The sequence below is a fragment of the Mytilus californianus genome, unplaced genomic scaffold (genome assembly GCF_021869535.1).
Source record: "Mytilus californianus isolate M0D057914Y unplaced genomic scaffold, xbMytCali1.0.p SCAF_9, whole genome shotgun sequence".
Lineage (NCBI taxonomy): Eukaryota > Metazoa > Mollusca > Bivalvia > Mytilida > Mytilidae > Mytilus > Mytilus californianus.
The window spans coordinates 6942278-7086456 of NW_026262745.1; the positions used below are offsets into that span (position 1 = coordinate 6942278).

The window sequence follows — 144179 nt, forward strand, 5'->3', positions numbered from 1 at the left end:
CAATAGTGACTGTACGCACTGACATGTCGCGACTACTGGAATGATCGTTATTGAATTTATTTTGAAGGTCTGTAAGATAAATAATTTAATAAAAGTATCACATAAAATTAACATGGTTCATGGAACCATAAAAAAAAGTCAAGGTCTGATGAAACCTGCCAGACGGACATGAACACATTACAATCATTAAAACAAACCAAAAAATAAAACTTAACATTTACCAATAAATCAAGAAAATAAGTTCAAGTTCACATAAATAGTCATTTGCGCCATACGAGCAAATAAAGTTGACCTATTAAATGTTAAACTTGATCATAGATATCAGCCATTATCAGCTATTCATTTTGTTAGGAAATTGCTGAACCATGAAAATGAGGTCAAGGGCAATGGACATATGGCAGATTAAAACATCGTTACATAAAAGATCTGTGTGCGAGGTATGTTGCAGTCAGGCCTTCTAGTTCTGACATATAAAGCTTCATACAAATAGTCCAAGCCGCCACGAGTTTGCATCCCTTGGTCTCGCATCCCGACAATTCCAAAATATCAAATGAATGTGAACTTTTAGAATAAACATAATAATCCTACTCACATACATCCAATTTCGCGGGTGTCCCTGCTTTCTTATTTCTTATAAAATTTTAAGTTGGTTTACGATTTAGTTATATAAAATCAGTGGCGAATCCAGGCGGCGTATAGGACGCGATTCTGCATGCATATATTATTCATTTGTCTGATTATCATGCCTTATAATGAACATTTAGCCTTAAGAAGATTTATTTTAAACGATCATAGGAAAGATTACACCCCTAGATTACTTATAAAGATAACGATCCTGTTGTGCAAGAAAATCACATATCAAATGTGCGTCCTTCAATTTTTAAGACCATAAACTCTAATTTTAAGTTTAAACACTCAAATTTACACAATTCATATAAAAAAACGTATAGAGAGCTTAAACCTCAATTTGTGGTTTAACCTTCATTTCTATCTATTTCGCAGTAAGAGTATTTCTCTTAAATGCAAAGCAAAATTCTAATTATTTTTGTTTCAATAAAGTAGGAATTCAAATGTTTACAGATTCAAATAAATAATAAGTTGTTCTCTGTAAGAAATCGTTTTCCAACCAGCCACCGGCCAAACTCCTTTTAAACGATGAAGTTCAATTGTGTTATGCGATTATGTTTTATTTTCTTTGACAAAACCAGGTTATGCCTTGTGAAATCTAGGACAAAACCGGGTTGTACACATTGACAAAACCGGGTGCATCCATTTTGACATGGCCCATTTCTTTCGTTTCATACGCAGAAATACAAATGATTGAGGTGCCCAAAGTGACTAGTTTTGCAATCTCCATGTCAATATCTTTCTTTCCGTACCTTTCTTTCCGTACCATGTGAACAATTTAACGAGAAATTAAACAAATTCGAGGCAAGGTTCACTCAATTCGTCATTTTGACGTGCATTTTTACTTATTTCTCCGTTAATCTAGAACGGTTGTAGAAATTATTACATCTCACAATAGAAAATAGTTATATATGTATATATATTCTTCGATAAAAATAACAAATAAATGAACAGAAAACTACCTTTTCCCTGTCTATTGATGTTCCGTCACCGTGCCGGATATTAGATACCATCGAGTCCAAACATTTATTGCCGGGGTAGTTTGGACACAGTGTTGTTTTCCATCGGCTATCGATAACAATGATTTTATGCTCATCCAGTCTATTAGCAGAGGCCTTCCACTTGTTAAACATTTCGATACATAAAATGATACTTTCTTTTCACAAAACTTTAAAAGATTTGTTTTAAATATTTTTATACCATCGCATACAACAGTTTCATTTTAAAGAATAATAATGTTCAGAGCTGATATCATTAAATAATCCAAAAATACGTTTATTCATTGTAAAAAAAACTAAGTTGATGGGGTTAATTCACAAAGTATCTTATTGATTACGAAAATAAGTACTTCTACGTTGTAGTCATTTTGTAAGAGAGGCCTACTATTTATTCAATGCATACATGTAGGTTTTGTTTGTGAAGATTTCCGGATAATTAAAAAATCATTTTATTTTATTGTTTAATACCTTGATTTTTTTTTACATAAATCGATTCATTCATTCAGATATTTATCAGTTTGCCTTGGCTATTCAAGTCCTACACAACGTCTCACGAATTTGGTATTTTTCTTACAAAACTTATATTCTTGTGATGTATTCTTTTGTTGAAGAATGAATGTTGCCCCTTTTTTTATTTTTTGTCGTTTTTTGTGTCTCATTGACGTATAAGACAACCGGACTACCCATTTCTTCATATTTAAAAACATACGAGATGACATCAATACCAATTCATGACACAAAATAACATCGCTTTTATGGTCTACTTAATATCTAAGTTAGAATGTGGTCTTTTTAAAGATGTTGTAAATTAATCAAAAACAACAAAAAACAAAATAATTTGAATGTTTATATCGGAAAAAGTAACGTTGTGTAAATCATTACAATTATTTTATTTCAAATGAATATCAAGCTGTTGCATTTTTCCGCTGCGAGCAAATTTTGACTTTTGACCGCATTTTTAAAATTAATTTTCTTGTTGTAATCCTGTTGGTAGCTGCGCTGTGTAATTTATTTTTCTTGTATTGTTTAATGCCAAATATAGTCAAGACAAACAAAAAAGTAAAGAACGTTTAAGTATTCAATATAAATCAAAACACAAAGGTTATTCCTGATTAGTTTTCGAATTATTTTATTTAGGCGTTGAGACCCTTTGGTGACCCCACAGTTTAAATGTCTATAATAAGTACGTCGTGAGCAGTGGGCGTTATAGACGAACGTTCACCTAATCTGACCCAGTCAATGAGATATTTTAGCGCGCCAATCAATGGTCTCGTCTACAATGTTATGCACATGATTCTATTTCTATAAACCACTATGATCCATAGGATTTAAATGATTGAAGATATTGCACATAAGTCAATAGGACAGCAGCCGAACGATAAAAATAACTCTGAGCTATATTTTGGGATTAAAATAGCAACAGCAAACCTATACAAAATATGTTGAGCTATTTACGTCCCCGCTTTTATAGCACTTTCTTTTAGCATACTGAATTTTATGATGTACTTAATTCTAGTTCTTTTCCTGATAAAAAGTTTACACATCTAGTACAAAATTGTAGTGTTTCTGTGCCAGTTCTTCGTATTTTTCGAAGCAAAAATGTTTTTGAAATGGCATTATACAGGTTTAAAAGAGCTCAACAAATTTTCCTACTGGACAGTGGTCACTTCATTGGAAATTTCACTATTTCACGCCGTGAAATTAATGCACAAATACAATGCATAACAATGGAAAAAACCTGTTCAACTACTTTTACAAGGCGAAAAAGAAAGTCGTATCGTGAAGCCAGTAAACACTACTTTTTTAATCTGAGCATGCAAATGGAAGATTATGTTATATATTTGACATTAAACATATTCGCAGAACACAAAACATTTATTATGAGAGTTCCAGACACTTTATTTTTCCCACTAATTCCACGTGTTTTCTAGTGGTAGTAAACCCGTAATAGCCCACAATGCATTGTAGTTCATTGCAATTGAGTTGATTGGTAAGTTTTTTCAGGGCCACATTTGCCTTGTGTTTAGGAAATTACTATGCAAATATATTCTGATGTCAGGAAATCTAGAGTTTCCGACCTGTTACAATATTAATAAGATAACCTTTACTAATAAGTTTGGGTAAAGGTTTGATGAGTTTACATGGATCACATAGTGATATTCAGTATAATTTTACCGTAAAATTTAGAATGTGAAATATCGCTTTTTTTAGGTGTTTTACAGTTACAGCCAAATTTACTAATGAAATCTGTGTATCTATGAAAAAAAAAGAGGCGACAGATCCCAGAGGGACATTCAAACTCATGAGTCGAAAATAAAAGGACAACGCCATGGCTGAAAAAGAAAAAGACAAACAGATAATCCAAAACGGTCAACCAACTCGTGACGACGTCCGTATACGAAGGGATGATTTCAACTTCTCCACCAAGAACTCTTGGTTTAATAGCTTCATTGTGAGCAGCAACCCTCTTTCATGGATATCATGATAGGAAATACAAGGCCTGGAATATCGCATCAATTAGGACATATGTACTCCGTATGTAGGCGCTGCTGAAATGTTGCAACATAGAAATGAAAATGTCACCATTGGATAGCTGAAATCATCTCTTTTGTCGTAAAGTTTGTTTTCAACCGACCCTCATTGATAACTTCTAGATGTTAGTCAAGATATGAGGCATATTTAACTGTATCGGTTGTATCCCATATCTCAAGTTCGATATGATAGATACATTCAACATAGTCACCACGTTTAAATTATTTTATGAAAGAACATCATCTATATAGCGGAAACTTAAGTAAAAGGATACTGCTAACTTCTTTTCTTTCTTACTAAGAAGTGCATGTATAAAATAAGCATAAGTATGGAATGGTTATCAGAATTCCGTATGTATTTAAGACAAGATGAAATTAAATATTAAGAATGAAGATGGGTTATAATACCGTTTTTTGCTATATATCCGTTTTTATCGTTACTCATTTGCTTTTATAGCTTATAGTATGCGGAGCAAATGGGCTTGTCTCTCGCTTATCCCAGACATATATTACACTTGGCGTATTCGGCACAATGTTTTTAACTTTGGTTCCTCAATGCTCTTCAACTTTATACTTGTTTGGCTTTCTAACTATTTTGATCTGAGCGTCACTGATGAGTTTTGTGTAGACGAAACGCGCGTCTGGCGTATCAAATTATAAGCCTGATACCTTTGATAACTATTTACACCACTTGGTCGATGCCAATGGTGGTGTACGTTTCGTACCCGAGGGTATCACCAGCCCAGTAGTTTATACTTCGGTGTTGACATGAAATATCAATTATATGGTCATTTTTATAAATTAACTGTTTGCACAAGTATGAATTATTCGAAATACTAACGATTTTTTTTTATTCCAGGCATATATTACCTTAGCCGTATTTGGCACAATGTTTTGGAATTTTGGGTCCTCAATGCTCTTCAAGCTCTTTTTGGAAATATTTATGACATAGCATTTTTCAGGATTAAATTTCATTTGCAATTCAGATTCCCAATTTTCAAGGCTTGATAGATTTTTTTGGAGTGCTTGAGACTCATTTATATTATTTGATGTTTCATAAAGTAAACAGTCGTCAGCAAAAAGTCGAACCTTACAAGAGACATGCTCAGGTAGGTCGTTTATGAATAACAAAAATAAAGTTGGGCCTAATACTGTGCCCTGAGGAACACCAGCGTCAACAGCTAATTTGGAAGATTGAACACCGTTAAGCAGGACTTGCTGTTGCCTGTTTGACAAAAAATCTTTTATCCAAAGTAAGTTATTTTCACGTATACCATAATAATTAAGCTTTGCTATTAACCTTTCATGGGGGACCTTATCAAAAGCTTTGGAAAAATCTAAAAGTATTGCATCAACTTGATTACCTTCTGCTAAGTATTTGGCTATGTCCTGGATGCTGATAACAAGTTGTGCTTCACAGGAACGTTTACTCCTAAAGCCATGTTGGCAATCATTTAAAATATTATTTAAATCTAAATGTTTTCTTATGTTACTTGTTAAGACGTGTTCTAAAACCTTACAACATATAGCCGTTAAAGAAACCGGTCTATAGTTAATTGCATTATGCTTATCTCCCTTTTTAAAAATTGGCACAACATTTGCCTGTTTCCACTCTTCTGGGATTTTTCCATCATTTATGGATTTTTGAAAAAAGAATACAAGGAAGGGGGATATCTCTTCTGAGAGTTTATTAAGGAAAATAGTAGGGATATTATCAGGCCCACTAGCTTTATGGGGGTTTATATTTTTAAGGAGTTTAATTATGCCATTGATATTAATGGTTATATCTGGCATGGTGGGTAGGGACTTTTAGGTTTATGTGGCATTGAAGTTTTGTCTTCTTTATTAAATGCACCTTTAAATTGTTCATTTAAAATATTTGATTGTGTTTGTGGATCACTATAAAGTAATCCATCTTTACCTCTCAAAGGTGAGACTCCTGATGTTTCAGTCTTTTTTCCTTTTATGTATTGCCAAAATGATTTTGGTTTTTTCCTGCAGTTGTGGACTTATGATTTCTTCCATATATTTACTTTGGGCTTTCCTAATTTCTCTTTGAGCTGTTGCTTTAAGCTTTTTGTATTTATCTTTGTGAATTTGTTTCCCAGTTTGTTTAGCTTTATTAAATGCTCGTCTTTGTTTTTTACATAAACTATCAATTTCTTTATTTGCCCAGGGATTTGTATATTTAGATTTTGTCATTTTACTTGGTATATTATCATTGATGATTTTTATTATTCCATCTCTAAACTTAATCCACCACTGATCTATAGTAAGTTCTAATGTGGTCTGGCTTAGCAGATCATATATAAATGATAAGGTAATATTTTTAATTTTTTCTAAATCTACCTTCTTCCATAAGAAAATTTTATGGGGTCATTGCGTAGCTCTTTTATGCTTACAAATGGCATCAACCAAAACTATGTTGTGATCCGATATACCGGGTATTGATTTAATTTTGGTTATAAGATTTGGTTGGTTGGTACAAAAGATGTCTAAAATATTATCTTTCCTGGTAGGAAAATTTACTAACTGATCCACACCTAGATTGTTTAATAAATCTAAAAAGATTTCATTCATTTCCTTCGGGTACATTTTGCCCTCTATTGTCATTGATGGCCAATCTATATCAGGAAGATTAAGGTCTCCACTTATCCAGAAGGTTGAATTTTTAAACTTTAATTTTAAATCATTTAATTCTAATAACACTTGTTTAAAATAGTTTATATCAGATTTACTTGGTGGTCTATAAACTGAAACAATTATCAAGGACTTTGAATCTGTTATATCTATTTGTGCTGCAATCAGCTCTACATGTTTACTACAATAAATTTGTTGGCATATAATACCCTTTTTAATAGCTATTAAAACGCCTCCGCCTTCTTTACGTTCTCGGTCTCTCCGGAATACAACCTCAAATAGTGAAGAAGGAAATATCTCAGAGGACTTGACATCCTTATTTAGCCAAGTCTCATTCCCAATTATAATATCAGGTTTAGATGATGTTATTAAGTTTTCTATTTGGGCCACTTTGTTTTTGCAGCTTCTAAAAATTATATTTAACACTCTTAGCGAGGTTTGCCTATTTATCTTTTTATTTATTTTTGTCGCTACTGGTTTTGGAGAAGACGTAGCTACTGGATTTCCAATATTATCTGTATTATCATTAAGACTGACTGAAAAGGCTGAACTGTCAGTTTGGGATAAACATGAAAATGAGTTTGTTGTTAACACTGAATTTCCTGTTGATAAAAAGGACTGAAAAATTGTTCTGGAATGGTTTGGGGTATCACAATTTGGACATACCAAGAGGGCTGAAGTATTTTCCATACTTTTCATACATGGATGAGCTGATATTTACACACCCTGCATGACACCATTTATCACAGTTATCACAGACTATAGCGTCTTGGTTCCAAGTACACTCCCGTGAGCAGATTGAACATGGGTAGCTAGGCTCGTTTAAGTTGTTTGGTCCTGGATTGGTTTCGACCTGATTACTGAGCAATAATTTTAATAGTAAATGCACGTGTCGGGATCTATCAGAGCTTTTAAATATTGGTCTTTTAAAGCTAGACACATGTAACTGCCAGTAGTATAATTGAGATGACACACTTATAGACAATTCATTCTGTAAACAGAGATCAATGCCCACATTTTCATACACATGTGGTTTTGAAAAATTTCCACAGTTCAGCAATAAGGTAAATACTGAAAAAATTGATAACAAGACATTATGTAACATTTTGACAAAGTCTCTCTTTCAACATGGATTTCATTTTATGTGAAGAGTTGGTAAGTGACACTCATATACTTGTTTAACAATTTATAAGAGGGTGGTTAGTATCTCCAACAAGTTAAGTCTTCGTTCCTTGGGCGACTCAAGGACACAGGTTATTCTCACTAGGTAGCCATGTTAATTTGGAATGTTATAAGGGAGAATAAAGATAGGAATTAATAACATTTTAGAAAACCTTAATAGGCAATATGGCAACCACTATGATCCATAGGATTTAAATGATTGAAGATATTGCACATAAGTCAATAGGACAGCAGCCGAACGATAAAAATACCTCTGAGCTATATTTTGGGATAAAAATAGCAACAGCAAACCTATACAAAATATGTTAAGCTATTTACGTCCCCGCTTTTATAGCACTTTCTTTTAGCATACTGAATTTTATGATGTCCTTAATTCTAGTTCTATTCCTGATAAAAAGTTTACACATCTAGCACAAATAATAGTGTTTCTGTGCCAGTTCTTCGTATTTTTCAACCTGGGTTGTATCCCATATCTCAAGTTCGATATGATAGATACATTCAACATAGTCACCACGTTTAAATTATTTTATGAAAGAACATCATCTATATAGCGGAAACTTAAGTAAAAGGATACTGCTAACTTCTTTTCTTTCTTACTAAGAAGTTCATGTATAAAATAAGCATAAGTATGGAATGGTTATCAGCATTCCGTATGTATTTAAGACAAGATGAAATTAAATATTAAGAATGAAGATGGGTTATAATACCGTTTTTTGCTATATATCCGTTTTTATCGTTACTCATTTGCTTTTATAGCTTATAGTATGCGGAGCAAATGGGTTTGTCTCTCGCTTATCCCAGACATATATTACACTTGGCGTATTCGGCACAATGTTTTTAACTTTGGTTCCTCAATGCTCTTCAACTTTATACTTGTTTGGCTTTCTAAATTTTTTGATCTGAGCGTCACTGATGAGTTTTGTGTAGACGAAACGCGCGTCTGGCGTATCAAATTATAAGCCTGATACCTTTGATAACTATTTACACCACTGGGTCGATGCCAATGGTGGTGTACGTTTCGTACCCGAGGGTATCACCAGCCCAGTAGTTTATACTTCGGTGTTGACATGAAATATCAATTATATGGTCATTTTTATAAATTAACTGTTTGCACAAGTATGAATTATTCGAAATACTAACGATTTTTTTTTATTCCAGGCATATATTACCTTAGCCGTATTTGGCACAATGTTTTGGAATTTTGGGTCCTCAATGCTCTTCAACTTTATATTTGTTAGACTTTTGTACTATTTTGATCTGAGCGTCACTGATGAGTCTTGTGTAGACGAAATGCGCGTCTGGCGTATCAAATTATAAGCCTGATATCTTTAAATACTATTCGATATAATCGAAACATAGAAAATAGGGCATGTCATTTGCGGCTGCAGCGGCGTCAACAATGTATTAGTTTGTGATAAGGTAATTTTATTGGAAGCCACTAGTGGTAGATCAATGATATTTGGTATGCAGTTGTATTGGCATTGGTACATTTCATAAATATGGTGATTATCTGGTCATGTTCCATTGAATTTGAAACTTTTGCAAAACTGATATGAATTACTTTGTGAATATGTCAGTTGAAGGGAACCATTAGTTGTAGGTCAATGATATTTAGTATGCATATAATGCACTTGTATAAGCATTGGCTGGCACATATCTTTTTTACATGGAGATTATTTGTCTTCTCCTCTCAGTCATAATCTTTAGCTATTGACCTAAACTATTTTGCATACTTTACATAAGGTTTATGATTAGATCAATTTAAGATAAACCAATGATAGTTGGTATGCAGTTGAATAAGCAAGTCTCATTCCCATGAAGATTATGTGGTTCTACCCTTTCATCATAGTTCTTGACCTTTAAAAGTTTTCCACATTTAAAAGTTAAGTTTTTGTTTAGGTTAGTTGAAAGGAAAAAAACTTATGATAAGTCAATGGTATAAGTTATGCAGTTTTAAAATAATTGGATTTTTTGAATATTATTTGCAAAATATTTGTGAATTGAATGTTGTTTTGGACATTGTAACTGATGAATTCAAAAATGAGTTGAAAATATAGAGGAAAGGGAGAATTTAAAATAAGAACCCAAGTGGTGAGAAACCTATTAAAATAAAAAAAGATTACTACTCACACGTTTATATGCCCCGAACTTCTAAGAGTTTAAACTTACGCTAAAATTCTTTACTATCCCCACCTTGACTGCAGGGTTCCCACAGATTTCAATTTGACCAAAATTCATATGTATATTTACTGGTAACGTTCCCAAGTGATATCTCTACCAGATAAAACATAAAGATCACGTCTGGGAACCAGTACGTAAACAGAATTAATTATCTATGAATATTTTATATCTCCCCAAAAGAGGCGTGGTTTGAGAAACAGCTGTATTTACAAAGTGCAACATTCAGGCCAAGGACACTAGAGTGTTTGTATACAAAAAATGTTTGCCTAAGTAGACTGTTGTATTATGGATGGTTTGAAGGTGGCTTGATGCAAGCCAGCTCAATGCAGCAACTCCTAGATGTATCAAATACTCCAGTATTTATACTTATTGAAACAATGGAAGCAAACACCGTGAAAAAAAACACCTTTATTGCATAAGTTAGGAGATAAATGCCAAGTTCTTCGATTTAACTTTGAACCTAAGGACAACATTGGCTTAACTTTACCAGTAAATTTAATTAATATACAATGTCGCATGTCCATCTACTTCCGGTCAACATGCTTCCGAAGTATGGAAGAAATTTCATAAAATACACTTGAAGGAAAGAAGCAATGGTCCAAAAGGTTATATAATTAGTATCTTAAAAATGTTAAATAAAAAAAAAACTCCTTTATACACATACATAAAGGAGAAAGTTCACGAAGGCTTACAATTGGCCCTATAAAGATTTTGATGTTTTTTTTTCTATAATTAGGCCATAATACTACAAATTTCACTTGGAAATAGTGATGACATTATATTTATACAAAATAACTTAGTTATGGCACATCACATTAAATAGTATAGACTCCTCAAGTGTGCACGATTTGTGTTGTGATGTCAGTTTTGGTAAATTTTCAATTTTAACAGATTTTAGCATAATTTTCTTCGTCCGCCACCCAAGATCTAGAATGTTTTGTATCTAGGGATGCAATATGATCATTGGCAGATCATAGTTACAGAACATTTAGATCCTAGGTTGCGGCCAACGGTTTCTACAAACTTTTAAGGTCCAAAATATGTACAAAAGCATCGTATTTTGACAAAATATTCAAAATGTGCTAATTTTGAAGCTACAAATGAACTCTTAAGAGATTTATTTTAACAAATAAAATAGGCTTTTGAAATAGACCCATTTCAGAACCAAAATATGGTCACTTTGAAATTTTATTTTAAAGTAGAAATTCAAGACTATTTGGCCTAGAGTGAACCTTGTCCTTTGCAACAAATTCCTAGCTAGGGAAATACTAGTTTTACTCTTTAAAAATGCATGGTTGCTACAAAGGTAACAAAAGTGTAAACAATAAGTCCTGTGATTATGGAGGTTTTTTTCACCAATGTTGTAATTAGATCTTTGAATATAGTTAACATTGACACAAATATCGATTGTGTCATCAACAAATTAAAACATTACTAAATCTGTATTCTTTTCAAACGTGTTTTTTGGGATGTATAAATAAACATCCATAATTCATTTTTTTATAAATAGATTACTCTATCTATATGCAACATTATACATATTCATAAAAAAAGTTACCTCCTGACTATGCTACTGCCTGTCGATACTTTTATTTTGACATTGCACAAGTCATGTCTGTTTTGACTGTCCATGACGTTAACACACTAAATCCCTGAGATGTGTTTTAGATGATTTTAGTCTCTGATGCATGATTTTTGTTTCTAGCTTTCAGTAACTGCGAGTACTCTCAAATCGTACTTCCGTGTAATTTTTACCTGCTGATACAATTTTTAATGCATTTTTTGTTATTTAATGTTTACTTATTTAGTGTTATATAACTGGTTAATTTATACCGCCTTTGATAAGTGTTTGGTATGACGAAACATTTTCACTTCTGTTCTCGTCATATGAATAACAAAATTATCACTTTAGTGAAAAATAATTCCGTTCTCCATGTATACCTACAAAACATTATTTTTATTTTCCGGTGTACGTTATTTTATTTAGCGGCGTTTTGTTCGAGGTTATTGTTGTCATTCTTAATTTGTTTTACATCTTACTTTTTAATTAATTTTGTATTTTACATTGTGTCATAGATCATATTTATTCATTCTATGTATGTTCACTTGTTTTTGTTTATATGTATTTTGATCGAGTTCAGTCATTCAATTGATATTCTATAGTGTGTCTTCCTATGTTGTGATGTTACCCTATTGTTTCAAGTTATTGTGAAGGTTTGAGCCAATTAAAACGTTTAAACCCGCTGCATATGTTTGCACCTGTCCTGAGTCGGAAACCTGATGTTCAAAGGTTGTCGTTTGATGATGTGATTCATAAGTGTTTCTCGCTTCTCGTTTTTTCTATAGATTAGACCTTTGGTTTTCCTGTTTGAATGGTTTTACATTAGTAATAGTTGGGCCCTTTATAACTTGGGGTTCGGTTCGAGCCAAAGCTCCGTGTTGAAGGCCGTACTTTGACCTTTAATAGTTTACTTTTACAAATTGTGACTTGGATGTAGAGTTGTCTCATTGGCACTCATACCACATCTTCTTATATATTCTGTCTAATAATGACAAATGCTGTAAAATAAAGCCTTATATTCCATATTGTCTCTCTCCTGTTTTACAGGTACCCAATATCTAACATTTCAAAAATAAGTAAAATATGCAAAATCCGAAATCCATCCAAACATCTCTAATGTCAGGTCTCTATTCGTGTACCCGACAAGGATTAACACATCTATCAATACAATGCGCATCCAAAAATACAGTCTACACTGAATATACTGATGTCAAACGTTAAATGTTACAAACAGAGTTTAGAAATTACCAATACAATAAAATAGCAGTAAACAAGAACAAGTTACAGTTAAGAGTGATATCAAAAATATCAAACAATGATACACAGTTCTAATATAACAAATTGTGCACGTATCTAGATCTTAAAGAACATCACATTGATTAACAAACCCGATTAATGCGGGAAAATCTTGTATTTTCTGGAATACCAAAAACAATCCCTGAAAAATGAAACAAATAATCTTAAATTTTATGAAAACCATCTAAAGAATGGAAAACTCAAATGAATTTAAACGTGCTCGCCGCTTCGGTAAATCCGACAACGATATGAAAAAGATTATCTGTAGATTTAAAATCTTTAAGGATTGCACAATAGTTAGAAAAGCAGCCAAAGAGTTAAAAGGAACAAGGCACAGAATAAGAGAACAATATCCGATAGGAATAAATGACAGGCACGAGGAATAAGTATAATGGCCATTGCACAAAGAAGCAAAACAACAAATGAAAAGGCGTTCCATAAGTGAGACAAAGTTCATAAATAGTACCGTTTTCATAATCCTAGATGATGAAGACGAGCACGCGACAAATATAAAACACGATAGACGTATGAACAGTAAGGGTCTGACCTAAATATATATACACCCAAACGAAAGACCACAGGAATGACAATTAGGCATTTTTGACAGGTCTTGAATCGGTGAACAATGCATCAATAACTGGTCGTAGTAAAAGTGACTACACTAGCAAAAATAAGAGGCGGCTTAAGGGGGACCAGTGAACCCCCCCACCCCCCCCAACCCCCACCCCCTTTTTTCGTGGGAAAAATTTGGTTGATTATATAGGAAATCACTAAATCATGACTGTAGCAGGCCCCCTCATAGGCAGTCAGTGGACCCCCCTTATGAAAATTTCTGGATCCGTCACTGGTAAAATGACGACCTCTTGTACAACGCAAAAGCACATAATTTATACAATAACATTTGTCTTTTTATCTTTAAATGTATGTGATATTATTATATAAAATGGTATTAGCTACGAGATATAAAAAAAAATAAGATATGATTGTATTTGTTTAATCATAAATAAATGTTAAATAGTTAAATAATTATTTGCTTTTAGCAGCTAGTTTGGTTCAATTTGAAATGAAACATCACTGATGAATTGTTGACTTGCAAAATGCTCGAACGGTAATTTAGAGATTATCTAGAAATCACAATAAAGAAGAATTTTTTTTCAATAATTTTGTAGAGTCACTGATATTGAAATTTTAAATGAATTGTATACTGTTAATTCAGATATTATTGCGTGCATTTATTATTGCGATTTTGTAATTTTGGACTTAATTGCGATTTTAATTTTTGAGATATTGAGAAAAGATTTGTTCAATTTATATAAAAAAAATTCAAAATGCGAGATTAAATTATTGCGATTTTAACCCTGTAAATAAAGGCAGTAGTATACCGCTGTTTGACAGTCATAAATCGATAGAGAGAAAACAAATCCGGGTTACAAACTAAAACTGAGGGAAACACATCAAATATAAAAGGAAAACAACGAAACAACAGAAACACTACAGAACAACAAAAAAAACAACGACAATGCAACACACACAGAAACGAATTATAAGATAACAATTGCCATTTTCCTGACTTTGTACAGGACATTTAAAAAAAAAATGGCGGGTTGAACCTGATTTTGTGGCTAGCCAAACCTCCCGCTTATATGGTAATGTTAAATATAACACTAAAATGACAACATTACATGACAGGACTACAATACAAATGAATGGAAGAACATTCAGGACAGAGAAATAAACAAATTAACAATACAATAGAACATTACGACATGCTAATGGTTATAAAAGGTACCAGGCTTATAATTTGATACGCCAGACGCGTGTTTCGTCTACATAAGACTCATGAGTGAAGCTCAGGTCAAAATAGCAAAGAAAGCCAAACAAAAATGAAGAGCATTGATCACCAAAAATTCCAAAAAGTTGTGCCAAATACGGCTAAGGTTATCTGCCTGGGATAAGAAAATCCTTAGTATTTAGAATAATTCATACTTTTGCAAACAGTAAATTTATAAAAATGACCATATAATTGAAGTGGTGACTAACCACAGAATAAACACGAACACGTAAAACAACCTAGGTCAGCACATAAAAACAGCACATTCGAACCACGCATTGTATGTCACCCGACTAGATCGACGCACAAAAGTGACGTCACCAAATACATCGTGTAAGTTTAGTTGCCCCAAACTAAAATCTTATAAATGAACTGGGTGATTAATTATCTTTACCCTCACACACGAATACAACATAAAAAAGTTAGAATTACAACTACAAACGATAAGACATTTAACAATATCCGATAAGTATAACAAATACAACATCAAAACTAAATACATGAATGTTGGATAACAAATACCGTGACACGTCTTATAGCAATGCGAATTCACACTCGGCAAAACAGTCACAATCGGGAATAGGTCACGTTTGGTACTTAAAAGACCAGACGACGTAATGGCAAACCACAATCTAAGACGTGGTAAAAATGTCCTTAGTTAGTTTAGACAATACACATCATATGGATCAACCAATTCGTGATGGTGTCCATACAATTTACGGAGTGTCCTTTATAATCTTTCCTCCTCATAACTTTGTTAGAGCAGTTTCTGCGTAAGAAGCACACTCCTGTATATGAAGTCCTATAGTGTGAACATCCACGAGCATAACGTATCAACTGAGATATGTAAACACCATACGAAGGGGCAGAGGGTATGTTACTGCTGAGAAATGGGAAATTCATAATTGGGAAGTTGAAATCGTACCGTTTGTCATAGATTTTACTGTGAAGTCGTCCATCTGTGTCAATATTGAGGAAAATATCAAGGTATGAAGCAGTCCTATCCTTAATTTCAAGGGTTGTTCAGTGATAGGACATTATAAATATATATGAAAGTAAAATTAAAGAATTTTGCATGGTGCTTTTTCTTTTTGTCTTTTAGAAGGTTATGAATGAATTCTGCTTCATACGAGTACAAAAACAAATCGGCCAGTAAGGGTGCACAATTAGTACCCATTGAAATACCGACTGTCTGTTGACATATCAATCCTCCAAACTCATTAAATATATTGTCGATCAAAGTCCAGCATTTTGATAATATCATCTTCTGTATATGTTCTGGTAGTTTCAGTGTGGTTCTTCACAAAATTAGAATTATTATAACCCAAAACAAGAAATTTGTATCTACGATTCCCATTTTTATAGAAAAAGCTCTGTTTAATGAGATGGTGAAATCGATCTTTCAACTGAGCATGGGGAATAGTAGTGTAAAGCTTAAAAAAATCAAAAGTCTTTATGTTGATGCAAAATTGCAGAGATTGTGATCTAAGATTAAAGGGGCACTAGCTGTCAAATTCATGTTCACCGATTTGACTCAAATTCTCATATTTGATTTATAACAATGTAAAACATTTATCCAAACTATTAAAAGTCTAAAATAAACAGTTAACAGGACATGGGCATGATAACAAGTAGCTTCGTTTTGTGTGTATTTTAGTCTAGACGCCATCTAATTAACTATCGAGTTGACCTCCAAAGTCATCCGTTGACCATATAAGCGATGTAAACATAAATAAAGATATAAAAAGATTAAGCGAACTCGTGCTATTGGATTTTTTCTAGGTCTGTTTAATTTCATATTATAGATTAAAAATATATGTTTATCATCGTTTTTACCTGTATAAGAATGATATTCTGTGGATCGGATCAGTCAATCAAATGATTTAACTTTGTTTCACTTTCAATGTTGACATTCTTTTCCTTTAGATAACTTTACACATACAATTCACGTGTTATCCATCTGTAGCTAAGCGGTTAAATTGAAGTTCACATGAATACGGATTCAATGAGGTCGAATTATTCACTTGCAAGTGAATAATTCATCATCAATGTTTCTTAGCTTTTTTTGACAAAATTGAACCATACTGGCGGCTAAAAGCGAATAATTATTTCACTATTTCACTTTCATTAATGATTGAACAAAAAAAATCATATATTAGATATTTATATATCTCGTAGCTAGTGCAACTTTAAGCAGTAGATCTTTCGAATTTTTGAGAATATACATCTGGTTAACACCACTGGTAGAATATATCTCATCACAATACTTTTGAAGGCCAACTTTTACTGTAGAAAGAATAGTAGTCAGTACTTTAGAAAGATTTTTAGTCGAACATTTTGATGATCCAGCTATGTATTGTTCTTTATATGGAGATTTGTGAAGTTTTGGTATCCAGTATAATGACGGTAAATTTTCTTCGTTTTCTTTGATGTTGATACAAATAGAAAGAAGGACAGATTTGTGATTTTGTAAAACTTCATCCTTGGTTAATGACGTTAAAGAATATGTAGGATTACCAGTTGTTCTGTTTATTCCAAGCTCTGTTGTGAGACATTGTAAATAATGGCTTTTACAAAACTTTGTTTTAGTAAATAACATGAATCAATAAAATTAAAATGAAATTTAGAATAGAAAAATTACGAAAGATAAAGTAAAAAAAGATGTACAAAGTACCAAAAATAATAAGGCACCAGGAGAAGATGAAATAAATAATAAATACTTTTGATCAATTTCCTTACGTATCAGTAAGTCTATCATTATAAAATATATGATTTCAAGCGGACCTTGACTCCAGAATGAAAAGATGGTAGCTGCTGGTGTAGTTATCTATATTGATATAAAGATAATATAACATCTTTACACATGTCTTATGTCTATCTCTAGATTCACCTTACATAACAATGTAACACTACGACTATTGAAGACATATTTTTATATGGCGGATGTGGTCGAGTGGTCTTAAACGCTGGACACGAGGCTAAGTGATTGATGCTGTAGAGTATCAAAAGTGTGAGTTCAAATCCCGTGGAGGGACAAAAAATTTGTCAACATAAAAATCTTATTCTAACAATGTTAGGTTTAATTTTCAGACTGATTTTCAGAATGATATCATCTAGAGTTATATATATATATAAACAAGTCTAAATTGAAAACAACGTTCAAACCTATGATTGCGTTGGATAAAAACCGCAATTTTTATACGTGTGCATGCAAAACAAATGTCTTGTTAGAGGGGTCTAAATACAGCACAAACAACATTTTCCAAAAGACCAAAAAAGTGAAAAAGTATATTTTAACAAAACGCATTTGACTAACAGGTCGAACAACAAATGTTCTTAAACCCTGCCGACTGCCATTGGCGATTGCCAAATAAACGGATCACCAGGTGTAATAAATGGATCTTATTTATAAATTAATACCAAACAGAAAACAATAAACTTGCGGCAAAGATGGTATACCGCAAACAAAAGGTGCAAAGATTTTTGTACACCATATCCGGATTTCGACAATTAATGTCTCTTCAGTGATGTTAGGAATCGAAACGGTATTTGGAAGGCCATATAATTTACCTCAATTTAGGATAGACTCTTCAATTTTGAGGAGTCAAAATAGGATGAACGGATCATATAAACCCGAAGGCAAATATAATACAAGCCCAAACGAAAAAATATAAACAAGTCTAAATTGAAAACAACGTTCAAACCTATGATTGCGTTGGATAAAAACCGCAATTTTTATACGTGTGCATATATATATATATATATAAGTACTCTAAACAAGTGACAACTCTACGCAAAATCCATCCATTGGGTAAATATAGATATATGCAAAACAATGTTCAATCTGCTGATTTTTAACGCTTTGTGCTGATATTTAGTGTAATTATGAATATTATATGTGTTTTCAGCCATGTATCACCTTCACTCGTGATCCAAAGGTTGGATCTGTCATAGAGTTGTCACTTGTTTAGACGTACTTATATATATAACTCTAGATTCTAATGACGAGGAAAGGTAACAGTAGGCCACCGAATGCTACATTTAGTTCAGTCCAGGAGGGCCGAGTAGTCTAGAGCGCTAGAAACAGTGTAGGCGGTGTTGTCACGATATCCCACTAGCATGAGTTCTAATCGGGGCGAGAAAAGAACAAAAGTTCGCTTCCGCAAATTTGAAGTTGCAGATTTAACATTGCTGTGCTGTTATTCATAGTGATTATATATATAATATGTGTTTTCAGCCGTGTATCACCTTCAATGGTGATCCAATTGATGGATCTGTCGTAGAGTTATTACTTTTTTAGACGTATACGTACAAAATAATTATTTCTGTGAATGCATCTTATGATCCTTTACAATAGCTAATATGCAATCAATTCAATCTTCGTGCATAATATATCATGTACTGTGTTACAACTCTTGATTCTACAAAACAAATGACAACTCTAGGACAGATCCATCCATTAGATCACCAGTTAGGTGATACACGACAAAAACACATCAAATATTCATAACTTCTATAAATACCAGCACAACAATCATATGACCTGCAGCACACGATTGGCATGGCCCTCGGAGGTCGTCTACAGTAATAACTAGCCTTTCGATACAGAGGTTGTGAACTTGAACCCCACTCGTTGCAAATGCGTTCGACTCCAATCTTAATTGACGCGGATTTTAAGTTATCCTGGCGAAGATCTGTAGTTCTCTCCGGATATTCTTGTTTCCACCACTACAAAATCCTGATGTGTTAGTTAGAAATAGTTACCTTATTTGACTACTTTTTTATTTGAAAAAAATCATGCGATTCAATGCAATTTAAATCATGTTGAGGGTGGTGTTCGCTGAATGAAATGTTTTATTATTGCTGAGACGTTAAATTCAAAAGGCCCTTTAGTTAGACACTGCTCACGTCGTTCCTGTTAAACAGGAACTAACATTTTGTGTTTCATTTCAATAAAATACACGGTAAAATAATCAATATATGCATTTTCAACACTTATTGTTCGTCTATAAATAGAATGACATTTCAAAATATATCAGAGAGAATGTAATCGAATGGCAAAATTTAACACCAGTACGGCTTTCATAAAAGAAAAGGGCACAAGAAATTATCATTAAAATATTTTATGTTTCTTTAAGTAGCTTATGCGATTAACCATCCGGAAAATGTCCATCTTGCACGACCATTACCACTCATTATATGTCCCTCTGGTCTGAATACATTCGAGGAGCGCATTAAAACACTATCTCCAGCACTCAAACTCTTAATAACAAACCCTGTTGCAGAGTCATCGTCATTAACAGATTCGGTGTCAGCATGAGTTAATCCTACAACTTTTGCGTTAACTACAAGTTCGATGGCTATTTCACCTTGGTTTCCACTGCCATCTGGTTTACCTGCTACATATATTGACCATGTAAATGCATACACACCTGAAATTGGTGCCACAAATGTACCGGTGTAGTTGTTGTACGCATGTCCTATATTAGACTCTAGCTTATCATAAACAATTTCGCGTAATGTTCCAAACGTAGACCCGTCAAAAGATTTTGACAAATAAGCTGAAAATGCTACTGTTTGAGTGGTGTCGCTATTTGGCAATAGCAATCGCCTTGAGTTGACGCTCTCTATAAGAAAAACAAGATTATTATTAATACTTATGACCATTATCAAATAGTGTCAATTTGGAAAAAAAACACCCATATTTTGATAAGACAATGTAAGATTAATGTACAACTGTAAAAAAATAACACACATATAAATCAAACATTCCGTTGTTCACTGGTGTTAAACTGATCATCGTAATCGCAGTTACGACGATCCCAACATGGCGGAGCCAAAAACAAGTAAAATCGTCTTCATTTAATTTCTCTGTGTACGCCCGTTGTTTTTAAGAATTACTCAGCCGCTAGGTTGATATTTACAGTATTGTTGTGTGTGTGTGTGTTCTTAGTATCATATGTGGCCTTGTTACCGAATTAATAGCCATAGAAAATTTACGGAAGATCATCGTAACTCCAAAAGAAGATAATCGTAACTTGTGGACAAATAACTTGAAAGATAACTGTATAAAATATGTCTTTGATCATAGTAACTGATTTTATCAGTACCCTCTGCTAACGGAATATTAAATAATAAATGGGGAATGTATCCATGGGACAAAGATCGAGGATGCCTCTGCTTGCATAAAACGTTATAAAGGAACATAAATTGAGAACAGTAAAAGTGATACTGCCCAAATTTGTTCCTGATTTCAGTTTTGTGGTGATAAGCATTTTGTTTCACAACATTTGATTGAGGCAAACTTGAGTAAGAGAACGGAAACAAACAATTCAGATTTTTTTCCAGTTGTAAAGGGGCATAACTCTAGAACGGTATAAGTGAAAATTCAAAACTAGATATGTGTTATGTAGTAATAAGCATTGTATTTAAGTTTCATTGTGTTTGGTCACAGCAAACTAAAGTTAAAAAAATTGAAACGAAAAATTCAGCATTTTTTTCATTTGTTAAAGGACATTACTCTAGAACAGTAAAAATTACCCTACCAAAATTCCAAATTGATTTGTGTTATGTGGTAATAAGCATTGTGTATAAGTTTCATAACATTTGGTTAAGGCAAACTAAAGTTAGAGAATGGAAACGAACAATTCAGCATTTTTTTCATTTGTAAAGGGCATAACTCTAGAACGGTATAAGTGATGCCTCCAAAAAATTAACTTGATCTGTGTTATATGGCAACAAGCATTGTGTATAAGTTTCATAACATTTGGTTAAGGCAGACTAAAGTTAGAGAACAGAAACAAAAAAGCAGCAATTTATCCATAAGGGCATAACTCTAGAACGGTAAAAGTGACACCACCAAAATTCAAACTTGATCTGTATTTTGTAGAAATAAGCATTGTGTGTAAGTTTCATAACATTTAGTTGAGGCAAACTAAAGTTAGATAACTGAAACGAAAATTCAGCAATTTTCATGTTACTGAAGGGCCACAACTAAAGAACGGTAAAAGTGATGCCATTAGTTGTTTGTGGCTTTGAACTAGCTGTCACTAATTGCGAGTACTCTCTGATCTGTACTTAGTGTCTTTTTGTTATTGGGATATACAAGAACCCGGCCACCCGGCCACGTCCATTCTGTGTTTTTGTTACATGTATTTCTATTTGTATCCATCTGATCAGTTAAACCTTTTTCAACTGATTTTTATAGTTGGTTCTTATGTGGTACTGTTACACCACTGTCCCAGGTTAGTGTGAGGGTTGTGATGCCGTTAACATGTTTAACCCCGCCACATTCTGTATGTCTGTGTCTGTCCCAAGTCAGGAGCCTGTAATTCAGTGGTTGTCGTTTGTTGATGTGTTACATTTTTGTTTTTCGTTCATGTTTTTGTATATAAATTAGGCCGTAAGTTTTCTCGTTTGAATTGTTTTACATTTGTCATTTTGGAGCCTTTTATAGCTGACTATGCGGTATGGGCTTTGCTCATTGTTGATGGCCGTACGGTGACATATAGTTGTTATTTTCTGTGTCATTTGGTTTCTTGTGGACAGTTGTCTCATTGGCAATCATACCACATCTTCTTTTATATATATATAAGCTTGCAATTTTCATTTAAGTGAACCTTGTATACATAAGGGAACGAGATTAATAGTTTAAAGGAGATTAAGATACCGTGACTTAAATCATATCTTTACTTGAAAACGAATGTAATTTAAACATTATAACTTCCATTAACAATATGTGAACATGAAAAGCCTCTCATGATGAACATTTACCGTAAATTATAACTTGTAAAATATAAAGAATATATCTACAAAGCAACGCGTAAATTAGTAAATTATTCACTTATTCTAGTCACACTATCAAACATTCAAACACGATTTATATATAGTCGCCATCCCCATCATCATATAAAGAAAGTTACGATTATCACTGATAAGTTACTATTATCATGTCCAAGTTACGACTACCTAATAATCAAGTTACGATTATCAAATCAAATAAAATTCTGGGAGTTACGATGATCTTCCGTAAAATTTCGATGGATATTATTTCGGTGACAAGGCCACATATGATACTAAGAACACACACACACACACACAACAATACCATAAATATCGACATAGCGGCTGCGTAATTGTTGAAAACAACGCGTGTACACAGAGAAATTAGAAGAAGACGATTTCACTTGTTTTTTGCTCCGCCATGTTGGGATCGTCGTAACTGCAATTACGATGATCAGTTTAACACCAGTGGTTGTTTCCTTATCAATGATTTCTTTCAGTACAAGAGTGGTGAAAAATATCAAAGGGACATTCACACTTATAAGTCGAAATCAAACTGACAGGCCATGGCATAAAACGAATAACGACGAAAAGACAAACAACAGTACGCAGAAAAATAAAGACCGAAAAACACGAACCCCACCAATAACCGAGGTGATCATATGTGCTCCGGAAGGTAGTCGGATCCCTCCATATGCTGCACACGTCACAAAAATGTTCCTTCAGTAAAATATAGGACATGGACATTTAGCCAAGGAATATTAAAAGGACATTGGCATGAATACCTAGGAACTTTATCTGTGGAAATTAACTACTGACATCGAAAAAATTACTAGAACATTTTTGTACCATAGACTTTATTTACTAGCTATTTGTGTCCGCCGGGACAGATTTTACCAGGACTAATTTATCTCTTACACATGTATTTCACACCCATGGCAATGATTCAAATTCGTTAATCTCATGTATATACTACTTCGAAATGAGTTGTTATACGTTGAGAATAATTTTGTTAGGACTATTTTAGAGGGAATACCTCTTTTGACATTCTTATTACGCCTATATTGTTGTTTTTTGTTGCCACCAAAGCACACACAGTTGATGCATTTTGATTATAAGTTACATTTTTAAAGTATCAAAGAAATTATAATATTAAATTATTTAAAAATAACATACTGCTCATTTCTTCTATTCTCAGCGTACTTTGTTTGCAGTCATTCTCAAGCTTTGCGAATTTTTCTTCTAAAACTCTCAACTTTTCCATTAAGGCTTGGTTTATGTCAGCGTCAGCTTTAGTCGAAGAGGATAACTGTATCCCAGTAGTCATGATAAACACATATACATAAAAGGTTCTTATAAACACCATCTTTGTTTTGAGGAACATTGTAGTAAGTACAAAGATAGTTTATCAACAATTCGTACACATTTCATTTGATCTTATCGCATAGTTCTTCATACACAGTTAAAATTACCTAATAGTACTATGTCAGCACATAAACATTGTCGAAAATTTGACTTTGTGAACCTGTAAAATGTAAAAATCTGATAAGCAATAACAAATTTAAATTCAAAATTTTGCCTCTTCAGTGGTTGGTTTAGGTAATTCCTTGATGTTTTTGCTGTTTTGCTGAAGATAAGTTGTTCCTGGCAGATCTCAGCTATTTTTGTTCAATTTGTGACCAGTGTATAAAGACTCCGCGTTATTTAGAGTTTTACATGCCAATGAAAAAGAAGTATTTTAAAAACTCTTGAAATTTCTTACATCTTTTAGCATCATGGACTACAGGCGTGTATACCTCACCAACGTATGTTCGCATATTCTATCAATAAGATTAATTTATAACTAACAAGAAATATAACGTTTTCAAGATATTTTAAAATATTTGTGGTCATACATCCTGTCCATATTTATATTCTAGCATTACAAAAGGCTGTGTTTGTGACGTCTTTACACTAAATCCGTTGGAGGTGTACTGATAGACATTTAAGTCTTTGGGAACATGGTTAATTCATAACTGGTGTTACAATTGGGCATTGCACTATCTTGCACAAACTGAAAATGCTCTTAGATCATTACTGTGTGTCTTTTGTCTTTTTGTTTTTATGCTCGGTACCGATTTGAAGAGTCAAACCCTTTCAAACTATTGTTTTACAGTTTGTCAGTATGTTGTGTTGTTACACCCCTGTCGTAGGTTGGAGGAGGGTTTGAGTGATCACCAACTTGTTGAATGCCACCCCAAAAATTCATTCTTTGTGTGTCTTCCCAAATTATGAGATCTGGTATCTAGGTTCAAGTGATTGTCACTGGTTGATGTATGTCATATTTGTTTTTCGCATTGATTTTTAGCATAAAACGTTGTAGTGGTAGGTTTGTGCGCAGTTAAAACTGAATTAACCCCACTACAATTTGTCGCTGTACAAAGTCAAGCTTTCTCAACCATGTTTTCTCGTTTGAATTGTTTTATATTTTGCCATGAAGGGCTTTTTCAAGCTTACTATATATACGGTATGGGCAATGGTCATTATTAAAGGCCGTACATTATTTTTATGTCACTATTCAGCTTAATTTTTTTCCCGGGTGATATCATGATTTTCGATTCTTACAGGTCTTTCACAAATACTGCCGATTTTAAATAAATAATATAATTAGACTTTATGTAGCTTGGTATGAGTTTTGTTTCTTGTTTTTCTTGAGCGAAAAATAACCAACCAGCAGGTGAGGCTACCTAAACTAGCCTCCTATAATATCAATATCGTCCGTGCTTTCCAAATTACTAGCCTTTTTAGCTCACCGTTCCTTCGTGAGCTTTAGCCATCACTTGGCGTCCGTCGTCGTCCGTCTGGTGTAAACTATTTCAAACATCTTCTCCTCTGAAACCACTAAAACAATTCCAACCAAACTTAAGCTGAATGATCCTTAGGGTATCTAAAATAAAGATTGTGTTTTATTTTCTGTTTCGTAAAAAAACATGGCCACCATGGCTAAAAATAGAACATAGGGGTAAAATGCAGGTTTTTGGCTTATATCTAAAAAACCAAAGGAGTTTGAACAAATCTGACGGGATAAAAGTGTTTATTAGGTGAAGTTCTATCAGCCCTGAAATTTTCAGATGAATCTGATAACCCATTGTTGGGTTGCTGCCACTAAATTGGTAATTTTAAGGACATTTTGCAGTTTTTTGGTTATTATCTTGAATAGTATTAATGATAAAGATAAACTGTAAACAGTAAATATGTTCAGCAAAGTAAGATCTACAAATAAGTTTATATGACCAAAATTGTCAATTGACCCCTTAAGGAGTATTGCCCTTTGAGGATAATTTTACACAATTTGTTTATCATGTTTTCTAACTTTAAAAATCTTCTCCTCTGAAACTACTGAACCAATTCCAACCAAACTTAAGCTGAATGATCCTTAGGGTATCTAGAATAAAGTTCTGTTTCGTCAAAAAACATGGCCGCCATGGCTAAAATTAGAATACTAGGGGGTAAAATGCAGTTTTTGGCTAATATATCTCAAACATTTAAGCAATTAGAGCAAATCTGATGAGAGGTTAAAATGTTCATTTGGCCAAGTTCTATCAGCCATGAAATTTTCAGACGAACCTTACAGTCCATTGTTGGGTTGCTGCCACTAAATTGGTAATTTTAAGGAATTTTGCAGTTTTTGGTTATTATCTTGAATATTATTAATGATAAAGATAAACTGTGAACAGCAAAAATGTTCAGCAAAGTTAGATCTACAAATAAGTTAATATGACCGAAATTGTCAAATGTGTCCTTTAAAAGGAGTTATTGCCCTTTAAAGACATTTTTTCACAATTTCTTCATCTAGTTTGCTTACTTTAAAAAATCTTCTCCTTTGAAACTGCTGAATTAATTTCAGCCAAACTTGGGCTGAATGAGTTTCAGAGTATCTAGAATAAATTTTGTATTTTATTTTCTTGTACGTCAAGATACATAGCCACTATGGCTAAAATGGAACATAGGGGTAAAATGTATTTTTTTGCTTTTGAAGAAAATATGACAGATACAAAGAACATCTCAATGGAATTTTTGAGCCACTCATTAATATATATTAAAAAGCAAAAATAATCATTGATGAAAGACATCTCCACATTTTATAACTTTAAGATCGTTTGAAACCAAAATTGTCTATTTGAAACCATAAAGGTTGTTGTTTATGAAAACTCCTTGTGGTGAAAGTTTCTAATTTGTACGGATAAATATCTCCAAAATTGTCATCCAAAAAAGTAAATAATGATGTGGCACTACGTCGCATGTAATAACTTCGATATGTAAATAGTTATATGTTTTATGATTGCCAATGAGCCAACAATCCACTAAAGACCAAAGGAAAATGACTTTAAAAACTAAAAGTAAAGTCACCTTGCGTCCTTCAAAAATACAGCCTGTGTAGTACGCTACGAAAGGCCCCGGTTTGACAAAATGTGAAACTAGAATATATTTCTAATGCGCAAAAATAGACTAGATAATACACACATATTTAGACACTAGCATGAAATGCCCGAAATGAAACTTTATAATTAGTCAGTCAGTTGTTTGTTCCTACGGCATTAGAAAACATTTTGAAGCAGGGAGCCTATAACCAAGCTGTTGTCTTTGGTTGCTGTCTGTCGTAATTGAGTTTCGCTAAATGTTTAAGCTTAAATCAGACTGTACGTTTTCCTTGTTGGATTGCTTCACATTGTGTTATCCCGAGGTTTGTATACCTTACTATTAAGTATGAGTTTTGCTCATTGTTGAAGGGTATACGATGACCTGTAGATTTTATCATCCTAGTTCGTTGATATTTTCTACGTTCAAGACTGCCAATACCGTCTTTTATTATTCACTTTACCCTAGTTTTTCCCCATTTGTAAGATAATGTTGATAGTTCAGGTTTTCGAAGGTGTGTTCAATAAATGCCAGCTAAAATTACTTAACCTACTGAAATCTTGTCATCCTGGAATCAGAAATCGGAGGCTGTATTTCCGAGTAGATTTCATGCAACATTGAAGAATAAGCTATCATGTTAGTCCTAGCTCAAACAATAAAAAGAGTAAAATGATATATATCCACAAAATACCTGACAAACTTTACACAACGTCTTTTTGATTATTACTTTGATCAATAAACAAAAGAGCATTTGGAGGCCTCGGACAACATCAATGATTTTATGAAAGTGTTTCTGCTTCATAATTAAGATAAATAATCGTCATGATATTACGCTGTGTGCACCTGATATTTATTTCTACATATCGGAGACAGTCATGGTGGACTCTTTCATAGACAATGGGACCCTGAAATATGTCGGCCATATTACATTTCTTCATTTCTACAAGGTTTATTTCAGAAAATCCACTTTAAGAAGTAAGTATCTAGAAAAGCAATACGTATGTCGTCTATTGGAGAGACCATTGTATTTTGCATTGTAATGGCTACAACATGCAGAGTAGTTGTTAATGATTATTTCAGGACTAATTGGTTCCGTTTAGAGACTTTCACATACAACAACAAAAAGTTTGATGATTCATTTATTCAATAATGTACGCTATCAGTTTCATGTGTATGAATAAGGACGTTAAAAGTGAAGGAATTATGTGTAGAGTCTATTCCAAGACACCTGAGTGATACTCAAGGCATTTCATTGACAAGAAAATTAAGGCAAAGACAATTCTTTTCAGTCACAAGACTATAATATTAATTTTGTTTAGAAATAATCCAAAATGTCGTACCCAGATATATATATATAGCTTAGCCATTATGTCGACCTAAGTATTCCATAGGAAGCCTGAACATCCATCGTACTCAAACGGAAACCCCTCTTACACCAACCAGATTTTAACGACCTTCACTCCTCATCGTCATTCCATACTCAATTATTATAATACTTCTCTTACACAAGTACTTTCAAAATGGTAAAATACAAAATTCTAGCAAATCAAGTTTCAGTCATGCATACAATACAATTTTTTGATAAATGATGAATAGAAGACTTCAAATGTAGATGAAATATTGTCAAGCAAATAAAGTAAAAGCCTAAAACAAATAACAAACGAAGAGGGAAATAATCTAGATATACAAAACATTTGCATATTAAAAAACGTTAGCTCTTTGGTAAACACAAATGCATGGATTTGACATTATTTAATGTGCATCTCAATCAATGAGTATTTCGCTGCCGGGCATCGTACGATTTTTGTAGTCATACTGGTTTCGTCTTATTCTCTCCGCTTTTTGATTAATTTATTATTCTCCATTCTTGTTTTGGTTAATCCTTAATTTTGTGTGATTGTATATGTTCACTTATTTGTTTCAAGTGTTTTGTTCCCTTTAGTTTCAAATAGGCACCACTCTTCAAATGAATCCACTTATGTATGTATGTGTCTCGATTCAAACGATAAAAGTCACATTTTAAAATAATGTCAAATGCGGTAATGATTCATGTCGTGTGAAAGTGTTTTTCTTCATAGAAAGTCTCCAGTACGTTAGTAACACAGAAGCCACGTCTTGTCAGCCATACCATTAAGACTGTTACCAGTAATATAAATGACACAGCGCCTACAATCCCACCTATAAGCTTGGCATTAGATGATTGTTCAGAAGTAGCAGCTTTATTGTCAAAGCGAGTCGGGGCTCTTTCAGTCAATGGTGTTTCACTGTCATCTGGGTTGGAAGTAGTTGTAATTATTGGCGTTCCTGACTTATCACAGTGGTACAAACATGGATTGCACCCAGCAGGGGGTTCAGTCTCATTGTTAGAATTACTGTCGACTAAAATAAAATAACATAACAATGATTGATCCAATATTTCATCGAAATCATAACTTGATATTGTAATGTAAGGAAATATATTTCATGATTTGAGTAATTTATCAAAACATATCTTTTTAAGTCGGTTATATGAATGGACCTATACATATAAAAATTATATGCCAACAAAGAGTCTTCCTAAAAAGTACGCAAACTGAAGGATAGACACGTAGCGACAAATGACTACGAGAGGGATAAAATGTTCACTCCAAATTAAGCATCCTTATTTAGCATGTCATTGTCCAATGTCATCACAAGGAACTACTTTTAATGTATGTTTCATAATGTATGCCAGACAAATTGTAGTGACAAAAATGTTTCTTCTTCAAAAAGCTCGTTTGTTATTGACATTCCAATTTATGTAGCTCTTCTTCTTTTCTTCTTTTATGATAAAATAATTCATCGTACAAAGTATGAATGAAGTTGCAAAACTGTCTTTTCAGATATCATTAATATAAAATTGATCTTAATAAAAATTAATAATAAGCATGAATTAACTTTTTAGAAATTGCCACGGTAAGATGGTAAACTTATAAAACAAAGTATAAAAGGTCACAAAAGGTATGCCAGCATGCCAAGAAACTTTCACAACTATAAATCATTATTGTTGATTAGAGATTTACTATAATTATATGTATGTTACTGTGTCCCAGAGCTTAAATATACATGAAGGTAGGATGCAAATTTCAGTTAATAAGAGTCCAGGAATAAACAGAAAATCTACAAATAAGCAATCCATGATCATCTATTTGTGCTATTCAGTCGGATTTAATTTATCAATTCATGCCAATAAATTAGTATCTATTTTACATTATTGTACTCGCTGTAGCCTTTTTTTTATTCTGCACATGGGACGTTTTATTTGCTTTGAGGTAACTTTCAAGCATTTAGTTTGGAATAATTTTGAAATTACCTGATATGATATAAGACCCTTCGTTACCTGGGCCTGAACAGACGTCACATATATCAACTGGAACTTCATTTGTAATATGGACTATTTTTCCGCTCTCTGATATATCTGAAATATTGCTTATTTTGTTATTACATGTTTTATAGATGACACTTCCAAATTACAGAATACTAACTGGTCAAATGCTAAGGAATTACACATGTAGATAAATATATAGTCTGCTTTACTGTCCGATATTTTTGGGGATTCCGGTTATCCCTTTTAATAAGTGTATTATGTGAAAAACGTTAAGAGCTATTGTAATATTCCATGTTGATCAATAGTTTAAACGCCTTGCTTGCAAACTTCGTTTGCTTGTTTGCTCAAACACTGTTATTGTACCGGAAGTCAACCAACCGATATCGTCAAATACTGATGCTTTTATATTTTAGCAAACTGGACTCATTGGGGCCAGAATAATGAAATTTTGAACTAGACACACACGAGAAAAAAGAATGACACACACAATAAAATTGAGAATGGAAATGGGGAATGTGTCAAAGAGACAACAACCCGACCAAAGAGCAGAAAACAGCCGAAGGCCACCAATGGGTCTTCAATACAGCGAGAAAATCCCGCACCCGGAGGCGTGCTTCAGCATAAGCATGATGTATAATGAGTATAAAGAATGCATAAACTGTATACATATTATCATATGAAAACATTCTAACCAGCCATCAGATTGTAGTATGTGACATTTTCCTCTATCTTCTCAAATTTGTGACAAAGATATGCCCTGTAATGTGCTCCAAAAATCGTATAGGTATCTTTTGATCTATAAATTAAATAAAAAAAATAAAAATTTGTTATATTTATAACTATCAAGCAATGGAAATTATCTATAAATGTTCGATACCATTAGGTAAAAATCATTCCCAAAATTAAAAACAATCTTAACTAACTTTCCGATTAGAAATAACTCGGCGAGACATATATTAGTTTAAAATCATACAAAATATATTTTATTGGGCTTTTATTACTATATTTAGTTTGATATTTCTTTTACAAAATTTCAGCAGATTAATACATGTGCAATATATTTCTCAAGAACAATTTTTATCATATTAATTTTAGTTGCATACTAAAATGAGATATATATTGAATGAATGTTTTGTCGTGGTATTTAATTACCTAGAAGCCACAAAAGTTTCGTCGTTTTTGAACTTTAAGTCACATTCCCATTCTGTAATCGTGTCTGAATATAAACGATAGGTCCACCCCGTCATGGTAGTGACGCTGAAGGTTAGCTGACGTTTTGTCCGATCATTCCAAACTTTATTCTGTATCCAATCAGGATACTCACAAATTGCTGAAACAACATACGATTTATTTGAAAATCTTTGTGATCTTATCTTCTCTTTATTCCCATGCTATTTGTTGTTTGCAAATTTAGTCTAGCTGATGTTGATTAATTCAATAATTGAATAAAACGTTTTTGGAACCCCTTGCAGAGTAGCCCCTTAGAGGAGGCATTCACCCAATAATATTGCTAAATGATTCACACGAATTTAATATGTTTTGTTCAAGTGTTTGTACAGGGATAACCCAGCCTACAACCTGTAATTAGGTCGAACCAGTTTAATTGTAAATAAATATAACAGACCTGTCTTTTACTTAAAACGACTAATTCATTATTTGTTTTCTGCAAGGACAGAACAAACTTTTATTTTGTTAAATTTCGAATTAGACAGTGTAACATAATTCAGTTTATTGTATAGACAAGTGTTTGAGAACTCATCAAAAGGGAAAAGCTAAAGCAAGAGTAAGTAAAATGGAACAATAGACATTATATCTTCTTCACAACCAATTACAAAATACCAGCATAAGTAGCATTGCTGAAAACCTCATTGATCTCATGAACATTTTTTTAACAATGTAGCCTAAAAAAGGTAAAAACTGGGTGTATAAAAAACTATCTAAGATATGTATTAACTACACATTTTATATTTTATACATACAAAATATAACCTCATATAAATAAAATTTCACGAATAAGGGCAAAATTACGTTTACCATCCCTTCATTTATCTTTCTTGATAAAATTACAAAAAAAAATCTGGATCCTTAGTAAACATTAATGAAAGTAATGATGTGAAATTAAAATTATCACCCGAATACATATCATAATGTTCTGATATATTATAGACTTGTAGAGAACCCTTTCAAGGTGCATATGGAAACATATTTACCATACAATAAATATAACATAGAATTTTTTTCTTAAACGAATACTACAAATAATTTAAGTAACGAATTAACTTGAGATATGTATCACTTTGTAATTACTTGTTTTTCATGAAAAGCTTTTAAATAAACCGTATAAATCCCGACATTTCAAATAGTCACTTTACAAAACCAGAACATAATTGAATTCAGCTTGAAAAGTGCGTTTAGGAATAGATAAACTGTTATCACAGAGATATGTCTCGCTTTTTTGTAATTTTGATAATGCAAATATTGAAATTAATATAGCAATACTTAAACATGTAAGTTATGCAAATATTCAAAGTCGATGAACCATGACTGAAGGTACATGGCTTAACAATCTCCAAATACCATTGACTTTTGACTTATTATAAGTCGTTCCCTTTAAACAAACCTAAACACAAACATTAACTTGTAAACTATGTAAAAGTTTCAAAGTCGATGAAACATGCTGAGGGGTTGGGCTATATAATCTCCATTGAAACGAGACTTGCAAATGCCAATAAATTTGCATACCAAATATCATTGACTTAACATAAGCGGTTCATCTTAAACTGATCTAATCACAAACTTATACATGTAAACTAAGCAAAAGTTTCAAAGTCAATAGACCGTGACTGAGGGGGCGGAGCCAAATAATCTCTATGGAAATGAGATATGCCAATGCTTTTACAACTGCATACCAAATATCATTGACCTACCACTAGTTGTTCCCCATAAACTGACCTAATCACAAACTAATACATGTAAACTAAGCAAACGTTTCAAAGTCAATAGACCATGACTGACGGGGCAGGGCCAAATGATTTCCATGGAAATGAGATATGCCAATGCTTATATAACTGCATACCAAATATAATTGACCTACCACTAGTGGTTCCCCATAAACTGACCTAATCACAAACTAATACATATAAACTAAGCAAAAGTTTCAAAGTCAATAGACCATGACTGAGGGGACAGGGCCAAATAATTTCCATGGAAATGAGATATGCCAATGCTTATACAACTGCATACCAAATATCATTGACCTACCACTAGTGGTTCCCCATAAACTAGACCTAATCACAAACTAATACATGTAAACTAAGCAAACGTTTCAAAGTCAATAGACCATCAGTGAGGGGGCAAGGCCAAATAATTTCCATGGAAATGAGATGTGCCAATGCTAATACAGCTGCATACCAAATATCATTGACCTACCACTAGTGGTTCACCATAAACTAGACCTAATCACAATCTAAAACATTGTTGACGCCGCCGTCGCCGTCGCCGCCGACGCAGACGCCGGAAACAGCATACCTATGTCTCGCTTTTTGACTCCGTCAAGGCGAGACAAAAACGATAATATAGATTATTTGGTTGATGAAAACACTTCTTTGATTAGAAACTTGCATAAATCATATATGTAAAATTGAGAATGGAAATGGGGAATGTGTCAAAGAGACAACAACCAGACCAAAGAGCAGAAAACAGCCCAAGGCCACCAATTGGTCTTCAACACAGCGAGAAAATCCCGCACCCGGAGGCGGCTTTCAGCTGTACCCTCAAACAAAAATATGTACTTATTCAGTGAAAATTGACGTCAACTAAATTACGAAACATATAAATGAATTAAAATTAAAAAAAAAAACATACAAGACTAACTCCTGACTTGGGACAGGCGCAAAAATGTGTATGCAAAACATCACATGTATAAATGACGCCTAAGTTTGATGAATTCTGACAAAATCACATATAATAAACCGATTTTCGGTAGGACGACTGTGATAGTACTGAAATGAATTTGACCTATTGAATCAAAAGTTTGTTTACTGGTGTACATAAATGAGCATAAAAATAATTGAAGTTTGAAAATATCCTCGTATAAATTATGGAAGGGATAGATTTTTTTTGGAAGGGGGCACCTTCATGTCTGTATTCTCTAAACTTTCGGTACTTTTTATTTTATCTATTCTTTATATTTTAGCATCATATTATTCTCTTTTCTTAATTTTTATTGATAATTTTTTCTATAACCCTGGTCCATTTTTTCTCTATTCTGTAAACCCCAATCAGACCATCGTAAATGAAAGAATTCCATTGATAGAGTTTTAGAACACACTCTTAAACGATATACTGTAGATATATTAAATTCATAGATTAATAATTTAATTTTGGATGCAACAAGTCTTCTGATTGGCTGAAAGTTTTTTGTCGATCAGCTTAGAGACATAATTTTGTCGTGTGACCGTGAAGTCATCAATGTTTTTTTTTTAATGATTTACTCCTTAACAATGGAATTTAGAACTAAATGATAAGGAATGACTGTAATAAAATATTTTCTGGAATGAATGTAATATTTTTTTCTGTCTATTCGAAATAACTTTAAAAATGTGGTGCACACTTTTAAATAACCAGCTACGCGGGTTATTCAGTGTGCACCACATTTTTGCTGTTATTATTTCATAGACAGAAAAAAAATATTACAGTCATTCCTTAATTATAAATAATTTTCCTTATAAGTTCCGATTCAATCCCGATGCGTTAGCCGCGGATCTGATATGGTATCGAGGTATACTATTGTAACTGGTATCAAATACGAAGTTTCATGTAAAACATTTTATTATACTTCATGTCAAAATGCCAGATTTTGATTGGTTAATACGAGGGAGACAATTTACTCTATCCCATGACAAATACTCTATTACCCTTCACGGAGACGCTTGCTCAAGTGTGCGATTTAATAAATGCGGATGATTGTTATGTACAAGACGACATAGTTTATTACTTTGAATTTGAAATTTAATAGGCAGTAATAACAGAACATTCAGTATAATAAATTAAATAACACATATCTGAGAGGGTGATAGAGCAGATTGTTACACCTCGAAAAGACATTGTCAACCTTGGCTTCGCCTCAATTGACAATGTTTTCTCGGGGTAACAATCTGCTCTATCACCCTCTCAGCTATGTGTTATTTATATAATGACATATTGTGACGTCATTATCAATATCATTCCCAACTTTGCAGGAGCTTATACAGTTGTATAAGAGACAGGTCCTGTAATATCATGTTCACGTCGAATTATCTCAAATAAATCAGCGGTATAGATGTCTTATAAACAAAAATACATCTAATATGTGGGAAAATCGGCCCTAAATATTGATGTATGATATTCTCAAATTACTGGATAAGTGTTCTAAACTAACAATCAGTGCAACATATCCACTTACGTTTATATTTCCTGAATTGTCTGATATTTTACATCGACTTATATACCGTTCTGTTATGTTATTTAATTTGAATAAAACGACATTTTTACTAAGAACATGCAGATTTTTGTCTTCAAAACCTGTTTTAGTCAAAGTCATTCTATATATTGACAGCAACCACTTTCATTTTATGTATAAGAAATACAATTTACTAACGAAATGGAATAAACACATATCACCAAGAAATAAATACCACTTACAAAAGTGAAAAAATACATATCGCTAACTGAAGCGAAGAATTATAACGGGTGGAAGAATACAAAGAAGACAGAAAAAGGTAAAAAGTAAATAGAGAAGAAAATGGCCTTAATGTTATAGAATATTCATACATGAAGTTCCCCATCTAGACCTTCATATATTATAAGATATTAAGAAATACATAAATCATTCATTAACAATGTCACTTACCATAACAATATATGATAAATAACTTCAAAACAAATAATCTAAATAAATCCTTCATGTCTGTTTCTTCATCTTAGCAACACATACATGTACCTGGCCTTTCTGTATGTGTATTGCAGGCGGTCTTAACCTTTATCGATCATTATTTTTGTCGATATGAAGTCCAATGACGCAGTGAAAATACAATAGAATGAAAGGTTTTTAAAAATTTTACTTTTGAAAATCATTGACTGTTTTGTGAGTACATTGTACAAATGTTCAATCAATTAATGTTATATTTCTATTCAACCTTATTGAAAAATATTTAAATACAAACTTGGAGATGCATAACGACCATTACATGTCTTATAATACATGCATTGGATATAGAATGCATGTAACTATTGGATTATAATTCTATTATTTATCTAACGTGTGTGTGTCACTGTCATAGTGTCATTGTATAAAAGCTATATTAAAGTTTGATTACAGTTTACGTCATTTTTTTCCAGTATAGAAATATAATGTTAAATATTTTATCAATAGCCAGCATATACTGACCAATACGTTTGGTGCGTTTATCTTGTTTCATAATACGTCTGATATTATTGTTATAATTAAAAGATATATTGTCTTGTTTTAATAATTTGTGTAACATTTTAAGAAATTAATTTCTTCAAATCATTTTTTTCAAATCCCTTCAGTTAAAATCAGATAATAATTCCAATATCGATATGGAAAAGAAGTTAAACTTTAAGACGTGTAAAAAAATATTCAGTTTAATGGTTTTTGTTTGTAAAAACATATTCAGTTTGTTGATGTTTTTATGTTGTTTCTTTGTAAAACATATTCAATGTGATGATTTGCTCGGTCGTTTATCTACCAATCATTACAGTCTTTATTGTCTAATACATTAATATCTATATATTTCAATAAAATTGTGGGCTTTAATCCGTTAAACAGAGTAATCCGTACGCTATGGTATATACCAACGGATATGTATTCTCATAACATAAGTTCTCTTGAAAATTTGTTACAAAAGTTTGGGAAACATAGTTTATCTTATTAGTTGGGATTGGCTTTGAACTAGCTTTCAGTAACTGCGAGTACTCTTTGGTCGGTACTTTGTGTCTTTTTTCATTTTGATAGTTTTTTTTTTGTTTTGTTCTATGTGTCGATCTGATGAGTCAAGCCTTTTTCAACTGATTTTTATTGCTTGTTCTTATGTCGTTATGTTACACAACTCTCCCAGGTTAAGAGAGGATTGTTCACTCACAGACCTGTTTAACCCCGCCATACTATATATATATATATATGCCTGTGATTCAGTGATTGTCGTTGGTCGCCTTTATTACTTTGTCATGATTAAGGCTGTTGGTTTTTTTCGTTTGAATTACTTCACATTTTGTCATTTCGGGGTCTTTCATAGCTAACTACACGATATGGGTTTTTGTTCATTTTTGAAGAACCGTACGATGACCTATAGCTAACTAAACGATTTGAGTGTTTTGTTCATTGTTAATTTTTTGTTGATGAAGAACCGTACGATGACCTATAGTTGCTTAAATCCAAATCATTTTGACCATGTTGAATATTCGTAACATTGGCAATTATACCACATCTCCTTATTTTATACCCGTCACGGATAGGACATTTCACATTTATACGTTTAATAGCTCTTTCTTATGGATTAGTCTCATGTTTGTGATCATATTTAGTTAAAGTCTTTTGCATAACGGAAAAGGACTTCAATGATAAAACAAAAAGGTTTAGAATATGTGTTCATCAGGTTTGTTTCGCGTACAGGGAGTTTTTTATAAGACATATGTTCATACATTGATGATTTTACTGTATACTAAACCTATATGGAGAAGAGGGTTATTAACAACTACATGTGTCTACATCGAGCTCTGAAGACGGACGCTGTCGTTTATTTTTATCAAGTTTAATAATTATGAAATGATATTAAGGATTATGTACCTTGTGTTGATTCAATACTAATCCACAGCCTTTCTGCTTGTACTCTCATATTTGACAATTAGATGCTTGATAGATACAGGATTATTGCATGTAGTGCTAGCAATAATTCCTTTAAAACAAGTTTATAAATTCAGATATTGGTTCAAACAAATATAAATATGGACCAATTCAAGTACACCTTTAAGGGTGCGCTCGACTTTAGTGACCCAGCACGAGGTGTTTTGGAATTTAAAGGTTGTTTGGAACTTTTTGTAAACAATAAACGCTAGCTGATCATAGAAAAACCAGTGAGTAATCTATTTTTAAAATTTTATAACAAAAATCTCTGCATTAAAGCCTGTGGATTTTCTACAAAAATCTTGGTTTTATTTTCACCAAATTCTCTTTTTCTACTAAATGCAATTAAACTATAAATAATAATGCTTTACACGAAGTTTCCCCTTGACATATGTACAAAATGGTCCATCTCTTTTATTCATTATCTTTGCTGTTTTGATACTATTGCAGTTTGAAAATTTCGTAATTGACAGGCCACAGAAGGGGTTATAAAGAAGAAATCTTAGTGGCAAGGGAAATACCAAAGATATAAATAGAAAACGTTTATTTCTCGTACTAACACATTTTACACAAAACTGATAGCTAGGTAAGACTTCTATACTTTCAGTTTCAATTGTTTCTGTTTTTTTAAACTTGTTTGTTGGTGTGCTATTTCAATTTTACTGTATAGAGTCCATATAAAATGACTACAATCGTTGATATTAAAAAATGAAAATTCTATAAAAGACCTGTATTATTTGTTTATACAGTATTAATTACAACTCTATTTAAAAAAAAATGCTTTAGATAACACTGCTAAAACATTTGGATTATGTACCGAGAAATTCCTTTAATCTATATTTTACTATTTTATAGTTAGTCACATAACAAAGGCAACGGTGGCATATCTGTATGTGGGGTGTCCAAACGATGACACCTAGAAACAAGCTTCACTAGCTGTTGTTATCTCGATTTTATTAATAAATAGCACAGTCATGTTAACCCTAACAGCTGAATAAACATAAAATTGCAATAGAAAAAGATTCAATAACTGTAATATGTATGGTATGTGAAGCAACATGAACACAAATAATTAAAGTCTTTGTAAGCAGGAAATCGAACGGACTTACATAAAAAAAAATATTATGTATGTATAATAAATACAATTAGGGAATTCAGGTTTCTTTATGTTTATACTTTACATTTTATAACGTAACTCTTTACATATTTGTAATTGTTATATATATATATATACACGCGTCTAAACATGTGACAACTTTATGACAGACATTATTCATTGGACAACACGTGGTTATACAGGGTTAACACCATAATATATATATAATTCGTCTCGAATTTAGCCCAACAAATTTAGATCTTCAAATTTGCGTTATAAATATATATACTACAACACCAAGAAGTGTTTTTAGTACAGCGAACTTTGTGTGAACTTACAAGCCGCTGTTATCTAATTATAGAAAGAACCGTTGTAAGGGAAATTCCAGAGATATTAATAGAAAAAGTTAAGACATCCTCTATTAATAGTCTTAATATTTCCATAAATGATAGCAGGGATTTTTGTTTACCTTTCATTGTCTATTGTTTCTGTCTTTTTTACTTTTTTTAACCTTTGTTTTTATAAATACATAATAATCAATATCAATCACTAAATAGTATTTGGTTGGATTTCAAATGAAAAGGCTATGTACAACCTATAGACTTAGTTTAAAAGTGAAACGAAGGTTTTCAGAAAATGTCACTTCTCTGAAAACCCTTGTGATGGTTTTCGGGATACCGCTTTATACATTTTAGAATTCTTCAAAGAGCATTTCTTAGTAAACACTGCTTAGCAAAATGTTCCTTTAATTTATATATTCCACATTTTATAGCACTGAATCGCATAATAGTACATTTAACAATGGCATATCTGTATGTGTGGTATCCAAACGATGACAGCTGGGGACATGCTTCACTGTTATTAGAAATAAGTCAGGTGTATATCAGCTGGTGGCCAAAAGACGACAAATCAAAATATAAAAAGAAGAAGAAGAAGGTAAGGATTTTGATTGTAGTAGAGTTTTAATGTTTCTTTTCTTTTCCTTTTTTTTGTGTTTTGAATTGAGATAACAGTAACACAATTCATCAAGATAGATTTTTGTTAATCGGAAGGAAATTAGGTCACAAAACCTTGAGAGAATTTATATGTTACAATTGAAGATTGGAGGGAAATCTACTCCACTGTTTTGCATGCAACTAAAAACATAAAACTACAAAATGGTCAATTCAAGTTAATTATTGCATAGAGTTATAGCTATAAAAAACTCTTTCTTTATAAATGTGGTTTAACAGAAACAGAAATGTGCACTAAAACCAAAGAAAGCGTATTGCATATCTTTTGGAATTTATATGCAAACATGTTTAACCCCCGCCACATTCTTTATGTAGCTGTCCCAAGTCAGGAGCCTGTAGTTCAGTGGTTGTCGTTTGTTCATTTCTGTCATATTTGTTTTTCTCAAATTGTGTTGTCATAAGTTACGCCGTTTGTTTTCTCGTTTGCATTGTTTCGCATGTTTGCATGTCGGGGTCTTTTTTAGCCGCTTTCTCACTATTGAAGGCCATAAGGTGACCTATATTTGCTTACATCCACTTCATTCGAATTCCGGTGGAAAGTTGTCTCATTGACAATCATACAACATCTCCTTTTCATTATACAGAAGAAATATTGGATTGCACTTTAAAACTTAGTTTCAAATTGGGGACGTACCCTGAAACAAACAGATGCAAGGGATGTTATTTTTGGTATTGCAGAAATGTTTGACCCATATAATACAGTTCAACATGTAATGTTGATTTTGAAACATTATATTTATGCTTGTGAACATTGAGTAGAAAAGTTTTCTGTGAAAGGTTGTACTGAATATCTTAAATATTGTGTAACAATAGAACAACATACAGATACACATGAAACTAGGTTTCCCCTACACAAAAAGTATATATATATAAAAAAAATGGTTGCCTTTAGAAATTGTCATAGGTGATTAAATATTGTATAACTGGTATAAAAATTATATTTATGTCAGTTTTGTATGTGTTACATAGAGTTAATGTTATATTATAACTATAAAGGAAATTTATTCTTTAAAGTCCATACTTAAAAATATACATATCTAATCAAGCTTTGTGTCAAAAATAAACAAATTAAAAAAACCCAACAAAAAACAAAAAACTATCAAACAAATGAAAAAGATTTTATTAATTATAGTTCACCGAGCGGCCTTCAACAATAAGCAAACCCATATTGCATATCAAGTTGTGTCATGGTTCTATGTGTTTGCCTATGTATGCATTTTTTCTAAATTTTCAAAAATTAGCAATGCTCACTTATCATAATTACATCTTTTATTAATTCTTTTTAAATAAGAGACTGCTAAACTACAGCAAACCCGGATTAAGCGTTAAAATCAAACTTGACATCAGTGTTCTAAAAGCCGACCGATACACCGCCAGTCTGCCCGTATGCCAGAATTAATCACCATATTTTCATTGTGGCGATTCTAGTTTTTGACGCGGAGTTTTATTATTAAACAGTGCAGCACTATTGTATTTGTTCCACTCAGTCACGGGATTAAATGACGAAATCGAAATTTGTTGAAACCAAGTGGAATTTAGCAATAATTTCCCTATATGTCCATATCATATGTGCATAACATTTGTAGACTATTTTGAGAAAAATAATTGAAAAGAGTACATATTTTAGTTAAATTCAGATAGAACAATTGGTCGATTGAGTTTAGCGTACACGCCTGGTGGCAAATAGTCAAAAATAAATAAATATATGATCTTGATTATATTCAAGACAAACGTTAAAGAGATCGTCAACCAAAAAGTATACGAGTTTGAGTTCTATGCAACATAGTATTCTTACCTTTCGAGTCAAATCCATTTGGCTCAATCCACATAAAGTAAACCCAACAGCATTGAGTCCTTCAGCCATCATTTAGACGACTTTCGTTATTTTAACTACATGTATGTGCAGATCTTTCGGCAAAGAAAAAATACAAATTCTTTTTGCACGGACCGCGGGAAAATATTGTGAATATGCTTATGACACAAACATATACACAACACTTTAGGAGTTGTAAATGATTAACAATGTAATGTCGTGGAAATATTCTTGTCGCATGCGCGACGCAAATTTTTCCACGCCCCTATATGGTAAATAAAATGTACAATAAATATAACATATAAATGGAACAGACAATGATTCAAATGAGAAAATCAACGGCCTGATGTATGTGTATAACAACAAACGAAGTATAATATGATATAGAGTAACAAACGACAACCACTGATTTACAGGCACCTGACTTGGGACAGGTACATATATACTGTTGCGGGGATGAATATGCTTGCGGGCGCACAACCCTTCTCCTAACCTGGGACAGTGGTGTAACATCACAACATAGGAATAAACAACAAAATTCAGTTGAAAAGGGCTTGACTCATCAGATCGATATAAAGCATAAACACAATTTTAACTAACAGAAGCACAAATGAACACAAAATACCTATCTGAGAATACTCATAGTTACTGAAAGATAGTCCCAAGCCAATAACAACTTATAAAGAAATCGTGCGTCCAAGACAAAATATCAATCAGTACTCATCAAATTTATTTAGTGTAAAGATGCCATAGACAGCCGAGGAAACATGACCTTGCGTAATTCCAAAATATGAGTATTGACAGGAAGTAGAACCGTAAGCGTATAACAATACATAATTAGTTATGTTTTAATTTATTGATAGGAAAACCAATGTTAGTACTGATGAACACAATATTTATATATCTTACTACTCTATTCATTACTTCAAACGAACATTAACAATCAGTCATAAGGAAAACTGAACGTCGTTATTTTGTTATCAGCTCGCCACAACAACACTGAAAGCTTTCATTTTGTAGATATAAAACTGATGTCCAAGTTTGCTGTTGTCGACCTCTTCAGTTACATTTAAAGACGGCCTTTAATGTAATCGATAATTTAATCTGTTAGCCAAAAATTATAGGTTAAACTTCCTAATATTACACATATATTAATTCTTATTTGATTTGCATATCTATAAAAACTTGAATGTGATTGGTCCACAGACAGACCATGTTTCAGAAACTACTTTTGTAGCCTTTTCACTGTAATATGTTTCATGAGTGATATACATGAAAGGAATACAAGGGTTCCAAGAAAGTTGAAATTAAAGGCAACAATTACAAATGTTTTAGTTGAGAATTATAGGGATAAAACACATTTTTTATTATAAGGTTATTGGCGTGTTTACAAATTAGCCTTGGACTAATGATCACATACTTAATAAACAAGTCCTTCATCCATAAAGCTCGCAAATGAAATAAGACTTAAAATAAACATTGGGATGAAAAAAATATGAGTAAACAATATTTATTGCGTACATGTAAACGAAAGTAAGTTTGCCAGATTTTGATACTTTTCAAGTTGTCTGGACCTATTTTAATTATAAACTTGACATATGTTACAGACACTTAAAATTGTATATCATAAAAGGCATAATATTGACATGTAGATTCCTTTGTTTTGGTTCAAATTGGTTGTTGGTTTGCTCAATGTTTGACAAAGTATCCATTATTATTTTTGTTTTTTGCGTGATAGGTAGACGCTAAAGATGAATTACCCGATAGTTATAGAGAAGACGTCGACGATTACAATGGTAGAGAAGCAACTCACAAGTTTTATATAAACGAACGCAAAATCAATGCAAACACTGTCGAGGAATGGTGGAGACGAACAAAAGGGGGAGGTGGCTATCATCTTTTTGGTCGCAATTGTTGTGATGTTGTTTACGCCGCATTGGAAGTCGGAGGTTGCTACTACTGGGTTCATCCGGGAATTAAAGTAGTTTCCACTCCGCGGCACATGATTCGCTATGGCCAAGCCTTAGAGAATGCGAAAGAAAAAGACGGAAACCCCTTCCGAGGTTTCGTAGTCCGATGATGTGAAATAAACTGTTTAAATCAAAAGAAACCGTTTATGTTGAACATGTCAAAGCTTAATTGTGAAATCTGTGATTTCTAAGCTTAATGATTAATGCTAAGACATTGTCCTACCCATGCCATCTTTAGACAATCTTTCTTGCTTAAATAAAAAAAAATACCATACAAGATCAATTCCGGCTGCAAATCTGGGTGTTTTTATTTTATTGAAATAGGGCATTATACTTATATACTAGCCTGTTTTTTTTTAAATTAAAGAAAGTTTGATGGTTATCTTCTTTATTTAGTCTTTTGTTTTTCGACAGACAGATTTTGGTTGATTACATTTTCTTTTCTCCTAATAACCAAATGGTGTTGCTTTTTAAAGTACTTTTAAACCTTTAAAAAGAAACGGTGGCCTAAGTTACTGTGTTACATAATCATTGTTTGTTATGGCTTTAATTACAACAACTCCCAATTTTGATACATTTGTTTTGTGCTGTTAGACTCTGGAGTTAGACTAGGCATAATAGGGGCATTGTGGTAACTTTGAAGCCATATAAGGAAAACCAAGGTAGTATTTCGATGTGATAAAAAAAAACAGGTTCAGATTAGAACACTCAGAAATTAAAATTATAGTGAGAAAAATTTCAACCAGATGAATCGGATCAGAAGAATTCACATGAAAAGGATATCCTGCTTTGCATATGTTGTGAACAAGCAAACTATAATTTGTACAGGATGTGTATACACATTCATAGTATCTTGCGAACCTCTTAACATAATTCGACAAATTAATTTAGCTGATGGCTGTCATATTTGCATGACTACATGCTTATTAATAGAAAAGAAACTCTTCAAAAAATACCAGGCTTATGATGCTTCTGATTTGCTGAGCCCGTTTCGTCTTCATAAGACTCATCAGTGGTTCTGAATTAAAAAAAGAGTTCGAATGCCAAAACAAATACATAACACTAATACAAAGATTTATATTTAGAACATTATAAGATTTTTTTTGGACTTGATAAAAGTTTAAAAAAAAACATATTATTAGAATCTAAACCAGTCGGGTGCCCTCATTTGCAGCTTTATAACAAAAACAACAGGACATTGTGTTAGGTTGAAATTCGTGAGAAAACAATGCTAGTAAATTGTTGAAGAGAAACTTGTATCAATAATTTGTACTAATTTTTTTTACAAAATTAAAACTTGTACACCATTAATACTTCACACTGTAAACAGCGTTCCTGATAAAAGTAAATCCAGAAATGTCAGATAGGTATATTTGTGAAAACTGATAATAGATACATGATTTCTCGAAGCGCGTTCAATTTCAATACAGATGTAATTTTGATTTACTCCATGGAAATATATATAGAGCAAGATTTACTATGAGCTATAATATCTTCCTAATTTTATCTCCCCTCTATATTATTGTCTAAATATGACGAACATTCAAATAGCCAAGCAGGATAATAACAAATTGCTGAAATAACATAATGTTTCTTTATTTTTCTTGACACAATTTGAGTTAATCATGAAACATACTATGTACACTCTTTAGCCGTTAATACTTACAATGACTAAGTTCCACACATGCGAGACCCGAGTAAAAATAGTCAAATGTGTCCATAATAGGATATGCACATCTTCAATCTCTGTGCAAAGTTCAAATAATGTTGACAAAAAATCATTTGAGTAACACATGACACAGCGGCGAAGGTACCCCAATAGCATTGAATGACTTACAATATTAAGTTTCAAACACGGATAACAATGAAAAAATCAAATTTGTTGAAAACAGGAGATACACATCTTAAATATGTGTGCAAAGTTTAAATAATGTTGGAGAAAACCATTGGAAAAATACATGGCGTAGGTACCACAATACCATGCATTCAATGGCAAAATTTACTAAGTTTCGCACATGGGAAACCATAAAAAATTAAATCTGTGTGCAATCACTATGTAAAAATTGAATGATGTTGAATGAAAACTGTTTTAACTATGAATAACACAAACTAAGTACCCTCTATAGCATTTAATGACAAAAATGACTTGCATGGTTACACAAATGGTAAACCTGAGAAAACATTCTATAAATTTGTCTAATATCAGGAGTGAACATCCTCAAAAGCGTTGCAGTCAAAGTGCAAAGTTTAATTAACATCGAAAGAAAACTGTTGGGGCTAAGCACGACACAAGTTATTTCTGATGACTTCTTTTTACTTCACCTAGCTGATAATTGGCTTCCGTTAAATCCTGTCTGCATACAAATCACTAAGTGATATTGTCTCTGAAACGAACATAAATATTATCAAGCAAAAAGTTATAGTACTTACGACAACGTTGTTAACTGCTATGTCAATAGGTGCAAACAGAAACAGATTTCCAAAATCTGTATTTTATTTCTAGATACCGTTTGATTATAACGAGTATGTATTAAGTTATTTTCGAAATGTTTCATACGATTAATAACAACAATCATGCATTTTTTAAAGAAATGCCCAATGATTTTTTAATCAGCTTTCTCTCCTCTGCAATAAGATTTGCAGTAAAAAAAAAGGTTCCTAATAGTTCCTTTCTTTCTAAAGTCTTGGATAATGTTGAGGTATCCTGGAAAAAGATGGCATCAAGGATCAAAGCTAAGCATCTAATGTTCCGTCTAAAGAAATAGGAGTATGCATAAAAGGGATGTTTTTGGGTATATGTCAATGAGACAGCAACCTAACGAAACAATTAACCAAAAAACATTTAGAGAAAAATATAGAGTTTTCAACAATTAAAAGGTGTCTAGATACAATGTGGCAAACTCTTAATCGTTCGAGTCTACAAAAATTTTTAACAAAATTAAGCCGATTAGATTTTTAAAGACCTCAACCCTCCTCTTATAAATCTCCATCGGCGAGCTAATAGAAGAACATTGTCTGGAAAAACATGGTTTATCTTTAGTTTAATTTGGGCTTTGAACAAGCCTTTGTATTCTTAGATCGGTACTTTCGTATCTTTCGTCTTTTTGTTTGTTATCTTATTCTTTAACATTTTGTTCTAATGTTTAGTTGTTACACCACAATCCCATGTTAGGTGACGCGGGGCGCTCATAAACATGTTTAACCCGGCACATTCTTTATGTGCCTGTTCCAAGTCAGGAGTCCTAATACTCTGGTTGTTATCGGTTGCTATCTGTCATAATTATTTGTTGTTTATCTTTAAAGCATGAATATTGGTACATATCAATATAGTGCACTACATATGTGTGGTGTTCCTTTGAAATCCAACTCACGCTATAATGGGTTTGGAGTACAAGCTAACGTTTAACATTGATTTTCGTAGATTTATTAATAGTGCCGTTAATTCTAATTCGTCCTTGTTACAATATTTTTCCGTGTTTATAATACACAGTAAAAAAACCTGCACAGTCACATTTTAAAGCATAAAAATTGAACACGTGCGGGGATCTAATTTTAATTAGATCGTACCTTTAGCGATTTTCCCCTCTTAAATTTAATGTTTCCAGTTTATATACAATTATAAAAACATACATAATTATTTCATTATTTTTAATAGTTAGCTGCGATGTATGTCATATCTGAAATGTTAATAGAAATGGAGAAAAGCATGGATTGAAAAAAATATACCTTCTCCTTTCCATATAATTATTATAGAAAAAGCTTAGGAGAATTTAGTTTTGGCCGGTTGAAATTTACACCCGGATTGGGCGTTGAGGTAGATTCCTATCTGGCCATTTCCCTAACTGATCCTAAATGTCTTTGTTAAGAGGATTCCACTAAATATAGTTGTTTTGAACTGAATTGGCTGTCATGTATCATGTGAGGGATGTTCGAATACATAATAGAATAGTTTGTCTTATACTAATTTTAACAGCAACGAATAGACGTTTTAAGGGTTCGTCTAGCGTCCATATCATATAAACGGTGGGCTTTGGGCAAATCATATATACAGCTCCTGCACAGCCTGTTAAAGCTTTTCATGGTAACTTTACATATAAAATATATTTATGAGAACATGTACTATTAATGTAGGATAAAAACACATTCCTTCTCATTATCCGAACAAAATTGTTGAAAGTATGCTTGTATGATTAAATGTTTATTTCTAATACCTGTAAATTCCAAGAAGAGGTTGATTTAAGGAAACCGAAACTACTTTTAATGACGGGAAATCTATTTATATATGTTGTTATCTCTCTCACTTTGCAATAAGGATTCATAAACGTAAGTAATATTTTTTCATTAATGGACTACGAATTTAGGATATTTGAAATAACCTTGCAATTGTTAATATATGAACTTTTTCTGTAGTTCAAGATATGTCCCTTCGTTGGTTTTATATTGTTATATACCTTCTTTTTTTCAAACCTTCCACGCGGATAAAATGTCCTACAAGATATGCGTTTAAATATTCTTGGTCTATAGAAATAAATCGCAGTTTTCAAGAAGAATTGAAAATTGATATAAGAACATTCCAATCATCTAAATAAGCGCATTGTATTTGTAACAATTTTTTTAAAAAACAGTATTATATTTGCGCCACACGCGCAATTTACAGACAACTAAAAATGACGATAAAGTTTCAATGTATGTTGTAATCCCAATACGAGACTCGAATAAGAATTTGTGTAGTACTAGAGTACCCTTGAGTATGTAAAATGAATTCTTTGTTATTTTTCATACATAACCGAAAGCCACTAGGATATAACATTGTACAATGTACACATTTCGTTGTGACCAGATGGATATAATTCAACATGAGTCAAACAGAGCCGTATTTTATATGACACCACATGCTGATTATCCAGTGTATTGAAGAACAGACACAAGAGAATAATCACAGTCTTAACAGATGAGGACAAACATAGTTGCATGACGCAATCGACAATGACTTTGGATATATTTTATGTTTAACCTTACTGTTAAACCTTTAGGGACTTATCTTGCTCGATATTCTCGCAACCTTCCCGTGTTTTCAAATGTATAACATGAAATGCTGGTGAACAGAAGATATTAATACATGTAAAATAATATTAATTGAATAATTAACATATAAATGTATTAATATTTTTTATCCTATTTACCTGTATTGTTGGCGCTAATGAAAGATTTTATTTTGACACAATTGAAATACGGTTTGTGGCGTAAACGAAAGATGTTTTGGCGGAAATGCAAAGCACCGCTCTAAATAATGAGGTACTTCTTTACATTTTACCATACTATTTATTTGTATTAGAAGAATGTGAATAAGAAACTTTCATTCACCAAATAAGGGCTCCAGGAGTTCATAGGACACATAAACAATATAATAAGAAACATGTGTATAATCAATCTAGACATGTAGAAAAACATTAAAACAAGTGTGTTGATAGATTCATTAATAATAAAACTAACAATATGTTGATATTGACTTTGAACCAAGTGCTCAAATGCAGTGTCTTGTCGTTATAAAATATACAGAGGGCGTTTTACGGAGAAGATTTGATTTCAAATAGGTCAAATGAAAATGGTGAAATATGATCTCTTTTTTGGTGTTATAAATAATTTGCATTTATTTGATACAAAATATTGCAAAAAGAGGGAGGGGGGGGTGAAAATGTCACAAATGTCCCCAAAATATGGTCCAAAGTAGAATTTTAATCTATTTAAGGGATATTTGAAACCAATGACATTTATCTATTAATATGTCAAAAACCCATATGCATTTCACATCATTTTTCGATAAAATTGAATTGAAAAGTTCGAGCGTAAAAGAAATTGTTAAAAAACACGCTTCAATAGTTTCTTGACCAAATGCCGGTACGGATGTGAAAATAGGACTGTCAAACAGAAAATGGCCTATAAATTATGCAAAAAACAATCTTGATGTTCATGTAAATCCCTTTTGAAGGTTAATACATGTATTATTCTTCAGCTACAAAACTAATGTCAAATCAAGAAACAAGTCAAAGTTACAACTATTATACAGATGGTTCACGAATTTTGACGATCGTATCCGATTGGCAATTAGCTAGTTGGAAGTTTTATTCGATAGAAGATCTCAACATTGATCCAGAATATCACAACGGATACCAGACACTCTCAATCTGACATATTTTATAATATATTCAGCTGAATAAAATTATATTCGTAAAGAAACAGAAGAAAAACTTTTATTATACGTTTATATTGATTAAGAAGAGCCTACATACTGATATATACGTTACTTATTGATGAACTCACTGTCATTTTGTCAAAAAACTCACTGAGCTGGTCGCACTTACCTGCAGGAGAAAAGTCATTCCGATGTCATTTTAAATTACATTGGTCCTAGTAATAAACGACACAAGCTCTCATTAAGTTAAATATGACATGACATTCTCCTATTTAAGAAAATATTCACAGATTGACAATAAATTGATGAAAAGTCGACCTACCCTATCTATATTTTTGATATTTTGTACAAGAAAACTCAACAGGAAGTGCCAGTAAAGTTTTTCCTTGGTTAACCATTTGGTTGAGATTTTATGGTTTACCATGCGTGTTAAAGAATCAAGCTGGTTATCTTTTAAGATAAACTTGTATAACGTGGTGAAAGAAGGTGTGTGCAAAAAATACTGATAATTTGTACAGAAACTCTGTAGTTAACATCAAATACGGTGCCACAGATTATATACTAGTATTAGCTTATAAAGATGGGTCAAAACTGTAATTTTGATGGGAATAAAGACTATAATGTGCATTTAAAAAAAAACACGAATAAGAAGGATATCTTTTAAATGTATACATTGTTTAGACAGCAATTTTCAAATTATGTAGCGTTTCAACAACTGTCTGATTTCATTTCATGTGTTTTGGAAGGACAAGCATATCTTGCACAGAAGATGATATTAAGTACTTGCTTGTTATGTCGTCTGGGATTAAATCAAATATAAAGGTCAACATACGGTCGTCAATGATAGACAAGTGTCTATACAATATGTCCAGCCTTTCATCGCCCCGAATCTAGAAAAAAAAACTTAACGGAAACTAACAAAGAAATTCTATCAACGGCAAATTTTCGAAATAACAAAAAAAAAAATCAAAATATGACAAAAGATAACCATATCCGCGTTCTGAACTTTGGACAGGCACGTGTACATGTGGCAAGGAAAAAATAATGTGTTTAGATCTCAAACATTTAAATAAGAAATGGAACACATAAAAACGTATAATAAAATCTGTACAGAAAAACATTAACTTTGAATTACAATCAGTTCTTCTCACTTTTACCAATGTATAGAATTTTAAGTAATGCAATCTTTATGTTACAGTTGAATTATATACAGTTGGGATTCGAATATGGCAGTTATGTATGTATGGACGGCAGACAAGGACAGCTGGGGACATGCGTCGCTGTCATTAAATGACAGTAGTGCATATATAAGTTGGTGGCCAACAGAAGATAAATCTAAAAATAGTCTTAAAAAGAAAAAGGTAGATCATTTTTCAAATTTATTCTAATTGTCAACCATTATATACAGATAAAAGATATGCACTGGAAGTGACCATATCTACTGTAATTGTGGAATTACGAATAAACTATAAAGGTGCGCATTAACTGCGGCATTTTTATTCTTTTTTCAAAGTGGACACACATTTAAAACCTCAGTCGTCACCGTTTTTTATCCTAATATGTTGTCATAAGCTTTATTTATCCATATAGAGGATCCAATTGATCTCTTAAACTTATTCTCCCATAATTTATTCAAAGTTCTACGAATGGATTTATATTTCTATAGGAAATCCGACCTTATATTTATAATAAACACCAATCAGCTTATAAGCGAGGAAGAAAGCTACCTACCCTTTTTCCTTAAAAATAAATGAAGTAATTGTCTTCATAATAACCATCGAACAGAAAAAATAATTCATTCATTATTTTAATGATTTTTTTTTAACATGAATGTTTTCACACGTTATCTAGAGCATCACGTTGCTGTTAGTTCACGTCAATACTGAAAAACAAACGCATAGACACGATTTGCAATTAATTTGCAATTCTAGCGTAACCAACATATTTGAGAGAATCTAGACCTAACGCATTACAGCAAATGACAGGGTTCATAGATTACATGATGTTTCCCTTGTTTGAATACATATTGTTTCTATAGTTTATCTGAAGTTTATTGAATCGAGTTATTCGAAATAATTACATATTTACTTGCAGAGATTTTGAACTTTCGACTGAGCAAAACTTTTAAACATGTTCATAATTCTATTAAAAGGTCAAACAGATTTCTTGTACCTTCAAAAACTGTCATTGATACTGGCATTGACCATCAACGTCGTGGACATCATCATCAAAACCCAAGTCATCATCACAGAATAAAATTATTTCTAAATCTTTGCTTCTTTCCGTACTTTTCTTCTTTTGCTAGTTAGTATAATGTCCAATACATTTTATGGTTTTACATGTAGCTCATACTATTATTATATATATAATCATATTGTTTTATGGAGAAGACTTCAACTGTATGATTTACTAGTGTTGCATCCATTTTGCTTCGATTTAGCAAATAAATACGTTTAAACTAATGAAACTTCAAACTATTGCTGGGGCGAAGTTGCAGATTGACGCCTTTATCAGATAGTTCTTTTTATGGTACGGATTCGGATAGTAAACTATACATTGATAATAAACTATAAATTATGCAGTTTACGATGGTCAAAACCCTCATTTGATCTATAATCTAGTATATTAAACAGTTCTTGTGGTAATTAACATATGTTTTAATTTTATGTGACCACAACTAACATTAAACCAAAAATTTATAAACCTACCTTAAACCCAACATGTAACCTATCACATTGCCATGTTCAGTGAATTGTGAAACCTAGGTCAAAACCCTAATTTTGCATATATATTGAGCAGTTCCCGATTTGATGAACATATCTACCAAGTTTAAAATTTGATGTGACCACGACTTGCCTTAATCAAAACTTTAACCTCATATATAAGACGGCGAGACGAACAGACCGGAAAATATAATGTCCCCTCTAATAACTTAGGCGGATCATAGACATGCGATGGTTAAAATGTGCAATCATTAACATAGTCCCCATGCGTTATATCACTTCCATACTTACAATCAAAAAGGTTTATTAGTATTGTCTTGAAGATTCATAAAAGTTTAGACACTTTGATTTGAGATGATGCTATAGATAATGTTGTTTTAATATGTGATATTTATTTTTTTCAGACAGAAGGACGAACGAAAGAGCATTTACCAGTTGATTATGACGATGAAAAAGAACACTTCACAGGTCGCAACTATACACATCGATTCTCTATAAGGAATGGTGTCATTAATGTAGAAAAGGTACGGAAATGGTGGCAGAAAATTAAAGATGATGGAGGATACCATTTCCTGTTTAACAATTGTTGCGACGCAGTTGTACAGGCTCTTCGGGAGGGAGGAATTGAAATAGGGAAGTCCTTAATTAGAAAACCGGAGGATATGATTGGACTTGGAAGAGACTTAGAAAAGAAATGATTTTACTATCTAGCTTTACATTTAAGACTGATTATCTTTCTAGTTGTAATTTAAATTAATTAAGTCATTTGTACACGTCTATATTAAAAATTATAGTACAAAGCTCATTCAAATCGGTAAGTGTTTACGTTTGAAAATCACTCGTGATATAATTCCACTTAACATGTGTCAAGATATAGCAGAAATTCGAAAATCTGAAAACAGACATGCTATTTATCTAAACGCAGACAAGCACACCTTTATCGTTTTAGAAGACCCCATAAATTTAGAAGTATCTTTTATCAACACCTTAAGAAGCACAATCATCCTATTAAATATTTAACAGTTCAACCTTTAGAAGTAGTAAATAAGCAGCCTGGGGAATCTCATTCAAAGTTTGTACGATCACGGAAAATAATTTAATTAAATTGGATTAAAAAATTACAGACCGTCTATCCTCTCGGTCTTAATGATGATATCATGGGAATTGGTAATATATCAAGAACCGATTCTGTAAACCTTTTGGATATAGTTTCTAAAACTGTTTGTAAAAACCGTTCTCATGGGCGTAGAATAAATCGCAATCAGAGAAAATTTCGTACCAACAATACAAATATTTCGCACCTAATTACTATTTCAAAAAACAACGGCAGACATTATCTGTTAATCAAGCTCTGTTCTTTACATGTTAATAAATTACATCAAATTTTAGAGGATTGCAACACAATTCCATATTGCAGTCCTAAGTATGAAATCGTCCAAATTATAATTGCATATTGTTATTCTAAACTGTTTCCAAAAATGATCGTCCTGAAGATCATAAAAAACATTTTATTAAAATCAAATATGTCAATAAAGGTTTTGATTCTGTAAATATTGCCGTAATTTTTAATGATCATTCTGTCAAAGAACAAATTTCTGGCTATTTTGATAACACTGAACTCCCTCTTATTTGTTATATTTACAATTTACAAAAAAATCTACCCGGAAATATGTGTTTAATTATAGCGAATTGTGTAAAGATGTTGATATCAGTGACAATACACCTACGTTATGAAATTGCAGTAATTCCGAATACATTTATAGCCCCAGTTCCCATGTTATAACAGGAGACCTTAACATCGTTCATGACCGAGAGTTAAAATCATTCCTCGATAAAGGACCTAAATATCGTCCCCCGTCAATTATTAATTGGAATGAGTGTCGTAACATCATCCACGACTCACTCCGTACTTACTGCACGAAATGGATAAAACGAGAAAAAGCTGACAAAAAATCCTTATATTCTTTTTTAATTCAGTAATGAACATAGTTAATATTCGTATTAAACATTTTAAAGGACATTTTATACCTAACAGCAATCATAATATCCCTATTTCTCGTATCAAACATAAGCTAAAAGAACTCGCCAAGGAATTTGTTTTTGTCCCGGCTGATAAGGCTGCTAATAGTATCATTATTGTTTGACGTAAATTTTACATTGAGGTTCTGCAAAAGGTAATCACGAGTTCACCAACATTCCAACTGACTCCATTTTCGGAAAATGACATTGTAACAAACATAAACTTTTAGCTACCTCTTTACAAGCAGAACCAAATACAATGAAAGTTCCAACTATGCACTGGCTTTCGAAACTGCACAAAACACCTTACAAATATAGATTTATTTCGTCTCCTAGCCATTGTTCCACTACTAAACTGTCTATTCTACTCACTAGTACACTTGGTACAATCAAAAACCTGGTAATAAATTGCTCAAATAAGGCCTTTGAAAATAGTGGAATTAATTACTTTATGAGTGTCAAAAATTCGTTGCAAGTACTTGATAAACTGCATGCTTATATTGGTGATTTCGAATCTGTTCAAAGTTTAGATTTTTCTACCCTATATACCACTTTGCCTCATAATCTCATTTAGAAAAAAATCACACACCTAATTTAATTGGCATTTAAAAAGTCAGAATGCGAATATATATGTTCAAACTCTTTTAGGTCATTTTTTAGTAACAACAAACAAAAGAACTATGTCAATTGAACCTGCTTTGATACGATAACTGCCCTTGAATTTTTACTAGATAAAATTTTTGTTCGCTATGGAGATTCCGTATATCGTCAAATATCGGAATTCCAATGGGGACTTACTGTGCACCACTTATTGCGGACCTGTTTCTGTATTGTTATGAGTTACAATTTATGATTAAATTCAACAAAGACCCATCGAAACAACATCTGATACGAAAATTTGATAACACTTTTAGATATTTGGATGATATATTGGCTCTCATTAATGACGACTCCAGTATGTACACTAAAGTAATTTATCCTGCTGAACTTAATTTAAATAAAGCTAATACTAACAATGAACACTGCCCTTTCCTGGATCTTGATATCTACATCTTTAACAGGGAGCTTAATACCAAAATTTACGATAAAAGATGATTTTTCATTTCCTATTGTTAATTATCCAATTTTAGATGGTGACGTTCCTTTGTCACCATCTTATGGTGTTTATATATCTCAACTTGTTCGATTCGCTTGTGTATGTAACAACGTATTTGATTTTAACGAAAGAAATCTCTGTATTACTGAAAAATTATTACACCAGGGTTTTCGATATCATAAACTAGTCAAAACATTTACTAAATTTTATCATCGGTACAAGGACATCATTCGTAAATTTAAATCAACATGCAGACATCTTATACGTTCAGGTATTTCACATCCAATCTTTTATGGTAATATTCTATACAAAGCACAAAAATGTCGGTATTCACCTCTAAAGCTAACCAAACCTTTAAACAGACTTATTCAGAAGGGATATAGTTACGATTCTGTTGTCAGGTCATTAAAGATGGCATATTTTGGTATTAATATTGATTCACTCATAGGGTCTTTGCATCGGAAATAAACACATTTACTGTTGATTCATAATCATTCGTTGGATACCAATTTTCGTTGGTTTCGTGGAAACAGGTGAACCACGAATTCAAATGTCAATGAATTACAAATTTTCTACAGGCTTTGTATGCAGATATTGGCAAAACCACGAAATTAAATATCCACGAAAATGAAAATTGACACCAACGAAAATAAATGAATCCACAGTATTCTAAAACCAGTTGTTGGCATGATACGGGTTATGTTCTTCTTATATATTTTATGATGGTATGATACTAAACCCGTACCGAGAGGGATTGTGCTTTATTTTCATATGATGAAGACATAATCTTTCAATCCGTTTAATTCAGGTCTGGAGCTGGAATGTCAGTAACTGCTAGTAGTCCTTTGTTAATTTATGTATCATTGTCATTTTGCTTAGTTTCTTTTGTTACCTTTTCTGACATCGGACTCAGACTTCTTTTGAATTGAGGTTTACTGTGCGTATTGCTGTGTGTTTGTTTATTCTACATTGGCTGTATGGTTGAGATCTCACAAAACATGTTTAACCCCGTCGCATTTTTGCGTCTGTCCAAAGTCAGGAACCTCTGGCCTTTGTTAGTCTTGTATGGTTTCTAATTTAAGTTCATTTATATGTTTTGGAGTTTAGTGTGACGTCCATTTTCACTGAACTAGTACATATTTTTGTTTAGGGGCCAGCTGAAGCCCGACTCCGGGTACGGGATTTTGTCGCTGTTTTGAAGACCCATTGGTGGCCTTGAGCTGTTTTCTCCTCTTTGGTCGGGTTGTTGTCTCTTTGACACATTCCCCATTTCCATTCTCAATTTCATATTCGGAAAATACGCCCATCAAATCAACATTAAAGTTGCTTTAGCATTTTAAATGGTGTTGCAGTGCAAGTGGAATGCATTAACACTTTAAATCCTTTATCAACGTTTAATCATTCTACTCACAGTTGCGGGTCCAGGATTTTGAAAAAAGGAGGAAAAGTTTGAAGATTAAATACATCACAATGTTTAAATGCTGCCATGCCAAGGTTGGAACCTGCTATTCGAAATATCGTCATCGGCCTCTCAAGGCCGTAGTGTCCCAAAGTGAAGTAGCAAGAACTGAAAATGTTAACCAGAGCACAATTTCGCGACTTTGTAACAGATACCAGCAGACTGGCTGTACCAAGGACCGCCCGAGGAGTGGACGACCTCGCCTTACGACTCCTGGATAAGATCGCTACATCCGGGTATTTCATCTACGGAATCGAACCGTTGCCGCAACAGCCACTGTAGTTGGGATACCAGGACTGAGAAAAATCATCTCACAAACAATCCGCAATCGACTGCGACAACTTGGCATTAGACCCAGGAGGCCGTATTTTGGATCCGTTTTGAGGCCATTACACAGACGGAATAGAGTCCGGTGGTGCACCAGATTGAGGGGCTGGACATTCCGCAACTGGCGCAGAATCTGGTTCAGTTATTAGTCCCGTTTTATGCTTCAGAAACGTGATGGAAGAACTCGTGTCTACCGGCGCATGAATGAACGTTTTGCTTCATCGTGTTCAAGAAGTGGACAGCTTCGGTTGAGGAAGTGTCATGATGTGGGCGGCTATCTCTAATGACCATAAAACTGAATTCCGGGTAATTTAACGGCTCAAAGTTACAGATACGAAATTCTCCAACCTCACCAGGACAATGCTAGGCCTCACACAGCGCATTTAACAATAGACTACCTTGAGCAGAATGGAATCAATGTGCTACCTTGGCCTTCCAAATCACCGGACTTGAATCCTTTTGAGCATCTATGGGACCAACTTAATAAATGTGTGCGCCAGCTTCACCCCCGCCTCAGACCCTTGATCAGCTTCGACAAATGTTGCAGCAGGAATGGCGAGCAATTCCACGCAACAACATTAGGACATTGATAGCATTCATGCCGAGGAGATGTGTAGCAGTCTTAGCAGCGAGAGGTGGTCATACACGGTACTAATTTTAATGGCACCGGAAGTAACTCTAATTGTGATAAATCGACTTTTATTCTTCAATTTCGACGGAATTGACTGTCCTCTTCTCAATCAAGCACGTTTTGAGTGAATATCTTGTACCATTTCCATTCAAAATACATGTATTAAAATTCTTAAAAATCCATTATGCGTTTCTTTTTTGGCAGAGAATATGTAGCTCCATATGGGAGAGGCAGCCCCCTAATTCTGCCTTTGACTGGTTATTGACATTTATTAGTAAAAGCATTTGAAGTCCCCTATTAAAATCACAGAACCAAATTCTTCATAGACGGACGACAGTTCAAACAGAAAATCTACTTCGTCACGGAAATACTCGTACGGTTGAGTTACTGCAGGTAAGTATAAAGCGAACACATAATATTTTTCACTGTTTGGTATATTTTACTTCAATACCGATAATTCTGTCGCTGTTGACCTCAATTAAAGATGTAGACGGATAAATGTCTTTTGATATAAGAAATGCGATCCCGGAGCGTCCTTTGCAGGTAAGTAATTCGGAGTTAAGTTCATCAGTCCCTTTTGCAATGGAGATCATCAATCGAATCAAGAACATGTAACTGATAAGTACGTAGCCAATGTTCAGACACGGTGCACACATTTACATTATACATCCTAAAACACTTAGCTAAGTACGGTATATACGAAAAAACACCTCTACAATTCCAACATATTAAAACAAATTTTTCTCTACCAATGGCCATTATTAAGGATTTATAGAATGTTCACTGGCAAATTGCTCCCATGGTAACCATGGTTCATGTAAATAACTTTGGGCCAAAATTCTTCTGGATGAGTTATCAGAATAGATGTTCGTCATCTGCTACAATATTGTGTTGAGCGGCCGCAGTACGTTTTGATGGTCTATTGAATTATCTGAAAAAAGTCACACGTATATTCCGATCGGAAAGAAAATATCGCATAGCATCTTCAGAACCACAAGATTTATCGATCCCGCCGATATAAAATCGACTAAAACATCTACTTTTGCAAGTGTCACTCTAAATTCCGAGGTTTTGGGGTTACATACTGATCTCGGAAAATGAACCGAAATACTTTTTGTATCGTTTGCTTGAATGAAAATGTTTGTTGATTCCACGATTTTCTTTGGTAAAGTTGACATGTTATTGACTTGATAATTATCCGTTTTAGGTATTGTCTCCTGAGATACATGCAGTAGAATTCGGTCGTCTGTAGGTAATATCGGAGATGCTGTTGCCGCGTGAGGTACCTCAGGCCTAATCGGAGAATCTAATGGTAAAACAGATTCAGATTTATCTGCTGTCTGAACTGCGGCTGCTGCATAAGACATTACTTCACGTTTACTCGCTTGAAAGTTCTTCTCGACATTAACAAGGCGTCTACGTAATTCACTAGTAGATGTCATAGATGACCTAACTTTTATCTGAAAATCTTCTATAGCTGTATTTACGCTCTTTACTTGATCACTTAACAAAAGCACTTTACTTTTTACACTACAAATTCCAGTTGAGCGGATATCACTTATGTATGTGATGCGTGCTGCTTCAGAATTTAAACGGGTTTTTGTTTCATTTGCCACAACAGATACTTTAGTGATTCTAGTTTCGCATTTCGAAATAGCCGTTGTGTGGTTTTCAATAACGAGCTTGAACTCTTTTATTTTACTGTCTGCTGAGCGCATTGTTTCAGTGGTTTTCAAGTTCTCGCTAGCTAAATCTACTTGCTTTAGTGACACACTTTTAAGTTCCGATTTAACACAGGCTAAACTATGATTTTGTTTATTATTTGAAGTTCTAGCTAAATTCAGTTGATTTTGAATGTTATTCATGCGTTCTGTTTGCTTATTGAAATTATCCTTAAGTTTTAAATTTTGCTTTTGTAAATTATCGATTTTACTCAGTAAAGCAGACATATCATTTTCGTGGGCAATCTTTAACTCAATAATTGAGCTCTCGACATGTATCAGAGTGTCTCGAAGGGAACTATCGACAAACAGTTGCGGGAAAGATGTGACAAAGTCATTCACACAAGGAGTGTTCCTTTATAGATGGTTTAATACTTAGAGCTTCTTTTAAATCATTGCAAAATTTTCCTTTAGTTGCAAGACGGAGTGTAAAGCAATCACGACCTAGTTTATTTACAAATGGCTCGCCTTTTTTCATTTTTGGTTGCATGCGTTTTTTAAAAATTGCAGATGCAAACGGAAAATCCGATCTTTGCTTTGCTTTGACAAAATATTGTAGTCGTAGTTGGTCTAGAGCTATTGTGTCATTGTCGCAAAATTGAACCAATCGGGTAACAAAAGTGCCTTTGGTAAGCCATTCAATGCTCTGTAAGACTGAATTCGTTGGATCAGGATCTTGCTTAGTCATTTCGGTAGACAGAGTACAATTAAACGGGTTTGCCATTTGGTCGCTTTGAGAAACAAGAAATTGTCTCATGATGTCTTGTGAGATATTTGATGTAACAACCTTATCAAAGTTTTTTTGTATATAAGTATTTTGACTGCATTGTAGAGAACAGGGTTGTAATTCAGTGTATATCAAGTCTGATTCATTGTTTACACTTTTGTTACAGTTCATTTGAAAAGACAGTTTAACTGGTGGATTAAAACGTTCACTACTACTCATTACTATACACATTGAAGAATTTTGTGTTGACAATCTATTCATTTCAAAGTTGTATTTCTTATCGAGGTATGTGAAAATATTGTGTTTGTACAAAATTGTTCTTTCTCACCAAATATATTGACGAAATTCCTGGTAGAAAGCTTCAAAATCACAATAAAATTCTCCGAGCAAAGTATCACACATCCAACATCATAGTAGACAACTCTGTACTTCAAAAGGAAGGTTGGGATTGATTTTGGGGTCATGGCCCAAAGCGTTTAGGAATTAGGGGCCGAAAAAGGGTAAACAAACTAGGATTTTCTGGTTTTTGAACAATAACTTGAGTATAAGTCTACGGATCGCTATGAAATTGTACCACAAGGTTCCATACCATAAAAGGAAGGTTGGGATTTATTTTGGGGGTTATGACCCTAACTGTTTAGGAAAAAGAGACCAAAAACAATACTTTGTAATACTTTGTATAAATTGCTTATTTTTTTGACAAATTTCAATAGGGTTTAATTCAAGGTCTTGTATTCTTTGGGTTCTTTAATATGCTGATTCTAACCGGGTATTTAGAATAAGGGATTATGGACCCTGTTTTTGAATTGATCTATATTAAGGTCCAATGGGTCGAAACTTACACTTTGTTTGATTTCATCAAATATTGAATAATTGGTGTTCTTTGATATGCCGAATCTAACCATGTATTTAGATTTTAATTTTGGTGCCCTCTTTCAAATTGGTCCACATTGGTTCTTTGACATGCTGAATCTAACCGTGTATTCAAACTTTTGATTTTGGGACCGGTTTTCAAATTGGTCTACATAGTCCAAAATTAAACTTATTTTGATGTTATGTAAAAATGAATTCAAGGGGTTCTTTGATATACTGAGTCTAAACTTGTATTTAGATTTTTGATGTTGGGCCAAGTTTTCAAGTTGGTCTAAATTGGGATCCATAATTAAACTTTGTTTGATTTTTAACAAACATTGAATATATGGGGTTCTTTGATATGCTGAATCAAACCGTGTATTTAGATTTTGGATTTTGGGCCCCTATATCAAAATGGTCCACATTGATGTCCAAAGGGTCCAAGATTAAAATTTGTTTGATTTAACAAAAATAAAGGATTCTTGGGATTCTTTGATATGCTGAATCTAACCGTGTATTTAGATTTTGGATATTGGGATACCAGGACTGAGAAAAATCATCTCACAAACAGTCCACAATCGACTGCGACAACTTGGCATTAGACCCAGGAGGCCGTATTTTGGATCCGTTTTGAGGCCATTACACAGATGGAATAGAGTCCGGTGGTGCACCAGATTGAGGGGCTGGACATTCCGCAACTGGCGCAGAATCTGGTTCAGTTATTAGTCCCGTTTTATGCTTCAGAAACGTGATGGAAGAACTCGTGTCTACCGGCGCATGAATGAACGTTTTGCTTCATCGTGTTCAAGAAGTGGACATCTTCGGTTGAGGAAGTGTCATGATGTGGGCGGCTATCTCTAATGACCATAAAACTGAATTCCGGGTAATTTAACGGCTCAAAGTTACAGATACGAAATTCTCCAACCTCACCAGGACAATGCTAGGCCTCACACAACGCGTTTAACAATAGACTACCTTGAGCAGAATGGAATCAATGTGCTACCTTGGCCTTCCAAATCACCGGACTTGAATCCTTTTGAGCATCTATGGGACCAACTTAATAAATGTGTGCGCCAGCTTCACCCCCGCCTCAGACCCTTGATCAGCTTCGACAAATGTTGCAGCAGGAATGGCGAGCAATTCCACGCAACAACATTAGGACATTGATAGCATTCATGCCGAGGAGATGTGTAGCAGTCTTAGCAGCGAGAGGTGGTCATACACGGTACTAATTTTAATGGCACCGGAAGTAACTCTAATTGTGATAAATCGACTTTTATTCTTCAATTTCGACGGAATTGACTGTCCTCTTCTCAATCAAGCACGTTTTGAGTGAATATCTTGTACCATTTCCATTCAAAATACATGTATTAAAATTCTTAAAAATCCATTATGCGTTTCTTTTTTGGCAGAGAATATGTAGCTCCATATGGGAGAGGCAGCACCCCTAATTCTGCCTTTGACTGGTTATTGACATTTATTAGTAAAAGCATTTGAAGTCCCCTATTAAAATCACAGAACCAAATTCTTCTTAGACGGACGACAGTTCAAACAGAAAATCTACTTCGTCACGGAAATACTCGTACGGTTGAGTTACTGCAGGTAAGTATAAAGCGAACACATAATATTTTTCACTGTTTGGTATTTTTTACTTCAATACCGATAATTCTGTCGCTGTTGACCTCAATTAAAGATGTAGACTGATAAATGTCTTTTGATATAAGAAATGCGATCCCGGAGCGTCCTTTGCAGGTAAGTAATTCGGAGTTAAGTTCATCAGTCCCTTTTGCAATGGAGATCATCAATCGAATCAAGAACATGTAACTGATAAGTACGTAGCCAATGTTCAGACACGGTGCACACATTTACATTATACATCCTAAAACACTTAGCTAAGTACGGTATATACGAAAAAACACCTCTACAATTCCAACATATTAAAACAAGTTTTTCTCTACCAATGGCCATTATTAAGGATTTATAGAATGTTCACTGGCAAATTGCTCCCATGGTAACCATGGTTCATGTAAATAACTTTGGGCCAAAATTCTTCTGGATGAGTTATCAGAATAGATGTTCGTCATCTGCTACAATATTGTGTTGAGCGGCCGCAGTACGTTTTGATGGTCTATTGAATTATCTGAAAAAAGTCACACGTATATTCCGATCGGAAAGAAAATATCGCACAGCATCTTCAGAACCACAAGATTTATCGATCCCGCCGATATAAAATCGACTAAAACATCTACTTTTGCAAGTGCCACTCTAAATTCCGAGGTTTTGGGGTTACATACTGATCTCGGAAAATGAACCAAAATACTTTTTGTATCGTTTGCTTGAATGAAAATGTTTGTTGATTCCACGATTTTCTTTGGTAAAGTTGACATGTTATTGACTTGATAATTATCCGTTTTAGGTATTGTCTCCTGAGATACATGCAGTAGAATTCGGTCGTCTGTAGGTAATATCGGAGATGCTGTTGCCGCGTGAGGTACCTCAGGCCTAATCGGAGAATCTAATGGTAAAACAGATACAGATTTATCTGCTGTCTGAACTGCGGCTGCTGCATAAGACATTACTTCACGTTTACTCGCTTGAAAGTTCTTCTCGACATTAACAAGGCGTCTACGTAATTCACTAGTGGATGCCATAGATGACCTAACTTTTATCTGAAAATCTTCTATAGCTGTATTTACGCTCTTTACTTGTTCACTTAACAAAAGCACTTTACTTTTTACACTACAAATTCCAGTTGAGCGGATATCACTTATGTGTGTGATGCGTACTGATTCAGAATTCAAACGGGTTTTTGTTTCATTTGCCACAACAGATACTTTAGTGATTCTAGTTTCGCATTTCGAAATAGCCGTTGTGTGGTTTTCAATAACGAGCTTGAACTCTTTTATTTTACTGTCTGCTGAGCGCATTGTTTCAGTGGTTTTCAAGTTCTCGCTAGCTAAATCTACTTGCTTTAGTGACACACTTTTAAGTTCCGATTTAACACAGGCTAAACTATGATTTTGTTTATTATTTGAAGTTCTAGCTAAATTCAGTTGATTTTGAATGTTATTCATGCGTTCTGTTTGCTTATTGAAATTATCCTTAAGTTTTAAATTTTGCTTTTGTAAATTATCGATTTTACTCAGTAAAGCAGACATATCATTTTCGTGGGCAATCTTTAACTCAATAATTGAGCTCTCGACATGTATCAGAGTGTCTCGAAGGGAACTATCGACAAACAGTTGCGGGGAAGATGTGACAAAGTCATTCACACAAGGAGTGTTCCTTTATAGATGGTTTAATACTTAGAGCTTCTTTTAAATCATTGCAAAATTTTCCTTTAGTTGCAAGACGGAGTGTAAAGCAATCACGACCTAGTTTATTTACAAATGGCTCGCCTTTTTTCATTTTTGGTTGCATGCGTTTTTTAAAAATTGCAGATGCAAACGGAAAATCCGATCTTTGCTTTGCTTTGACAAAATATTGTAGTCGTAGTTGGTCTAGAGCTATTGTGTCATTGTCGCAAAATTGAACCAATCGGGTAACAAAAGTGCCTTTGGTATTCAATGCTCTGTAAGACTGAATTCGTTGGATCAGGATCTTGCTTAGTCATTTCGGTAGACAGAGTACAATTAAACGGGTTTGCCATTTGGTCGCTTTGAGAAACAAGAAATTGTCTCATGATGTCTTGTGAGATATTTGATGTAACAACCTTATCAAAGTTTTTTTGTATATAAGTATTTTGACTGCATTGTAGAGAACAGGGTTGTAATTCAGTGTATATCAAGTCTGATTCATTGTTTACACTTTTGTTACAGTTCATTTGAAAAGACAGTTTAACTGGTGGATTAAAACGTTCACTACTACTCATTACTATACACATTGAAGAATTTTGTGTTGACAATCTATTAATTTCAAAGTTGTATTTCTTATCGAGGTATGTGAAAATATTGTGTTTGTACAAAATTGTTCTTTCTCACCAAATATATTGACGAAATTCCTGGTAGAAAGCTTCAAAATCACAATAAAATTCTCCGAGCAAAGTATCACACATCCAACATCATAGTAGACAACTCTGTACTTCAAAAGGAAGGTTGGGATTGATTTTGGGGTCATGGCCCAAAGCGTTTAGGAATTAGGGGCCGAAAAGGGGTAAACAAACTAGGATTTTCTGGTTTTTGAACAATAACTTAAGTATAAGTCTACGGATCGCTATGAAATTGTACCACAAGGTTCCATACCATAAAAGGAAGGTTGGGATTTATTTTGGGGGTTATGACCCTAACTGTTTAGGAAAAAGAGACCAAAAACAATACTTTGTAATACTTTGTATAAATTGCTTATTTTTTTGACAAATTTCAATAGGGTTTAATTCAAGGTCTTGTATTCTTTGGGTTCTTTAATATGCTGAATCTAACCGGGTATTTAGAATAAGGGATTTTGGACCCTGTTTTTGAATTGATCTATATTAAGGTCCAATGGGTCGAAACTTACACTTTGTTTGATTTCATAAAATATTGAATAATTGGTGTTCTTTGATATGCCGAATCTAACCATGTATTTAGATTTTAATTTTGGTGCCCTCTTTCAAATTGGTCCACATTGGTTCTTTGACATGCTGAATCTAACCGTGTATTCAAACTTTTGATTTTGGGACCGGTTTTCAAATTTGTCTACATAGTCCAAAATTAAACTTATTTTGATTTTATGTAAAAATGAATTCAAGGGGTTCTTTGATATACTGAGTCTAAACTTGTATTTAGATTTTTGATGTTGGGCCAAGTTTTCAAGTTGGTCTAAATTGGGATCCATAATTAAACTTTGTTTGATTTTTAACAAACATTGAATATATGGGGTTCTTTGATATGCTGAATCAAACCGTGTATTTAGATTTTGGATTTTGGGCCCCTTTATCAAAATGGTCCACGTTGATGTCCAAAGGGTCCAAGATTAAAATTTGTTTGATTTAACAAAAATAAAGGATTCTTGGGATTCTTTGATATGCTGAATCTAACCGTGTATTTAGATTTTGGATATTGGACCATGATAGGTAAAAGTCCAATTTCAAAATTTTCAATTCTTTTACCACATTCATTCTGTGTCAGAAACCTGTGCTGTGTCAAATATTTAATCACAATCCAAAACAAGAGCTGTATCAAGCTTGAATGTAGTGTCCATACTTGCCCCAACTGTTCAGGGTTCGACCTCTGCGGTCGTATCTAGCTGAGCCCGGCGGAGCATGTTATTGTAATTGTTATAGTTATATATGTGTACGACACCGCCACATTCTTTAGTAAAGCGAGCTGTGATCTAATTATAGAAAGAATCAGTTGTAGGGGGAAATTCCAGAGATATTAATAGAATAAATAATAGCACTGACAAATCTTTAATATATTTATTGTTTCTGACTTTTTAACCTTTGTTCTTTTTATAAATACATAGTAATCAATATCAATAACTAAAAAGTATGTGGTTGGATTTCATATGAAGTGGCTACAACTTTCAATAGACTTAGTATTCAAAAGTGAAACTAAGGTTTTCAGAAAATGTTACTTCTCTGAAAACCCTAATGATAGTTTTCCGGATGCCGCGAACAGGATGCATTTTAGAATACTCCAAAGAGCACTTCTAAATAAACATTGTTCCACAGGTAAGTTCCTTTCATTCATATATTCCACATTTCATAGCAATGAATTGCTGAATAGTACATATGTAACGATGGCATATTTGTATGTGTGGTATCCAAACGATGACAGCTGGGGACATGCTCCACTGTTATTAGAAATAAGTCAGGTGTATATCAGCTGGTGGCCAAAAAACGACAAATCAAAATATAAAAAGAAGAAGAAGAAGGTAAGGAATTAGCTCGCAGTTGAGTTTTGATATTTCTTTCTTTTCTTTCTTTTTTTTTAATGGAGTAAACTTTTGTAAATCGGGGGAACTTAAAATGCACAGGATTTGTTTAAAGATCAATGCTGAAAATAAAAAAAAAAAGATTTTGCATGGCACCCACCATGTGTTTTACATAAGATATACGTTGCCCCATTAACTCAAATACTTGAACAAAGTCTGATGTTGTAATAAAACATTTCCTTAACCCTGTTAAAATAGGATTATTAGATGCAGTTAACATATATATAAGTTAATATCATTTTCGTCGGTATTCATTAGATTAATTATTTGCCAATGAGACAACTATCAGAGATCAAATGACATAGATAATATCAATTATAGTTCACCGTACGGCCTTCAACAATAAGCAAAACCCATACCGCATATATAGCTGGCTATAAAAGGAACCGACATCACAAAATTTAAAACTATTCAAATGAAAAAATCAACTGTCTGATTTATGTACACAACAAGAAACGAAAAACAAATATGATATACAACAACTGACGAAAAACAAATATGATATACAACAACTGACAAAAAACAAATATGATATACAGCAACTGACAACCATTGATATACAGGATACACTCCTGACTTGGGACAAGTGTTAAACATATTTGCGGGCACCCAGATTTCATTTTGTAAATATCAAATGATGTTGTCGACTGCTTCAGTCATATCATATTACAAGGCTTTAAAAGAAACAATATTATACCTGTACGCCAAAAATTATAGTAAAAACCCCCTAATTACGTTGAATTAATTGTTATTTGATTTGACTTCGACAGACCACATTACGAAACTACTTTTGTAGCCGTTTCACTGTGATATGTTCATGAGGAATATACATGAATGGAATTCTGGGGTTCCAAGACAGTTGCAATTGAAAGAAAAACATACATATGTTTTGGTTGAGAATTATAGGAATAAAAAATGTTTCTAAGAGGTTATTGGCGTGTTTACAAACTGGTAGCAGACTAATGATCACAAACTTAACATAACAGTTTTTTCGGCCGTAAAGATCACCATTGAAATAAAACTAAACATTCAACAAATGATTATACTGATATGAATAAACAATTTTTTTTCCGTATGTGTAAATTTCAATGAACTCAACCAACCCTCTTACAAACTGAAAAAATCCGAAAAAGGTTTGTAAACATAACCTTCATAAATCATATTTCGAATGAAGTGCTTCTAAATTATGCTCAGACCCTTAATATGATTATCACTCAGGAGACTACCCTTTGATTTGCTTGGGGAAAGGGGGGCAAGAGGAGTTTTAAAAATCTATAACGTGACCTGGTTAGAACTTAAAATAATTGACTTTACACAAGACAGGATGAAAATGAATATTCTGCAACACAAATTCGGGTTCTGTACAAAAGTGAAAATAAGTATTCAATCCGGAAAAATGTCCCCCCGTCTTCCCAGAACATCAAAAAGTCGTAAAACATGTTTAATTTTTGGTTGCCATAACGCTCACTATTGAATTAAGAAAAAACACACAACATTAAGAGTAAACAATATTTATTTCCTTATAAGTAAAATGAATGCAAGTTTGCCGGATTTTTTCCAGTTGTTTGGACCCAGGGCGACTAATAGCTTGACAGATACTAGTACTTTGAATTGTCTATCATTGAATACTATATGGTAACAAATAAATGTCTTTGTAATGGTTAAATTGGTTGTTGGTTGTTGCTCTTTCATTGGTCAAAGTATCCAGTATAATTTTGTTTGTGTGATAGGTAGACGCTAAAGATGAATTGCCCGATAGTTATGAAGAGGACGTCGATTTCAATGGTAGAGAAGCTACTCACAAGTTTTATATCAACGAAAATAAAATGAATGCAAATGCTGTCGAGGATTGGTGGAGACGAACAAGAGAGGGAGGTGGCTACCATATTTTTGGTCGCAATTGTTGTGATGTTGTTTATACTGCATTGAAAGTTGGAGGCTGCTACGACTGCGTTCATCCGGGAATTAAAGTAATTTCTACTCCGCGGCATATTAGTCGCTATGGCGAAGCATTAGAGAATGCGAAAGAAAAGGACGGAAATCCCTTCCGAGGTTTCATGGTCAGATGATGTGAAATATACTGTTTTAATTGATAGAAACCGTTTATGTTGAAGCTTATAATTACTGGCATGAGTTCCGCTATTTCTAAGCCATAGATTTACCCAAGCAATGTTTGGACAATCTTTCTTTTTTAATGTTTAAAAATAACAGTACAAAATTTATTCCTGCTACAAATGTGAGTATTTAAAAAAAATCCTGCTGGACTTATCGATGGTCACAATATGGTTATTATATTTGTTTGTGGTTCATGGTACTCAATCTGTACTTTTCCATGTAGTTTTTTTAACGAACTGTTATTTATCTTTCCGTGTTTTCTGTTCCTGTGATCCTGATTTTTCTTGTATTTCGTAGAATTAAATTATATTTCCCCCTTGGTATCTTCTTGGGAATACTTGTTTGATACCCACTGACAGATAGTGACAGTCTCATGTTTTATGTCGTTTTACATTTAAACGTTTATGTAACATTGGTTTATTCCTGACTTACCACGGAGGTAATAAAACATTCATTAATAAACTTCATAGAAAACAAGTCAACCCAGCCATATGTTCAAGTTTCAGTCCAAAGTCAGGAACCGCACCCATTATTGTCTATTGTTATATCTTAATGTTTTGTGTTGGTTTGTTTTGTCATTTTCGGAATTTGAAATTAGTAGATATAAGAAGATGTAGTATAAGTGCAAATGAGAACTATCTTATGTTAATTTCATGTTATCTCTTTTACACTCAATGCGATTGAAAGCTTGACATATTGTAAATATACTTGTCTTGTGTTGAATACTGTATGTGGACCTGTAGATATGAATAAGAAGATGTGTTATGAGTGCCAATGAGACAACTCTCCATCCATGTCACAATGTATAAAAAGTTAACAATTATAGGTCAAAGTACGACCTTCAACACGGAGCCTTGGATCACACCGAACAGCAAGATATAAAGGGACCGAAAATGACTAGTGTAAAACAATCTAGATGTCTATTTTTTTTTGTGTCTGTCGTCGGGGTAACTGTCTCTTTAACGCACGCCCTTCATATTTGAATTTATACAACACATATCATCCAATTTATGCAATCATATGTATAAACAAATCTGCATTTAATCTTCAGTTTGCTAATTCGATGAGAAATCAAAAGTTCCAAATATGTATGGCGTGAGGCGGAAAAACAATTATCGTTTTTTATGTTTAAGTTATATTCATTTTGATCGGTTCCTCGACCTAAGACAGAAGGACTACTTACTGAAGGCAAATTCAAAGGTCGGCTTTTAAGATGTCGGTAACTTTTGACTTTAAAATACATTTCTTTTCTTAATAAATTTGGATTCCATGAATAATTTTTCTTCCTAGAATTTTAACAAAAACTATGGAAAGAAATTGATTAACAGCATTTTATTACCATGGATAAAAAGCACATAAAAGATTATAAATAATATCCAAATCAAATGCATTTTTTTTTTTTTTTTTTGTTTATAAATTGCCAGGCAGTTTCCCAATTACTGATATCATTTTTTATATCGTGTAAGTGTGCAGCGATCTGTATAATGAAACATGTTGGCTACTGCAAAGTCATATTTCCAACTAGAAGTATTAAAGTTCAAAACGTTATGGTACTTCATATTTTTTATTGACAACAAGTTAACTTTGACTAGATTATTGTCATCATTTGAAAATGTAGATTTATATCAAGCTTATGGTTGTTCTCATAGGAACAGTGATTAATAAGATTTGAAGTATCGACTTTGTTAAATTATATACAATTATAGCAACAGAATTGGGGTTGTATACTGAGAATAACGGACATGTGTGTCAAAGAACATTCTGTTTTAGAAGAACTACGGACTGAAATCTTCTGTCGGCAGTAATTGCTAGAAAATCACAGACATTGACAAGAAAACATAGACAAATAAAGATATGTTTCATGTTGTTACAATAGCACATTGTATTATTATAGAGTAGCCTGAATTTTAAATAAACAAAGTTCAATGGTTAGTTAGTCTTTTTTTCGAAAGAAAGATTGTTCTTGCTTATTTTTTCTTTTCTCCTTATAACCAAAAATTGTTGTTATTTTAAAGTTCTTGTAAACTTTAAAAAGAGAAACTGTGGCCTAAGTTACTGTATAACATAGTTATTGTTTGAATTGGCTTTAATCACAATAAATCACAATTCTAATACATTTATTTTGTGTTCTTAGTAGGCATAATTAGTTATCAAAGGTACCAGGATTATAATGTATTACGCCAGACGCGCGTTTCGTCTACATAAGACTCATCAGTGACGCTCAAATCAAAATAGTTATAAAGCCAAACAAGTACAAAGTTGAAGAGCATTGAGGACCAAAAATTCCAAAAAGTTGTGCCAAAAACGGCTAAGGTTATCTATGCCTGGGATAAGAAAATCCTTAGTTTTTTCGAAAAATTCAATATTTTGTAAACAGGAAATTTATAAAAATGACCATATAATTGATATTCATGTCAACACCGAAATGCTGGGCTGGTGATACCCTCGGGGACGATAAGGACATGTAGTAAGTTTGCAGCCAAATAAGTTAAAACGAAAGGAGAACTAAGAGTGTTTTGATGTAATTGAGAAGCAGGATCAGATGAGAACACTCAGACAATGGCGTTAAGAGTGAAAAAAAAAACTGAACTACGTGGATTGGATCGGAATGAGAGCAGATGCGTCCATATGAAAAGTAGAAATTATGTTGTGTAAAAGTTGTAATGTTGTGCAAATTATAGTTGTACAGTGATAATGTGTGTACAAATTCATAGTATCTTGCGCACCTCTAAACACCATTCGACAAATTAATATAGCTTATTGCTGTTATATTTGTGCGACAGTGATAATTTCCATTTACTTCTAGTGTGAAAATATAGAAACTTTTAGATTCATTTATTTCATTTAATTTATCTTTCAGATTATTCTTCAGTTTTCTTTCATGTCAGTCATTTTAATCTTAAAAGATATTAACTACATGTATGTGCTAATTACACTGTTTTTGACATTACGTACTTTATAATCCGTTTATCATTGTCCATTGTCTTTTACCCCTGTTATACTTGCATGACTACATGCTTATAAATAGAAAAAGCTTTTCAAAGATACCAGGCTTATGATGCTTCTGATTGTCAGTGGTTTCGAATAAAAAAGAACGAATGCCAAAACAAACATAACACGGATGAAAATACCACACTCCAAGGTAAATTCAAAAAGGGGAAGTCCATAAAAATTGACAAAATCAACCAACGGACGAATGGAAAATAGCTGTCATAATTCTGACTTGATACAGGCATTTATAGCTATCTAAATCTCCGACTTGTATGTCATTTTGAATTACACTCTGGAAAAGTATGACTTACTGGTATAATTGCTCCCTAATGTTATCCTTTCTCTTTATTGTTGTCTGAATATGACAAAATTACATAAACATACAATACAGTTTAACGATAAAAGTTAACCGTACTGAAAACGCCAATGGAACTTAAATCTTTAAACATGGAATGGCATAACAAGATGAAGAGTGGAGTCATATATCAAGTATGACTAAGTACGACGAAAACTGTAGTTATGTGGATGACATTTTAAACATCAGTCTATGGAAAGTGCGAATCTTATTGGAGTGGCAATATTTTCTAATAGTAAATTGTAAATATGCAGACAATGTTTTCAGCAATGAAAATATGTTTAATATTTAGAAATATCAACTGATTAGGTCCGTGATTACTTCACACGACAAACAGGAGATTTTTTGGTGTAAATATGAATCAATTAAGTCTGAAATCGATTATTACTTACATTTCAAGGTCGTTTTTAAGGAAAAGTGTAAAACGAGAAACAAGGCTAGATATCTTTATGGATATATCAACTTTTAAGATATCGTTTAAGTACAAACCAAAACTAAGTCCTAAAATATGTTCGATAGTAAAAAAAAGTTAATGCCCGTGAAAAAATTGTAGTGCTATGTTTTTCTTATATAAATAAATGATTAAATGCAATTTATATTATTGAAGATGCTATACTTTTTCATTGTAATAGCAGTATTTTCTTTTCTAACTACAACTTTTAGTTAATATTAGGTATAAAGTTTTAGCTCACTGCTGAACGTCAAAATTAATCTTAAAAGCATCTTTCGAAATTCTTAATTGTTCTTCAAACACAATTTTATAAGATAAAAGACTTTAAACATTGTTGGTAAATAATTGTTTTGAGCTTTTTGCTGGGATGTAGAATTGTATCTTCCATGTCTGGGACAATGGTAACTGTACATCTGTCACTGTTTGGAAGAATACTTTTCCATATGTGAATTCATTTTCAGGTTTGATTGTAAACCTTATTAGATTGTATTGTCACTTTGAATATTTTCTTTCTCTTGAGAAATTCTAATGCTTTGTTTGTGTGACTATTTACAGTATGAACTATGATACAATCCAGGAGTTCGGAAGAATAGTGACAATAGCCACATTTAAAAAGAAAAGTTCTAGATTTGGATATTTCATTTTCACACGCGAAAACCTAAATAAAAATTTACGTCAAAAGACACGATGTTTCGTTCTCTATTGTAAATTTTCCTTTTTTGGATCATGGTGTTCCTTTGGCCCTTCTTAGGGTGTATATATTTTCCAGCTAGTTCGTTATGTCCTTGTCTGTTGTAACGTCTTAGATTTTATTGAACGACAGACATATGTACCACTGGTAAATTATTAAAATCATATGAATCGAGGTTTTGGTTATTATAACGTTAATGAAATTATTGAACCAATGCATGCATGCATATATCATGAAATAAGTCCTCTGTGCAAATTGTTTCTTAACATTTTTACGAATCCATAACATATAGACGGGTTTATTTATAACTAGCAAAGAAAACGTGGGCGCATCCATTAACCTCTCACGTTACTGATCCGCCATCACGACCGTGAAAAATAATGGACGTGCATATTCAAAACATTATCAATATTTTGTTTACATTTGCATTTCTTTCATTTTCTGATTTATTTTGTTATGGATAGTGTCGGTAGTTATAATAAAAAGGTGGGGCCAATTCTTGTGCAGATTATTGTTGCACAAATAATCGTAGAAAACTTCAGAAATGGAAAAAATCAATACGTGAATTACACAACGAGTAGCACATGCAATGACTGTCCTTTTATGATTCCATATAAGTTTCATTTGATTTCTTCTGACGAGCCAACAAAACTTGAGTAGAACCAAAGCTATAAACGAAAAAACTTTGCATACAGGTTTTTGAATGATCGGAACATTTTTTTCTGGATGGTGCGCCGACTGCACAAAATCCGATTTCCCCCCAAAAAAAACACCTGCCAGACGAATGTTGACACGTCGTGAAACGACTATGAAAAAAATAAATTAATCTCTAAATGAATCCGATTACGACAGTGCATCTATCTCTTTTTGTCTATAAGCTGAACACATTTCTTTGGATAATAAAAATGGAACCTATCAAGAAGCTACATGTAGATTTAACGTAGCTTGTCCTGTAATTGTAAGCAAATCAACCCAGTATGAAGATACGAGCTTTTTAGTTCATGACGACTAATTTTATGCTGCAAAATGGACAGACATTCCAACATCAACTCAGACAAAAATATCGTTATCAAAGGAGAAAGGAGTTCAAAATTAAATAAAAGGGGGGACGACGTCAGCGTATAGCAATATTATGATTGACAGTGACGCCTCATTGTATACTTGTGTAACTAAGAAGGTTTTCTTTAAGTAAGAGGAATTAATACACGAATTTAATATTCAACTCGATATTGCAGATCAGCTTTTGCTCGTACTGATCAGGTTAACACTTAGTTTGATATTTGGTTATTTTGGGTGTCGCTTTCATATTTCGATAAGCTTGTAAATTATTTTGTTCTTGGATGCCAGTTCTTGCTGAAAACCTTAAAGGTTTTACAAACAGCCGTATCCATTAGACAAATCTCAGCAAACCTTACCTATTTCCCTTGTCTATATGCCTCGACATAATGATCCATATATGTAGCCCTTTGTGCTTTAAGTATATATTCACTTCACTTTCTTTATACGACGTAAACAGTAATCTCTGTTGAAATTTTATTTCACCTTCTTCAGTAGATTGTTCTGTGCATAGATTAAACAATTTTACACATTTATATGTTAGAAAGGATTTTTCAAAGGTCTTGGTAATCAACAAATAGTTAAATTACTAGAAATTTCGGAAGCGTAGCTATAATCCGACACTGAAATTCTGACAGTCTAGTAGTCTGATATAAAATCCCCCTAGTAATACTGTATTTCACTGTATTATATACAACAGGGATCTATATAAGAGTCTTATACAAATTCAGGATAAAAATATACGAAAACAGTGGGTTTTTTTATTGGGGGGGGGGGGGGGGGGGATGATGGCGGGGAGGAGGGTTGACAAAACACTAAATGACGCTTCTAAAACACAACTAATCATTGCTTTTCTATTTACAACATCAACTCAGACGGTGGTTAAATGCCAATTATTTATTTTAAGCAAGGGTGCATGATGTTAAACTATGCATACTAGTAGTTTTGTGTTATAGAGGGCGTTCGCGCTTGCTTTCTATAAAATAATGTTGATCAAAATTTTTTGCTGCTAATCAATTTTCGAGTTTTGGTGCTGAAGTTTACCGATCGTTACCTTTTGATAAACAATAAATATAGAACCATGGAGCACGTGAAAAAAAACCAATTGAGATTATAAAGAGATGAATAATTGTTTTTATTTATATTTCCATATGTGTCCCATTTGTTAATTAAACTTTGTCATAACAGTTGTTAAATTGTTTGGTGTATTAACTGTTTTCTTTCAGAAACGATTGATACTACCTTCCAACGTTTGTTTAACTTTTCTTTCATCGCGGTTTTTCTCTCAAACTTACGTTGTGGGATTTGCCGAAGTGTCATGGTTAAGGTCGCTTCATATGGATAAGCTTTCGGTCAATAAGAGTTCGGAAGTCAATAATTCCGTTGTTTTTCTTGTTTTAATCGTTTTATTTTTTGTCATGTCAGGTACATTCATAGCTGATTTATATGGTATGGTTTTGATCATTCTTGAAGGCTGTTTGTTGACCTATATATACAGTTGCTTAAATGCGTGTCATATTGGACTTATTGTTCCATTGGCAATCATACCCCAACTTCTCATTTTATATCATGTACGAAAAGTCAATGTTAGCGATCACAATTTGGCTATTCTATCTAACCTGTAATGAATGAATGCCGATGATTGTTTGAAACGCATATTGCAATATTGTCGTAATATTTTTCATATGAGAAAAGTAAAGCATTAATTGAAATATATCGCTATTATATTAGAAAAATATCGCACTGATATAAGAAAATATAGCATTATCAATCTAGTACACGTCATTTTGGCTTTAAATGCAATCGAACACATAAAATTCCAATGTCTTTGCTTCATTATTGTCTTAGTATTTGTACACTTCAAAATTATATATCATACAAAAAGGTTTCATTGAAGGATGTTTGCTCCTCTTGAATTTTTGCCAGATATTCGGAATCCTCTGGTTTTATCCATGTAGTGCCATTAAATATTTTGCTCACTTACCCATACTTTTCTTTCCATAATTTGATTACATATACTTTAAAATGTCATCTTTGAAAATCTTATAAAATCCTTGTTATTTTTCATCGGTTTTGAGAGAAAAAAGGTGCTAATGTTAAATGCATGAAAAATCTAGAGAGAATTATTTCCCGCCAAATTTTCAATGGCTTAATCTCGAAAACAATTACACGGACCCTTCATTTTCTTCTGCTATTTTAGTTTCTTTATTCATATACTATCAATTTGTAACAGTCTTTTAAAATCACACACGTTCATTTTTATCTATAAAGAAGTCACTCCTAACTATCCTTCTACCTGTCGATACATTTATTTTTGGCATTGCACAAGTCATGTCTTCTTTGACTGTTCATGGCGTTAAAATACTAAATCCCTGGGATGTATTTTAGTTGATTTTAATATCTGTTGCATGATTTTTTATTATTAATTGTTTTGGCTTTTAACTAGCTGTCAGTAACTGCGAGTACTCTCAAATCGTACTTTCTTTTTAATTTGACCTGTCGATTCTATTTGTAATGCTTTTTTGTTATTTAATGTTAACATGGATATTGTCTATATACCAGCTTTGATTATTTGGTATTACTATAAGTTTTCACTTCTTCGTACTATGAACATCAAAATTATTTCATTTTTCCTTAGATGCTATTCTTGGACCTGTACAGGAAGTTTTATCTAGCACTAATTGTATAGTTTTATTGTTGATATTCATCCCATATGTACATTTGTACCAAGTGTTAGATTAGTTTTATTGATATTAAAGAAATTTTTTGGTATTCCTAAACGGAAGATTTTTTACACACAGAAGAAGAAGTATACTTAACAACAAAATTATTTTCATTTACCTGTGTATAATATGAAGCAGGTTTCTTCAAAAGTGATGATTTTCTAAAAATTGTTTGATATTTCACAGTGATATCATACTTTAACTTTGTTTAAACCTGTTTATTTACGTTTGACTTTAATTATTTATCCCTTGTAATTTTTTAGTAACTGTGTATTTGCATTCAGGTGTCACAGATCTGGGAACAGTATATCTAACGGGAAATGAATCTGATAGGCTTTTCAGTATAAAATTGTTAAAGTCTCGGACTCCTCGAGACTTCGCGAGATTTATGGATTTTGGTGGTGTCGGACTGAAAAACTATCGGAACTGCTCAATAAAGTAACCACGTAATTCTAATCGTAAATAAGTACAAGTTATATCATAAAGTAGATATTTTTTGTCATATGAAATGACCAAAATAAGTGTGATTTATTTAATGTGAAGTGTTTTATAATGTTTTTGAATTTGGGAATGCAATCGGCGCCATTTTTTTATTACCCTGTTTGTATTCTGTATCATTCTGTGATAAAATGAATGCGATTATAACAAACTTGAAGTGACAGAATACAAGTTTGATACACTGGCATCACTGTAAAACTCGTTTGAATGACATTTTATTGATATTATCAGAAATTATCAGGTACGATAGCAAGTACGTTTTTAACACATGTCCGTTTCCGTATGGTATCTTTATTACCTATGACATGACGATAAAATTGGCTACAATTAGGTAGTGTCAAGTCCCGTCAATATATATGTTCCTGCACAGATCAAATTTATTCGTTCATTGTGTGTTAATTTACGCTTTTTTGATTGAGTTAAGCCTTCCAATTGATATTTTATAGTGTGTTTTTCTATGTTGTGATGTTATACTATTGTTTCAGAAAAGGGAGAAGGTTTGGTACCATTAAAACGTTTAATCCCACTGCAAATGTTTGCACCTGTCCTAAGTCAGGAATCTGATTACAGTAGTTGTCGTCTGTTTATGTAGTTCATACGTGTTTCTCGTTTCTCGTTTTTATATAGATTAGACCGTTGGTTTTTCTGTTTGAATGGTTTTACACTAGTAATTTTTTTGGGGCCCTTTATAGCTTGCTGTTCGATGTGATCCAAGGCTCCGTGTTGAAGGCCGTACCTTGACCTATAATGGTTTACTTTTATAAATTGTAACTTGGATGGAGAGTTGTCTCATTGGCACTCATACCACATCTTCCTATATCTATTTTAAAAAGCTTGTTATTTTGAAACAGAGTAGCGAACATCCTTAATCCAATTTTCCCGTAAAAATACAAAATACTTGGAATAATATGTAAACAGTGCAAGGGAAGTTATACAGATGTTTGTCCTATTAAATACGTCCCAGTTTTAAAAAGAAAAATTAATTATTGACTACAAAATATTCTTTTTTTTTCTAAGAAATGTCTACGATTTTCCCACAATGCATCTCGTTTAAAAAAAAACTATCGCTATTCTACATAAGAAACGTTTTTTTTTTCGATTCGCATTTTCCATAGACTGAACATTAGTTTTCGTCAAACCATAAAAAGGGAGTATAACTTCAACAAAACTGGAATCGTGTCAGACTGTATGGTGTAACAAAATTCCGTTTGGTGCCATATACCAAGAAGCTAAATGCGACAGAAGTGTATTACGGGCAGAGTTAATTAGTATGACCCCATTTCTAAAACGAGGAACTATTAAAATAAGTTTAGTCAGCCTTCAGCGACACTCTTTTCTCTTACTGCAACTCTTGGTGCTAAGAACGTTGTCGTAAGTACTATAATGTTTTGCTCAGAGACAAAGTGTATCGCTTAGTGGTTGGCATGCAGACGTGATATTAATGTTGCTAATTATCAACTCACCGAAACAAATAACCAAGACATGTAGAGTCAACAATAAACAGGTGCCTGTACAATGTGGCAAACTCTTAACCATTCGAGTCTACAAAAGTAGTTATTAATTAAACCGAAGTTATCAAAATCTGACATCAACACATAATTCTCCAAAATAATAATAAAAAACATTAAAATATTGACGCGGTGTCTGTCTTTTTACAGGAATGAATATGAGCGTGTGACGGTCAAATTAGTTTTGTTTAGACCTGAACCCTTCCCTTTTATCGTTTAAAAGAACATAGTCTGACAAAATATGGTTTATTCCGTAGTCTAATGTGGGCTTTGAACAAGCCTTGGCATTCTTAGAGCGGTACTTTGTGTCTTTCGTCTTTATGTTATATGTTAGTTACTGTGTTCATTTAAAGTATGTTTTTATGTTGTGCTGTTACACAACAGTGCCATAATCAATATTGGGGGGGGGGGGGGGGGGGGGGGGGGGGGGGGGGGGGGGGGGGGCTAATAAGCATGTTTAATCCCGCTGCATTCTTCATTTGCCTGTCAAATAAGGAGTCTTAATCCAGTGATTGTTGTTTGTTGCTGTATGTCATTATTGCTTGTTGTTTACTATTTAAGCATGAATATTGGTGCATATTAATATAGTGCATATTTGAGATGTTCCTTTGAAATCCAACCCATGCTTTAATGGGTTTCCTGAAAATGTAAAGTTTAACATTGATTTTCGTAGATTTATCAATAGCACGCCGTTAAATTTAGTTCGTCCTTGTAACAAGCTTTTTCTATATGTATAATAAACAATTTTAAAAATTTGCACAGCCCATGCTTAGCATAAAAAGTGCGCGAGTGCGGAGATCGAATTTTGATTATATCGTACATATAGCGATTCCCCTCCTCCCCCCTTCAATTTAATGTTTCCTGCTTATATACAAATTTAGCTGTGATGTATAACTGAAAATAATGCATTTATCTCTTTTATTTTCTGAAATATGACTGATTGAATTCTTTCAAAATAGGTGAAAATTTGTATAGAAAGCACATGAAATCGGCTGATCGGCTTTGTATGGCTTTGTATGGCTGATCGGCTCAAAACGATCTAAAATTTGTCTAAAATCATCCAAATCTCTGATTTAGAAAATGTTATTACGAAGAATTCACAGGTTATCTCCCTTATAACTCAACAATTAAAAATATTCAGTAGAAATAAAATTTATACAAAAGTAAGTGATTAGTATTATACGTCTTGTCTAGAAGACAGATTCATATCATACAATCATTTGTATGTCTAGCAGAAAGTGCTCCCTATGTTATTAAATAAGGGCAGCTGTTTATTCTACTTGAAGCTGGGGGCTCCAGTAGGTCACCAGGTCACTTTCAAGCTACTATTATAAACAGACATCACCACCCCATTAATGATTTGTTCATAATATAAAAAATAAGAAGATGTAGTATGATGGCCTATGAGACAACTCTCCACAAGAGACCAAATGACACAGAAATTAGCAGCTATAGGCCACCGTACGGCCTTCAACAATTAGCAAAGCCAATACCACATAGTCAGCTATAAAATGCCCCGAAATAACAAATGTAAAACAATTCAAAACGAGAAAACTAACGGCCTAATTTATGTACAAAATAATGAACGAAAAACAAATATGTTACACAGCAACAAACGACAACCACTGAATTACAGGCATAAGCCAATTTAAATATATAGGACACAGATCCTTTTAAATGGGATGCTAGGTTGCAAGGTTGCCTGTCAAAGTAAGTTCCTTTGGGTAAATTTCGGCAGTATTTAGAAAATTCTAGATTATTTAACGAAAGAATATCAAGATAACAGTAAATGTTAATTATTTAATTAAAACATGAACAATAGATTATTTTTTACTTCACATTTAGGGTTAAATACTTCATTCATACTAACAAAACGAGTACAAATAAATAATAATTCAATAGGAAGATTCTTTTTCTCACTTAGATATCGAAATAATACGTGGTGAGGTTCTTGTTGCTCATCAGTCTTTAGTTTTTCTACTTTGTGTATTATCGACTTTGTCGTTTCGTCGTTAATATATTTAATTTAATTAATATATTTAACAGCTTTATTATGATTTCCTTAACTGACGATTTTTTTCAAAGGATACAAATGAAAGTGCATATGTGTACACCGTAAGACAGTGGCAAAGGTACATCACCTTCCAAAAAAAGAAAACTAACAATAGAGAAAGAAAAATCATCCCTTTTGTCCATCTTTGTCCATCGAAAGCATGTCTGATATATGTTATGATGGTATGATACTAAACCCCTAACGGGAAGGATTGTGCCTGATATTCATATGATGAAGACATAATCTTTCAATCAGTTTAATTGAAGTCTGGAGCTGGCATGTCAGTTAACTGCTAGTAGTCTGTTGTTATTTATGTATTATTGTCATTTTGTTTATTTTCTTTGGTTACATCTTCTGACATCAGACTCGGACTTCTCTTGAACTGAATTTTAATGTGCGTATTGTTATGCGTTTACTTTTCTACATTGGCTAGAGGTATAGGGGGAGGGTTGAGATCTCATAAACATGTTTAACCCCGCCGCATTTTTGCGCCTGTCCCAAGTCAGGAGCCTCTAGCCTTTGTTAGTCTTGTATTATTTTTAATTTTAGTTTCTTGTGTACAATTTGGAGTTTAGTATGGCGTTCATTATCACTGAACTAGTATATATATTTGTTTAGGCCAGCTGAAGGACGCCTCCGGGTGCGGGAATTTATCGCTGCATTGAAGACCTGTTGGTGACCTTCTGCTGTTGTCTGTTCTATGGTCGGGTTGTTGTCTCTTTGACACATTCCCCATTTCCATTCTCAATTTTATACTGAATATATTTTGCAGGTAACAATAAAAAATAATATTATTGTTACATGCAATTTCCGTGTGAAGTCGGGTCCCTGTCCGGAAATACTTTTCGACAATTAGTCTCGGAAGTAACAATAATAAGTTCTTATGCGGATAATCGTAGCCAGTGCCAATGAACAATGCATTTCATAAATTTTAATAAATTTTAATACTCAAATAACAATAGATCATTCAATAAGCCAACCAGAGAATGTCCATCTCATATAGTTAGAATGGAGGTTTCCTTGGGGTACATGGTTTGAGGTGCGAATAAAAACAATGTCGTCTTTATTAAGCACCTTTATAACGAAACCAGTTGCTGAATCGTCGTCGCTTGTAGTTTCTGTGTCAGCATGCAATAAACCACGAACTTGTCCGTTGATTACCAGTTCTGTTTCTACTTCACCGTTTGAAGTTGACCCACCGCCGACGACGAATATTGTCCATGTAAAAGCATAAACCCCGTCTTTAGGTGCACGAAAAGTTCCAGAATAAGTGTCATATCCGTTACCGAGATTTGTCTCAATCTTGTCAAAGACAATTTCTCGAAGTTTTCCAATCCCTGGACTAGTGCCCAAATGTGTAAGATATGCAGAGAATGCTATATTTGATGTAGAAGGATTATCTGGTAGTAGAAGCCGATTTTGTTTTTCTTCTGAAAAGTATTGAAGAAAAATTAGTTCCGTACCTAAATGAAAACGGACAAACGGAGTATTGAAATTTCCAGTCTAGAAATGCTGACGAATACAATAAAAAGTGTCTTTGTGTGAATACGGCATACACAAATATTCTATTTTCGTCTATTCTTGTGATTGCCTTACATTTTCTCCTAAAATTTGTATTACAATGTTAAATGTCAGAAAACAAGAACAAAAAACAAGTTTCCCATCAACAAAATCAAAATAATTAATTCGTAAAGCTCATCTTGATCAGGCATTGTTTTTTTTTAAATTTCAAATAAACAATTCTAGTGCAGGATGTCATTTGATGCCAACAAACTTGATATCAATGTGTATAGTTCCAGCATGTTGTTGAAGTTAGCCAAAAAAAGCCTCATTAACAGCAAGTTGTATAGTTGGGTGGATATTTGTAAAAAAGATAAAAAAAAAATAAATCTCAAGAGTCCATTCTATGAATGACTCAATTAATACAGAAAAAGAAAACTGAACAAAAATTACAACATGCATGTTAAAAGAATTTGTCTCTGTTACCTGATAAATCTGATTTCAATACACATTCTGTTTCAAGTCTTTCGACTTTACCTCCCAACTTTTGAATTTCTTTTAACAAGGCTTGGATCACATCATCTTTTTCAATCAAAGAATAGCGGGCTTCAGTTGTTGTCCATTCGTTTGATGTGTTTTATCATTTAATTTTGCCATATGATTAGGGACTTTCCGTTTTGAATTATCCTCGGAGTTCAGTATTTTTGTGATTTTACTTTTTTTTTCAGTCAATAGTACAATCGTTGCAAATAGTTTAAATAGTCTCATTTCCATATTCTAAAAATCAGAATTCACAATTTAGTATTGTGACAACATTTTACAGATAGGAGAAGGCATTTCCGTACTGTTTATCAATGAAAAAAAATGAGATAAACAAATGAGAGGTTCTATGTACACGAAGTAGTCACCTACATAGCTTTTATATGTAACTTTTACTGGATTAAAAACGAATGATTCACAATAACCATAAATTAAAAAAAAAAAAACGAATAACTGCTGTAAATGAAAATAACATTTTATTAATCGTGCGTCCTAAGCACTTTTCTGGATTTATCTTCACCAGGAACGCTCAAATACAAACGCGTTGTGTTATGATGTTTTCGTTTGTCGTATGACCTCATTTTCATTGTTCAGAGACTGCTAAAAAACTGATATTTAATTTCTCACTTATTATGAGTGATAGGATAACTATATCTGGCACATGGGATCCTTGCAAAGTCTACATGTCCGTCAGACAGGGGTATGCTTACCTCGACCTCATTCCATGAATAGTGATCAAGGTTAAGTTTTCGTAGTCAAGTCTGTATTTCAGCTACTATGAAGTAGGTCAACTATGTTTGGTGTATGGAATGATTGTAAGGTGTACATGTCTGCCTGGTAGGTTTCATCTGACCTTGACCTCATTTTCATAGATTTTTGTTCAATGTTAAGTTTTCACGGTAAGGTCTGTTTCTCAGGTACTATAAGCATTAGGTCAACTTTATTTTGGTATATGAAATGATTGTGTAGTATATACAGGTTTGTCTGACTGTAACCTCATTTTTCATGGTTCAAAAGTCAGCATTAGGTTTTCATGGTGAAGTCTATTTCTCAGATACTGGATAATGTCAACTACATTTGGTGAATGGAATGATTTTAAAGTGTACATTTCTGTCTGGCAGGCCAAGGTTAATCTGGCTATTACCTCATTTACATGGATCATTGATAATGTTAGATTCGTGTTATGTAATACTTACTGTATAACATTTTTTTCTCTAAGATTTTCAACATAAATTCAGTTATAATCAGTAAAGTAGGCGAGAAATTTCAGAGTGTGCACTCTTGTATAATTTTGATACAGATCTGTGCAATGGTACTCGAGAAGAATCAGTCTCTTTCATTTATCATCAAGTCTGTGGTGAAGAGGCAATGATTATAAGAATTAATAAATGGATTTTTGTCCTGCCTTCTTTTTAAGGGTCGTTTGCGATTATCTTCGATGGCGGTTAGAATGATCAATTATGATTTTTAAGAGCACTGTATGTGTATCATTTCTTTAAAGTTTCGTGCACTGGATGCTCTGTAATATGTTTTTTTTTTCTGCATCTCACTCCATTAGGAGGGGGAGTGTAGTGATAACGTGACAGAAACAACTGATGCAATTTGAAATTACACACCTTCAGAATGATAGTGTGTATATATATAAGACTTGTTTTATTACTGACAAAATGGTTTCAACAAATGAGAAAAAAATACCGGTAGGACGAACCCCGCCCGATAAACTTCAATTTCCTTCATTAACCAACGTTGGCTTCTCGCCCTCTTCGACATCTTATTTGTCACACACCTAAAATAAATTGCAAAAACTTGAGGCTCTTTCTACAATGCTTACAGTGAATCGATAATTTGGTTCTTTCTTTTTTCTAAGTATTTGAACTCAATTTTGTATTTTTTTAATCTTATTCATTATATATTTAAATCTAAAAAGGTGTATTTTGGCATTTATATAGGTTTTTATGATATTGTTTTTGAACTAGATAAACCTATATAGCTATTGACAAAGAATATGATATATAATTTTTCTTACCAAAAAATTAAGCTTTGTATTTTGCAAGATTAGTCATTGATTCCTGGATTAACACCTCGAAACATAACTATTTGTTTTATTTTATGTGTATTTTTGAAGACCATGCTTCCCTTTTTATATCAATAATAATCACAAAAGAAAACGATGATGCCTACTTTGGAATACAGAGCCTGCAGAAATGTAGACTTTATAACCTTAGTTCAGTTGTGTACAATTAAAAATCTATGAACTGGAAATTTTCGTTTCCACTGGTCCAGTTTTGCCTTTTCGTTTAATAACCTTGTAATACATGATGGTAACATGTTTGTATGCTTTAGATAGTCATACAAAGTATTCTCAGATCTTCTCGAAACATTTCATTATACGATATTAAAACCTGACCCTATATACTAAATACTACATATATATATATATGTCACATTACCGTACTACGTAACTTTTCAGAATGGTAGTTTGTAACTTATTAATTGTGACCATATTTCTGGTTTCTCCTGGCTAATCGGAAACTGACACGGACACAAACATCGCATTTTTAATGAAAGAAGTTCAAATGCTGAAAAGCAAACTCGAAAATGAGTGTGTTTTTAAATCTGAATATAACGGTAAGAATTCAGTATTTTCAAAGTTGTGACATTGAAAAATAGATCTTTTTACTAGAATAGCTAAAATATAAAAAGACGAAAACGTAATAAGCCCAGGGATATGCAGGAAAATCTGGTTTCTGTTTATAAAAAAGAGAACATGTAAATAAACCAATGATATCATTTCAATACGCAAGCGATTAAAATTTTGGAATGATCAGCAGAATATTTTCCCAATTGGCTTAACTTTTCTTGGTGTAGATGCAATATTAGCTTTAACACATTTACAGAACTTGGAATTCAAAACAGAGTGCATCATTTTAATAACGCCAATACCAAAGCACTGGCTAGTAGGCAGATAGTTCTAACAAGCACTGATAGTACACAAGTAGCGGTACCGACCCATTAATTATAACAACAAAAATAAAAAAATAGGATCTCCGTGCACACTAAATTGTTTCTGGAACAAAATTTTGACCTAATATTTAGAAAACCAAAGAATAATAAGTTTGAAAGAATAACATCCAGAAAGATATATACATAACAAGTGAAGCCGCCTAAATAAAAATATAGAGGAGTGGTATGATTAAAAGCGAAAAACGAAAACACTTTTGTTTTTCATTTTTGATTTTGATTTTTTTAAAACGAAAAACGAAAACGCAAATATACACGGACCAGGATTGCCAATGAGACAACTATCGATAAATCGAAGGACAAATTTGTTAACAATTACAAATCGCTGCACGGTCTTCCACAATAAACAAACACCCATAGAGTAAGCTATACAAGGCCCCGGCAGATTTTTTAGTCAATAATGAACAAAAACCACAAATGTCATACAGCAAATAACGAACTACCGAATAACAGGCTCCTGGCTAAGAACAGGTCCACAAAGAATGTGACGGCGTTGAACATGTTTGTGAGCCCTCCACCTTCCCTATTAAGTTGAAATAAATGGTTGATATATCATAACGTCTGATTTTATCAGGTTTTATGGACTGGGCCTTTTAAATTTACCTCGGACTTTTTTTAATACTTTTTTTTTAACATGGGATAGAAGAGTATCATGACAACATAAAAACATACTGTAAAAATCAGTTGGATTTTGAGGTAAATTTTGACTGAGGGGGTTTTAACTAAAAAATGAAATAATCATTTCCGATGCATTGCCTGCTGGGTTCATGGCACGATAAGGCTATCAGCAGCGGTCCCGATCATGTCGTGGTAAAAAATAGCAATGATTATAATTAAATCCGCAAAACGCAGAAGCACACGTCTAATATTCTTTGCATGTGTTCGGGTTTTTTTTTTCTCATTTCTTTTTTTTTTAATTGTTTTGAAATATAATGATAACTGCACATATTTTTTAAACCATTTTGACATTTTAGACATTTTGTTTAAAACAAATAAAATAATGTCCATTAAAAGTAGTGATTCAGTTTTTGTTAATGATTTTTTTGTTTACATTGGAGTTACTAATGTCCTTTTTTTATATGATTACACTTTTTAAAGACCATCTTTTTATTAAGACTAAAATACTGGCAAATGTTAAGAAAGCCTGGATGATGTGTGTTTATAGGAAACAGTTTATGCTCACTGTACATGATTTTAAAGGTTATGTTTTAAAAAATGCCGAAACAGCTTAAAACTTTTAAAATCAAAATCGACACCCTTCCAAAATAAAAAAATAAACAAACAAAAAACAGAAACTAATAAATAATTATATCAAAATAAATAATGCGAAAGACAGAAATATCTTAAATCTACAGTATCAAGTAGCTAGTTTTAAAAACATAAGAGGGGGCACATTTGATTTTAATAGAAATAAACCCATCTCCAAACGTAACTAATATGTTGTCAATAAAAAAGAAACAGTAACTAACTAGATGATGTACATTTCAGTGAACTTTTTGTTTTGAATCAGAGTATTATTTCACTAAGTATGATTTGTCCCTTGAAGGTATTGCGTCTGCATTTGTCATTCTGCTCTATGGAAAAAAAATTGAACTAACTCTTTCGATCTTTCTGTTAGTTAAATGAGGAATACTAGTGTTAACTACGTCGACTTGTTATTCAAAATGTTTTTTCCAGGTCCAGCATCCAAAAGACTTCTCTTGCCGGAAACTATTCCTCATCAGCCTGTAGCTTTTTTCTGCTTTCGTGACAGATTTAGACAATGGTCAAACAATATAGATAAACATAGAGAGAATGTGTTCATTAAAATAGAGACAAACGTTGGAAATGCTTACGACAGTTTTATGGGAACATTTCGTACACCGGTAGATGGTTTTATGCTTTTACATGGACAATCTCTGTCCATGGTGGAGGTTCAGTTTCAACCCAAGGCGAAATACTGACTGAACTTATTGTTAACGGACAGGTTCATGGAAACTTGCATGCAGATACAGAGACAATTCCTTTTCTTATCACGATTCGTGGAATAACAATAGGATTTTCAAATATTTCGGCCTCGACCATCACTAAAGAGATATTTGATTTTTGAAATGCCCATCTGGTGCAGAAAAATTATTACCGTTAATGTTATTAAGATATACAAAACATGCTTTCGTGATGAAATTATTATAAAGCTTTATGGAACTACAAAATCACAAATACGAGTAAAACAATACTTAATAGCGCTGCTTCAGAAAAAAAACGCACAGTAACTGAATGAAAACAAGTACTAAACCTGCTAAAATAAAGAAAACATCTTTCTTACATTTTAATATCAGACGCTTTGCTTTGTGAAAGATTTCATTCAGCACAATTATCAAACTTGCAAATAAACATGTGCCTAACTCATTGATCAACCATTCAATGTAGACCAGTTAAAATATAAAACATTATTGTGAGTAGATTTGCCTGCTGGACCAATAAAAAAATTGTCATGTAGAAAGACTGACTTATCAGAGTCCTACACACAGAAAAAACAGCAAACATGATATTGTACAACATCCCAAAATAAATATGTGTACAGAATTTCAAAACTGAAAGGAACGAAATTGAAAAGTCGAAACGCAAACTGTTCATTGCGAAAATATATTAAGCCATCCAAAAAAAATCATACAAGACGAACTACAGAACGATTTTGATAATAACACCAGTATTGTGATAACTTTCATCTTTAATGAGCAGAAATGAAAGATATGAAGGCAAAATGCGATAATTGTTTGCTAAGCAATTTAGTAAAGTGCAATTTTTTTTTAATTCAGCTTATTATAAAATGGCAAGCTAAATTTGAATATTATTCTTTACTTAATCGCTGCAAGAGAAATTGAACAAATTATTAAATAGTAAATTTCGGTATTTTTATTTTACATTAAATTTTTATCATTTGATTATATTTGTATCTCTGGGGTATATTATTCTTAGTTATGAAGTTTTATGTAACGTTCTTTAAACTCCGAGACTATAATACAAATATGTTTAATTTGAATCTATCTATAAGACTCAACGGGAACACCACTGCAATAAAGAGAAACTCATCAAAGATACCAGGCTTATATTTTTTAGTACGCCAAACACGCTTTCTTTGTGAGCTGTTTAAATAAGTGACCAGTAAAGGAACTGCTAATTCTTTGTCATTTCTAACAGATTACTTTTGTAATCAAATGAAAAATATTGCATGTCGGGGCTACACCAATACATTATCGTCATTTGTGATATAAATTTTAGTACGCACAGGACCTGTATTTGGAAGAAGCTTTAGACCATAAGCCAAATACATTAAAAAGATTAAGAGTATCGATGCTAAAAGTGCTAAAACTGTCAAAGTTAACTCTGAAGAAGATTTTGCTTCCAGAAAACTGTAAGTAAATGAATCATAAACTCAAAAATAACTGTTAAAATGCATCATTAAAATTATGAAAATTCCGGATTACAGAATGCCTCAAACTGTATGATAAAAATGATGACATCAAATACCAAATAAGCTATTTTTAGTTTGTAATTTTTTTTATTTTACTTTGCATCTGTGTGCTTCAATCCGAACACGTAGCGTTGTTGAAATCTCGAAAAGAATTCCGGTCCCACTGTTACTAAAGCTGTGTTTCCCGTGTCTTTAAAATGTCCTAGACTGTTATTTGAGTTGACTCATCATTTTAGTTCCTATAGTTTGTGTCGTGTTTGTTCTCGCCTGTCAATGGTGATGTCAAATGTAACTTAATTATCTTCTTGATATATTTGAATAAGTCTTTTTAATAATGATTGACTAATAGTTTTAGAAGAATTGACGATAGTAAAAATAAGTTCCATGTGATATAAATGAGATAAAAACTCATCTTAAATATCAGGCTTATAATTAATTTTGGTACGCCAGGCGCTCGTGAGAAAAACACATGCATAAACCACTCGGTGGATAATGTACAGTGGTTGGACTTGTTCTGATTTCAATTTTGGCCTTCCCATCGAAAGAAAGGGAATGCAAACTGTTAACTGGGAGATTTTTCTACATACAAGCTATCATTCACGATAGACAGGGGCCTCGGTGGCCAAGTGGTCTAAGTAGTTCATCTACAGCATACTTTCCAAAATCTTCATGGGTGATTTTAATAGCGAGAGGACATAATGCTCCACTATTAAGTGTTTTTAACCTGCTACTATATTGTTTGAAAAAAGTAAAATCACAAAAATACTGAACTCCGAGGAAAATTCAAAAAGGAAAGTCCCCAATCAAATGGCAAAATAAAAAAAAAAAACAAACACATCAAACGAATGGATAACAACTGTCATATTCCTGGCTTGGTACAGGCATTTTCTTATGTAGAAAATGGTGGATTGAACCTGGTTTTATAGCTAGCTAAACCTCTCACTTGTATGACAGTCGCATCAAATTCCATTATATTGACAACGATGTGTGAACAAAACAAATAGACACAATAGGTAAAAATGTCAAAAATAGGGGTACAACAGTCAACATTGTGTTATCATCTTAATCACTATAAAAAACAAACAAATGTAACGAAGAAGCACAAAAAGGCATACATCAAATTTAAAATCCTCATTTTGCTTATATTATACGATTTTATTTATCTATGTAAAATCCACCCATAAAGGATGGAAGGTTTTAAGTACTGGCGTAAAATCGCGCGTTTGAAATTCGCACAGGTAGACATAAAATAATTTTGTCGTTCAAAGTATGAGGGGATACATAAATACAGAGTCACGTAAAATGGATATAACAAAAAACAGACTTAACAGTAAAAGTAATATTAATAAATAAAATAAAATAATTGTGTGGTACAAAGTATGACATCATACATAAGTACAGAGTCACGTCAAATGTATATCACAAAAAACAGACTCAACAGTAAAAGTAATATAAATAAATAAAATAATTTTGTCGTTCAAAGTATGACGGGATACATAAGCACAGAGTCACGTCAAATGGATATCTAAAAAAAAAACAGACTTAACAGTAAAAGTAATATTAATAAAGATAAATAAAAGAATACTATAACACGTTATTAAGATGATAAACAACGTCAGTACGCACAATCTATACTTCAAGACCATCGTGTATTATTTGTGAAGTTGATACGGAATATTTATCAACAAGTTCTTGGTATGAGTATGTATGTGCTAAAGTACCATTTTAACTCATTTGAATGCCTGTTTTGATGTGTTAAGTTTATATATGATAAGGAATTTAAAAAATCAGGTCAACCCCTCTCACTGAGGAAACCCCACATACATCAAGAAGGTTGACAGGTCTGCTACAGTAATCAATAGCTTGTCAACACTAAGATTATGTTTCATAAATAAATACCGAAGACCGTGATTGAGTGTTACACAAATATAACTCTCAATCACGGTCTTCAGTAGCTATTTAACTTTGCAATTGGAACTGCGTTTTGAGTACTTTTTTAATTGAAAGAATTCATGCAATTTATAATCTTTTAAGAGAGCTTTTCACTGAATGAAATGTTTTACAGTTGATAAGACTTTCAATTCCAGAGTTCCTTCAAATACTAGACCCTTTGTAACATCGTTCATGTTACACAAGTATCTGTTCTGATAAAACATTCCCCAAAATTTATCAACGCATACAATAAAAAAAAATGCTATGCATTATGATATATGATTAAAAGACTTTTTCATAATGAACTGATGAGACAGAATTGAAAAAAGACATTTAGTTATGTAAACTTCACTTGACTGTCATAAAAGTAAAGAATACAAGAAATTAGCATATTTTTTTTTTTGGGCCTGTAATAACACATGCGATTAACCACCCAGAAAATGTCCATCTTGCACGACCATTACCACTCATCATATGTCCCTGTGGTGTGAAGTCATTCGACGAGCGCGTTAAAACAGTATCTTCAACATTCAAACTTTTTATAACAAACCCTGTTGCGGAGTCATCATCATAATTTAATTCTGTGTCAGCATGGATTATCCCGACAATTTTTCCATTTACCACAAGTTCGATGGCTATTTCACCGGGTTCACCAGTGCCAACTCGTTTACCTTCTACAAAGATAGACCATGTAAATGCGTATACACCTGAAACTGGTGCCATAAACGTACCAGTGTAGTTGTTGTATGCATATCCGATGTTAGACTCTAGCTTATCGTAAACAATTTCTCGTAATTTTCCAAACGAAGGCCCTTCAAACCTTCAAACGAACTTGACATATAAGCTACAAATGCTACTGTTTGAGTTGAGTCGGTATTTGACAGTAACATTCGCCTTGAGTTGTCTCTTTCTACAAGAAAAACAAATAACCAGGCAACGGATCATTTATATGTATGACGATGGTAATCTGAAATTTTTCAAATAGACTAAGTGTACATTCACATGCATATAATTCACTCCAATGTTCGTTAATCTGATTCATTTACTAGCTCAGAATATGCTGTACGTTAAATTGTCGACACTATTTTGGAGAGGAAACCTCTTGTGACACGCTTGTTACTTCTATATTGTTGTAATTTGTACTATCAAAGCAACAGTGGTCAATGCATTAAAGTTATAAGTTACAAATCAAAAGTATAAAAGAAATTCTAATATCGTATTGTTTACATACTGCTTATTTCTTCTAGTCGCAGCATACTTTGTTTGCAGTCATTCTCAAGTTTTGTGAATTTTTCTTCTAAAACTCTCAACTTCTCCATAAAAACTTGGTTTATGTCATCGTCAACTTTACTGGAAGAGGATGACTGTATCCCAGTAGCCATAATAAACACATGAACAGAAAGAGTTTATATAAACATAATCCTTGTTATTTGGAACATTGTAGTTAGTGCAAAGATGTTATCTATAACTTTTTCACATAGTACGAGACCTTGCACAGTTCATTACCTGATATGACGGCATATAATCGTTGTCGACAATTTGACTTTGTGGACCTTTAAATTAAAAAAAAAAAAAAAAATTCATATCAGTAACGAATTTAGATTAAAATGTTTTCCTCGTCTGTGGTTGCTTTATGTCAGTCCTTATTAAATATGTCACTGGAGGTTATTCAATCAATCAATCAATCAATCAATCAATCAATCAATCAATCAATCAATCAATCAATTATTCCTTAATGTTTTTGTTGTTTTGTTAATGATAAGTTGTTCATGGCAGGTATTTTCTGTTAAATTTGTAAACAGTTTATAAAGACTAGGCGTTATTTTGAGTTTGAAATGCAAATGGAAAATAAGTATTTACACTAGGGAAATGTCTTGCGTCTTTAAGGGCATGCAATACAGTCACAGGGAGGTAATGTTATTTTTCGCGACGTCAAACTGCAACTAATCGGTAAAAGATGCATTTTTCGAGTGATTTTAATTTTGAAAAAGAGTACATGGACACCTCTGTTTTAAACTGGCATTTTACTTGATACCCTATGAAGATTATTTATTCCAATTGTTATGAAGAAATCACCGATGAATTTTTCTTCATTAGATACATGTACAGCCAAAAATACCGGGTTTTTGCTAACATCTTGAAAAATTAATAAAAATAAATTATTTCCATAGAATTATTACACAATTTAAGAGGATACTTTTGTAAAGGCGATATTTCAAATCGTTTTACAAAACTTCGCATGTGCTTATCTTTTGAAACAAAAAAGTTTAATATGTCTACCCAAAAGGATAGAAATGTCCAAGAAACCGACATTTTAGGTAAATGTCTAAAATTTTGACCCCATCTATCTCTGGAGTAAGTTCACGAAGTATTAAAATTGTCCCTAAGATTTTGGTGTTTTTTTTTTAACAAGGCCAAAATATTACAAATTTCTCATAGAAATAGTTGTGATATTACTATAAATACAAAATAACTTCATTTTGGCACATCAAATAAAAAATGACGAAGAATTGACTCCATAAGTATGCAGGGATCACCACAACCTATTTAAGGATGGCGGTGCGCCACGCTTAAATTTCTAGCACCACGTTAAAATTCCCAGCGCCACGCTTATTTTATTGTCCGCCACACTTGAAAGTTCAATAGATTGAAGTTAAATTTCAGATATCCTTAATCCAATTATCATGTCAGTGGCAATTAAGAAGTCGAATTATAGTTAATTGCCTCAAGGGATGTACACTGACAGCCGATTATATTATTTACATGGTCTCGCGTGGTTGAACAAGGTAACAACCAATGAACGATCATGCCCCAGTTTCTTCAACTTGAAAAGTAAAACTTGTTTGCAAACTACAGTTATTTCATAGATGCATATGTTTGTTTATACCTTAAATGGAATGTTTATATCCTAACAAGATTAATAAAAGCAGTAATCCAGAAAACAAATGGATTACCTGACCACATGGTCCTTTTGTTGACAACACTGTCACATGATCTCTTTAGGCGGGAAAATACTGGGGAATACCTAAATAACAGACAAACACTGTCTGGTTATTTTTAGACAGTTAGATCTGGGATAGGAGTTTCCTTATCTTAAAACTCATTTAAAGTAAGAAAAGAGTAAAACTGGATATATAATTCCTTTACATAATTATATTGGAAAAGAGGGGAGTTAATTTAATAAAATTCTACATACTATGCATTATTTGTGTTGTAATGTCAGTTTTGGTTAAATTTTCAATAATTCTTGACAGTTTTTAGCACAATTTACTTTGGTCGCCCCCATGATCCAGAAAGTGTCTGTGTCTAGGGATTCAATATCATCATTGGTAACTTTTGGTTAACATATTGGATCCTAAGTTACGGCCATGGGGTTTCTTAAGCTTTTAGGTTCGAAAATGCACAAAATCATCATATTTTGACAATATTTCCATTATGTGCTGATTTTGAAGCCAAGAATGTGCTCTTTATTTTAAAAAGAAGTAAGGCTTTTGAAATAGATTCATTCAAGAACCAAATTATGACTACTAATGTATTTTGAAATTGTCTAATTAAGTTGAAATTCAAGGCCATTTTTGGCCTAACGTGAACCTTGTCGGTATATGCTTTATTACATATTTGAATTGACTAGGTGAAAAATAGCTTGTATGCAAATGTTCGTAAAAAATCACCGTGGTTGCGAAACTGTATCGTTAAGCAGGATAGCCTACAGACCTGTATACTTAACAAACCTCTGAACGAATATTTCAACTTACTAGAGGTATATTGCTATCAAGATATTAATACTTCTTGTCATACATCCTGTTGATATGTATATTTTAGCATTTCAAAAGTTCGTGTTTGTGAGGTCTACACTGAATACATTGGAGGTGTACTGATATATATTTAAGTCTTTGGGACACGGTTTATTTATTACCGGTGTTTAAATTGGACATTGCACAATCTTGCAGTAACTGCAAATGCTTTTAGATCGATACTGTGTGTCTTTGTATTTTTGGCTTTTCATTTTTATGCTCGGCACCGATCTGATGAGTCTAACCCTTTCGAACTATTGTTTTACAGTTTGCAGTATGTTGCGTCTCAGGTTAGAAGTGGGTTTGATCGATCATCAACATGTTAAATACCACCACAAAAAGTCATTATTTGTGTGTCTATCCCAAATTATGAGATCTAGTATCTAATTTCAAGTAATTGTCACTGGTTGCTGTCTGTCATATTTGTTTTTCGCATATATTTTAGCATAAAGCGGTTGTTTTCTTGTTTGAATTGTTTCATATTTTGTCATGAAGGGCCTTTTCAAACTTACTATACGGGATGGGTAATGCTCATTGTTAAAGGCCGTACGGTAATCTGTAATTGCTTACATTCACATCATATTAAGTCTCTCTTTGACATTTGTCTCATTGGCAATCATACCACATATTCTTACTTCACTATTTATGTTCATTTTTTCGGGTGATATGATGATTTGTGATTACTTCGGGTCTCTCACAAATACTGCCGATTTCAATTGAATAAAATGATTAGACTTTATGTAACATGTTAGTAGTGTTTTTTTCTGATTTTGTCTTCAGCGGTAATAACCAACCAGGTGAAGCTACCTTAACTGGTTTCCTATAACATCAATCACACATTTTCCGAGATTTTCATATTATGGGCCTTTTTTTATTTCATTGTTCATGTTAGTAGTCATACTATTGCCAACAGAACTGTACAGGTTTTTAATTAAGTGTTTCAATTTTACAAAATATCGAGATAACCAAAGGTCGAAGATTTGTTCGCAGTTTAAACTAGTTTCATCTCATTACATGTTATGTCTGTACCAAGTCGAGCTTTCCTAACCATGTGTGTTCGTTGTCTTTGCACATAGATGATATATGGAAGGGTCCAGTATTGCTAATGCATGTTGTAGTTAACTACCAGATGTATAAAGTAAAGCACATTATAAGCCAGTCTCAATTTTTGTCAGGGGAATTGTCTTTCTGACACCATATATGTTGTTGTTAATGAAAACTCCTTGCGGTGTAAGTTTGTACGGATTAATATGATCTCAAAAAATGTGATTGAAAAAGAATGATGTGGCACTACGTCGCCTGTACTAACTTAGATATATAAATAAGTAGATATTTTATAATTGCTAACGAGACAACACAATCCACTTTAATTCAAGGGAAATGATTTAAACAACTATAAGTCACCTTTTTGTCTTTCAAAAATTACCGAAATACATACTGTGCAGTAAGCTACAAAGGGACCCGGCATGACAAAATTTGAAACTAGAATATATTTTTAATGCACAAAACTAGTCTATATACTACACAAATATATAGACACAAGCATGCAATGCCCGAATCGTTCATGAAACTTTATCACCACTCAGTCAGTTCATTTTGTTTACGTCATTAAACACATTTTGAAACCAGGAGCCTATAACCAAGCTATTTTCTTTTGTTGCCGTCTGTCATAATTGCCTTCGCTGAATGTTTTTGCGCACATCATGCATAAATAGATGGCAATGATTAAGTCAGTACAATTAAGAGCCGTTCTTAAACTTTAAAATACAACAGCAAAAAGTTTGACGATTCATTTATTCAATATTGTACGATATCAATTCATGTGTATGAAAAAAAAAACCGGTAAAAATGAAGGAATGGCGTATAGAATTTATTGCAAGGGACCTGACTGATACTAGACTAAAAATTATCTTTTTCAAAGAAAACATAAAGTAGTTATTAGAGATTCGTCTTCGTCATTGTCCATTGTTTCTGCGAGGGTCCCCCAAGGCTCTGTTCTCGGTCCCCTTTTATTTTTGCTGTATATAAATGATATTGGCGAAAATTTAATTTCACTGACTAGACTTTTTGCTGATGATACGTCGCTGGGATATTCCACCGCAAGCATTACAGACTTAGAGGTAGTAGTTAATCATGATTTAAACATACTCAATGATTGGTCAAAAAATTGGTTAATGTCCTTTAACCCAGAAAAAACGGAAATAATGATTTGCTCAAATACTAAGATTCCAAGTAATTTAAGTTTTTCTTTCAATGGAAGATCAATATCTAACACATCAAGTCATAAACACTTAGGTGTAACTCTCTCCCAGGACGCAAAGTGGAATGAGCACGTAGAAAATATTTCCAAAAATATTACAAAGCATTTAGGAGTCTTAAGAAAATTAATATTTAAGATGAAAAGACAGAACTTAGAAAAAATGTATCTGTTATAAGTTCGTCCTATATCTGAGTATGCTTGCGAAGTGTGGGACAATTGTGGTATTTGCTTTTCAAACAAATTACAAAAACTTCATCTGCAAGCTGCGAGGATTGTAACAGGACTGCCAATCTTTACTAAAACCGAATATTTATATTTAGAGACTGGCTGGGAACCCCTTCACAGTAGGAGGCACAGAAGAAAACTCCAATTATTTTATAATATGTACAATGGTCTCGCTCCACAATATTTATGTGATTTAATTCCCCCAACTATACAAAGTACAACTGTTTATCCACTGCGTAATGGCAATGACTTAGTAGTCCCCTTTTGTCGACTCTCCTGAACAAATTCTGCATTTATTCCCTCGTTCATCAGAGAATGGAACAAACTTGATAATTCTATCCGTACACTTGATACCCTATCTAAGTTCAAACGCTATTTGTTGAATAATACATACGAAGCAAAGACTGTACCTAAGCATTTTATGTATGGTCCGCGGAAATTGAGTGTAATTTTAACACAGCTGCGATGTTCAGCCTCATTTCTAAATAACGACCTACTTGAATCAAATATAATACAAAGTCCATATTGTGCTTGTGGCGCTCCGCGTGAGGTTTCATTTCATTTCTTCTTTAATTGCAATAAATACGCCGATATAAGGAACGATCTATTAACCAACATTCATCGTCTACAAGTGACAATAAATCTACAGTTGCTCACTGAGGGTAGCCAAACTTTAACATACGAGGAAAACTGTGAAATCTTTAAAGAAGTCTTTAGATATATAAAAAAATCAAAAAGATTCCTTGTAGTATAATCAAATAAGATATGACTGAACAAAAAAACATCGTGTCCACAGAATTTCATGAATTTTTTTTCTTTATATTTGTATTATTTCCTATTTTTTCTTTTTTTTCTTTTATTTATATTTTTTCTTTTCTTTTCTTTTTCTCAATTCTCCATCCTTTTCCTTGTTAATTGCGTTAGGCTTTTTGTTTCTTTCTTTTTCTTCTCTGACTGTGCAAATGCCTCATTTTACTATTACCTTTAATATATATATACTGAACTGTGCATGCTCTGTATAATTGTTATTGTAATTTTATGTAAAGGAGAAGACTTTATTAGTTGGTTAAACTTGTGTCCGATCCTTTTTGTATCTATGAGCAAATAAAATCGTTATAAACTAAACTGATACTCGAGGAATTTCATTGACAAGAAAATTAATACAAAGGCGATTCTATTCAGTCATAAGACGAGAATATTAATTTCAGTTTTCAGGACCTAATTCGATCACTCCTCGTCGTTCGTTCATACTCAATTATTATAATACTTCTCTTACACAAGTTCTTTTACAATGGTAAAATGCAAAAGTCTAGCGAATCAAATGGCAGACATGCATACAATACAATGTGTTGATAAATGACAAACAGAAAATTTTAAACGTAGATGGAATATTGTCAATCAAATAATGTCAAAGCCTAAAACAAATAACAAATGCAAAGGTATATAATCCAGATCTACAAAACATTAGCATATTAAAATACTTTAGCTCTTTGGTAAACACTAATTCATGGGTTTGACACTATTTAATGTGCATCTCATTAATGAATGTTTCACTGCCGGTTATACAGGTTCCGTCTGTATTTTTGCCGCTTTTTGTTTAAATTATTATTTTCCATTGTTGTTTTGACTTATCTTTAGTTTTGTGTGACTTTATTTTTTTTTACTCACTGGTTTCAAATGTTTTCTTCCCTTTATTTTCAAATAGGCACCACTCTCCAAATGAATCTACTTATGTGTGTGCATGAGTATCAATGCAAAGGAGAAAAATCACATTTTGTAATTGAAATGGTTACTTTTTAAATGAATGTCAAATGCGGTAATGATTCATTTCGTGTTTTTCTTCATAGAAAGTCTCCAATACGCTAGTTTTCGTTTTTTTTTAAATTATTTCTTTATAATAGCTTATCAACGATAAACTGTAGCGAGCAATATAATATATATTACAGTTAAACTTCAGCGATAATAACAAAAATGCTCCTGAGTGTCTCCAACTGAAATCTGACATAAGCCTCCGAGATGACTTTGCTTCTAGATCATCGCCCAGTAGCATTCAGATTAAAGGGGCACTAGCTACGAGATATGAAAAAAAAATAGAATATGATTTCGTTTAGTTCAATCATTAATAAAAGTGAAATAATGAAATAATAATTCGTTTTAAGAAGCAGCCAATTTGGTATAATTTAGTCAAAATAAGCAAAGAAATATCGCTGATGAATTATTCACTTGCAATTGGATAATTCGACCTCATTAAATCCGTATTCATGTGACCTTCAATTTAACCAATTAGCTAGAGATTGTTTACGCATGCATAAGTCGTGTTCATCTATTAAAAAGAAAAGAATGGCAACATTGAAAGTGAAACATAGGTGAACCATTTAGTTGACTGATTTGATCCACAAAAAATCATACTTATACAGGTACAAACGTTAATTAGCTTATTTTTTTTACCTATAACATGAAATCAAACAGACCTATAAAAATCCAATTGCACGAGGTCGCAATCTATTTATATTTATGTTTATGTTTATATCGGGTTATGTGAGCGTCGGTAGTATTCGGAGGCCATCTCGATAGTTAATTAGATGGCGTCTAGACTAAAATACACAAAAATTCTGATATATATATTATCGAGTACATGCTTTCTTAACTGTACATTTCAGACTTATTGTAATTTTGACATAAGTTTTAGTATGTTATAAATCAAATATGAAAATTTGAGTCAAATCGGTGAACATGAATTTGACAGCTAGTGCCCCTTTAAAAGATTGGAAAACGAAAAAAGAGTACTTATTTTGAAAACTTTGACAACAAAAATGTATTTCCGCGAAGTTGTCTTGTCTAATATTGAATAAGGATATGATAAAGATGTTTTAAAATGGTTTGGATGACGATTTTGAATCATGCGTAAGCACAATTTAGATAACTAGATAAATCATTTATTCAATATCAGAGCATATTATACTTTAATCTACATCAGAAACCAGTTTATATAATTTAGTTACCATATTGTATCTGAAGTTGTGTTCAATACTTAGGATAATACACGAGGTTCGGGAAATATTAAAACTGATGTTCCTAATGTTTCAGCCCAACATATATCGCTAGCCTGTATTTGTATACTATAGAGAAATCGCTTTAAAGCCCCGCCCCCTGTCGGACTATTGCTGTTGACGAGTGTTGTATAAACATTCGTGACCTCAGAATGAGTATTACAATGACTTTCCAATGACGTAATGCTCCGTCTATGAGTGTTCCAGTCTCCGATCCGCAACCCACTTTTTGCTCATAGACAATCATGAACAGCAGGATAAACTCCATTTTCTACGGCGCCAATCTTCAAATTCAATACTTGAATGTGTAAATTACAAAATCAACCATGCACCACTGTGAATAATCAGTGAATGCACGGAAAGTTTGAAATTCTGAAGCGTAGGACAAATCAAACACTTTTGTCTGAAATGTTTTGTTATTTCTTTTTACTGTTGAAATTAGTTGTTATGTTATAATAAATAATTATCAACTTTGAGCGATGTATTATTGTTGACCATACGAGATTCTTTTCGGCGTACCGGTCATCAGCTGATTTTGTGATTGTTTTTTAAATATTACTACGCGGGCCTCAAAGGATTTTAAATTGAACATAAATGCAATAAATATGAGTTTTTCTGTCTTTCAAAGCAAAAACAATGTACAAAATTGATTGCACGATAAAGACAATAACTGTTCATATACCGTCTTCTTATCCGACATGTATACCTATCTTTTTTGAATTGGATTTTTATCCTTGTCAATGCTAATAGTATTGAAAAATCTTAATTAGTTAACCACCTGTTTTTCATTTTTTTTTGTCAGTTTCTTTTGTCGAGTCTTGAGTTTTCTACGTATTGTTGTTTGTCTTTACGTAATATTTGTTTTGTCATGATGTTGCCTGTTTTTTCTTCTACTTATAGTTTTAGATTGTCATTTTTAGACCATCATCATTTACTTTCTAATCACTTAGTCAATAACGGAACAATCAAGTCAGTTAAATTTTGATTTTCTGCAAACGTCCGTAACCAATCAGTCAAAATAAGACAGGAAATACGAAAACTCGTTAAAATTTTACACGATGAGATGAATTTAGATTAAAAAAGGCAACATTTGTATAAGTGAAGGTGAAAAGAAGCAAAAAAAGAAATATGATAATAACATGATTCATTAATTAACCTAAGTATGTTAAGGTAGTATGAACGTTTACTGTCATCTTTGATTGCGAATGACTGTGATTTTAGGCTAGATTTTTACTGGTATAATTTGTTAACGTAGAAGTTTTATTTTTTGTATTTTCATTGGTTTCAAAAAGTGAAAACGTTGCTTTATAAAGTAGAATTAACCCGGTGAATACGGTGACTTTATTTAAAAAAATAGTTCTGAAAGCAAATTATTAGTTATCTTTTTATCATATATATTAAAGTTCTATATCAAGGTGTCCAATCGTTTTTATTTTATCATTAACTGAATTTTGGCAAACAGGATTTTTCTTAGTTATACATGTATTCGCCTGCAATCATGTTTAACCCGCCTGTCCCAAGTCACGAGCCTGTAATTCAGTAGTTGTCGTTTGTTATACATCAAAAAAAAATTTCGTTGCTATTTCGGCAGGTTTACAATCGCCTCCAAAGTATGGAAAGCTTTACATCAACTAAACATGCATTACTTCAACTAACAATCAAATTCCTGTTAAAACAAGGGAAAGTCAAACACACTTGCATCTATCATGCTTTGATTAGATAAAAGGAACGAATGTTGATTTCATTGTATCATAAAGGAAGAATAAATTATTTGAAACGACAACGTGACAATTATTCACCAGTTCAAATATTAAATCTACCAATACAAACATGTAAATAATAATAATAATGGTTTACATATTCGAACACAAACCACAAGTTCGATTGATATTTCACCGGGTTCGCCATTGCCAACTCGTTTACCTTCCACAAAGATAGACCATGTAAATGCGTATACACCTGAAACTGGTGCCATAAATGTTCCAGTGTAGTTGTTGTTGGCATGTCCGATGTTAGACTCTAGCTTATCGTAAACAATTTCTCAAAATGTTCCAAATGAAGGCCCTTCAAACGAATTTGACATATTAGCTGAAAATGCTACTGTTTGAGTGTGGTCGGTATTTGGCAGTATTAATCGCCTTGAGTTGTCCCTTTCTACAAGAAAAACTAGCAACGGATCATTAAAATATATGAATATGGTAGTTTGAAATTTTTCAAATAGTGTTCATACACATGCATATACTTTACTCCCATATTCGTTAAGCTCATTTATATACTACCTCAAAATCAGTTATACGTTGAGAATACTTTTTTCGGTTCAATTTTGGAGGGGAAACCACTTTTGATATGCTTATTACATCTTTCTTGTTATATTTTGTAGTTATCAATGCATTATGATTGTAAGTAACAAATCGAAAGGACAAAAAAAAAATACTAGTATTGTATAATTTAATATTTAGCTAGCTATAAAACCAGGTTCAATCCACCATTTTCTACATAAGAAAATGCCTGTACCAAGTCAGGAGTATGACAGTTGTTATCCATTCGTTTGATGTGTTTGAACTTTTGAATTTGCCATTTGATTGGGGACTTTCCTTTTTGAATTTTCCTCGGAGTTCAGTATTTTTGTGATTTTACTTTTTAAAAGTAACATACTACTCATTTCTTCTATTCTCAGTGTACTTCGTTTGCAGTGATTCTCAAGCGTTGCAAATTTTCCCTCTGAAACTCTCAATTTCTCGATAAAAGCTTGGTTAATGTCGGTGTCAACTTTACTCGAAGAGGATAACTGTATCGCAGTAGCCATGATAAACATATACACAGACACAGTTCTTATAAACATCATTTGTTTTGTGGAACATTGTAGTACAAAGATATTTTATCTTTCTCGTTTTACTTGACCTTATCACATAATTGTACACAGTTCACTACCTACAATGCCGGAATACAAACTTTGTCGACAATTTCACTTTGTGAACTTATAAAATGTCTAAAATTATCATACTAATAACAAATTCAGATGTAAAATTGTTGCTTGTGTTAAATATAGTTATATATATTCAGACTGGTTAGAGTAGTTGTAAAACGGGTTATTGTTATTTTGGATTTAGATATATTGGTTATATATGCACATGAAATCCTTTGGCGGTTTAAAGGGTGGGGTTCCGTTATATTATATAAAGAAATTGTTGAGGTGTCAGTTCATCGAAGGTGCTCACAGTAACTACAACGTACATTTATTGTCTTTGTATATGTATAAGTACTATTTTAGTCTTAGAGAACATTCATAAGTTGAAATTGGGTTTTGGGTCAGTAACTGCAAGTAATCTTAGATCGGTACTGTGTGTCTTTTGTCTGTTTTTCTTCTTGTTTTTATGCTCGATACCGATTTGATGAGTCAAGCCCTTTCAAACTATTTTCAAAGCATGTCCGTATGTTGTGTTTGCGCATCACTGTGTTATGTTAGAGAAGGGTTGAACTCCGCCATATTCCCTATATGCCTATACCAAACTATGAGTATTTGATTAAGTGGTTGTCGTTGGTCGCTGTCTGTAATTTTTGTTTTTCGTTAATTTTTTAGCATAAATCAGGCAATTGGTTTTCTCGTTTGAATTGTTTCACACTTTGTGATGCCTGTGACCTTTTGAGCTTACTATACGGTATGAGTTTTGTTTATTGTTGAAGGTTGAGTGTAATTTTACAACATGTCTTCGGGATAACCAAAGAGGAAGGCTTGTACGCAATTAAAACTAGTGTAACCTCACTGCATTTTTTGTCTGTACCAAGCCAAGCTTTCTGAACTATGTGTTGTTCGTTGAATTTGTACATAGATGTGTTTTGGAAGGGTGGAGTGTTGCTGATTAATATGTTCAGTTGTAATATGCAGTACTTGCTGTCCCTTTATGTATAAGGTTATAAAATATTAGATAAAATGTCTTAATCAGTGGCAGTGATTCACTGCAAAAACTAGATGTCAAAAATAAAGCACATTGTAGGCCAGTCTCAATTTTGTCAGTGGAAATCATTTACCAGGTGTCTCCAAATTTTAGTACGTAAAGATTGATTAAAACCCGAAATCGTCTATTTGAAACCATATACGTTGTGGGGTAGATTTCTAATTTGTAAGGATTAATATCTCCAAAATTGTCATGTTTGTTAAAAAAAAGAATGATATGGAACTACGTCGCCTGCAATAGCTTCGATAAGTAAATAAGTAAATGTTTTATGATTGCCAACCAGACAACAATCCATTAAGGACCAAAGGAAATGGATTAAAACAACTATAAGTCACCTGGCGTCCTTTAAAAATTAGCAAAATACATACTGTGTAGTAAGCTACAAAAGGACCCGGCATGACAAAATGTGGAACTAGAATATGTTTTAATGCACACAATCACATGCAATGCCCGAAATGTTCATGGAACTTTATCATCAGTCAGTTTGTTTCTACGGCATTAAAACATTTTAAAGCCAGGAGCCTATTATAACCAGGTTGTTGTCTTTGGCTGCTGTCTGTATTAATTGCTTTTCGCTAAATGCTTTGGCTTTAATCTGGCCGTTCGTTTGTTTCACATGGTTTTATCCCGAGGTTTATATACCTTACAATACGGTATGAGTTTTGCTTATTGTTAAAGGATATACGGTAACCTGTAGATCTTTACACCCTTGTTTGTTGATCTTTGTTGCGTCCGATGCGCTTTTCTAAACTGCCAATACCGTCATCTATTAGTCCAAACTATCGAAAGCGTGTTCATCGAAATCATAATAAATGCCAGCTAAAATTACTTAACCTACTGAAATCTTGCCATCCTGAAATCCAATATCGGAGGCTGTATTTCCGATTAGATTTCATGCAGCAACATTCAAGAATAAACTGCCACGTCCGGTATGTGTTTTTGTTTGATGTTTTTCTGCTTTTCAAACTGATTTTTATAGTTTTTTCTTATGTTGTGCTGTTAAACCACTGCCCCAGGCTAGTCTATTGGATGAGATATGTGTTGATAAATAATAAATATAAGATTTCAAATGTAGATGAAATGTTGTCAAGCAAAGAAAATAAAAGACCAAAACAAATAACAAAAACAAAGGGAAATAATCCAGATCTACATATCATTTGCATTATAACAGACTTTAGCTCTTTGGTAAACACTAATGCAGATATTTGACACTATGTAATGTGCATCTCAATTAATGATTTTTTAACTGCCGGATACATATGCTTTTGGTAGTCATACAGGTTTCGTATGTATAATCGCAGCTTTTTGATAAACTTATTATTCTCCATTTTTGTTTTGATAAATCCTTAATTTTGTGTGATTGTAAATGTTCACTTACTGGTTTCAAATGTTTTCTTCCCTTTAGTTTCAAATGTTTTCTTCCCTTTAGTTTCAAATGTTTTCTTCCCTTTAGTTTCAAATGTTTTCTTCCCTTTAGTTTCAAATAGCCACAACTCTTCAAATGAATCCACTTATGTGTGTATGTGTCTCGATGCAAACAATAAAAGTCACATTTTGCAATTGAAAAACATACTTTTTTAAAACGAATGTCAAATGCGGTAATGATTCATGTCGCGTGAAAGTGTTTTTCTTTATAGAAAGTTTCTAATACGTTAGTAACACAGAAGCCACGTCTCGTCAGCCATGCCATTAAAACTATTATCAGTAATACAAATGACACAGCGCCTGTTATCCCACCAATAAGCTTGGCATTAGATGAATGTTCAGAAGAAGCAATTTTATTGTCAAAGCGAGTCGGGGCTCTTTCATACAATGGTGTTTTACCGTCCTCTGGGTTAGCACTTGATGGAATTAATGGCGTTCTTAACTGATCACACTGGTTCAAACATGGATTGCACCCAGCAGGGGGGTTAGCCTCATAGGTAGAATTAGTGTCGACTAAAATAAAATAACATAAAAATAGATTGACTCAGTATTTCATTGAAAGCATAACTCGTCCTTCTAATGTATGGAAATACATTTTGTTGAGTAATTTAACAAAAAAAATATCTTTTTAAGTCGGTTATATGAATGGACCTATATATATATATAAAAAAAGTATAAGCCAACAAAGAGTCTTCCTAAAATGTACGCAAACTGAAGGTCAGACACGGAACGAGAAATGACGACGAGTGATGTTTCCTTAGATAATTGTAGTGACAAATATGTTTCTTCTTTAAAAAGTTCGTCTGTTATAATTGACATTCCAATTGATGTATCTCTTCTTCTTGAGTGATAACGTAATTGATCGTATAAAGAATACAGTTGTAAAACTGTTTTATATAGCATTAATAGAAAGTTGATCTTAACAAAAATTGATGAAAAGCAATAATTAAATTTTAAAAAATCGTCCTGATAAGTTGGTAAACTTATAAAACAAACTATAAAAGTTCAAAAAAGGTATGCCAGCATGCCAAGAAACGATCACAACTATAAATTATTATTGGTGATTAGAGATTTACTATAATTAATTGTCGGTTACTGTTTCCCATAGCTTAAATATACATGAAGGTAGTGTGCATATTTCTGTTGATATGAGTCCAGGAATGAACAGAAAATCTACAAATAAGCAATCCATGATCATCCATTTGTGTAAGGTAATAAATATATGCTATTCAGTCTGATTTAGTTTATCAATTCATGCCATCAAAATAGTATCTTTTTTTATATTATTGCACCCGCTGTAGCTTTTGTTTATTTAATTACCTGATATGATATAAGACTCGTCGTTACCTGGGCCTGAACAGACGTCACATAAACTATCTGGAATTTCATTTGTAATATGGACTCTTTCTCCGCCCTCTGATTTAACTGAAATATTGCTTATTTTGTTATTACATGTTTTATAGATGACACATGTAGACAAATATATAGTTTGCTTTACTGTCCGATATTTTTTGGGAATCCGGTTATCCCTTTAAACTTGTGTATTATGTGATAAACGATTAGAGCTATTGTAATAATCCATGTTGATCAAAAGTTTAAACAACTTGCTTACAAACTTTGTTTGATTGTTGGCTGAATCATTGTAATGAAGATTGACACCTAAATTCAATAGACGGACGGAGAACAGTTTGTTTTCTATATATACAGATTTGATTGGTCAATCAGTATCATAGTGTTTCCAGTCAGGCACATTAAAGATAAAAAGAAGCATGGGTTAAAGTGGATACAGGAAAAAGAAATAGTTAGTTAAAGGAGAACCAATCTTAAAATGGATAAAAAATGTAAAGCATGATCATATTTAATGTCACATTTTAATTGTAAATCTACTGTTACTATTACGTTGTCAAAATATGATTTCTTGTAAGCAATTACAGAGACATATTATAATACATATGTCTCTGCTAGTTACGTACAATTTTGTACTTCTATCCTATTTTATATATTCTACAAGAAAAAATTAACTTCGGATCTATTTGTTGAAAACTGTTTGATTTTTTATGATTTGAGAAATCAGTGGTTCGCAATGCTTTCAGGGTCAATGCAGGGGAAGTAATAAAGGGAATCTCTGACAAACACAAATAAGTGTGTATTAAAAACAAAAGTAACACAATTTTTAAGACTCATTCTTTTATTTGCATGCAATAAGATTTGACTAGTATGCAACAAAAAACGAAACACTATTCTTGCCACATTTTTGATTTTTTGATATGCAAGTTTCCATCTAGAAAATTATTTGTTCACAATTCCCATTTTAATGTTTATGATGATCCCTAATTCTTTTAATAGTTTAGTAGGGAACGAAATCTATATAATTTCGTCATTACAATCCAAATAAAGAAGCGAGAAATCCCAAACCAGTCAAAACTTTAACAAGAGTGCACACGCAGAAATGTCTCGCCTGCTTTACTGACCATTGATTTTATGTTGAAAATCTTAAAGATAAAGGTTTTACTACAAGTTTCACATACATTTAACATTCCTAAATATCCATGACAATGAAGTCAAGGTCAGATAAATCCTGTCAGGTAGACATGTACACCTTACAATCATTCCATACACCAAGTGTAGTTAACCTTTTACATATAGAACTAGAAAAACAGACCAAAATACAAAAAAAACTTAACTTTGACCAAAGAACAATGAAAATGAGGTCAATGTTAGATAAAACCTGCCAGACTGACATTTACACCTTACAATCATTGTATACACCAAATATAGTTGATATTTTGCTTATAGTACTAGAAAAACATATCAAAACAGAAAAAAAACAAACTTTACATTGACCAATGAAGGATGAAAATGAGGTCAAGGTCAGATGATACCTGCCAGACTGACATGTACCCATTACAATCATTCAATACACCACATATAGTTGAACTACTGCTTATAGTATCTGAGAAACGGACCTAATTATGTAACTTTAACCTTGATCACTGATCCATGAAATGAGGTCTAGGTCAGGTGAACTCTGCCTGACGGACATGTAGACATTGCTGTAAGGAACACATATACCAAAAACAGCTATCTTATTACTCAAAATAAGTGCGAAATTCACATGACAAAAACAAACTATTTTCTTCATAGCAGTCTCCGAACCATGAAAATGAGGTCAAGGATAATGGACATATGTTAGACGGAAACTTTGTAACATAAGGTATCTGCAAGCACGGTATGAAGCATCGAGGTCTTCTACCTTCCGAAATATAAAGCTTTATACAATTAGTTTACGCCGCCGCTGGTGGAAAGTAATCCTTATGTCTCGAGGCGAGACAAAACTATTTGACAGCAGTTTATATTATCTATTCATATAAATTGTATTAATGATATAAAAAAATAGTATTTATTTTAAACATGATAATAAATGAAGATCTGTCATCTTCCAATATTGAAAACAAAACAAAAAACAAAAACAAAACAACAACTGTACGCACAAAACTTTTCATCATCATATCAAATAAAAACAATCACCCCCATCAAATCTTGCTTTACTATACTATAAAACTTATAATATTATTAATTAGTTTTCAGAATTGGTTCACATTTCACTATTTAACTATTCTTTTTCCTTTATACCCTTTAAGTGCCTGACTGGAAACAAATATATTCATTATTCAATCAAATCTTTGTATATAGAAAACAGACTGTTACTAGGCGTAGTTGAACCATTGAACTTAGGTGTCAATCTTAATTACAATGTTTGAGCAAACAGCAAGCAAGGCATTTAAACTTTTTATTAACATGGAATATTATAAAAGGTTTAAATGTATATATTGTGTTCAAGTTGTAATATTAAACAAATTATAATTTGTACAGACGTTTGGTAAAAGATGTCAGTTGGCCTTAAGATTTTGATTGTAGTTAATTTCATGAAAGATTTCAATGTCTTAATCAAAGTATACCGGAAGTCAACTAACCGATACCGTCAAATAATGACGCTTTTATATTTTAGCAAACTGGACTCATTGAAGCTAGAAAGAAGAAATTTTGAACTAGAGACACACGAAATAAGTATGTCACAAGCCCAAGGAACGCATAAACTACTCTCAGACGAGCAAAATAGTTATGTATTTAGTTTGGTGCAGAAGTACATTATCAAAAGCAAGCATTTTAACCCTTGATGTTACTGCTTCATCATCCAATAAGAACCCAATCATTTCACCACTCTGTATACATTACAAAAAATCATTCTTTTTTTTTCTCTATTGTATTTCACCTTTTTCATATTTATATATTCATTGCAGAGCATGCCAGTATTTATATCTATGTATTGCTCAATAAGTGTATTATTTGTGTACTAGGAGACAGATTTGTAAAAGCAAATTTGCTTGTTTCTGAATACTAAATATTTATTTTAATTGTATTATTATATATCGTTATGTGCTAATTTATCTGAATGAATAATATTTAAACTAACACATAAGCTGTATATATTATCATATGGAAACATTCTCACCAGCCATCAGATTGTAGTATGTGACATTTTCCGCTGTCATCTCAAATTTCTGACATAGATATGCTCTGTAATGTGCTCCAAAAATCGTATGGGTATATTTTGATCTATTAAAAAAATCAAAAACAAGCAAGACAAATAATTTGTATTATTTATAACAATCAAACAATGGAAATTATCTGCAAAAGTTGGGTAAAATTCATTCCAAAAACTAAAACCGATCTTAATTAACTTTTCGATTAGAAATAATTCTGCGAGCTATATTTTAGTTTAAAAGGAGCCTAAATATATTTTGGTGGCTTCGGGCTGTTTTCTTCTCTTTGGTTGAGTTGCTGTCTCTTTGACAAATTCCCCGTTTCCATTCTCAATTTTATTCATTGGACTTTTATTATTTAGTTTGGTATTTATTTTACAAAATTTTTTAACTGCAGATAAATACATGCACAATATATTTCTCAAGAACAATTTTTCTAATAATTATGATATCTAGTTTCATACTAAATTTGAACATATCTTGAATTTATGTTATGAATTTATATTTTGCCTTGATGTTAATTTACCTAGAAGCAACAAAATCACCATCTTTGGAGTAACATTCCCATTCTGTAATGGTGTCTGAATATAAACGATAGGTCCATCCTGTCAAAGAAGATACACTGTAGGTAAGCGGACCTTTTGTCCGATCATTCCAAACTTTATTCTGTAGCCATTCAGGATAGTCACAACTTGCTGAAACAGCATACAGATCTACTTTGTATATTAGTGTGATCTTATGCGACCTTTATTCTCACCTCATTCGTTAGAATTCAGTCTTGCTGATGTTAATTAGTTCAAGATTTGAATAAACTTGGAACTTCTTGTAGGGTAATCCGATAGAGGAGCCATTCTCCCAATAATATTGCTGGAAAATTGACTTGAAGTTCATACATTTGTACAGGTGTTACCTATAGGTGGAACGGCAGTATTTACTTTCCGGGAAATGAGTTGCTCTTTTGTGTACCTTACTTAGGTCAATGTATCTGAACACTGTGACTGGATAAAAAACACAACACCTACTTAACATATTTTCCCAAGCTGAGGGATGAATCAAGTGTAGAAGAATATGAAATAATTTTACTTACTGGTGAAAATGAATTTTTGAGATTTTTTTAAATTAACTGATACATGTAATGGCCGCAAAGCACTAGTGACCTTAGATTCCTAAAGATATAAGGATATTAAGTAAGCGGTCATCATACAAATTCACATTTATTTCTGAATATAATAATAAAAGTAATTCAGTTAACTGTGTAGGTTCTGGGTCAGTGTTAGAAGATGGTGAAAATTCTAAAAAGGCTTATATACATGATTTTTTTATTAGTTGATTATTGGTTTTAAGCAAGCTGTCAGTAACTGCGAATGCTCTCAGATATGTATTTAGAGTCGTTTTTGTTGTTTTGGGGGATGTACAAGTACCCTGTAACGTCCGGTCTGTGTTTTTGTTAGATGTTCTTCTGCTTTGTATCGATCTGATGAGTTTATCCCTTTTCATCTGATTGTTATAGTGTGTTGTATGTTATACTGCAACACCACAGGTTTGGTGGTGTGTGTGTTGGAGGGGGGAGGGGGGTGCAAACAAATTCAACCCCTCCACATTCTCTATGTCCCTGTCCCAAGTCAGGAGCCTATAATTCAGTGGTTGTCGTTTGATTCTGTATGTCGTTTTTCTTTTATTATTTTGTACATAAATCAGGTCGTTAGTTTTCTCGTTTGAATTGTATTTCATTTGTCATTTCGGGGCCTTTTATAGCTTACTATGTGGTATGGGTTTTGCGCATTGTTGAAGGTCGGACGGTGACCTATAGTTGTTTTAATACTTTCTTCGTCATTTATTATCTGATGGACAGTTGTCTCGATGGAAATCATACCACATCTTCTTATTTTTATATCATTATCCCTATGGCCAAGGAAATACTATCGTTCCAAATATACCCAGCCTAATCTGTAATCAGGTCAAGCCAGTTCAATTGTACTGATGATTGTAAAGGGTCTTAAACTTCTGATCACACGATTATAAATAAAGTGAGATGTTGCTTATGCATAAATGAAACAGTATCCACACTACAAGGGAAACAAAAATCATCTAGCAGGAAAAATAGTATTCAGCAACAGACAGGTGTCTATACAATATGGCAAGCTCTTAGTCTCGAGTCTACAAAAATTGTAAATGAGTATAACAGACATGCCATTTGCTTACAACGAATAGTTCAATTCTTTTTTTCTACAAGGTCTCTCTTGAAATTTTCTTATTAGACGTTGTATTCTAATGCAGTATATAGACAAGTGTCGAAGAACTCATCAAAAGGTAAATAAAAAGCAAAGGAAAGAGTAATTAAACAGTAACTGTCCGTTGTTAATTTATGTTGATCATTGTCATTTTGCTTAGTTTAATCTTCTTTTACTAATTCTTACATCGGACAAGGACTTCTTAAAATGATTTTACTGTGCGTATTGCTTTGCGTTTGTTTATTCCACATTGGCTAGAGGTAAAGGGGAAATTTAGATCTCACAAAACATGTTTAACCCCGCCGCATTTTTGCACCAGTCGCAATTCAGGAACTCCTAGTCTTTTTTTTATCTTGTGTTGTTTTTTTGTTTTTTGTTTTTTTGTTTTTTTATTTGTATGTATAGAAGTTAAGTGAGGCATCAATTTCTCTGATCTAGTGTACATTAATATTTAGGGGCCAGCTTAGATAGGTAGAAACTGGGCATATCCCAAAGAAAACCATCTAAGGTATGTAATTACTCAGTTTACATTTTATACATGCAAAATATAATCTCATTTAAATGAAATTTTATGAATGAGGGAAAAATTACATTGAACATTCACTACACCAATCTTTGAAATAAACCGAAGAAACCCACACATTTTAATCGTGACTTTACAAAACCAGGACATACATGTAATCTGCTTGAATAGTGCGTTTATGAATATAAAACGATAATATCGAATTGTACTAATATTTGGTCGATTGAAACTTTTTTTTATTAGGTACTTGCATAAATCATATATGTGTAAAATGTAACATGTTTCATGTAAAATGTAACATGTTTCAGGTAAAATGTAAGATGTTTCATGTAAATATTACGTTTCATGCAAAATATTACATGTTTAATGTAAAATGTTTCATGTAAAATATTACATGTAATATGTTTCATGTAAAATATTACATGTAATATGTTTCATGAAAAATATTGTGACGTCATTAGCTTTGCAATCAGCGGTATAAATGTCTCATAAACAAAAATGCATCATAGATGAGGGAAAACTCTGTCCTGAATGTAGATGTATAATATCTTCAAGTTACTGGATAAGAGTTTTACCTAACAATTAGTGCAACATATCCACTGCATTTATATTTCCGAATTGTCTGATATTTTTCATCGACACATATACCGTTCTGTTACGTTAATTCATTTAAATAAAACGACCAACTACGAGTGTTTACTAATTAAGAACATAACGATTTGTATCTTCAAAACCTATTATAATTGTAACTCGTTTTATACATTGATAACAGCCACTATCATTTTAAGTATTAGAAATAAGAAACAAATATCACTTACAAAAGATTGATTAATTGACTGGTGTTTTACGTCACTTTCATCGCTATTGGCCATTTGTGGCGGTCAGTTTTTACCGAGGACCACCGACCTTCGGTGGGAAAGCTAACAGTTCTAGTCAATAAAGATTGGAGTCGAGCGAGCCTGCCACGTGATTCGAACTCGCAAGCTCAGTGTTGACAGCCTAGTGATACAGTACTTGGAACTTAATAAATAGAAGGGACTCATATCATTTACAAAGGAAAAAGAAACACATATGACTAACATATATAAGGGAAAACACATATCACTTACAAAAAAGAAGAAACTCATATCACTAACATAAATAAGGGGAAAAAACACATGTCACTCAATAAATAAGGGGAGAAACACATGTCACACACAAAAGAGAAGAAATACATAACATTTATAAAAGGTTGTCTCCATTGTTGTGCTAGTTCATGTTTATGTAACTGGGAAATTAAATCAAAATATCGAAGAACGTGTTTCTTCGTCGTTTCTTGTAAGTATTTAATGATGGCATGAACTCCTCAGAACGGCCATTAGCATTGGCTTAAACTTTTTTGCCCTTAAGGTTGATTGTGAGAACATTATATAAAGGTCTGTATAGGGATTACAGAACTGTTTACAGATAATGGGCCACCAATAAAGGATCGGAAAAAAATAGCAAAAGAATGAAAAATATAGAATAAAAGATGGTAGAATATGAGGAAGAGAAAAAAAAGGTAAAAAATAAATAGAAAAAATGGCTTAAGAATTAAAGAACATGCAGTAATGAAGGTCCCCATTCAGACTTTCTTATATTATAAGATATTAGAAATACATAAATCATTCATTAACAATGCAACTTACCATAACAATATATGATAAATAACTTTAAAATAAACAATCTAAATAAATCCTTCATGTCTGTTTCTTCATCTTAGCAACACGTACATGTAACTGGCCTTTATCCAATGACGCAGTGAAAATACAATAGAATGAAAGGTTTTTAAAAATTTTACTTTTGAAAATCATTGAATGTTTTGTTAGAACATTGTACAAATATTCATTCAATTAATGTTATATTTCTATTCAAACTTATTGAAAAATATTTAAATACAAACTTGGAGATGCATAACGACCATTACATGTCATATATTACATGCATTGGATATGGAATACATGTCACTATTGCATTATAATTCTATTATATATCTAACGTGTGTGTGTCATTGTCATTGTATCATTGTATAAAAGCTAAATTGAAGTTTGATTTCAGTCTATTTTCCCAATATAGAAATTTAATGTTTAATGTGTTATGAATAGTCAGCAAATACTGACTAATACTTTTGATGCGTTTATCTTGTTTTATTATCCGTCTGATATTAGTATTGTCATATATAAAAGATATATTGACTTGTTTTAATAATTTGTGTAACAGTTTAAGAAATTAATTTCTTCAAATCATTTTTGGAAAATGACGCTATCAGCGGCATGTTTCCGATACCATTGACCAGAACTAACGGAAGTTGATTATACCTCCGCCTACCGCACTCGGTTTCATATTTACTATTTTACATACTAACTGGAATCTGCTTGTATTACGCTACACTCGAACAAAGTGTTGTAGTCGGACGGGAACCAGTTTACATACGTTATCTTATTTACCAAAAAGATATCTTGACCTGTCCATATGTTTTTTGTTATTAAATGGTATTTGGAGCTATTCCTTTGTTATATTTTTCATATTTATTCGAGCTTTTACTTTTATGCACATGTCTTACAATCGTAAATAATCGGTATGTATGCATGATAAATAGATCCGTTTTGTTATGGTGTTGGACTTTTTACCCTCCAATGATCAGCAGTCGCTAGACAAAATAGTTCTAAATAATGTCAGCCTTTCATGCCATTTCAACTTTACAATCATTAAAAAAGTAATAATCGGAATCATTTTGATATCCATTGGATAGAAACTGGTCTTTATCCAGATTTACGAAGATTTTAATAATCGGAAATTAGTAATACGGTTATACCCACGGTGCGTATGAATCTTTGTTTACAAAGTTATAGCAGCAGAGTCTGTAACTGTATCATTATTTATTAACTACACTGTTATTGTACTTAATATGATGAAAACTGCATATACAATATAAGATGTCAACTCGGCCAATACAGATTTTTTTTTCCATATTGGCCGAGTTCTGATCCGGCCAAAACAGGATTTCGGAACGTCTCTAGTTTTTAGATCGTAAGTCACGATAAACACAAACTGAAAGTAAACAGTTGTTTGTACGACACAGCTTTTATTTACTCACCATAAACAAGCTGAAACATTCAGTATGGCTTATATTTTAGGTAAAAGACGGTCCCATTCATTTGAAAAGCATTTTGAAAGTAGACGATGGAATTATTTCAGGTTTGGGGAACGAGTAAATTATCACAAAGTTCATTTCTTGACGACCTCATAATTTCATCATGTCGATGGTACAAATCGATTTTTACTGTTTACTTTCTCTTCTCATGTTTTGTAAACGGTCTTTTATTTTTAAACCCGAACCAGGCATATGCATTCTGTAATTGCGCAAATTTCGTTCTTTGGTCAATTGGCTTATGGATAGTTGTATCAATTTCAACTCTTACATTATTTTTTTTTTTTAAATATATTTGCATTACACATGCAATGGCAGTACCTTTCCAATTACTATTTATGTGTTGTGTCTAAATTAAAGTTGTAACACTTTACAGTGACTGGAAAGGGTAGAAAAATTCATCAGATGAGAAAAGGCTGAAGATACATGGAAACGGCACCAAATCATTAGACATTGCATCTTATAAAATGAAACTGAGATTTGGATATTTCCACTTCAAGGTAAAAATGTTTATCTCTTGTGAAATGAAAAAAAAAATATTGTAACACTGTAGTTAATTAATAAAGATACTATTTTATGTATTTCTGTATTGGCTTTATTGTTGGTCCTCGGCCAGCAGTATTGGCCTTCGGCTTCGCCTCAGACCAATACACCAAGACATGGACTAATAACAAGGACAATACAGAAATACTTACGCAATAATATTATAGAATGACAGTATGGTTCAATAGCGGGAATCAGCCCCTAAACGTCTTTTTACATAAATATTAACTTCTGGTTTCAACTCCTTGTTCGTCTTGTCTGGAGATCTTGTTGTAGTTCCAGTTAGGCAAGCATTTTAGAGACGTATTCCGTCCATCCTCTCTTGACTTGTAATTTCTGGTGATACATTTGACCTGAAAGGTGGTGTGGGAGTGCAAAATCAAAAACTAACTGACTATGATATATGGTTAAATAACGAATATCAATTACATGGGTCAACATGGTCAAGGGCAGAGTTGTTATGAAATAACAATATGGCAGAGAAGTGGTTTCAAGTTTCATATAAAGCGACCTGACTGACATGAAATAAAAAATCAAAGGAGTATCCCTATTTGTCTAATCTTCAAGGTGAAATAAAACTAGTAAAACAATATTATACTATTGTCTAAATCTACAGAAATATAATTTGTTTCAAGTATCAGAAATAACTAGGTCACTAGTAACTTATTTAAATGAGTATGTGGGGTATAAGAGCTTGATAACAACAGGCTCTTCATAATCATTTGGTTTGAAAAGGATACTAGTAGTCTATATTCTTGATTTAGAAAAATGTAATTGCAAGACAAAAATCACATTACTTAGAATACTTTAGATCATTCAGGTAGTCTTTATTTATATGTACAAAAGAACAGCCAGTAGTCATTGGATATTGTAGATCATTCAAATAGTCTTGACCTATTTATTAGTACAAAAGAACAGCCAGTAGTCATTGGATATTGTAGATCATTCTGGTAGTCTTGACCTATTTATTTATAGAAAAAAAACCAGCCAGTAGTCATTGGATACTGTAGATCATTCAGGTAGTCTTGACCTATACATTTGTACTAAAAAACAGCCAGTTGTCATCTTCACATAACACACACATATCATATACGAATATCAATTATATGCTTACGAGACATGTTGGAATGTTAAACTAATTACGGTATGTGAAAATCAAGACTTGCATAAAAAATATCACAATATTAGAGACAGTGGCGTCATTTTTCCTCAGAGCTTTCAGCTATTTGATTATCAAAGCCCATCAGTTAGAATAAGATAATAATTCCAATATGGATACAGAATGGAAAAGAAATTAAACTTCAAGAATTGTAAAAAAATATTCATTTTGATGATTTCAATTGTTTAATGGTTTTTGTTTGTAAAAACATATTCAGTTAGTTGATGTTTTTCTGTTGTTTCTTTGTAAAAACATATTCAGTTAGTTGATGTTCTCTTAATTTTTTGTCAAACATATTCAGTTAGTTGATGTTTTTCTCTTAATTTTTGTTAACACATATTCAGTTAGTTGATGTGTTTTAGTTAATTTTTTGTTAACACATATTCAGTAAGTTGATGTTTTTCTGTTGCTTTTTTTGTAAAAGAAAATATATTCAATGTGATCATTTGTTTGGTCGTTTATCTACAAATTATGATACATCATTACAGTCTTTATTGTCTAATGCATTAACGTTTTATTCCTCCTATTCCTACATTTTAAAATCTGGTATGACATCTGTAAAAATCTATGTAGGAATAGAAGGAATAGTTAAATAAACAAGGGATTAAATCAGATTAGGTTGTAAAAACATAAAGCTAATTAACTTCAGGTAAATATAAAAAAAATCAGTAATTATAAAGTCATTGTGATATTGGAGTAATTATACATGACTTAGTCATATCTATGGGTCGTAGGTATGATACATACCATGATCTGGGTATTGTGGATCATGTTACTTTGAGTGTTATGAAGAGTAGTTTAAATTTGGCTTTGCTTATTCAACCTTATACTTTTGTAGCATTGATCCCAGCATCAAGGCTGTCTATAATTAAGATAACAGTTCAAATTTTAGACTATATAATGTAATATGTAAAATTCAATTTGAATTTTTCATTTCTGTATTAAGCCTTTTCTTCCTCATTCCTTTTCATATTTGAAATATTCGAATTTTCCTATTATGTAAATTCAAAGTACATTTCTATATTTAATTTTCTATTTTATTCTCTGCAATGCATCCATGTTTTTATATTTATTATAATAATTCTTAATAAATAAGTAAAAAGTGTGTATTGTTGCACTTATTTATCTGAACATCAATTAAATCTTAATAGCAAAAACAACAAATTACCTTACAACAACAGCTATTGTACTTTGTTTGTAGGAATAGAAGGAATATGTATTTTTAAAATGTATGAATAGCAGGAGGACACCACATTTACACCTATACTTTATACCTATATGTTTTAATCCGTTAAACAGAGTAATCCATATACTATGTGTATATATCAATGGATATTTTTCTTATAAAAGAAGTCACCTTGAAAATTTGTTATATGAGTTTGGAAGAACACGATTTATTTATAAGATGTAATTGGCTCTGAAATAGCTTTAAATAACTGCGAGTACTTTTAGATTGGTACTTTGTGTCGTTTGTCTTTTTGTTAGTTTTTTGTTTTTGTTTTTTGTTTTGGTTCTATGTGTCGATCTGATGAACCAAGCCTTTTTCAACTGATTTTTATTGTTTGTTCTTATGTTGTAATGTTACACCATGGTTCCAGGTTAGGGGAGGATTGAGCGCTCACAAATCCCGCCATATATATATATATATGTAGGACTCAAATCTTTGGTGGGTTCCAGGAGTCGGTTTCACAAAAAACGTACGACTAAGATTGATCGTAAATATACTGAATTGTTCATGACTTACTATCAATCTTAGTCGTAAGTTTTTTTTGTGAAACCGACTCCTGATCTACGGCAGATTTGAAATTTAAGGCAAATATGACGTCATAAACGCCGTACAAATCATAAATCTATGGCAGTTTTTTGTTTTCTCCAAATCTATGGCAACTTTTTGTTTTCTCCAAATCTATGGCAGTTTTATGTTTTCTCCAAATCTATGGCAGTTTTTTGTTATCGCCAAATCTATGGCAGATTTTGAAATTCCGTAATTGTCCATAGAAAAGAGAAAACTATAGCGTCACAATTAATTAACGTCATATTACGGGCTCACAGAGTTTTATAAACAAATACACAGGGAAACACTTTCCGCTTTCCCTCTTGGCGGTTTACAGGAAGATGTGGCCTCCAGAGGAGGGACAATGTATGCTCCACCGTCATAATCCCGCGATAAATAAAGGCACCGCTGTTTTTAGAAACGAATATTTCAGGAAAGGAGTTATAGTTAATATTATAGCATCTACGGCTGGCAAAGTATATAAAGTGAGGGATGAAATCACAGGATACCATTTTGATTTTAAATCGTTAAAAAAGATTTATTAACGCCCAACTAAACATTTTATAAAAAGGCAAATTGTTAAATTCTTTTTATTCAAACTGCATTGTGGTTTGTTAACGGACTTTCATTTTGACTAGTTGGTTAAATGACTGATTAAACAAGTACTATGTACAGTGTAGGGACTGCTTATCCTCCTGGTGCACATTATTTCGCTCCTAAAGTTTGTTTCAGTGTATATCACTTCCTCACTTAAAGGAAATATTATGGTCGCCATCACGATTTGGCTGACCATTATGGAACGAATGTCCATTTCACAAATGGTTATGAATATGCTCCCGTTGGATTAAAAAAAAATTTCATAGATTTAGGATGGCATGACGTCACATTTACAATAGATTGAGATTCTGCCATAGATCTGGAATCCGCCATGGATGTGAGTCCTACATATATATATGTGCCTGTCCCAGCTGGAGTCTGTAATTCAGTGATTTTCGTTGTTCGTTTTTATATTTATTTTTCGTTTATTATTTTGTCATAAATCCTCTACGGAGAGGTGTTTTGGCCAAACCTTTAGAAAATTTAGGTTCTCAATGCTCTTTAACTTCGTACTTTATTTGGCCTTTTTAACGTTTGAATCGAGCGTCACTGATGAGTCTTGTGTAGATGAAACGCGAGTCTGGCGTACACAATTTCAATCCTGGTATTTATGATGAGTTTATTTAAACAACTTTATCGAGCCCTATAGAAGAACACTGTCGTTTATGTATATGAAGTTAAATATGAAATAATATTGAAAGAAGAAATCGTAGTGGCATAGGAAATACCAAAGATATAAATAGAAAACATCAATTTCTCGTACTAACACATTTTACACAAAACTGAAAGCAAGGTAAGATTTCTATCCTTCAACTCTTATTTTTCACATTTTATACTAATTGTCAGTCACATAATAAATTCAAAGATGTCATATCTGTATGTGTGGTGTCCAAACGATGACAGATAGATACAAGCTTCACTAGAGTTCAGGATTCTTTATTGTTGTTATCTCATAAATAGCACATGTTTACCACAAACAGCTAGAACAAATGGAATAAACTTTTTAAAATTACGTACAATAGAGAATGGTTCTATTACTTTAATATTTATGTGAAGCAGCATGAACACAATAATTTTCGTAAACGGGAAAACGAAAGGACTTTGATAATGAAAAGCAAAATATTATGTATACATAATAAGTACAATTAGAAACTTGTCTCCAGGGTTCTATATGTTTATACTTTCTATTTTGTAATTCTATACACATTTGTAATTGCTATAGTTATATATATGTACGACACCGCCATATCCTTTAGTACAGCCTGGGAACAGTATATCTAACGTCAAGTCCCGTCAATATATATGTTCCTGGTACAGCGGACTGTGATCTAATTATAGAAAGAATCAAATGCAGAGGGAAATTCCAGAGATATTAATAGAAACGTTTATGTCCATACATAATAGCACGGAAAAATGTTTTACATTTCATTATAACAATGGTTTCCGTCTTTTTAACCTTTTTTTTATAAATACATATGTAGTAATCAATATCAATAACTAAATAGTATATGGCTAGATTTTATATGAAGTGGCTACAACTTTCGATAGACTTAGTATAAGGTTTTCAGAAAATGTTACTTCTCTGAAAACCCTTATAATGGTTTTCCGGATGCCGCGAACAGTTTTCATTTTAGAATATTCCAAAGAGTAACACTGTTCCGTAGGGAAGTTTCTCTAATTTATAAATTCCACATTTCATAGCACTGAATTGCTGAATAGAACATGTAACGATGGCATATTTGTATGTGTGGTATCCAAACGATGACAGCTGGGGACATGCTTCACTGTTATTAGAAATAAGTCAGGTGTATATCAGCTGGTGGCCAAAAGACGACAAGTCAAAATATAAAAAGAAGAAGAAGAAGGTAAATAATTTGTTCACAGTCGAGTTTTGCTATTTCTTTCTTTTTCTTTATTTTAATGGAGTAAACTTTTGTAAATCGGAGGGAACTTTAAATGCACAGGATTTTTTTTTAAAGATCAATGCTGGTAATAAAGAAAAAATGTGCATGACCGTGTTAAAATAGGATTATTAGATGCAGTTGACTAATATCATTTTCATCGGTATTCATTAGATTAATTCTTTGCCAATGAGACAACTATCAGAGATCAAATGACATAGATGTTATCAATTATAGTTCACCGTACGACCTTCAACAATAAGCAAACCCCATACCGCATATATAGCTGGCTATAAAAGTAACCGATATTACAAAATTGAAAACTATTCAAATGAGAAAATAAAGGATCTGATTTACGTACAAAACAACAAACGAAAAACAAGCATTATATACAACAACAGACGAAAAACAAATATGATATAACAACAAACGACAACCTTTGATATACAGGACAGGCTCCTGAATTGGGGACAGGTGTTAAACATGTTTGTGGGCGCCCATATTTCATTTCGTAAATATCAAATGCTATTGTCGACCGCTTCAGTCATATTAAAGACATTCTAAGGCTTTAATAAAAACGATACTTTAACCTGTGAGCCATAAATTATAGGATAACTTCCTAAATACGTTGAATTAATTCTTATTTGATTTTACTTCGACTGACTATGTTACCGAAACTACTTTCGTAGCCTTTGCACTGTGATATGTTCATGAGGAATATAGATGAATGGAATTCTGGGGTTCCGAGAAATTTTCAATTGAAAGAAAAAATTACATATGTTTTGTTTGAGAATTATAGGGATAAAAACCTTTCTAGAGGTTATTGGCGTGTTTACAAACTGGTCGCGGACTTATGATCACAAACTTAACATAAAAGTTTTCGACTATAAAGATCGCCATTGAAATAAGACTGAAAAAAGTAATAAAACAAAAATACTGAGCTTCAAGGGAAATTCAAAACGGAAAGTTCTTTATAAAATGGCAAAATCAAAAGCTCAAACACATAAAACGAACTGAACATTCAACAAAGGGATTATACTGATATGAATAAACAATATGTTTTCCCGTGTACATAAATTTCAATGAACTCGACCGAACCTCTAACAAACTGAATAAAACCAAAAAAGGTTTGAAATATAACCTTCATAAATCATATTTCGAATGAAGTGCGTCGAAATTATGCTCAGACCCTTAATATGATTAACAATAAGGAGACCACCCGTTGATGTTCTGGGGGAAAGGGATGGACAGGAGGAGTTTTAAAAATGAATAACGTGGCCTGGTTAGAACTTAACATAAAAGACAAGATGAAAATGAATATTCTGAAACACAGAATTCAGGAAACAATTATGTACAAAAGTGAAAATAAGTATTCAATCCGGAACCCCACCCCCGAATTTCAAATAGTCGTAAAACATGTTTAATTTTTGGTTGCCATAACGCTCACTACTGAATTAAGAAAAAACAGACAACATTAAGAGTTAATAATATGTATTTCCTTATAAGTAAAATGAAGGTAAGTTTGCCGGATTTTGATACTTTTTCCCGGTTGTCTGGACCCAGGGCAAACCGGTAGCTTGAAATATATAATACAGATACTAGTACTTTGAATTGTCTATCATTGAAGAATATCTGGTAACATGTAAATGTCTTTGTATTGGTTAAATTAGTTGTTGATTGTTGCTCTTTCATTGATCAAACTATCCAGTATTTTTTTTTGTATGATAGGTAGACGCTAAAGATGAATTGCCCGATAGTTATGAAGAGGACGTCGATTTGAATGGTAGAGAAGCAACTCACAAGTTTTATATCAACGAAAATAAAATCAATGCAAACGCTGTCGATGATTGGTGGAGACGAACAAAAGGGAGAGGTGGCTACCATATTTTTGGTCGCAATTGTTGTGATGTTGTTTACGCCGCATTGGAAGTTGGAGGCTGCTACGACTGGGTTCATCCGGGAATTAAAGTAGTTTCTACTCCGCGGCACATTAATCGCTATGGCCGAGACTTAGAGAATGCGAAGGAAAAAAGCTGGAATCCCTTTCGAGGTTTCATGGTCAGATGATGTGAAATATACTGTTTAAATTGATAGATTCCGTTTATGTTGAAGCTAGTAATTGCTGGTATGAGTTCTGTTATTTCTAAGCTTCATGTTTTATGCTAAAAAAAGTGAAGTAACAAAAATACCGAACTCCAAGGGAAATTCCAAACGGAAAGTCCTTTATAAAATGAAAAAAATTAAAGGCTCAAACACATCTAACGAATGGAAAACAACTGTCATATTACTGACTTGGTACAGACATTTCCTTATATAGAAAATGGTTCAGTAAACCTGGTTTTATAGCTATCTAAACCTCTCACTTGTGTGACAGTAGCCATAGACCTACCCAAGCCATTTTTGGAAATCTTTATTTTTTAAATGTTCAAAATTACAGTACAAAATTAATTTCTGTTACAAATGTGTGTGTTTAAAAAATATAATACTGCACTTACGGATGGTTATCATATTTTTGTGATTCATGGTGCTCAATCTGTACTTTTCCATGTAGTTTTTTTAACAAACTGTTCTTTATCTTCTCATGTTTTCTGTTCCTGTGATCCTGGAGTTGCTTGTATTTCGTAGAATTAAATTGTATTGCACCTTGGTGTCTTCTTAGGAATACTTGTTTGATACCCACAGACAGATAGTGACAGTCGCATGCTTTTATCAACAACCCGACCAAAGAGCAGAAAACAGCCACCGTCCACCAATGGGTCTTCAACACAACGAGAAAATCCCGCAACTGGAGGCGTGCTTCAGCTGGCCCCTAACCAAAAAAATGTGTACTAGATCAGTGATAATGGACGTCATACTAAACTCCAAAACATATAAATGAACTAAAATTATAAAAATAAACAAGACTAACAAAGGCCAGAGGCTCCTGACTTGGGACAGGCGCAAAATTGCGGCGGGGTTAAACATGTTTTGTGAGATCTCAACCCTCCCCTATACCTCTAGCCAATGTAGAAAAAACAAACACACACCAATACGCACAGTAAAACTCAGTTTAAAAGAAGTCCGAGTCTGATGTCAGAATAGGTAACAAAAGAAACTAAGCAAATTGACAATGATACATACATTAACAAAGGACTACTAGCAGTTACTGACATGCCAGCTCCAGACCTCAATTAAACTGATTGAAAGATTATGGCTTCATCATATGAAAATCAAGCACAATCCCGGCCGTTAGGGGTTTAGTATCATACCATCATAAAATATATGATAAGAACATAACCCGTATCATGCCAACAACTAGTTTTAGAATAAATGTGTTTATTTCCGATGCAAAGACCCTATGAGTGAATCAATATTAAAACCAAAATATGCCATCTTTAATGACCTGACAACAGTATCGTAATTATATCCCTTCTTAATAAGTCTGTTAAAAGGTTTGGTTATCTTTTGAGGTGAATGTCGACATTTTTGTGCTTTGTAAAGAATATGACCATAAAAGATTGGATGTGAAATACCTGAACGTATAAGATGTCTGCATGTTAATTTATATTTACGGAAGATGTCCTTGTACCGATGATAAAATTTAGTAAATGTTTTGACTAGTTTGTGATATCGAAAACCCTTGTATAATAATTTTTCAGTAATACATAGATTTCTTTCTTTAAAATCAAATACGTTGTTATATACACGAGCACATTGAACAAGTTGAGATATATAAACACCATAAGATGGTGACAACGGAACGTCACCATCTAAAAATGGATAATTAACAATAGGAAATGAAAATTCTCTCTTTTATCATAAATTTTGGTATTAAGCTTCCCGTAAGAGATATAGATATCAAGATCCAAAAAAGGGCCGTGTTCATTGTTAGTATTAGCTTTATTTAAAGTCAGTTCAGCAGGATAAATCTCTTTAGTGTACATACTGAAGTCGTCATTATTGAGAGCCAATATATCATCCAAATATCTAAAAGTGTTATTAAATTTTTGTATCAGATGTAGTTTCGATGGATCTTTAATGATTTTAGTCATAAATTGTAACTCATAACAATACAGAAACAGGTCCGCAATAAGTGGTGCACAGTAAGTCCCCATTGGAATTCCGATAACTTGACGATATACAGAATCTCCAAAGCGAACAAAAATGTTATCTAGTAAAAATTCGAGGGCAGTTATAGTATCAAAGCAGGTCCAATCGACATAGTTCTTTTGTTTGCTGTTACTTAAAAATGACCTAAAAGAGTTTGAACATATATATTCGCATTCTGACTTTTTAAATGCCCATTTAATTAGGTTTGTGAATTTTTTCTTAATAAGAATATGAGGCAATATGGTATATAGGGTAGAAAAATCAAAACTTTGAACAGTTTCAAAATCACCAATATAAGTATGCAATTTATCAAGTATTTCCAACGAATTTTGACACTCCAAAAGTAATTAATTCCACTATTTTCAAAGACCTTATTTGAACAATTTATTATCAGGGTTTTGATTGTACCAAGTGTAGTAGTAAGTAGAATAGACAGTTAAGTAGTGGAACAATGGCTTGAAGACGAAATAAATCTATATTTGTAAGGTGTTTTGTGCAGCTTCGGAAGCCAGTACATAGTTGGAACTTTCATTGTATTTGGTTCTGCTTGTAAAGAAGTACCTAAAATTTTTATGTTTGTTACAGATGTCATTTTCCGAAAATGGAATCAGTTGGAATGTTGGTGAATTCGTGATTTCCTTTTGCAGAACCTCAATGTAAAATTTACGTCAAACAATAATGATATTATTAGCAGCCTTATCAGCCGGGACAAAAACAAATTCCTTGGCGAGTTCTTTTAGCACAGTAAAATGATCTTTAAAATGTTGTATATGTATATCAACTATGTTCATTACTGAATAAAAAAAAGAGTCTAAGGATTTCTTGTCTGCTTTTTTTCGTTTTATCCATTTCGAGCAGTAAGTACGGAGTGAGTCGTGGATGATGTTACGACACTCATTCCAATTAATAATTGACGGGGGACGATATTTAAGCCCTTTACTGAGGAATGATTTCAACTCTCGGTCACGAACGATGTTGAGGTCTCCTGTTATAACATGGGAACTGGGGCCATAAATGCATTCGGAATTTTTGCAATTTCATGACGTAGGTGTATTGTCACTGATATTTACATCTTTACACACTTTGCAATTATTAAACACTTATTTCCGGGTAGATTTTTTGTAAACATAACAAATAAGAGGGAGTTCAGTATTATCATAATATCCAGGAATTTGTTCTTTAACAGAATGATCATTAAAAATACCCGGCAATATTAACAAAATCAAAACCTTTATTGACATATTTGATTTTAATAAAAATGTTTTTTATGATCTTCAGGGCGATCAATTTTGGGAAACAGTTTAGAATAACAATATGCAATTATAATTTGAACGATTTCATACTTAGGACTGCAATATGGAATTGTGTTGCAATCCTCTAAAATTTTATGTAATTTATTTACAGGTAAAGAACAGAACTTGGTTAACAGGTAATGTCTGCCGTTGTTTTTTGAAATAGAAATTAGGTCCGAAATATTTGTATTGTTGGTACGAAATTTTCTTTGATTGCGATTTATTCTATACGCCCATGATAACGGCATTTACGAACAGTTTTAGAAACTATATCCAAAATGTTAACAGAATCGGCACTAAAGACAAACTCTGTAAAAAATAAAATTGAGAATGGAAATTGGGAATGTGTCGAGGAGACAGCAACCCGACCAAAGAGCAGAAAACAGCTGAAGGCCACCAATGGGTCATCAACACAGCGAGAAAATCCCGCACCCGGAGGCGTGCTTCAGCTGGCCCCTAAACAAAAATCATCTTGAAAAAACGACCACCCGGCTACATGTTAAAATTTCATTATTGTCTATTGTCATATCTTAATGTTTTGTTTTGGGTTTTGTTTTGTCATTTTTGATATTTGATGTTAAAAGTAAAACTGTTTTATGGTCCTGGAGAGTTGTCTCATTGGCACTCATACCACATCTTCTTATATCTGTTAATTTCATTCACTCTTTTACACTCAATGCGATTGAAAGCTTTACATATTATATAAATACTTGTCTTTTGTTGAATACTGTATGTCCACCTCTAGATGTCAATTTTTTTTTTTCGTTTTTTGTGTGTGTCGGCAGGTTACTGTCTCATTGACGCATACCCATCAATTTATCTTTTGCCATGTTTATAGAATGTTCATTTTGACCCCAAACAGTCATTCTACTATGTAAAGGAAAACTCAAAGGTGTAAATTCTAGATAAAGGTACCTTTTGACTTCAAAATTGTTTTCTCTTCTTATTATATTTGTATCCAAACAAAAGAAGCAAAATGACAATGATACATACATTAACAAAGGACTACTAGCAGTTACTGACATGCCAGCTCCAGACCTCAATTAAACTGATTGAAAGATTATGGCTTCATCATATGAAAACTGTGATTTCAGAAACAAAAGATTCCAAATAATACTCAAATGCATTTTAGTTTGTCTTGAATTTTAGGTTTACATATTGCAATACAGTTCCCCATTACTGACATAATTTTTTTTTTCTATCGTATATAAGAGTGCAGAGATCTGTGTTGTTAAAAGTGGTGGCTACTGTACGGTCACATTTATATTTAAGTGTTAAAATTAAAAACGTTATGGCACTTCATAATTTTTTATTGACAATCAGTTAACTTTTAATAGATTTGGTGGACATTTGAAACTGTAAATTTATATCAAGTGTATGGGTTTTCACATAGGAACAGTGGTTAATAAGTTTTTAATATCGACTTTGTGAAATTTTATACAATCATAGCAACAAAATTGGGGTTGTACATTTGTATACTGTGATCAACGTGTCTATACGATTATTCCGTTTGTTTTAGAAGAACTACCGATTGAAATCTCTATCGGAAATAATTGCTAGATAATATAGATATTGACAAGAACACACAGCAGAATAATCATATGTTTTATTTTGTTACAATCATGCTTAGTTTTTGAAATTAAAGAAACTTCAATGGTTATTTTCTTCATTTAGTCTTTTTTTCGACAGAAAGAGTTTTGCTTGCTTATTTATTCTTTTCTCTTTATTACCAAATGTTGTTGTTTATTAAAGTACTTGTGTAAACCTTAAAAAATCTGTCTTGCATGATTATTGTTTGTTTTTGCTTTAATTACAATAACTCCCAATTCTGATACATTTATTTTGTGCTATTGGAATACATAATAAGGGCTTTGTGGTAATTCTTCAACCAAATAATTATTTCGATGTGGTAAATAAAACCAGGTTCAGATGAGGACACTCAACAATTTGATTTATAAAGAAAAACATCTGAAACAGATGGATCGGATCGGAATGAGAACAGATGAGTCCACATGAAAAGCATAATTGTGTTGTGTAAAATTTGTAAATTTTGTGCAAATTATAGTTTTTACAGTGAGAATTTGTGTACAAATTCATAGTATCTTGCGAACCTCTTGAAATAATTTAACACATTAATTTCGCTTATTATGGCTGTCATATTTGCATGATTACATGCTTATTAATTGAAAAAAAAACTCATCAAAGATATCAGACTTTTGATGCTTCCGATTTGTTTCATCGTCATAAGACTGGTCTGGTCAGTGGTTTCGAATAATAAACAAAAAAGTTCGAATGCCAAAACAAATACATAACACAGATTTCTCTAAGGATATTCAATTTCAATACAGTTAATATGAACATTTTGCTATAGTTATGTAAAAAAATATTAACAAAAATACAGAACTCCAAGGTAAATTCAAAAAGTAGAAAGTCCATAAAAACTGATAAAAATCAAACGTTAGACTTTATCAACCAACGGAACGAATGAAAAACAACTGTCATATTCCTGGGTTGATACAAGCATTTTTCGAAAAAAATAGTGGGTCAAATCTGGTTTTATGCCTAGCCGTACCTCCCTCTTGTATGTTATTTTGATTTATACTCTGGAAAAGTATGCAGAGGAAGATTGACTGGGAGCTTTAATTGCTCCATAATGTTATACCTTCTCTATATTGTTGTCTAAATATAACAAAATTTCATACATATACAAGACATGTTAACGATAAAAGATACCGAACTGAAAACGTGTAACATGGAATGGCGTAACAAAATGAACTGTGTAGTCATATATCTAGTAGTCATTGAGAAACTATGACGAAAACTGCATTTGGATCACATTTTTTAAAAACATTAATTAGTGTCAAAAAGGAAGAATAACATCGAAAAATGGAATCTTGTCAGACTTTATGGCATAACAAAATGCAGCTTGGTGCCATATAACAAGAAGCTATGACTATTATGTGCTGTAAAAATGCAACAGAAATGTACTGCGGACAGAGTTGGTTAGTATACCCCAAACGTTAAAGAGGAGAATGATTAAAATAGAGTATTCAGTCTTCAGCGACTCCCTTTTTTCTTACTGCAAATATTGGTGCAGATGAGAGAACGTTTCGGATTGCACATGTTGATAAAGCAGCTAAGAACGATGTCGTAAGTACTATAATGCTTGGCTTGGTAATAATTGTGTTCGTGTCAGAGGCAAAGTGTATCGCCAGGTGATTGGCATGCAGACGTGATGTTACTGTTGCCAATTATCTACCCACCAAACAAAAAACCAAGACATGTAGAGTCAACAATAAACAAATGTCTATACAATGTGGCAAGCTCTTAATCGTTCGAGTCTACAAATTGTTAATGAAATACATCGAAGTTATCAAAAATCTGACATCAACACATAATTCTCCAAAATAACAAAAAAACAGTAAAATATGACACGAGACCAGCATTGACGAGGTTTCTGTCTTTTGTCTGAGTATGTGACGGTCAAATTGTTTTTTTTTAGACCTGAACCCTCACCTTATTAATCTCCATCGACGAACTATAAAACCAAAGGGTACATAAAAGAACAGTTTGAGAAAACATGGTTTATTCATTAGTTAAATTTGGGCTGTGAACGAGCCTTGGTATTCTTAGATCAGTACTGTGTGATTTCGTCTTTTTGTTAGTTATTCTATTATTTGCAGTTGTTCTTTTATGTTGTGCTTTTACACCACAGTCCCATGTTGGGGAGGGTTGGGAGCTCATAAACATGTTTAACACCGCCACATTCTTTATGTGCCTGTCCCAAGCAAGGTGTCTTAATCCAGGGATTGTTGTTTGTTGCTGTCTGTCATTATTGCTTGTTGTCTACTATTTAATAATAAATATTGGTACATTTCAAAATAACGCACTACGTATATGTGATGTTCCATTGAAATCCAACTCACGCTATAATGAGCTTGATGACAAGGCAAAGTATTACATTGATTTTCGTAGATTTAAAAATAGTGCCGTTAATTTTAGTTCGTAACAATATTTTTCCGTGTGTATGACACACAGTAAAAAAAAACTCTGTACAGTTCCACTCTAAAGCATAAAAAGTAAGCAAATGTAGGGATCTTATTTTAATTAGATCGTACATATAGCGATTTTCCCCCATTCAATTTAATGTTTCCGGTTTATATACAATAAGAAAAACATATTTCAATATCTAATATTTAGCTGTGATGTATGTCATATCCAAAATGTTAATAGAAATGGAGAAAAGCATGGATTGAAAAATATATACCTCCCCTTTCCATATAATTATTATAGAAAAAGCTTAGGAACATTTGGTCTTTGCCGGTCGAAAGATTCACCCAGATTGGACGAGGAGATAGATTCTTATCTGGCCATTTTCCTATAACTATTTTTGTAAAGAGGTTTCCACTTAACAGTTGCTTTGAACTGAATTGGCTGTCACGTATCATGTCAGGGATGTTTGAATACATTTATAGAATAGTTTATTACCTACTTATTCTAACAGCATTGAAAAGAAATTGTATAGTTTAAAGGGTTCATCCAACGTTCGCATTATATAAACAGTGGGCAAATCATACATACTGCTCCTACACAGCCTGTTAAACATGTTAAAGCTTTTCCCGGTTACTTTACATATAAAACATATGTATGAGAAGATATACTAGTTTATAGGATTTGAACAATTCCTTCTCAGTATCTGAATAATATCATTGTTGAAAGTATGATTGTATGATTAAATATCTATTTTGGATACCTGTAAATTCCAAGAAGAGATAGATTTAGGGAAACCGAAACTACTTTTAAAGACGGTAAATCTATTTATATATGTTATGATCTCGCCCAGGCTGCAATAAGGATTCATCAACGTAAGTATGCTTTGTTCATTAATGGAATTAAGAACATTTAAAATATAAATCTTGCAATTGGTAATGTATGAACTTTTTCTGTAGTTCAATATATGTCCATGCGTTCATTTTACATGTACATTGTTATCTTCTTTCTTTTTTCACGGATAAAATGTCATACAATAGATACGTTTAAGGTGGCTTGGATGTCTTCCTCCATCTTAGATTTTGAAGTAGCAGATAACAATTGGTCTAGATCTTTAATGAAATGTGCAAATTTCGAGAGTATTATGCAATTCATGTGTAAGATTGTTTATGTTAATATGGAAAATTATGTGTTTTATCATATTTACGGCTGTTTTTTTTCTAAAAAACACATTATTTTTGTTTGATTAATTTTTTTTTTTACTTTGCCACATAAGGGAAGATAACTCAGATAAAGTAATTTTTATAATAGAAAGTGTTGTGAATTTACCTATTTTAATATATATATATATGTAGCAAGAAAACAAGTCCGGTGACCCATTTTTTTTTCTTTTTCTTATCTGAAAGCATGTTATAAGAGCTATCTTCTCACATTTTATCTTAAAATTCTATGGTGTAGTTTTCTTTTTGTTACACAAAATTGCATTTTCCATGCATAATCTATACAAAATCTCACAATTTTGCACAACCTGTAGTGTGAAAAAAAGTCCGGTGACCCATACTTTTTATTATATTTTGGAAAAAAGCATGATAAAAACTACATTTTGACAAAATATTAAAAAATTCTATGGATTTTAATTAAGAATCCTTATCCACCTTAAGTCAAGTTTCGTGGTCAATAGAAGTTAATCAAAGTTTTCAAGAAGAATTTGAAACTTGATATAAAAACATTACCATCCTCTTATTAGAGGTTTCCCGGTTTGCTATTTACCAACCGTAGTACGACTTGGGGCTGGGGGCTGTCATTAAACTTTTGAAAATTTTGACCATTCAAAACATAATTTGAAAATTTCCCAGTTAGCAGATGACACCACTTTGTTTCTCAAATCAAAAAATGAAACTATAGCAGCATTAAACGTTATTGAAATATTTGGCACATTTTCTGGTCTTAAATTAAATAAAATAAAACGGAAGGCATTTGGATAGGAAAACTGAAAAATTGTAAAGAAAAAGTAGATAATATAAAATTCACAGATAAACCCGTTAAAGTGTTAGGCTTGTATTTCGGTACAAATAAAACAGAATACGCAAAACTAAATTGGGAAAACAAACTTGAAAAAGCAAAAAAACTTATGAAATCATGGGAAAAAAGACATCTTACTATCATCGGTAAAATTTTAATAATCAAATCACTTATAATTCCACAATTCACATATTTAGCAAGTATGACAGTCATAAATAAAACATACATTTGCAATTTAGAAAGAGAAATTTTTTATTTTATTTGGGACGGAAAACAAGATAAAGTAAAACGATCAACTCTTATATCAGATTACAGCAAAGGAGGACTCAATATGATTGATATCGACAGTTATTTTAACACACTTAAAATTAAATGGGTATCAAGATTAATAGAGTCAAAACATGAAAATTGGTCAATTATTCCAAGATTCTTTTTTGATAAATATGGTGAAAACTTCCTTATCTTTAAAATGAATTTAGAAATTAATAATTTAAAACCACTTAAAATTACAACTGGATTACCAGAATTTTATCTAGATATTGTAAAGTGCTGGATACTTAAAGGTGGAGGTCAAACTAAATCGCCCACTAACTTTAGAGATATACGCAAAGAAATTATATGGGGTAATAAAAACATAAAAATAAAAAATAAACCATTATTGATGTTTAGCTGGATCAAAAGCAACATAATCTATATCAATGAAATTATTGACGAAAACGGTCAAATCGATGAAAAGACAATACTGCGAAAGTTAGAAATAAAACACAACTGGATAGCCGAACTATCAATACTAAAAAAAGCTATACCAAGAAGTTGGACAGATATCCTAAAAACAAATAACTCTGTTAAAACCCGAGTTAATATTAACGAAAAATTAATTAGAATGAATAAAACAGAAATAAATTTATCAGACCTAAACAATAAAACCGTCTATCAATATTTTATAAAAAACAAAATAACTCCTAACATTGGAATAATAAAATGGCAAAGAATATTAGACGCAAAACAATTACAAATTAGACAATCCTTATCCTTTACAAACAATGAAATATACATAAACAAACTTAAAGTTTATAAATGGAAATTATTTAGCTATATATTACCGAACCAAGAAAATCTTTTCAAATGGAAAATATCGAATACCCCAGAGTGTGCTTTATGTAAATGCACAGATAATTATCAACATTTTTTTAAAGACTGCAGATTTGTAAAAGACTTTTGGATTAAAATAACAGAAAAAATGAAAAACATAAACTTTTGTAAGAAAATAACCCTAATAGATATAGTCTTTGGATATAAAATCGGAGACCGACATTATAATGATATAAATCTTATTATAACTTTGATAGGTTTCTCAATTTACAAATCATTTTACACATCAGAACAAAGAACAAAATCTGCCGACATATACACTATCTTTAAAAACGAATTTGAATTATACTTTGAAGTAAACAGACATGTGAAAGAACGCAAAAGTAATCTAATTCGCAAATTTCAAAAATTTCTGTAAAATGTGCTAGATCAAAATATATATATATAAATACATATATAGTTGTGAAGCATAATGTATAGAATAATAACTAATGTATCTATAAAATGAGATACTACACGTGCAAATTTAAAATTGACACCTTTGCGTCCGTTAAGAAAAATCTAAAATTTCACTTAAATTTTAAAACTTTAAATCATAAAACAAAATTCACGAAATATTATGAAAGACAATAAACATTCTATTTGGATAACAAGAAACATATAAAACCTTACCTTTTGATTATAATCCAAAATCAATAAGATTAACACATGCACTATATTATCCTTCAATCATGTCAGGTTACGATTATTTGATCACACTGGACACACGCACGATTTTTCTAAACGAGTAAAATATGTGTCAGGTAGATTGTATAAGGATGGAAAAGTAAAGGTCAAATCCGGAATAAAATATACGTAAATGCAAATTTAAATGATTTGCAATTATATAAGTTTATATTATAATATATTTGTATTTGTAATTAGCTAACAATTATAAAGTAAAACTTATCTTTAAGACACCCTGTTCTTAAAGATATTAATATATCAGGGTACCTTGTTTGTGAAAGCTGTAGCAATAAGGTTATTGTAACAGCTTTAGACCAATAAATCAATTATCATAGAAAAAAAAAAAAAAAAAAAAAAAAACTTTTGAAAATAATTGATTTATATACTTAATGTCAACGTTTGTTTTATGAATCATAATCAAAAGTATTTGGAGGATATTTAGCTGCAACTTGGTATTATTTTCAAGATATATTTTGCTTTTATAGCAAACAATAGTGTATGTACTCGATTATGCCTTCAAGCAACCGTTGCAAGAAACCGTTGCACGAACGGTTTGAATTTTAGAATTATTTCCCCTGAAATTGCAAAGGCAAAAAGAAGCTAAAACATTAAGCACATTTATATCATCTATCTAACTTTCGCCTTGAAAATAATTGATTTATACACTTAATGTCAACGTTTGTTTTATGAATCATAATCAAAAGTATTTGGAGGATATTTAGCTGCAACTTGGTATTATTTTCAAGATATATTTTGCTTTTATAGCAAACAATAGTGTATGTACTCGATTATGCCTTCAAGCAACCGTTGCAAGAAACCGTTGCACGAACGGTTTGAATTTTAGAATTATTTCCCCTGAAATTGCAAAGGCAAAAAGAAGCTAAAACATTAAGCACATTTATATCACCTATCTAATTTTCGCCTATTATATTATTAATACAATATAGATATAATAGATTGACTTTTTTTGGGTAGGCGTTTAGCGTACATGAAAAAATAAGAGCCATTTTAACATACAAAATTAACCTCGTACAGTGGGAAATCTAGACTAAGTGACAAAAATTACCCCCTACCCCCCCCCCCCCCCCCCCCCCTTGTAAACACCGAAAACTAGATCTTTTCAATGTGTGTCCCGTGTTTGCAAGGACGCTATCAATTATAAATTCACGGGAAAACGTTCTTGTAAATAGTAAGAATGGAAACAAGTTGAAATAAAAATAAAACTTCCATGTAATGACCCTCCTTAAACAGCAAACGATGAGTACAGCAGGCTCTAGGAGGTTCGTGCATAATTGGTTTAAAATGTTGCTATGCGAATAAATTCCTGGAGTACCAACTTCAATATGTTTTTCTACTGGCTGTACATCTCACTGGAACATGCTAATTATCCGTATATATATGTAGCTAGATCAGAGAAAGTCGGGGGAAAAATTCCAAAGGAATCGATTGATATTCATCAGAGATTAACACTTTCGAAATTAAGTTATTAAGCAAATTCGAGCGAACCTTATTCTGATGTAAACATCGAATGTGAATAGATCGAGAATACCGCAAATACATGTACAAAAATTGAGACGACTTTTCTTAAAATTGTATAAAAATTAGTAAAAAGATACCTACTTTATACAAATATTTATCTTTAGTTTGTTAACCTGTAAAGAGAGACATTTAAATTGTAATATTCATAATTTCTATATTGAATGTTCATGTGACAAGAGCATACCGGTGTACTCGAAAACCTAGATGTGAAAAATAAGTATTTTGGGAAATTGTAACATGCTAAGGACTTTGTGGAACATTCCGAAAATTGGTGACCCGAAAGATCTTTAGATTTTGTATGTTCATGATTTTTTCCAATTTTTTTTTTATCAATATGCAGCAAAGATTAACATTTTTTTGGATTTCAGTTTCACAAGCTTCTAATGCAATTATCTCGACAAATACTGACCATAATGCATCGTGTATTTGCATGCAAATTTCAAATAACAGTAACACAGAAAAATTCTTTAAAATGTACAATTGTTATTTAGAAATAACTTTTGATCAGTATCGTTACCCGTGTCATATCGAAAATTGAACCCCCTGAAATTTGAACCCAGGGTCAATTATGTGGAAAATTGAACCCGGGGTCATAATCCCAGTTGGAAAATTGAACCCGGCGTAAATTTTCCATAGTGGTAAATAGTGGTAAATCGAACCCCCTGTATTTCTTTAAATGAATGTCAAATGTACATTAGGTTAAGCATTGTAACTTTATAAAGTAGGTTGAATAGCTATGACAATTTGAAAATCTGAGGTCTATAGAGGGGGATCATTTTTCCATGGCTGAGTAAAAATTTTAAAAAATATTTTTTTAACATGTTTCATTCCTACCAAGTACTTATTAATGCATTATTACTATACGTGTATAACAAAGCCGAAATAGCTATGACAATTTGTAAATCTGAAGTCTATAGGGTTGGGGGGGGGGGGGGGTCAGTTTTCCATGGTAGGGGGTTCAATTTCGATTACTGAGTAGAAGTGTTTAAAAATATTTTCTAACATGTTTTATTCCTACAGAGTATTTTTTAATGCATTATTATTATATAAAAAAGCTGGAATAGCTATGACAATTTAAAAATCTGAGGTTTATAAAAGGGGGGATAAGTTTTCCATGGTAGGGGGTTCAATTTTCCATGGCTGAGTAAATCTTTTTTTAAATATTTTCGTCCATGTTTTACTCCTACCAAGTACTTATTTATGCATTATTACTACATAACATAGCTGGAATAGCTATGACAATTTGTAAATCTGAGGTCTATAGAGGGAGTTTAGTTTCTATGGTTCAATTTACCATGACTGAGAAAAAAAAATTAAAAATCCTTTCTAACACGTTTTATTTCTACCAAGTACTAATAAATTGCATTATTACTATATAAAACGCTGGAATAGCTATGACAATTTGAAAATCTGTGGTCTATGGGGAAGGGGGAGGGTTCAGTTTTCCATGGTAAGGGGTTCAATTTTCCATGGCTGAGTAAAACGTTTTAAAAGTATTTCTATATTTACATGTTCTATTCCTACCAAGTACTTAATAATAAGTGTTATGTAGTTATAATGCATTAATAAGAACTTCCTATTTACCTGTATTATTGGCGCAACTGATATATGGTTTGTGGCGTAAATGAAAGATTGATTGTTCAGACGAAAATGCAAAGCACCGCTCTAAATAATGAGGTACTTCTTTATTACTACATAACAATGATATATCTCCCAATTGATACGATATTCCCGGGCTTGTGTTTCCTATCATGATTTCCTTGATAGAGGATTGCTGCTCACAAGGAAGCTATTAAACCAAGTATTTCAAATGGTGAAGTTGAGGTCATCCCTTCGTAAATTTTACGGACGCCATCACGAGTTGTTTGACCGTTATGGAATAACTGTTTCACAGATGATATCGGATATGTTCCTTATGTCGAAACTACAATACCCTTCCCTTTTAACGAATGTGACTTACCGAATTAGACTATTTACCGGATTTGTAATAACATAAGCAACACGACAGGTGCCACATGTGGAGCAGGATCTGCTTACCCTTCCAGAGCACCTGAGATCACCCCAAGTTTTTGGTGGGGTTCGTGTTGCTAAGTCTTTAGTTTTCTATGTTGTGTCATCTGTACTATTATTTGTCTGTTTGTCTTTTTATTTTTGGCCATGGCGTTGTCAGTTTGTTTTCGATCTATGAGTTTGACTATCCCTCTGGTATCTTTCGTCCCTCCTTTACATTTAACCATTTTACTAGAAGAATATGAATAAGAAATTTTTATTTACCAAATTAGGGCCCCAGGAGTGCACATAATACATAAACAATATATTTAGAAACAATTGAACGATGATAAATGGTGTTTCAATCTAGACAAATAGAAAAAAAATAAAGCAAGTGTTGTACACATTCATTGAAAGAGGGAGGAACAGAAACATAAAAAGACAAGAACGTTTATGTCAATATTGTTCTTTAAATAAAATCGATGATGATGATTATTTCTTATTTAAAAGTAAACAAAATGAAAACTTGAAACTTGAAATCTTAAAAAAAATAACAATATCTATTCAAATATAGATGAGATTGATAACTTGGATAAATTGGTTTTTATGTCTTTCATGTCCGTCAGTTATGTGGTATGCTGCTCAGTTTATTAAAAAGTCATGGTCACTGAGGGGAGTGGATTCAACAACTGCATGATATGTACATACAGTAAAACCTGTATAAATCGGCCTGCTATGGGACTATGAAAAAGGGCCGGTTTGGACAGTTGGCCGGTTTATTCAGGTTTCCGTTTTGACCGGAAGTTAATGACTGGTGACGTCAGATATTTTGCATAAAAAAGTTCTGTCTGATTGTAAATTGTAAACTGATAAATACAATACCGTAATACATGTAACTACGCACGATCGTTGTTTTGAGTCTTCGTATTCATTGGTTTAGAAATTTAAGAAATTGGTTGTTCCCCGAATTCAAAAAATTAATGTTTTAACTTTTTTTTTACATATCCTCGTATGTCAAATCGACCTCGGTAGCATCAGTCTCCGACTTGTCAGTTTCACTTTTACTTTAAGTTCATTGTTTTCATTTGCGACCGAATCCTCGCGTTGTTTGAATTGTTACACGAGAGTTTCGTTTTACTTCAATCGTTCATTTCCTACGTTGGTATAGCCGATTAAAAAGCCAGAATTTTATCAAATGAAATTTCGTCACAATCGAAACATTGTCGTACAGTGTACGATACCCATGGGTTATCGTCATCCGGGTCTTCTTCATTATCAGGGTCATTGGTTTCGGGGTTCACAACATGGAACCCAGCATTTTGAAAACACGATGTAAATTTCTTACTCCGCGATTTTAAAAAATTATCAAAGTTACAACGTAAGTTCTATCCGAGATATATTCGACGTTTCTTTTAGTTTATTTTGATTAAAATTTTTATAGTGTTTCAATATTACAGCTCACTACTGTAAGTTGACGGTTTAACACCTTGCTCATTGATTATCCTAAAAAAACCATCTTGTATAAACAATTATGTTTTGATTGCATATCGATCAATACAGTTATTATTTTAAATTAATTTAACAAACCGGTTTTGACAGGTAATAATTGATGTAATTAAGAGTATTTGAACTGCATAATTAGACCGGAATTTGGATTACACAGGGTCCGGTTTACAAAGAGTATTTTTACAAAGACTTTGAAAGGAAAAAAATGGGAAATCAATTTTCGGCCAGAATGGACAGGAAATCGGTTTATTCAGCGTCCAGTTTAATCAGGTTTGACTGTATATAAATTCATGTCTTTTTTTTTTTTTTTTTTGTGATGTATCATGTAATGTGTTATTTGTTTTCATGTATGCCATCAATCCCATTGGGGTATAATAGTGCATTATGTTCAATAAATTATAAATAATAAAACTGATAATATGTTTGCTATTGACTTTGACCCAAGTGCTCGAAGGCAGTGTCTTGTGGCTATAAGATATACAGAAGGCGTCTTAATGGGAAGTCTCTACAAATTAGTAAAAGAAAACATATTTTATTTTTTAGCTGTGGTGTATACTGCAAATCACATTGAACAATAGGTATTGCGACTAATCTGCAGTAGGTACTAAGAGTCAATGCTTAAAGAGGAAATCCCTATTTGTATATTTAATGCAAACCGTCAAAAACATACAAATACCCCATATCCTTTGTTTTTCTATTAATGTATACAGTTATGTTGTATACAGTACAAGTTATCAATATTTTGTTATCCGCTTATCATAATTGGATAAAACAAAAACACTGTCTTTGCATGGTTTAGCTCATCATTGTAATATTTTCCAGACTAAATTATACAGTCTAAAACAAGCATTGACATAATGTTTATTTAAGAACTCTAAAATAAATTGTGTGGACATAGAATCTGGTATTAGTGAAAACAAATTAATAGAATTTAAACCAATCACGTGTCCTCATTTGCAGTTTTATGACAAAGTGGGCAATGCATAATGTTAGATTAAAGTAAAACCAGAAAACACCCGGTTAATTTTTAAAATAGATAAACTTGTATCACCTGGTGGTAGAAGGTGTGTGCAAAAATACGTGTAATGTGTACAGAAACTGTGTACAAATTATAATTGTACAAAATAACAATTTGTACACAACATATATCTACTTTTCAATAATTGTCCAATACTGTAATTTTGATAGTTTTGACTTAGGAGTAAAGACTATAATATGCATTTTTTAAACATGAGTAAGAAGGATATTCTAAACCAAATTCCAATTTCTATCAGAAGTGAAGCGTCGTTCAGATATAAAATTGAACGATGTATTTCTATGCCAAGTTACAAAATCATGCAAATTTGCAATAGTTATTTCAAAATTGCATTAACCGGAAAATCTTTTAAATGTATACATTGTTCAGATTTAGTTATTTTCAAATTATGTTATAAGTTTTAATAACTCTCCGATTTTAGCCTTGTGAGTAAAATACATGATAAAATGTCCATACCTCTACCAAAACCTATTCATTTCAGTTTTTTTATGATAAAAATGATCAAAACTAAAAGAACTTTAAACAAAAACCACACGAACATAAAGATTTGTAATGTTGATTCATTAATATTCGTGTGATATCAATTTTCGTGAATTTAGTTGTGTGTTTACAACGAATTTCAATGTTCAAAGAAGTACATATTTTCTAAATGCTTGTATGCAGACTTTGTCAAAATCACGAAATCAAATATCCACGAAAATGCAATTGTTTCCCAATTCACGAAAATTAATACCAACGAAAATTAATGAATCCACAGTACTGTAAATTTTAGTAAATATTCAAGAATGTTTGAAAATATATATAAGGAGATTGGCGGTATCTAAAAATAAAACTATGAAAGGTTATGTATAGCATTTAAAACTGTTTGTAATTAAAGGTTTTACTTGCGCCCTGGTATCCAGTTGGAAGAACTATCATGAGCTATGGAAGGACAAACATATCTTGCCCAGAATGTGATACCAAGTACTTGCTTATTATGTCGTCTGGGATTAAATTAAATAAGAACGATCCCGCGCGTGGATATATGAAT

General features: G+C 32.6%; 2 protein-coding genes and 3 long non-coding RNA genes across 11 annotated transcripts; 3 read left to right on the forward strand and 2 right to left on the reverse strand.

Annotated features, from left to right (window-relative positions):
- Positions 1 to 19954: 19954 nt before the first annotated feature.
- Positions 19955 to 24148, reverse strand: LOC127714983 (complement C1q tumor necrosis factor-related protein 3-like). Its single transcript, XM_052221023.1, has 2 exons — positions 23806 to 24148; positions 19955 to 20474 (listed from the first exon to the last, which is right to left on the reverse strand). The coding sequence occupies exons 1-2, from the start codon at positions 24011 to 24013 to the stop codon at positions 19990 to 19992; spliced, it is 693 nt and encodes a 230-aa protein (XP_052076983.1). The 5' UTR covers positions 24014 to 24148; the 3' UTR covers positions 19955 to 19989.
- Positions 24149 to 28148: 4000 nt separating this feature from the next.
- LOC127714979 (uncharacterized) lies at positions 28149 to 116569 on the reverse strand. 5 transcript variants are annotated; one of them, XM_052221016.1, is made up of 5 exons: positions 116393 to 116551; positions 112498 to 112666; positions 111941 to 112044; positions 108748 to 108852; positions 28149 to 29406 (listed from the first exon to the last, which is right to left on the reverse strand). In XM_052221016.1, exons 1-5 carry the CDS (start codon positions 116445 to 116447, stop codon positions 29075 to 29077), a joined length of 765 nt encoding a protein of 254 aa, XP_052076976.1. In that variant the 5' UTR covers positions 116448 to 116551; the 3' UTR covers positions 28149 to 29074. The 5 variants fall into 5 exon arrangements, with proteins under 5 accessions (XP_052076976.1, XP_052076974.1, XP_052076973.1 ...); XM_052221014.1 differs by lacking the exon at positions 108748 to 108852 and adding an exon at positions 30359 to 30463 and having other exon boundaries at positions 116393 to 116550; XM_052221013.1 differs by lacking the exons at positions 108748 to 108852; positions 111941 to 112044; positions 112498 to 112666 and adding exons at positions 30359 to 30463; positions 31066 to 31169; positions 31526 to 31703 and having other exon boundaries at positions 116393 to 116531.
- Positions 38807 to 44555, forward strand: LOC127714994 (uncharacterized). 2 transcript variants are annotated; one of them, XR_007988026.1, is made up of 3 exons: positions 38807 to 38862; positions 40145 to 40308; positions 43937 to 44555. It is a non-coding gene; the product is annotated as an uncharacterized LOC127714994 (long non-coding RNA). The 2 variants fall into 2 exon arrangements; XR_007988025.1 differs by lacking the exon at positions 38807 to 38862 and having other exon boundaries at positions 39329 to 40308.
- LOC127714999 (uncharacterized) lies at positions 48447 to 53889 on the forward strand. Of its 2 annotated transcripts, none has more exons than XR_007988053.1 (3): positions 48447 to 48491; positions 51560 to 51722; positions 53489 to 53889. It is a non-coding gene; the product is annotated as an uncharacterized LOC127714999 (long non-coding RNA). The 2 variants fall into 2 exon arrangements; XR_007988054.1 differs by lacking the exon at positions 48447 to 48491 and adding an exon at positions 50709 to 50847.
- A 5944-nt stretch (positions 116570 to 122513) lies between the features above and the next one.
- Positions 122514 to 126516, forward strand: LOC127714998 (uncharacterized). The gene is made up of 3 exons (XR_007988052.1): positions 122514 to 122760; positions 123669 to 123832; positions 125597 to 126516. It is a non-coding gene; the product is annotated as an uncharacterized LOC127714998 (long non-coding RNA).
- Positions 126517 to 144179: the final 17663 nt, after the last annotated feature.

Coding starts and splice junctions, on each gene's coding strand:
- LOC127714983 (XM_052221023.1), bottom strand. CDS start 24,013: ATGTTCCTCAAAACAAAGATGGTGTTTATAAGAACCTTTTATGTATAT. Junction 20,475..23,805: donor GAGAATAGAAGAAATGAGCA/GTATGTTATTTT, acceptor TTTTTCTTATAG/AGAGCGTCAACTCAAGGCGA.
- LOC127714979 (XM_052221013.1), bottom strand. CDS start 116,447: ATGAAGGATTTATTTAGATTGTTTATTTTAAAGTTATTTATCATATAT. Junction 30,464..31,065: donor ATACTACAATCTGATGGCTG/GTTAGAATGTTT, acceptor GCAATATTTCAG/ATATATCAGAGAGCGGAAAA. Junction 29,407..30,358: donor AGGGTCTTATATCATATCAG/GTAATTTCAAAA, acceptor ATTTTATTTTAG/TCGACAGTAATTCTAACAAT.